The sequence below is a fragment of the Ptychodera flava genome, chromosome 22, assembly GCF_041260155.1.
Source record: "Ptychodera flava strain L36383 chromosome 22, AS_Pfla_20210202, whole genome shotgun sequence".
Lineage (NCBI taxonomy): Eukaryota > Metazoa > Hemichordata > Enteropneusta > Ptychoderidae > Ptychodera > Ptychodera flava.
The window spans coordinates 26888562-27032740 of NC_091949.1; the positions used below are offsets into that span (position 1 = coordinate 26888562).

At 37.0% G+C, this 144179-nt stretch overlaps 6 protein-coding genes across 12 annotated transcripts; 3 read left to right on the top strand and 3 right to left on the bottom strand.

Annotated features, from left to right (window-relative positions):
* The first annotated feature begins 447 nt into the window (after positions 1–447).
* LOC139123079 (folliculin-interacting protein 1-like) lies at positions 448–16268 on the top strand. The gene is made up of 13 exons (XM_070689060.1): positions 448–619; positions 707–736; positions 8531–8651; positions 9564–9674; positions 10071–10234; positions 10439–10545; positions 11179–11268; positions 12033–12202; positions 12550–12756; positions 13357–13529; positions 14277–14394; positions 15098–15150; positions 15518–16268. The coding sequence occupies exons 1-13, from the start codon at positions 531–533 to the stop codon at positions 16260–16262; spliced, it is 2178 nt and encodes a 725-aa protein (XP_070545161.1). The 5' UTR covers positions 448–530; the 3' UTR covers positions 16263–16268.
* A 38-nt stretch (positions 16269–16306) lies between these two features.
* LOC139123080 (folliculin-interacting protein 1-like) lies at positions 16307–21859 on the top strand. Its single transcript, XM_070689061.1, has 4 exons — positions 16307–16905; positions 17339–17507; positions 18437–18643; positions 19581–21859. The coding sequence occupies exons 1-4, from the start codon at positions 16439–16441 to the stop codon at positions 19785–19787; spliced, it is 1050 nt and encodes a 349-aa protein (XP_070545162.1). The 5' UTR covers positions 16307–16438; the 3' UTR covers positions 19788–21859.
* A 3411-nt stretch (positions 21860–25270) lies between these two features.
* LOC139123081 (probable ATP-dependent RNA helicase DDX46) lies at positions 25271–52121 on the bottom strand. 3 transcript variants are annotated; one of them, XM_070689064.1, is made up of 20 exons: positions 51966–52121; positions 48298–48600; positions 46888–47170; positions 45877–46059; positions 45207–45416; positions 44729–44833; positions 43486–43651; positions 42717–43013; positions 42058–42179; positions 40682–40760; positions 38487–38569; positions 37744–37908; positions 35962–36296; positions 35110–35272; positions 34428–34577; positions 33597–33869; positions 32851–33030; positions 32022–32139; positions 31212–31285; positions 25271–26926 (listed from the first exon to the last, which is right to left on the bottom strand). In XM_070689064.1, the coding sequence occupies exons 1-20, from the start codon at positions 51980–51982 to the stop codon at positions 26879–26881; spliced, it is 3354 nt and encodes a 1117-aa protein (XP_070545165.1). In that variant the 5' UTR covers positions 51983–52121; the 3' UTR covers positions 25271–26878. The 3 variants fall into 3 exon arrangements, with proteins under 3 accessions (XP_070545165.1, XP_070545163.1, XP_070545164.1); XM_070689062.1 differs by having other exon boundaries at positions 48298–48603; positions 51966–52114; XM_070689063.1 differs by lacking the exon at positions 51966–52121 and adding an exon at positions 50822–50853 and having other exon boundaries at positions 48298–48603.
* Positions 52122–53099: 978 nt separating this feature from the next.
* On the bottom strand, positions 53100–59903 carry LOC139123085 (H/ACA ribonucleoprotein complex subunit 1-like). 4 transcript variants are annotated; one of them, XM_070689072.1, is made up of 7 exons: positions 59765–59903; positions 58184–58387; positions 57596–57747; positions 57066–57125; positions 56250–56385; positions 55357–55462; positions 53100–54953 (listed from the first exon to the last, which is right to left on the bottom strand). In XM_070689072.1, the coding sequence occupies exons 2-6, from the start codon at positions 58344–58346 to the stop codon at positions 55359–55361; spliced, it is 615 nt and encodes a 204-aa protein (XP_070545173.1). In that variant the 5' UTR covers positions 58347–58387; positions 59765–59903; the 3' UTR covers positions 53100–54953; positions 55357–55358. The 4 variants fall into 4 exon arrangements, with proteins under 4 accessions (XP_070545173.1, XP_070545172.1, XP_070545171.1 ...); XM_070689071.1 differs by having other exon boundaries at positions 59756–59893; XM_070689070.1 differs by lacking the exons at positions 53100–54953; positions 55357–55462 and having other exon boundaries at positions 56068–56385.
* A 1003-nt stretch (positions 59904–60906) lies between these two features.
* LOC139123083 (tetraspanin-14-like) lies at positions 60907–88631 on the top strand. 2 transcript variants are annotated; one of them, XM_070689065.1, is made up of 9 exons: positions 60907–61106; positions 61970–62026; positions 66288–66455; positions 68977–69063; positions 69507–69602; positions 74005–74133; positions 74839–74889; positions 83898–84014; positions 85274–88631. In XM_070689065.1, exons 1-9 carry the CDS (start codon positions 61044–61046, stop codon positions 85394–85396), a joined length of 891 nt encoding a protein of 296 aa, XP_070545166.1. In that variant the 5' UTR covers positions 60907–61043; the 3' UTR covers positions 85397–88631. The 2 variants fall into 2 exon arrangements, with proteins under 2 accessions (XP_070545166.1, XP_070545167.1); XM_070689066.1 differs by lacking the exon at positions 85274–88631 and adding an exon at positions 85014–85137.
* LOC139123084 (complement C1q tumor necrosis factor-related protein 1-like) lies at positions 70470–72560 on the bottom strand. The gene is made up of 2 exons (XM_070689067.1): positions 72316–72560; positions 70470–71209 (listed from the first exon to the last, which is right to left on the bottom strand). The coding sequence occupies exons 1-2, from the start codon at positions 72467–72469 to the stop codon at positions 70569–70571; spliced, it is 795 nt and encodes a 264-aa protein (XP_070545168.1). The 5' UTR covers positions 72470–72560; the 3' UTR covers positions 70470–70568.
* Positions 88632–144179: the final 55548 nt, after the last annotated feature.

Genomic DNA, 144179 nt, shown 5'->3' on the forward strand with positions numbered 1-144179 from the left:
AAACCATAGACCCTCGAGAAAAACGGGACAGGCCTACATGCAACCCACAGCGTCAGTCTATGGTAAATAAACACGATGTTACAAGTAATACGTTCATATCACTGTGCTTGCGCTCGATTGCCGATATCAACGAAAGAGGAACACGCCGACGCTGTGTGACCCACAGGTTATCGTAATGTGCTTGGATAGTCGTTCGGGGCGGGCGGCCGCAGGTCGCCGTTTACTTCTTTTTTTTACCAAGTAAACGGCGACCTGCGGCCGCCCGCCTCGAACGACTATCTAAGCAACGTTACGATAACCTGTGGTGTGACCCATCGACACAACGACTGAGTGGGCCAAACAATGTCATGTGCCTTTCTACGTGACAAACATACACGCGAAATTCACATGACGCTGGCAAATGCCTCTGGACGCTATCCAATGATAATGCTCGTTGTATTGGATATATTGACTGGAATGTTTGCGCACCAATCAGCACCTAGTTTATAAATAGGTTTTCCAGTGAGTCATATGATCGAGCCTTTGCGAAAATGGCGCTTGTGAAGAAGATCTTTCAGCGCGAGCGAAAATTTGGTCGTTCATCTCCATTTAGTAACTCCAAATCAACACAAAACTATCCGTAAGTAGTAATTTTACTGTACTACTTGTTGTTCAAATTTCCTGCGATTTGGACGGTCGTAACAATGTCGCTTCTCCTTCATTGCAGGTCACCGGAATCACTTGTTTCAGAGAAAAGGTAAGCTGTCGTGACATTAACTCTGAATTTTGTTGACATCAGCTTACGGACCGTTCATGACTTCCGAATACCACAATTTCCGGGTCATTGTACTGTAATACTGTGTTTTATTTCAAAGTCGCTTAAATCCTTCCATGTTATAGAGCACAGCGAAAAAACTTTGCAAAATAAACGTTATCGCGTTCAGTATGTCATGCAAACTATCGTAATTCCCAGTTTCGTTTCCTTTGCTGTCAGGGAAATCCGTAAAACGAGGACTTCAAAAATTTCGAGTGCAGCAGTATGCATGGCAAACTCACGTTATTGGAAAAAAAAAACCAATTAAGTGATTCGAGATGATCTCGTACTTGTGAGATCGATATCTTAGCCCTGGACAACGACACAGTATACCCACGATATTCAAGTTATTTCCATACAATAGCCTCTCAGAACTAACCCAGTTCTCAAATCGAGTGCAAAACTCAGGACGTGAGTCTCAGGCGCGTGACGGTTCGTCTGTCAAGCAGCCAGGGTGAGTCACCAGCTGGACGGTGGCGACGCGACGGTGTAGCCATGAACTCTCCAGCACCTGCAGCTAGTTTGTTTATGGTAGTGTCTCGTGACCCGAACGTATTAAATTTGCCGACGTTACATAAATGTGTTTGGCGTTGTACTTGCATAACTATGTGTGGCAACAATGCACTTATTTTCTCATGACCCTGTACAAGTCACCTGGTCGATTGGTGTTATCAGAAGGGTTTTGTCTGCTGCTATCGAGAGCAGTGAACTCGTAAACAAGCCCTCCTCTAAAGCGGAAAATCTTGTACATGTTACATTACATGTAAAATGTCTGTAAGTGGCAAAGCTCTATGAAGACAATGGATAGTCCCACTTTTACCCATTACAAATATGAGGTAACTATGAAGAAAACTTTTGCCCAAGTGAAAAAGAGGGCAAGAGTTTAGGCCCCCTCATACCTGGAAATCTCTTGAATCGCAGACTTTCCCCTGAAGAAGCACATCAAATACAACTTTTGGAGGGGTTTATAGTCAGTCAATCATAAGCCAAAGAGTCAACCTACGACTAATTGCAACAGAAATCATTTTATCACCATCCATTTTTGAAAAGTCCTAGAAATAACATACTAAAGTATAATAAAATCTAAGGGGTGCAACAGTGCCTAATTTGCATAAATGTAAAGGGGGCTCATGGGTATAAAATTGTCGCTGATAGATGGTTTCTACTTAAAATATGTGGCTAAACATGATTTTGATACAGGTTTTTTGGCTTATTTGCCTCCTTTTTGGTCTAGGCAATGTTGTTGAAAATATTTTGTCGTCATAGAAATATTCCTCATTTGCATAAATCCAATATGGCCGCCACAACACTTCACTTTTCTTAGTTTTTCTCGAATTAATAACTATTTTTAAGCTACTACTGACAGCAATAGAATAATTTTTTCACATTGTATTTTAGACAAGTCCTAGAATAACATACTAAAAGCCTAGTACAATCTAGAATTGTAAACAGTGCCTAATTTGCATAGATGTAAAAAGATTATGGGTACAAACTTAGTGCTGATAGAATGTTTCTGCTAAAAATAATTGGCTAAACATGATATGTTATGCAGGTTTTTGGCTTATTTGCCTTGTTTTTGGTTTGGGTAATGTTGATGGAAATATCTAGTCGTCATAGAAATATTCCTAATTTGCATAAATCCAATATGGCCGCCACAACCTTCACTTTTCTTTGTATTTTTCCCAATTAATAACTATTTTATGCTACTTCTGACAGCAATAGAATTATTTATCCACTGTGTATTTCAGAGAAGTCCTACAATGACATACTAAAAGCCTCGTACAATCTAGAAATGTAAACAATGCCTAATTTGCATAAATGTGAAAAGATTATGGTTACAAACTAGGTGCTGATAGAATGTTGCTACTAAAAATATTCGGCTAAACATGATATATGCGGTTTTTGGCTTATTTGCCTTGTTTTGGTTCAGGCAATGTTGATTCAAATATTTTGTCGTCATAGATATTTTCGTCATTTGCATAAATCCAATATGGCCGCCACAACACTTCGCTTTTCTTTGTATGTCCCTAATTAAACTATATAAGCTACTTCTGACAGCAATAGAATTAATTTTTCTTTGTGTATTTTAGAGAGGTCCTAGAATGACATACTAAAAGTCCAATACAATCTAAGAGGTATAACATTACCTAATTTGTATAGATATCAGGGATCACTTTGGGGCGCGACAACGCGATATTTACGCTCAAAAATCAGAAAAATCGCATTCAGAAAAATCAATTGGGCAAAAAGGTCGCGCTGATAATTCAAATGGCGCGTACGTGATACCTTTACGCGATCTAAATTCATCGGTAATATTTGGCAGGTTTTCAGTACAGAACCACTCGTTGTGTCGCCGTTGAGAGCGCTATAATTACGCTAGAAAAAGGCTGTTGCAGAGTTACCCGTTTCAACAGCGTTTGTGATTGGTTGCCCACAGGAAGTTTTGCGTTCATTGACAAATCATTGGAGTCGATACAGCAAGTGTTCATTGCTGGTGTACAGTGTGTTGTCGTCGCTCAAAATGGCGCTTTCGAAGGAATATTCGTGTCCAGTACGAGTGGTAGTGCGAAGAAAAAACGAAAATGCACTATTCTGGACTACTGTACTTCCGTTACTCCCGCACTAGAAAGTATGGATTCGATCGCCTCCGATTACAACTACACTCAGTGTGACAGTTTTCGGACAGGGTAGTGAATTTCGCCCAAAGCCGTTTCATAAATGACGAGCACAACGAAATCTTATTATCATACCTTTCGAAACTTTATTGTGTTTATCCTCAAAATGTTAACACCGACAGAAGTGGCATTTAGGGGGTCAAAGTTGCCAAATTTTTGCCCCCATGTTGAGTGCATGTAATCGGACTGCTATCGCAGTAATCGGACGTCGTATTTTGAATGTGATAAGGGGCTAAATATTGATATTTTGAAACTTCGAACCCCGATTTTCAATTTCGATGAGTTTAGAAAACTATATGGAAATATTTCGTGATAATTAGTTACGTTTAATCCATGGACGACGCAACTATATTTCAACGTGTATAGCGCTGAGATATTGGACACGGGCTGTCCCTGTGTGTTGCGTTCGACACCTCGTATCGTACGGTGTGGCTAACTTCACCAAGTTTGTAGCCCGAAATAGCTTCTACAAAAAAAATCCAAAACGGGACGGCAGCGTCACCTGACTTAATATGCTGTAGCATGACTTGTAAAACGCTATCAAAACGGAGCGAAGTGAGTATAACGAACAGCATGTCATGTAAATGTCTGAAAACTGAGGTCATCCAAAAACTGTCTCACTGAGTGTATTGTTATGCAAATTAACCAATATGCAGAAAATCAGGGAAAGTTAGGTCCGGTTCCCACAGGCTTTGAAATTCTCCCACAGTTTTTTTTTATGTGCGATTTTATCTCATGCCGTTCTTGAGCCAGGGTAATCCTGAGATATAAACGGATAATGGAGCAATACATTCACTGATAAGAGAAATATGCATATTGAATTGAGAAAAATGCGACATTATGTTCAAGTAATGTATGCATTTATCTTAATTTTTGTCCAGGCAATATTTTTGAATACATTTTATCGCCCGAGAAATATTCCTAATTTGCCTAAATCAAGTATGGCTGCCACTGTTTTCACTTAAAAATTATATTTAATCTACACAACAAGTAGTTTTTGTTTCCACTCTGTATTGAATGTATTGAATGACAAACAAAATGACTATTAAGAGGGGAGACAGTGCATAATTTGAATAAATATAAAACTTAGAAAAGGGAACAAAATCGTTGCTGTTAATAGATTTCTTAAAAATATTAAGCAAATTGATATTTAATTCAAGCAATTTGATTATTTAATGTACTTTTGTGAAAATCATTTAAGATTCCTCATTTTACATAACTGCAATGTGCCCCTCCTACCACTTTACTTTTCCCTTTTTGACCTATAGTGTAAATGACTATATATAATGTTAAAAAACAACGGAGATCATTAGAACTAAATTTTAGTAGGGTCATGGAAGTTACATATCGCAAGTTTAAAGGCCTGTGTGGGCACCAGATTTTCTCATCAGAAAATTTACCCACCAGATTACAATTTCAATGGAAAACAAAAGGCTATTACACCTCAATCATTCTCTCACAGACTAGAACAAGGCGATCCAGGGATCGCGAAAAGTGCATTTAATGAAGTTGTGCATAAGACAGCTAATTTACCCAAATGCTAAATGGTCATAGATGCCATACAAACCTGGTGCTGATAATCTATTTACGAAAGTGATTTAAGAGATAAGCTGACATTGTAACATCATTTTTTTGTTTTTAGTTCAGGGAATGTTTTCAAATATATTTTACAGCGATAAAAAAATTCTTATTTGCATTTGTCCAATAAGTCAACCATGTCACTTCCTTTTTCTAATTGGAATATGAATTATTTCTTCACCTTAAATACTTAAAAGGTCCAAAAAGGTATATTCAAAGCTAATACAATCTACATTGTGCAAAGGGCTAATTTTAAAAGATTTTATAGGAAATGCCTACACTGTATTAAATGTAATAATTGAAACTTGAAATGTTTTACAATATTGTAAAGAGAGATTGGAAGTGTTTACTAACATTGCTAATATATATATATTTTACCTAATTTTGAGCGATTTCTCATGTGCATAAATCCTATATGATGACTATTAAAATACTTTTCTTTAATTTTTCAAATTGACGTCAACTCTATTTTCATTAATTATGTTATCAGTAAAATGAGAAGTTACATTAAGAGACACTACTTGTTTAAGTTATTTAATACTTTAAATTCTTCCTATCGAAAGATGTCCATTTTATAACTTGAATGAACATTTTGCTCAGTACAAAGAAATTGACATGGTTATTTATTTTCTGTGTATTTTAACTCATTGTAATGATTATATACTAATAGGGCCTACAGAATGAAAAGCCCTGTAAAAATAATTAATGATTGATTCGTATAGTTCATTTCAATTATCTAGAGAATTTGCATAATGTCAATAACATTGGGAACTTACTGGAAGATTTGGATTTTCTTAATGCATACCAAAATGCTTGGCCAAATAACCAACACTTTGTACTAAGCGAGGCTGAAGAAAATTTGTGTTTCAGCTCTATTTTCTTTTATTTTCACCCTTACCCGTATTACTAATATAGATTAAGTGTTGGTAAAATGTAATTAAAGACCAGGTTGTGTGGTCACTGGTAAATCAGATATACTTTTGACTGTGTGCAACTTGCCTGTTCATGCCACATACAGAAATTTATGATAATAATGATAAATAAATTATAATGATCATGATGATATAGAGGTACAATTGTTATACTATACTGCCAATTATCATGAAATATGGATAAGGAAAGCTGTTCCTTTATCAGCTGAAAGACATTACAATAATCAAAGGACACAGCATTTCTCAAAATTTTGAAATTTCTTGAAGACAACAATTGAAAATTAATATAAAGTCATATAATGGACTGAAGAGAGAGATTTCCTGTTTAATCTTACCGTACACAGCCATAGCATTTGAGGAAAAACTGAAAAAATCTGTTGACTGAATCATGATAATCTAAATCACTGGTAAAAGCAAATCTAGATACTTTTCATAATGTTACATGGTCTAGCTGCTCTTTCAAATTTTCATGACCGTGAAAAAAGAAAACCAAAATGTGAAGGGATTTGCATCACAGAAGCTGCCGTTAACGAGTTTATCAATTAGGATATCAAATTTTGACATCAAATTATCATAAAATTGGTTATCCTGTATTTTGAACCTTATGGAATATACGGCTAGTTTTCAATCGGGTTCGAAGTCTCACCTCAGATAGGCCAGACTCTCAATTCCTTGAGTGATCGATCTTATTGGTAATAATACAAAAGTCTAATAATCTGCAAATGGGAAGTCCATTACATAACAGCCTCATGAGTAATACTTGCACATCTAAGATCTGATATGATACGCAGTACAATTATATCATCCTATGCTTCACATCTTTTCATTGAGTTACCCTTCCCCATACTTATGGGTTCTACAATGAACTGCAGCAGCATGAATAACCCCGGAGAAGCAAAATCTAGACTTTCTGTTGTCAACGAAATGATTCTGGCTGTAAACAAATGAACCACCTAGAGGAAGATGTAAACAGAGAGGAAGAGGAAGAAATTTTGATATGATAATGACCATCATAATAATTGTCATCACCACTACCATCATGGTGATTCAAATGATGTTCGTATTTATACTAATGATAGTTTAATAATGAGAAAGATGATTCACAGGCACAACTGTTAAGTGTGGTAATTTATTAGTAACTGAATATTTCCATCGTCATTGAAGATAGTGACCAAAAGCATAAAATATTCCTTCAAAAATTTTACTGCAATCGAACATGTTGTAGGAGAAAATGACTGAAAATGACAATTGATGTCAAATTATTGAACACGTCCAATGATTTTTTATGAATAACCTTATCGTCGTCAAAGAAAGAAGAATATCCAAAGAAGAATTCTGATTCCCTTTATTTAAACAGTAAATGCTCTGAAACTTTTCTCTTTATTCATTGCATTTCTGAATAACCAGAAAATGTCAATGGAAGCTATTGTAGGCTTATTGTATTCAGAAGACATTTGTGTCAATTATGCAAATTAGGCCTTTTGTATTAAAATAATTAGCATGCAAATTAGGTCAACCTCATTTGTTTTAGGTAATTCTTGCAAAACCTTAACAATTTCATAGAGAAAAAAAAATTGTTTAAATATGAGCTTAAACATTCATTTTGTCTGAAATAGTGGAAAAACTGCGAATATATGCAAATTACTTAATTTGCATAATCTTTATTGTTCAAGACATTTAGAAAATAACTTGTTGAACCTTACTAAATTGTGTTGCAATGAAAAAAGTCACTTGAATTCAGTTTACATGCCCAAAATGTGAGTATAGCAGTCATTTTAAAGGCGATATATAGCTAATTTGAATATATGCAAATTTAACCAATTTGCACCCCTTAGATTTTCCTATACTTTTAATATGTCATTAGTGAGACCTTTCTAAAGGGCATGGTGAAGAAATAATTTCTGTTGCAATTAGTCCTAGGTTAAACCCTAAATTGACTGGACTATTAAGGTTAGTTTTAGTTTTAGGGTTAGCATATTTAGTGTTGTATATCCTACCTGAGAAAAATATTTTGAGGTGGGGACCTTAACTTTCCTAATAGAGGATATTGTTATTGGAACTTTCATTGTGCTTTGGATGGAAAAACTGCAAAATTAATCATTGGATGCAACATATTAAAGAGACTAGCCTCGTGTGGTGGGTAACTAGGTAGTTATTTTGACAAATTGATTATCAAGTAAAATTACAAAAACATGTAGTCCAAATCATTCATCTTCAATGTAACATCCGGATCAAATTGAAAGGAAGTAAAGCAAGTAATGGGATCTTTTAATCTCAAAATATTTAATCACTGATTTAGAAGAAGTTTCCATGATCCAAACTGTGTGTGAAGGTTGCTCATAGCATCTGCCAGCCCGGAATGGAAATGAAGTACCCAACAACAAACTGTACATGCAACTTTGGAATGTCTTTTGTTGTATGATTAGTGAAACTTGCTGATGTTACTGTATTTCTGTTTATTGTACGACAGTACAAAATTGTTCAATCACTGTTGCCGTTGTCATGTCAGTAAAATTTAACATGTCTCTTTCGCCCTTGAATTATTGTAACAGCTGGAATGCTCCTGACTTTGATGCCAGCCAAATCAGAGCTCTGGTATTCATTGAGAATGGCCTTGAAGGCAGAAGACTAATTTTTGATTCCAAAACTATCAAGAAAATCAAGAAGGAAGAGGTAAGTTGTATTTGGTGAAATTGTCTGGATTTACTAGTCATATCTCTATGTTTATCTGATTTGTGTGCCGATTTAAAAATTTAATGATATCAATATCATTCAGTCTGACTGAGGTAACCGTATGAACTGTAAGGTCTTCCATCACGTGCAAGCTAAGGAAAAACAACAAAACAATGGAAACAGAAAACCATTCATAAGGACACAAGAGGTCACCGAGGTTATCACCAAGACACCCTATTGTGAAGCAGGAAGGTTGTTGCCCCCGAAGGTCGTACATTGAGTCTATACAATTCTTACCTTCACATTTGGGGTCATTATTGTTCAGTGACTCACACAACCAGCTGTTCACTGCTTGAGATCCTTCAAGTAATGAATCAAGCTGCATGTCCTCACATAGCCTTTTTACAATAAGGACAAAAGAATAATAAATGCATATTTTTTCAGAAATTAGTTTTTTTTGGAAATAACTGATTCAAAAGAGGTTGAAAATTGTTCATTCAAAAGATTGAAAGTATTGTGTGTGTCCTTGATCAAGTATGTGAATACAATGGTGAAAGTTACTTTAGAATACCAGTTATAAATATTTCTGAATGGAATTTGAGGACATAACTTTTGACACTGGCTGTTACGCTGTCACATTATTATCCTTAGGGCTAGCTGCCATATTTAAAACTTGAGGCCTGGCCAAGCTATGGTAATGAGAGAGAGAAATTATCATCTTTTGTGATTGATAAAACCATTAATATATTTTTACAGAACATTATACAGGTTCTCATTAGTATTTTACTTGTATACTGTATCACGTGTTACATTTAAGAAGAAATAGAAAAAGCGACATTTTTTCAGTCTGCATTTTAGCAGGACGCCATACAGAGATTGACACTTTTTCTTGCGTGTTTGATGTTCGGACAGAAATCATGTTGCATCAACAAGACACACCTTGCCAAGAGTCGGACGACTCCAAAGCCAGAGAATGCTTCAAGCACGCCTACAGATAATGCAAATACACAGCCCCAGTACCAGGTAACATCTAATATTTAGTGTTCATTCCTTTGCTATTGTCCTATAAAAAGCATACACAGTCTCAGAGAGCTTTGAAAACATTTTATTCTGTGTTATAAATGCCATTGTTTTTAATCACATAGTTGATCCGTACATATATACAAAGAATTACATATAGGGGCAAAATGGCATTCTAAATTCTTCATGAAAATAATGTCAGATTTTGGCTCAAAACTCAAAATGTAATTTAATTTGCTTGAACATTTCCAAGAATTGACTTAAAGAATGTAATGAAAAGTTACAATTTTGCAGTCTGTGTATAGAGGATGGAAGTGTTTGCCTGATAGAGGTATGATTCACATTACATAGAGTTAGAGACTGTACTGACACTATCACTTTTGATTCACTTTATATCAGATTGGAAGGAAGAGTGGAGATGTCACCATGCTGGAAGAAATGGTGTATGGATCATTGCCAATGTCCAGTAAAGGAACCACAGTCAAGGTCCACGTGATCAGACAGCCTCCAGAGTTAATGCTGAGTAAGGTCTTCACTATCAAAAATCAAAGAGAAAGTCAAATGTGAGTACAAACAGTTCTCAGCTATTTTCAAGTTGTGCGTTTTCAGCCATTCTAATGCATAAAGTTCATGTTGTTCTATCTGACACCAATAACATGAAAACGCTCTGCAAATATGAAATTTTATTCACAATCTTCTTACAGATATATATTTTCTTTCTATCTAATGGTTTTACGTTTTTATTTTGTTGTTAATTCCAATAATAGAGAGCAAGAAAACCTCGGAGGAGATGATGTCAGTTTATCGTCAAGTGAATTTTCAATTCCACAAGCTATAAAGAACAACAACAGATCCAGTGACAAGTCTAGTGTTGGTAAGGTCATGTACAAGTTGTTTACCATGGTTTTTGTTTAGCAGGCTTCCCATCCCTTGCCAACCGCTGAATGACCTGTTCATGATTTTTTCAAATTGATTACCGAAAGTTTGAGCTGTAATGATTGGTTGAACTTGATGTATTAAGAGTGCTGATTGGCTAGGTGTAAGTGCACTAACAGAACCTGTTGACAGTGTAAAACATTTACATGTCATGTGCTTTGTCACATTTTGGTGTACAATGACAAATTGTTTTGAGATCAAGTGATGAACGTTTAATAAAAGCATTCGGAAACACTTCAAAATAGGACAAACCTTCGACTAGTACATAACACATCAAGATATTACTCTCAGCCCTGCTTTTGCAAACCACTCAAAGTTCAAATATACTGTGATTATTTGCCCCCCCCCAAAAAAAAAACAAACAAACAAAAAACAAAAAAAACCAAACAAACAAATTGCAGTAATTCCGTTTTGCAACTTTTGTCCTGCTCAGTTTTGCCATTGTGATTGAAGTACATGTAATGAGAAATTGTTTCAAGCATGTAATGTGACAAATCTTCCTACTGATTATCATCAAGCCTTCAATGAGAGAACAGTGAAAGTAATTCAGTTATTTTGACATCTTTTCCAGCCCATAGTCTACCCATGGAAATGCCAACGTCTCCTCTAAAACATTACAAAAGCAACAATTATGATGATGACAGTGGTATAGTCAGATCAGGTAAGCTTGCTTTACTTGCGCTAAGTATTTCTGGTGTCACTTTTCTTTAACCTCCGTACTCCAGACGAGATATCATAGCGTATGGGCAGAAAGGATTGTATTACTGGTTGGTCACAGGGCATCAACTTTGATAATTCAGCATATCTGTTCCCAGTTAGGTTCATTTAAAAACTGGCAGCTGGAAATCGAACAATTTAAACTCTTGCACAAACTTCCCTCAAGAAAATTTTTAAACTCGGCACATCACCCACTCTGAAAGTAATGCCACACCCATCCTCTACGGAAAGGCAACCCGCATACTGTACAATGGTCATTTTTCAGGTTCTCTTGGGTGACCATACACAGGTTTGACTCCACTCCCTATTGATATCAAGAGTAAAGAGCAGTGGTCACAAGACAAACTGTGGTTCTAGAGAAACAAATACCCAAATATTTAGCAACACTTGAAATTCAAAGTGGCTAGGATCTCTGTGTAATTCTCCATTTAGACAAATAACTTTCGATTTCCACAAAAACAAGCCAGTGTAAACTTTACACCATGCGCTTCAAAATCAGCCTCCGCAAGTGGTAGGCCAAAAATGCTTTGCAAAAGTTTAAGATTTTAAATATCAGTTTCAGAGGCACATACTAACTCAAGTTTTCAAGTCAAAATAAAACACTGAATGTAACCTGTGCTGAAGAAATCTTTTATTTTTCTCATCACGGGAAGAAAAGTGTATTGTATTTTGTGAATTTGACTGGAAACATGTCCTTTATCTTTTCAGCATCTACTAGTAGCTTTGCTACTCCCTATCCTTCACCAGGCACATCAGTGTCAAGCACTACCTCCAACAGCCTACAGAGGCGCTACATGAGACATCAAGCAACTACCATGGACTTCCGTCGCAGGTCGACGGAACTGTCCGGAACAAATTCAAGTGTTACCAGTGATGATGTGAGTGAAATTTTTCAGGTCAATTTTGACAGAAATTCAGTTTACAAATTGTAGTATGAAGCACGATGTGAAGTACAGGCTATGCTCTAATGTTTTATCATGATTTTTGTATAAACAGCAGACACTTGCTTTTAGCTTTCAAATTGGTGTTTATACCTGTTGTGATATTTCAGTAGTTTCAGTTAATTACTTGCTGCGTTAGGCTATTCCATACTCGATCTATTGGTATTGTGGCTATAGTGATGCTGTATCTCTGAAGGCAGCAAGCATTTGTCTCACCCGTTGAGGAATATTACATGCAAACTAATACTGACAATTGTTCCATGTTCTGTTGTTTCTCTTCACAGTCCTCACTTAGTCGTCGACGAAAGCAAAAGATAGGCCTCAGCATCATCATCTCTCTATGCAGCGACAAAGACGACATCAAAAACAGACAGTTCCAGACTTTCTTCTTCTCCCACTTCCCACTCTTTGAACACCACTTCTACAAACTGGGAATTGAGGTTGAAAAGTCCATTCATCAGAAGAACACGTATATCACAGCCATCCTGAAGGTAGGTGAACTGCAAAGTTTAGTCTGTAACTACTGACAGCAAAAGTGGGAATAAACTGTGTAAAGTAGAATTACCATAATTAAAAGGGACAAATGAATTTAACACAACGGTTTACAAGGGTACAGTTGGACCTTTCTCTACAAAGTGAGTATATGAATAGTTTCTTTGGAAATTGGTGGCCAAAACTGTTCAGCGTTTGACTTCATTTATTCAGAGTTTCAATATACTTCTTTCTCTAAAGATGTGGCCTGCTTCATTTTGCGAATACAATGTCATAAATCAACCAAATATTTACTATATGAATTAGAATACATATGCACTGACTCTGTAGCTGAAGATGTAGTGAGTCTGAGTCAATATGCTGACGTATAATCATCATTCGCCCTTCCTTTTCCTTTCTTTGTGTGGAGATTCAATTGCCCACTCAGAAAGATAATGTGTGGACCACATTCAGGAGCAAAACAGAGTAAAATGGAATTTCGTACGCTGGATTTCCTTGTCTGCCCCATGTGAGCTTCATGATGCCAGTTAAACTGTTGCACAAAGTAATAAATGATTACTACCAATAAATACTTGTTTTTATTACACTTGTTTATTCAGGCCGTCGATTCATTTCGTAATGGCATCCGGCTGCTATATACAGCACCCCGCATACAGGAACCAGTCTGGCTGAACATGACCACCTGTTACAATCAACACGGTCAGCTGTGCGATAAATTCATGCGACAGCTGGTGCTGGCATTAGACCAGTATGAGAATAAAAACACAAACTTGTAAGTATTGTACACATAACCTTGTTAAGCACTGTGCATAACAGTTGTTCTCAACAAAAACATTTTTATGAGTGTGTGGGTGACATGCATGCTTTCAGTAGGCATCGCTAGGCTTGTTCCAAAGAAGCTTCTGGGTATAATGTGTAATCTTATATATTATATCCCAACCAAGGGACTGTCCCTGAGGGCAGGTGACTGTGCCTGACGTCAGGAGGGCAAATGGTCTCCTGCCTTGAGGGTACATAGTCCTTTGTTTGGGCTATAATGTTTTTAGTACATGCCTCTTTTACATGATTTTCACTTTAAATTTTTTGATTTATTTGCAAATGACAATCACATTCGTTATTTCCATGTTAGACAAAAATCCGTGAAAAAGTAGAATGACTTTCATCGTCAAACAGCCCATCGATATATTTAAATTACTGTAATGCAGCCTATCAGTTTTTTGTGCATAATTTTCTAAAACCTAGTTTGCTAAATAACATTTGTAATTTGATATGTTTAAATTTCAAAGTTGTCAAGTTGATAATAGTTCAGTCACTTTCAGTCAAATGATGACTGTGCTGCCCTCGAGGTCATCAACAAATTTCCACAGAATCCTATGAGGGGTGCGACATTCAGTATATTAAGCATGCCAGGATAATTGCTGATATCGATATTTGCAGATGTGACATGGCTAGATAGTTCAGCAGAGGTGTGTGTGTACTGTACAGACATTAACCCAATTCTTATTGTTTCCTATTGCAGTTTTGTGAGTCGTCTGGTTACAGCAGTACTTATGAATCACCTTGCTTGGGTTCCCACAGTGACACCCAGTGGAGTGGCACCAAGTCAGCTGTACTTAGCTAAACATTCTTCTAACACAGTAGGTTAACATTATCAAGTTCAATACTTTCTTTGATAGTCCCCACAGACAAAGTTCCGGGGAACTGATACATTTGGTCATGACCGTGTGTCTGTGTGTATGTCCATGCATCTGTCGGTGCTTCTGTTCACGCAATTTCTCAGAGATGCCTGGAGTGATTTCTTTAAAACTTAGTGCAAGGATTACTACCTATGTCATACAAATGCATGTTGATTTGTTTTGTGATACAATCCAATATGACCATCATTTCCATCAATGGTTTCCTAATTCATTAACCAAGTGGGGACTATAGCATTTACAATGATTTGTGCTGGATGGATCATCAAGTGCTGAGCTCTTTAGATTCCATGTAGTATATGTCATCATTTTGAAATTCATTTAAAGCAGAATTGAGCAAAGAAAAAAATGTGTTCTAAACTACAATTTTAACAACCGTGTGTCCGTCCTAACAGTAACGTGCATGATTGCTTCCTCCACACTATAAAATACATATGGTTTTTTCCGACAAGAATCCAATGTGATACCCCAATGGCATTCAACATTTCATTTAACAATCAATTTACAGACCTCCTTTTGGAAAAAGGGTTTCTTAACATTAAAATGAGTAAATTTTACATTACATATCACTGTTTACACAATAGACCCCACCAAAGTGTTATTCCCTCCCCAATGTAACCATTGTATTCTTGTTTATACCCTTCAGCTGGATTTGCTGGCCAAATCACACCCCTACAATCCACTGTGGGCACAACTTGGGTAAGTACTTCTCTCATGGTATTGCATAAACCCATGGTCTACTGCAACATTAGTTGACTCCTGTCTCAGACAGAGATACACACAGTGTTGGCCAACCTGTTTGTTAGTGATGGTTTAGGTCTTTGGGATAAATATCAGTTTTGTTCACACGTAAGTCCTATTGTCATTATAGCAGCATGCAGTTTACACACATTGATGTGGTTCGTTTCATCGTCCCTTACAAAGTTCAGTTACTTTACTAAACTTACAAAAGGCAAACAGAAAATATGAGGAAAATATGCTTGCCGTGTTTTCATGCATTTAAAAGTTAGAGCGCTTTTGATGAGGACGAGTACCTGATTAATTCTGGTATCATTTCTTTTGACAGAGACTTGTATGGGGCTCTAGGGGTGCCCTTGAAGACTGCAAAGACCGTGGTGGTTGGAAAGAACTCTGAGGTGGTGTGCAGGTTGCTATACATCCTCAGTTACTTCATCAGGTGTAGTGAAGTCCATGAAAATGTGGAAAAAAGACAGTCCATATCCGAGGAGGATATGCTTGGAGCAGACACTCCAATGTTTGAACGCCCTCTTGATTTTGAGGGGTCAGAGTTCGTCATGGTTGACCTGCTGCAGAATCAAAATTTACACAAACACTCCAAGGGTAGACGCAGGGATACGGACTGTTCAGAGAGCAGCGGTTTTGATAATGATCAAATTGTAGGCAACCATGGAAAATTTGATGTTGAATCTAGTGATGGGGACAGCGGTTTTCATTTGGATGAGCTTAACTGTGATGTCAGGAACTCTTTCAGGGAAGAAACCGTTGCCATGGACACAAGTGATGAAGGTAAACATGAGCAGATGAGAATTGATTCAGACAAAGTAATCCCAGATCAAAATGAAGACATTACTAAAAGTAAGAATCAGACTTCCCAGGAAGAGGAAAGGGATGACAGTTTGTTGCCAAGCAACGAAGATGCTACAGAGCAAACCACTCAGGAAACAGAGGAAGAAGACGACACCAGCAATAATAATTTACAGAATGATAATAGTGAATTCAAATGCAGAGAATCACCAGTCAGTTGCACAGAACACAAGATTGAACATTTAATCTCAGTTGGAAAATCGTAAGATGAGATGATATCGGCAATGTGACAAGCTTTGAGAAACATGCACCACATGAAGGTAAAAATGAATGTGAAAGAACATTGGAGTCTGAATTGGATGGACTCAAACTTGAGAAGCATGACGGGAATTCTGCTCCACAGGTTCCTCTAGCTGCTAGAGCGTACCGCAGACTTGGCTCAATGGAGGGAAGCTGTAGTCTGTTTGATGAATATTTCTCAGAGGAATTCCAAGAAGAGCCTCTGGAGGGAATCTCAGAGAGAACAACTCCTGAAGAAACTGACATTACTCTTCAAGACGGGGACTGTGATAACAATGGAAATGCTGGGTCATGCGATCAGATTTGTGAGCCGTCCTCGGATGTTGTGAATGTTGAATCTTGTGAACACTGTGAAGATGAAAACATGGTCAAGATATTGGAAAGTGAAAAGGAGCAAAGCCAAGACAGTGCTGTCTTGAGTCTGCCAGTAAGTGAGGAAAACTCGGTGGCCAGTGAACCAGCCACTCCAACCACAACTCATGCATATATCAGGCCCAGGACTCTGGAATTCAGCCCCAATCCACAGCTTGTTAACAGAATGATCTCGACGACATCAACCACCAGCGATTTTGACCCGTTTGTGAATCCTGAAGAGTTACCATTACCAGGGTAAGTTGTGTTGCCACTGTTTGTGCAACACGGGCCAGTAGAGAGTAGAAAAATTGCAGTGTCGTGGCTCTTGTATTCTTGAAGTGCAGTTGATATCAGTGGATAGTTAATATGATCTGATAAAATGTTATGAGGCTTATCGCAGATCAAGAGGAAATAGAATTTGATGATGTACATTTCAGAAAATCTTAGACATGATGGCTATTGCACTTTATATGCATTTTGTATGGTTTCATGAAGAAAGACAACAGCATGCAGTTGAAAATCAATGTGGCTTTTAGTGACTGTATACATGCAATGTTGATTCACAAGTGATCATTTGAGGAGCACTCACAGAATTCATCATCAATATTATGACAACTGTACAACCATTGGTCTTTTGAACAAAAGCCGTTGACATTAAGGACATTTTCATTTCAATTTGGCCTTACAGGACAGATCAGCTGGTAACATCAGTTGAAAACCAGTCAAGATTTGAGTCTAATTTTGGTCGCTCCTTGCTGGGTGGATACTCATCCCACTACCTGCCTGACTTTGCCCTCCATGGAACAAAAGAGATTGACAAGAATGAAGTCATTGATGAACTCAAAGTGGCTGTACAGGTAAGTGCAGTTTTATTTGATCTTTACTGCGCCTTCAAATTTCTGTAAACCTATACTTGGGCTGCTTTTTTTTCCTGCAGAATATGTGACAGGAAAGGGTTAGATCCCATTCATCTACCAGCTTTGTATCAATGTGTTTTAAACAATTCATTCCATGTCGTCATGACAGCAAGTGATCACCAAATACATGTAGGTAAATAACGAGAAAGATTATTACAGTCTTTAAAAAGACCAATGCTCAGTATATGTGTTATACTTGATCATAGTTTTAAGAAATTCTGTAACACAGCCAGTGATTGCAGGAGTCAGCTTTGAGTAACAATGATGAAGTTGAAGGTGAATTTGTTGACTTTTTTGGTGTCTGTTAATTTGCATCACTTCATCCAGTAATTTCAAAGAAAACTGCTGTAATTGACGTTGAGAGACCGTCGATCCTAAAAGCTGACACATGAGAAATGTTATATAAATGTTAATGATTTGCCTTAGTGCTGACTCTCTTAAAATGAAACTCCTTACTTCAAAAGTTTTCAGAATGACTACAGCAAATTTGATATTGTGATTTTGGCACATGCAGAACAAATTGAGGTCAACACATTACATCCCCCCCCCCCCCCCCCCCCCCCCCCCCCAAAGAAATTACATTTCTCATGCAACAGCTTTTCTGGTCGACTGTCGCTAGGAGCTCCCTATGATCAGTGAATTGTGAAAGAATTATCGGTACTGCAGAATACTTGTTTTTAGTGCATACTCGTGAAGGTGTGGTGCTTCAAAAGTTTCATGACTTTCAATGTAATATGTTGCATTCAACCTGGAAATCTGAGAACCAAATTCACAGAAATATTTGTTTTTGGTAGAGGAAATTTAGATGCTATAGTCAACTGGTGTATTCATAGGCCATCACGTTAACTGATCTTGTTCTTTTATTACAGCACTCAGTTCTTGATGAACACATCGCAAAAGCTGTATGTGTAGTTGCCGACACCGAAAACTGGAAAGTGGAGCTGTTGTCAAACGAATGTGCCAAATCAGTGAACACTGAAAGAATGAGGGACATTGAAGTGTCTGTGTCAACCATTGTCATGGATATCCTGGTGTCTGTCTGTAAACTATGGCAACTGAAAATGCCCCCAGAATTTGTAAGTACCGGTAATTGGTGTCTTTCTTTCAAAATTGACAGCCAAGCATTTCTATCCTGTCAAGGAAGTGCATATGTTGAAGGTTGTCATGAAGTTGGTTATCAAAGGGACATAGGCTGTAACTTTTCATGATTTTTTCACGATTTTTGTTTTGTTTCAACTTTCAATTCTTTTTCTACCCCCCCCCACCCCCCCCCCCCACCCCCGCCCACCAAAGCATGTTGAAACACTCACTATACAGCTGGTTGACACAGTATGTATACTTGTAAAGAGCATTGCTATTGTTTACATTCGTATTCTAGTCTGGAGTAGAATCCATCTGTAAGCAATAGCAGTGCAGTCAATACATCTACAGGCTGATTGACAAGCTGAATGCTGTGTATCCCAACATGTTTTTGGGAGTAAGTCAAGAAAAACCAGTGGACATTAAAACAACAATAGTGTAAGAAATCATCAAGAGTTACAGCTACTGTCCAAGTAATTGAAAGTGTCTGTTTGTAAATTCCCCTACAAAAGCCTGCCACCTTTTCATTCATACTACAAAAGACCTTATAATTTCCTTACAATTTCCTTGTGTAGCTGTTTAATGAGGTTTTTCAGTTATGCGCATAATGAAGTAGCACTGTGGCCATTGGAGATTGTTACATATACATACCGTGTCTGGTCAGAGGGACTTCCTTGAATGGCATTCACTGTATCAAATAATAAAACTCAGTAGTTGCCTCTTCAAAGATTCGCATGTGTTTAACGCAACTCTAGCTGAACAATCCAATCGCACAAGCAAAGTACCATACACTGGACACAAGTGAAAATCATCAAAAACACAAAGTTTGTGTGGCTCCATGGCATTAATGACCTAGTGTGTTCAGCAGATCCAAAACAAGATGTGAAGTTATGACACATCTTTAAATGAGTTTTACGTTTTCTTTCCTTGTAGTGTGTGAGCCATTTGGAAGACAGACTTCAGGAAGTCTATTTCAAGAGCAAAGCCCTGGCTGAGTATCTCTTGGTCAATCGAAACACAAGTACCAAGGAGTTGTCTGCAATCTTAGGCATCAACCCAAATGATGTTGGCCTTCTCTTGAGTGTCACCTGTGTCCATTCGCCATGGGCTCTGAATAGCCTCGTCAACATGCCACGGTAGCGTCGCCGGCTGTATTCTCTCAGAGAGTCTCTGTGATGCAGTTTTTCACAGCTGAAAGCACCTGTGGTGACACATGTCGAGCCACTACCACTGCCATGTATGGTAATGACTGAAAGCTGTTCAAGAGAAAAGTGTCCTCTGATTACAGTTTGTGTTGGTGAAATTTCCTTCCAAGGGCTGGACTCCATTAATATACCGGTACATGGGAAAAGCTAGACTCGTGCAACATCTGTCCTTCACTTGTCAGCCAGCCGCCTTGTTGGAAAACTAATCTCTCTTTGATTCGACATCGGCAACTGTGATCTCCGGAAGATGAGGAATTATTGAAACCTGACCAGCAGGGATAATGGAAAGACATTTCCATGCTAGTCGTAGGTTATACCACGGTGTCGTATATTGAACACTGTCACACAATATGGACAAATGAATCCACTTTTTCTTTCAGGATTAATGTCAGCTGACAACATTGATAGAAAAGTTGTTTATTTCTTTGAACTGTCTTGTCAAAGCAATGCAAATACTGTTCAGTAAAATGAAATAGTTGCTGGTAATCATATTTTTTCTTTATGGCTTATCTTTGGATTCTTTGTATGTACTACATTATGAAGGCTTTATTTTATTTCTTTGGTTCAAATGCAGTCAAAAAAAAAGAAATACTAACAATTTTGGTTTACTTGATAAATTGTGACATGAAATTAGAATAAAAAAGGGATGAACAGAAATCAGACAGAAAGTTGTCCATCACTGTATCAGCCCACTCTGTGGAGATACATCATGTCTTCAGGAAATTATTTACTGAAAACACACTATATTAGGAGTTAGTTTACACCATATCAACACATGGTATAGGTCATTTGTAAAATTAGATTGTAAAATGTCAAAACATGTAAATCATATGAGATAATTTGGCAGGTCCAATTGAACTAAAAGAAGTAGATAGTGGATTAGATTATAAGTTGACCCCGAGGGCTTATTGCTGTTTGTGTACGGACAATCTCTGATATGGAGTCAACTTAAAGTACTCACATTCTGTTACTAGCAGTACTCTGACCAGGTCATGTGTACAAAATGTCCAAGTTGTAATTTATGACACCTGGTGTTGTTAACCCACCATCTGCACCTTTGCGATACAGATAGTATAATCGTTTATTGTACTGGGAAATTTCACAAAGGTTTTTTTGTATACATGGTTTTTGGAATTTGTCTTTTGGTTTTGTTCACCAATACTCTGCAAATGAATGAAAACTCAAGAACTATGTTTTTTTTTGAATCACAGACAATGGGAAATACTGGTCAATATTTCCAAAAAAAAGTACTCAGCTGCAATAAGTATCAGGTAAAACATGTATGACTTTTTTCAAAATTGGTGCTTGCCTGATATCAAATGTGTGGTATCACGTAAAATTCTTGCCAAAATGAATATCTTCATTTATCATGTCAATCAAAAAGGAAGTGATACTGGTAGTTATTTTATTCCTTGTGTATACACCGCTTTTTTCCTGAATGCTAGATATCCTAAATTTACATCTCAAGCAATGTTATCAGCGGGTTTTTCTCTTCTCAGTTATACAGTAGCTATCAGTGATGTAAACTTTGATGTAAACTTAGGTGGTATGGTAGATTTTCAGCAACTTAGGGAGTCTCATTTAAATTTACTGTGGCCAAGTCTGCCTTATTCATTTACAAAATGTCAGTGACATAAAAAGTTAGTTTTTGTAGATTGACAGCATTACTCCGTCACAATTTGTTTTGATGCAAGAAAAGTATTTTGAGTAGACTCTCTAATACCTTATGATCAGTCCCAATGATATTTCTGAACAAGGAACATACCTATTATTAGAACTATCCTTGCATCCTTTGATTATATTCTTTCTAATAGTGCAATGACCTGTCAATGTTCTACTATTGAATGTTACTGTCAAAACAGGAATCAGAATTAATTCCTCAAGCCTATATGACGCCTTTTGTTTAATTTTTCCTATGCAGAATTGAGTGACAGTAAAATATTTTAATAATGTAAATATGTAAATATAATAATAATCAGAAATTAAATAATAACAATTGACATAATAGGAATGTTGTTGTGTCCAATTTTATGAATGAAAGAGTGAATGAATGTATTTCATTGAGTGTAAACTGTGAATACATACATGCATCTGTACAGAGGAAGTCTGCAGTGTACCACTCAGTGTGTTTGCTTAGGGCACACAGTGAGTGAGACTACCCACAATTCCCCTTGATTTGTGTGCTCAGACATTATTTGCTAAAGGCTTCTTCAATTTTATCAGTGTCTGAACAATTTGAAATTTAGAATTTAATTTAAGGATTATTGGTTAAAACTATGTTCCAGAATTATTGATCATGTTTAAAATTCAGGAGTAAATTCTATAAGAATTCGATGTTTGAAGGTGCTAAAAATTGTACACTTGTCAAGGTAAAGTTATCAGCAACTAAGATGGTCTCATCATACCACCTGTCAGACATGTTAATTTCCTTTGTTACAAACATTCAAAAAAATCAGTACCCTTTCTTTTGCCAACACAGATGCAACTTATTCCCTTAGTCTCCTTGAAAATATTGCATATGGCTGTCAAAAATCTATGTTGAAAAAATCACAAAATTGCTATCTCCTCCGCGGAAAAGGGATTGATCTTCTCATTATTCACAGTGAGAAATTTGAGAATTATGATTATCAAAACTATGGTCACAGAATTTTGAAATATGGACCGAGCTTCTCTGTGTACAGAAGAAATTTGCTTCAGTTCAGTGAGTGATCTCCGTATGTACAGATCATGGAGAATTGTGGGTAGCCTCACTTACTGTGGGGCAGTAAGCAGATAAATGTTACTGGATTCCCTGGTCATTTTTATGGGTCTTCCCCACGTTCATTAGTCCAATTGGATGAGGTGACTGCAGAAATATTACTGGGGTTTGCAAATCATTTACAAATGTCTCCAAACCTTAGCAAAAGCGCTGACCACTGAATATGTAACTTTTGTGGATGTTACAATGGACATACTTTACCAAGTTCACGGTATGTTTCCTCTAAGATTACCTCTGTCAATGGACAAAGCAGAAACGTTCAGTCCTAATAGTGTCACTTCAGTAACAATTCTTGGATATCCATGACAGTACCCTACCGTACTTTCGATTAAAATCACACTATGGAACAAAGGTTGATATTGTAAACATGCAATATGTTCTACAAATTGTTTGGTGCAAAAGTATGATTGGCTATCCATTTTCCTGTGCCTACTCAAGATGCTTGCTTTCCAGCGTTGTCTTGTTCCCTGTATTGGTAGCAGGGGATCATGTCACCAGGCTGTCCTGACTTACCTGTTCTATATATAAAATTGCAAAAGTGAATTGGTTGAAAAAAACCCAGTTTGAATCATCTTAATAAAATCAGAATTAAGACGTGGTTCATGTAATTTCTATCACGTGTGATTGTACTAGTATGTACATTCATTTGTAGTCCTTAGGACATGAGTCTTGAAATCTATTACTGGCTTTGGCGTTACAAAAAGCCAGCTAACCTGAATAAATCAGTTCTGTCAGGGAAATTCTTACCAACATGCAGTGCTAGCCTCTAGTTAAGGATAGACATGTTCCTAGACCAGAGGCCCAAGACTTAATAACCATAGACAGTGAAGGGGGTCTTCCCCTCCCCCACCCCCTCTACTGGCTATAACAAACAAGTATAAATAGTGAGCAAACAAACAGACAACAGACTGGCAAGAGAAAAAAGACAAAAACATAAATGTTTATTCATTCAGTTGTCTATTTTATGGTGTTTTTTTTCTGTATATTCATTGCCCTTTAGTTTGTCAGCCTTAGGTCCCTCTACCAAGACATAACACACACAACAATGAACCATTCATCTTGAGTCAGGCTTGAAAAGCTGGAACTTTAGCAGTTGCTTGCATTAGATGCCCACTGACATAATCTCATTGCAACCTGCACTATTATTGTTGACCAAATCATGTCTGGGCATGAATTCATCTGTCAAGCATAACAATAACAACGCATACAATATGTCTTTCTGTTTCGACCTTTCTGTTTCGACAATCCAAAAAGTTGAAATTTCTACGTGCTTTGAGGACTAAAAGAGACACAGACACGCCCAAAATACCAAAAGCAATCAAGAGACACAATTTACCAGGGCTCAACCCTTTCAACACCATGGTTTGGCCCAAACCTATCGTTTTACATGGCAAAATTGGACCTTTATACAGGGAAATGGGGTGAAAGGGGAACAATAATGTGAGGATGCTGACAGATCTGTCAGCACAACAGTGTGCAGTGACAATATATCGATTTGTACTTGATAGGGAAAAAGAGGACAGGTTTGCTATTGATACATCAGTAGCCTTGCCATGGCTTTGTGATGGTTTCCTTTCAACATTATGGTACAGTATGAGAATAGAATGGACTAATAATAGTATTTGTAATGGAAATATCACCACCCATGAAAGTGGTGTATGACATAGAGTAGGAGTAATGTGGCAAAATGTTTAAGGCAAATCGAGTTCTTCCTATCCAAACAACTTTTTGATGTTTCAGACCATGGTATACGCTGTTGTAAATTGGTTGGGATGTCACATTCTTCATGTGTGAGATTTAAGAAAAATGCCCTATTAATAAAGGCCACATTCTCTCCAACAGAGAGCAGTGATAGAAAAATGCCAAGATTTTAGAAGGAACCTTCACTTGAATTGGCAACAGCATGCCAACAGAGCATGGAACAAGTGTTGTGTGTTGAATGCATGAAATTTAATATTAGCAAAGATATCGACAGAGTGAATGTTGTATACAGCAAAGTAACTCAAAGTGAGGTTTAAGTATATTCTTTGGAAACGTGTTCAGCTACAACACTGGGTGCAGGTTCATGGTGACTACAAAGATGTATTCTGTAAATTTGAAACAATAAATTGAAACAAGTTTTAATGGCTGGGCTCAGTAACATGATTGAAACCACTCCTGAACATCCAACAACGCCCTCATGAGACCAAAAAGCAAAAGGAGGACAAACTTTCCATGCCCACTCGCTAACCTCCCTGGAGAAAACAGTATGTTGAGTTTTAGTGAATTGGGCAGTGGAAATTAAGCTTTGGATGTTCAATATCACGGAGTATAATTTCATGACTAAATTTAATGTGGTTTTCTAAACTATGCCATTATTTAGGAAAAAGTCACAAAAATAGCAGTACATGATGTATTTTTTAGACCGCAATTATTTACCGGAGTCAAGAAAACACATTTCAAGTGGGAGATGATTTCTATTTCTCGCAGTATGTACAGCCAAAATGTATTTTTTCCGTCTAAATGAGTATTTGCATGTTCCAACGGACAACTGTTTATATCTAACACACTCTAACACACAGCCCCTTTGACCTTTCCTTGATCCAATATTGCACAAAATAATCTATCATGTAAATCCTTCCCTTGGAATCTTTGCTATTGAAATAACTCAAGGCCACAACTTTTCTGAGAATCTTTATTTTATTCTCTTAGTTCACTTTAAAAAAGTACAGAAGATGATGTACATTCTTTTAAAATCAAAGGAAAGCACATGTTTGAACTGGTCTATCACACAATGCATGTCCTTGTAGTACCATACTCTGATCATGAACTGGTAAAAAGATTGATAATTGTGGAAGCTTTTTGTTCTATGTCACACGTCTCCATGTCAAATTTTGCTCAACTATAAAATTTCAACTAAGTTTTGGCTATCCATTGTTGTATGTCCTTCAAATAGGTGTGGCCCTCTTTGACAAGACATGGCACACTTACATGATACAAATTTCAGGTTACTGTAGCAAAATAACTTCAAAGTTCTTATCCTTCTTAACAGAAATCCAACACTTTTGTTTAGTCTGAAGAAAATGCTTCCATTGATCAACTTGTGGAAAGCATGGTAATTCATAACATTATTTTTAATTTTCAGCTAACCACTACTTCACAAAGGAGCAAAACCAGATTGTACATATATTTTTGTCTTACCTTTCACCACAAAGGAAAGCATGCAAAATCTAAATAATCCTTACCAGAGTGGCATTTCACAATTGTTGATAAATTCAGAATATTTTATGATTATATGGGTTCATTCACAAATGAAAAACTAAAAAGGTTGCGATATAGCAGGTAAGATTATTAACATATGAACATCATTAAGGGTCAACAATGTGCTATTAATTTTAATTTCACTTGTGACATTTCTATTGTTTCAATTTTTCCTTGACAAAGAGGAGATGGATTAGATCACTTTGATGCACTGAATAGATGCAGCAGAACTGGATGGGCTAGCATACACAACACATACAAACATGTTGACATCTGTCCTTCAATATCCTAGGTACTGTGCAGTACATGTTTGTTTATTGAACAATTAGCAAGAAAGGTGAACTGGTCTGTTAACCAGAACCAGTTGTGAGTCAGTATAGAACAGTTTGGACCATTTTTCCCCCTTTTTTTTGGGGGGGGGGGAAGGGAGTGGAAGAGATTGGTGCTGAATGGCAGTCTATGAAAATACTATAATTGTGTAAGGATAGCAGAGATATTCATCGTTAAAATAGTATGGGCCATAAAATTGAAAGTCTTAAACTTTTGCTGTAACTTTCTTCAGGGAATTTCAACCATTCTCTTTCAAAATGAAGAATGAAAAAGGGGTCAAAAAGCAAATTTTGGCACTATGGAAACATAGTACCTTAAATTTACCAAAATTTGACAGTCAACATGGCCACTATCCCTGTTTTGACTCTATGAGGAAAACTCAATTTTTTTGATTTTCACAAAAATAAGCAAGTAAATCCTTTAATGACTCCATGAGCTTCAAAATTAACCACTACAAATGGTATACCAAAAACGTATTGTGAGAGTTTTAGAGTGCACACATCTGCCCCCGAGGTGAATTCTACTTCCTAAAGGAGAGAGAATATGAAAAATAAAAGTGTTACAGGACTAAAATTCAAATCTGTTTAACTGCTCTGGCGATGTACAAAGTGCAAGAGTACACTACAGTTTCAGAAGAATGAAGATGCCAGCTTTGAACCATGGTTCCAACTTTACTGGGCTTCAAGTTCAAATACACCCTATAAAACCTTGTATCTTCCTTTGTTGGTTGGCTGATAAGAGTGTTGCTGTAAGATACAAATGTGAGAAAATTTTCAAAAACTTCACAGGAGGTTTCACTGCACCACAACAATAGGTTCTACTATAGAAAGCCATCTCATTATGGTAATTCATTTTCAATCCTCTGATCAGGTAAAGAACCAAAACAATTTCTGTATACTTTTGGAGGAATTCTAATGTGAGTTAGATTTCCACAACTTAACAATCAATTGATACAAAGCGTTAATATCCAATTTGATTGTTCAGTGTAAAGTTACCCCCATTGAGACATACTGGTAGTACGGCAGTAGACACCTTCAAACACTGAAATGGTATAATCTGATAATTGCACATCAAAACAACTGAAACTAATGAATATGTATTGTCATAAACTATTCCTATGTGATGAAATTGTTATTTTAATTACTGCCATTTACAGTTTCATAATTATTGGGTATTGTTTAAATTACAGGCACAAACAATTACAGGATAAACCATGACTGAAAACTTGAACGTGTGACAGTGATGAAAACGACAAATTCAAGATTATTTTGAATGCTTGTCATTGGATTTTGTAAGGATTTGAGTTAAGGTGAAGTACTACGAATTATGTCAAAATTAGGTTGTGGTGTCATTTTCTTGAAACTTTGCACAAATATTCTTGGAAGTTGTGCAAGTGCAAAAATGAAGTAAAAAATGGGGGTCCACCAAGCTCGTTTCCATGGAAACCGACGTTAAAATGGCGTCGTTAGAAATAAATAAAAATGATATAATTCACTTAAACTATAGAAAGTAGTTATAAAACGCTTAGCAAATAAGTTAATTTTAATAAATACCAAGACTTAAGATCCACATCTATCGAATGTATAGTTTTCATGATGTTTGTAAAGAAATTTTAACATAAGTATCGATTACAAAATAACAATATCGAAATTCTATCACTACATAATTTTCAAACTTTCTTCCTGTCGCTTTGAATGGTGTCATTTTGACCAAACTTGGCGAATAAAATCCTGACATAATACCATTTAGTTTACACTTGTAATAAAAGGGTGTCACCGTGCTACTTTTTATACTATCTCCAGTTGAATGGGTAATATGCGCCATGTAAATGGGAGAGAAATATTAATTTTTCGCTCATATTGAATAAAAACCAGCTTCCTAGGGGGTCAAAATATGACAAGGTTATAGGTCACATGTATTTATAAGAGACTGGGTCAAAAAATTAGGTAAAAGCGCAATTTCAACAATGACAGGTGATGTTAAATACATGCGCTGCAAAATAACCAATTTGCGGCAGGCTGGAGTTACAGTTACAGCACCAATGATTTTGACGATGAGATACAGCTGGATATTGATACACTACCTAATTAGTTTTGTCAGTTTGCTCAACAATTTACCCTTTTAGTGGTCAACTTTTACAACTTTGCGCCAACATCAGACAGACTAAAACAGCAGGTGACGCAGCAAGATGTCTGTAAACTAATTTACTATGTAGTATGTTTATATCTTTACAGCAGCTATCAGTTTCAATGGTGACACACACAGAGACTGGTTGCCAAGTTTTACAAGCAGTTCAAATTCACGGAGAGGTGGTAAAGGAACTACGTTACTGCAAATTTAGACTCAGAGGACAGTGTTCTTTGCAGTTGAATATCAATAAAGTTCATGACTTCAAAAATAATAGAGTGTCAAAAATAATAGAGTGATGTGTAAAATGAACAAACTTTACTTTGGTTATCAACAAATGAATGACACCACATTTCTCGATGAGCTGACTTCCAGACATTGCTATCGCTACTCAAACGTTCTGATTCTTTCAGATCGATTTGTGTTGTTAGTTTTAGATTTTATTTGAATGCATGAACTTTATGCGTGTGCGCGTCCGAATTCGTCGCACTTTACCTTACAGATGTCGTGACTGCGCCCCGGACAGCCAATTTGCAATATACCCAGCGATATCATGTGCCACACACACAATTAGCTCATTAATTAGCAAAACATTTGGTCAGATGTGAAGTGTGTTTCTCTTGCTGTTATCAGCGCGACCATTTCCTGTGTCAAAAGTTGTGAAATGTAAACACATCTCCTGGTACAAATCATTTCTTTCAGGGGGTGGCTGCTCACGGTAATAACTTCGAAGTGGTAAGAATAACACAAAATTTTACATAAAATACAACACTGCTAATAAAGTATTTTTTTTCTACAAATACCGTTTCTTTTTCATTTTTTATAAGACCAAAGTATTGGAAGATTGAAATGCTATACGCGTTTCGTTAGCTTCCCAAACCTCCTGCATTATGGTTTCTTCCAAACGAGAAATCCACTAAGCGGTCGTCAGAATTTGTGGCGGTAAAAGTTGAGTTGAAAAACTTTCGCCTTTCTGTTCGGCATCATCCGATAGCCTTTGCGCACTTTATAGATTATTAGAAATCACTAGTTGCAGTAGTTGGAAGCCCGCAAGTCAAGGGCAAATAAAGGAGAACGTTTTCTAACTTACACGCTATCTAAATGTAAATCGAACTAAATTTTATCGAAGTAATCAACAAAATCAATGTTACTTCACATACCGACTACTCAGAACGAAAACTAATCGATCAATTTCTTATTTAGGCATTCCCGTCTACGTACACGAGTACACGCGACAACAACGACCACGTGAACTTCAACTTGTAAATCAATGAAACGGGAATCCACACAGCCTAAAAAAATTGCGTGACATCAGCGGGGTTATGTCGGAAACGGCTTCAATTATAGCAGTTTCAGTAAACTGAACTGCAAAGACATCATGTTTACGGAGATACCCTTTGACAAATCGAAAGCACATTTCACAAGTGTTAGACTCAGGGCTGTACGGAGGCTGAAACACTAAAGTAACTTCGCGCTCGCCCGACAGTTCCCGTAGGTATGGCTCTGCGATCCGACCATGGTGGAATCCGCAATTATCCATGACAACTGTGTCGCCCGGAGATAAAATCTGATCATCTTGTTCGTCAACGACTTCAAGCGCCTCCTCAAAAAAGTGGATCATTTCAAGGCCGTTCGAAGGGCCATCGAGAATATTAAAGTAATCGACGCCCCATGCACAATGAAGGAGGTTTAGCGTGTAGTTCACGTCCGACGTGTATCGCTGGACTTCAAATGCGGGTTGACCTCTCAGACTGTGTCCATACTGTCTGTTGCCCGATGTCTTTTTGACGCCCGCTTCATCAAAAAAATGCACACTGAGGGGATCAAGTTGAGAAATGTCATCGATGTACTGCATTATTTTTCTGATGTTTCTTTCAGTCAACTGTTCAGCCGGAACACTCTGTATTTTCTTGTAGGAATAATTTAAATCTCTGCCGAGGATGTCGTAAATCGTCCTGTGTGCAGGGAGGTTTTCTTCTGTGCAGACATTTTGATTGAGCAGTTCAGATCGAATTTCGGAAACAGTCATTGAAGGCTTACCGAATTTCAAATATTCCACGAAATTCACGACTTCGGGTAAGCACTTTGATCGTAGGGCTCCGCGATTCTTCGAAGGATGAACGAATCCAGTCTTAAGAAAGTGAGTTACTATGTCATGCACGGTTGTCTTCGGCATACATAGTTGATGCGCGATCTCTCAAACACTTGTACCTTTGATCGACAAGTCAATGATCTTCGACCGTTTGTCGATGTCGGTTATTTTTGACATATTTGAAAGTTCCTGGCAATGAGTGACGACCAACCGGTGAAAGTTTTGACTGCACTGAACTTGGCGATGTCTGTGTAAGGGGTAATTTTACGTCACGATTGTGTTTACGTTAAACCGGAAAGGGCACTCAAAATTTCAATTTCGGGGTCTCACTGAGCAGAAACTTAGAAAATGGTGTTAATTAATCACTCACTCTAGGCAACGACAATAAACGAAAATGATAACTTTATTTTTAAAATATCACAGTGTCCCATACAACTTTACCGATACAAGACGTCAAAATATGGGATCAAATGTAACAGGTTTGATGACCATATTCTGGACAGTACCCGTACAGGAAATGGTTTGATCCAGACACGTTTATTTATAGTCTGGATTCATGGGGCGCTTAGTGCGTCGGCAACGTAAACTCATGCCTACAAAGGCCTACAGCTAAACGCTGAGCGATATCACTGTGTGGCCATCAATATTGCTGGGTATATTGCAAATTGGCTGTCCGGGGCGCAGTCACGGACTCTGTAAATGTGGAGCAATAAAGAACTACACTGATTGACGGATATTATCTGCCATGATGGATTGGTGAGATGTTGATATCACTTAAGTGATGAATAGCATTGTATGAAATTGTTACTTACCAGTCTAATTAACTCTTCTTTAATCAACCTGGTGATTTCCTTCTTGGCTTTCTGAACAGCAAGCTCTGATGTGCCTAGATTCAAATAAATACAGGATCATATAATTACATTATAGGAAAGGGAGAATGCACATTTTTGAAGCTTACACTATATGCATACGACAACTCAAGTCATTTTGTAAGTCTTCAAACGTCAATTCCATTTCATGATTCTCATGATATAAACCATGAGTGATTAACATAAAAGTAATATGAGCACCGACTGTTTTTGCATGATATGACAGCACTCTTACCAAATAAGACAGGTTTTGATTTAAACTTATCAAACAATACAATATTGTTGACACCGCCATAAATTATGATTACGTACAATTACTATCAACAATAGTCAATCAGTGATATCTTCACATTTGTCAATGAAATTTTTGCTATTGTCAGTGGTGGCTATCATTTTCTTCTCTCCATTTCAGAGAGACTTTCTTTGAAACTGTGTCTTGGAACCACGACCATCTCTATTAATAGTTTTGTAACAAAACATTTTGAATGTTCATAAACTGTTATTTCATATTCCCAACCAACAAACAAAGACACGCAAAAGTAATTAATAAGTTCCTTATAAACTGATTTTACCTCTAGAATACTTTAGTACTACTTTACGAGAAATTCTGAAAAATGTCTTATTTGAGAATAGTTTAAGAGAGAAAATCTATCAGCAACAAAAACTCAAAGGTCTGATGGTTTGTTTTTACACTCACTGAAAGTACTGCACATTTGCCTGTTATCAAACAGCATTCAAACTGGGGCAACTTACTTTCTATTGCCAAGTACAGCTTTCTCTCTCCATCCTTCACTTCTTTACCCGGTGGAATGTATGTTCCTCTGATTGTAATACCAGCTTCACTGTACTCCTGAATTTGTGCAAGATTTTCCTGTTTTCAAACATAAAAAACCACAGTTAGGGTGAGATGCACCTTTGGGACAGACAGTTGAATTCTTAAACTTGTACAATAGTATCTTTTTGGCTTACCACGTGTGGTGGCTGATTGTGAAGTTTATGATGTAAATAAAATATTCATCGGCTTTAAAAGGTTTGATATAACACAGGGATGATCACCATTTTGAATTTTAAATATCGGTAAATTTAAGGTACTTTGTTTTGGTGAAAGAAAATTGTCAAATTACCACTTGGTCCCTCTCACTTCAACTGTATTTGATTCAAGGGGTATTTCCATTCAAACCATACTGGTGTGGGAAGTAGAGGACACTGGGGTACAGCCTACAGTGTAATTTTCTGCTGGTAAAATCTCACTTTCTGTCTCAAGTTTTACATGTGAATGTCTTCAATAATAATATTTGAACAGGTAGGGCGTGTTCCGTGAAATGAGTCCAAGGGAATGAAGGAATAAGACAGATTTTGATTGAAAAGTACAGTACATGACTTTCAACATAACTGCTATATCCACCAGTACCCAGGTCATAAAGTTTAGTAGTTGCACTAGAAGTATCTGAAGTTTACAAAGGGCTAAAGGATATATCAATTTTGGACGCCTTATATGGAAGAGACAATGTTATTGTTTAGTATTTAAGTTTGGTGCAGATGACATGTGATATCTTTCCACACACAATAGTTTATTACTCACCTTTGATGTAACTTTCCACCTGGCTGTTTGTGGGAAGTCATTGATTTCCAGCTCTTCTTCATATTTACGGAATGTTTCAGTTGGAGCTTCATTGCCATTCTGTTCATCGTTTTCTGATGGTGGTCTGTAGTTGAGTTTGGCATTGATCTTCTCTGCCATTTGTTCTGCTATTGTCTTAGCCTGAAAGTGAAACACACGTAACAAAACTTTGGTAATTTTCACTGCTTAACCTGGTGCAAATAAGTGTTTTAACGGTAGAATGTGTCTCAGGGACAGATATTTGAACTCTCAAATTTCTACAATTCTTTTCTGATCTACCACTTGTGGGGGCTAATTTTAAAGCTCTTGGAGTAAGAAAAATTTTCACTCTCTTAGTTTTTCAAAAACCGAAAATTTTACATTTTCCCCATAGAGTTAACACAGGCATGGCTGCCATTTTGAATTTCAAATATCGGTAAATAGTAGGACATTTGTTTCTCTAGTACCAAAATTTGTAAAGTGACCCCTGATTTTTATTCTTGATTTGGAAAGAGAATGGTTGAAAATATCATTGAGTAAAGTTTGAGCAAATTCAAATCTTTCACTTTTGAGGCAGATACTACTGCCTTGATACAATCACTTATGTATATACAAAGCAAAGAGAAATGTTCAACACCCGGTCACATTATAATCAAATTGGTGTCAATGTTGAGAAAGAACTGGTATGCATGGTCAGCACTTGGACTGAACCATTGGCTTAAGCTTACCGATACAGTTGGAGCAGCCAGAGCACCGCCTTTCAAAACTGCTTGTGTAGCCTGCTGCATGATGTCCTTGGAACCTTCCAAGTTTCTGTTGATACGCTCCGCCATCAGTTTGGCAAGTTCTAACTTCTCAGTGTTGACACCGGTGGCAGGAGCAGCGCCTGGCGCTGGCTGGTTGCCAGCGGTGGCGGCTAATGCCGGATTGGTTCCCACCGGAACTGTCACATCCTTCACCCTCTTCTTAGATGCAAACATGACTTCAATCTGCTGGTCAATCTGTGTCAAATTGGAAAAAATATACCTTGGATGTGGGTGTCCCTTTGAAAACTTATTTTCTTTTCATTTTTGCCCTAATTTGATTAAAGACGGTCTTTGATGGCAAGACCCATTTACAAATAAGTAGGATGGTGATTTAACCAAAGGGTATTCTGATTTGTCCTTGACACCTGAGACAATTCACCTATAGTAGTACATGTACTTGTTAAATTTCCTTCCTTACTTGACCAAGTATGTTGATCCTTCTGCTAAAATGATCTCTTTGAAGAGTTGTACTTGCTTTGAAGCCTTCTTAAACTGGTGAATTACTACAATTAGACCATTTTACAGAACAATCACTGATGTCACAGATATTGATTTGCAATGCAGAAAATGAATGCAAGCACACAAGGATAATCAGTGACTTGAGAGCTGTATATGTAGTGTCCGCCAACAAATTTTTTGTATCTTCTGACATCTGTAGTCAATATTCTGGTTACAAAAATGCAGATTGTTGGTTTTGGAAACAATTCTTCACTGGTCACTTGATTTGTAAATACTATTGGATGATCTGCTTACATCAACACCGGCATCCTCTTCATCAGAGTCCTGTAATCCCAGCGCAGCTTTTTGCAGTTTCTTCTTTTCATTGGCTAACTCCTTCTCAGTTTCATCAAATTTAAATCCCTTTCCACTGAAACCACTACTCTTCATAATCTTCTTTCCTTCCTACATTTGACAAGAAATTTATGACAACTTTACAGGTCAAGAAAGCGATAAATGAATTGTCCATTTGCAATTCAACTTCATGTAAGAAAGCTGAAAGTATTGATTATCACTATCGCTATATCTTGATAAAAAGTAACAAACAAAACAAATCTTTGAAGCCTGGTTTATCTAAATGTCATATTGCAATCTAGTAGGATTTTTGGAAATGACAAATTCAGTGTGGTAGTAGATCATAAACTTCAACACAAAATATGGATTTTTAGGTGAGCAAATGCCAGTTCCAGATAATACAATACAAATACAAAGCACAAACATACTTAACTCAAAGTTGGGTTTTGAGTAACCAGGTATAGGTCTCAAATCGCCAAACATGAATTTTAGATAAACTAAATGTGAGTTTGGGGCACGAAAAGTCACTTGCAGAAAGCCAAAACAGAGTTTTAGGTAGCTACCAGTATAGTTCTGGACCCAAGGTTACTGCAAATTGACTGCTGGCCTCATGACTTATATTACACATCAACAATTTACTCACTGTTTTCTGTCTGGTTGTAAAGTCGTTCCACATTTTTACTACATTGTCTGGTGGTTTCTGCTCTGCTAGTTCAAAGGCTTTGATCACGTCTCCGGCATAACTTTCTTGCTCAGGCGTAAGGAATGTATAGGCAAAGCCTTTGTTGCCGGCACGACCAGTGCGACTGCAGGGTTACAGAGAAAAGATTGTTATGGTATATTTGCATCTTGCGCATATTTAAATAAAAGATCGCACACACAGAATAAAAGACTTTTTGACAGACAACATTTTAGCAATGAGCCTAAGTCTGTCACCTGCCAATGATTCTAATCTTTGTAGGAAATTACATGTGTATGAAAATAAATAACTGGATCCTGAATTAAAAGTGACAGTGGGTGATTTTCAAGATTTCTAATTTTAATCTTAGTGAAAAGAGTCACCCATTAAATTTACAGACACATTTCAATACATTTTTGTAGTTATAACATCCCAAAAAAGAAATTACAATGATTGAAGCCCTCTATTTTTCATGGAAATTTGTACAAAGGATCCTTACAGCATCTTGTCATCTACCTGCTGCCACAACAAGACTGGCAATTGGATATTATATTCACTGCTATTTCATTTTTATTTTTTTGAAAACATTGACTTCTGAGAGAGAAATTAGAACTCATTTTAGTCTGAAGAGTCCAGCTCTCACATGAAACTTGGACTGTCTTGTCAAAAGAGTTGGAAGAGATTTGCTTTTTTAAACTGAAAACATTGACTTCTGAGAGAGAAATTAGAACTCATTTTAGTCTGAAGAGTCCTCTCACATGAAACTTGGACTGTCTTGTCAAAAAAGTGGGAAGAGATTTGCTTTTTTAAACTTACCCAACTCTGTGAACATAATCTTCATAGTGATTAGGGCAGTCATAGTTCACCACCAAGATGAGTTGTCTGACATCCAAGCCCCTGGCGGCCACTGAGGTAGCTATCAGCAGTTTGATGTTACCAGCCTTGAAGTCTTGGATAGTAGAATCCCTGTCATACTGATCCAGACCACCATGTAATGACAGACATGAATACGAGGCCTTGATCAGATCCTTGAGAAGTCGATCTGCTGCTTCCTGCTTTTCTACAAACACCAGCACACTTCCTTTTTCTTGATAGGTGCCCAACAACTCAAGCAGCTTTAGGAATTTCTGCTCGTCGTCTTCAAGTATGAACTACGATGCAACCATATGACATTATCAATTTAAATTCACTGAATCATAACAATCAAACACTCCACTACTTTGCCAAAAAAAGCCATACACCTGGTAACACATAATAAAGGACAAATAAAAACCGTGTACTGTACTTCCGTAGCTATACAACTGTAAGGTCCTACCTTACATCTTTAATATTCATTATATTACCATGCCATGCTCGTGGCATTTTGATTGGTCGAGCTGAACCACGTGACTGACCACAAATACACAGTAATGGTTTTTTTACATGCCCATGAATATGAATAATAAGATTAACAACTCAAAGTATCGTAACTTTACAGCTCAAACGTAAATCAGAATCAATCACAAAATAAAATGGAGCACTTGTAGGTCAAGTTGAGATACTTTTTTCTGAAAACAGCTCCGGATTTACCAATTATTTACAGCGCGTGTGACAGTGCATCGTGTAATGCTCAGTTTCTGGGGCCCAGTTGTCGTTCGCTACTGAAATTTTCGGAAATTTTGACGGTTTTCTTAGGTTCGCTGATAAAATAATGGAAATAACAGACTCCCCTCTGATCATTAACGTTTATTTGTGGGCACGGGCTCGAGGAAAGCCAAATTAACGGGCTCGGCAAGCCTTGCCTGTTAATTTTTGGCTTTCCTCTCGCCCTTGCCCACAAATAAACGTTAATGGTCAGCGCGTCGCCCGTTATTTCTATAATAATCAATTCAGCATTCACTTCATTGTCACATTTTTCATTAACACCTCGTTTTAATTTGCAAAGACATTAATGCATTTCCATTTGTTTTGATACGTTATATTTACATATTATTCCCAGATATTTTACTTTTTTCAGTGATGTAACTACTACAGTTGTCTTCATGAGTCAAAGACAAGAGATCATACTGTATAGAGTTGAAAAGATGTATAAATTTAGCTAGTTTTACAAACAAACAGAAATTTTTGACATGACTACGCTTGATTGTGTTAAAAGTATTTTAATTTTAGATCATGATCTCAAACTCTTGCTGAGGTGAGAAGTCAACTTTTTACCCACAATGCATTGCTATATATCGTAGTTGCCCCCCCCCCCCCCCCCCAAACACAAGACAAAAGCTATTTAAGGTAACGAGAATTTAAATTGCAGGGAGAAGTACGAATCACCATGTTACTTTTTTGATATCCTAAAGGTTACAGCAAAAAAGTTCTGTCACAACAAAATCGATGATGTGGTGCATGATGTCATGATGTGGAACAACCAGAATATAATTCCCCTATTTTTTGTCAGGAAAAGTTAAACTTGGCTTGTGCAAGCGATAACACTAAATATCAAAATGTGCTGCACAAACTACACTTGTTGGCACAGAATAGATGTCCACATTCCACAGAGACAGCATGAATAAATGTGAATCACTCCCTCTATCTTAATCCTGAATGTAAGTAAAAGGAGAAACTTACAACATGTTGTTCGACGTCAGAACAGACCACACTACGTCCTCCCACTTGAACTTCCACAGGTTTGTTCAAGATGCGTCTGGCTAGAGCTTCCATCTGACGTGGGAAAGTTGCTGAGAACATGACAGTCTGTCTGTCTGGTCGAATGTTGTCAATAATACGCATTACCTATAGAAGAAAAGAATTGCAGAAACGAGTGATTTTTAATCATACACAGACATGACCTATTTACAGGATTTTCTTTAAGGTAGAATGTGCCTCAGGGACAGATATTCAGACTCTCAAATTTCTACGAAGCTTTTCTGGTCTACCACTTGTGCGGGCCCATTTTAAAGCTCTTAGAGTAAGAAAAGTTTTCACTGTCTTAGTTTTTTAAAAGTCGAAATTTTTATTTTCCCCCAGAGAGTTAACACAGGAATGGCAGCCATTTTGAATTTCAAATATCAGTAAAAGTTGGGTGATTTGTCTCGCTAGTATCAAATTTTGCAGTGACCTCTGATTTTTATTCTTGAGTTGGTAGGAGAGTGACTGAAAGTTTCATTGAGGAAAGTTTGAGCAAAAGTTTAAGTCTTTCACTTTCAAGACACTCGGTATACGTGACAGGGATATGACAGTATGCATGAAAGTATGCATTTCATTGTAATCTGAGCAAATTTTAGGTCTAGTCTGAATCATTTGTTTTTCAGGGATGGGTTTCAGGCAATCTTTCTACGTACATCCTGCAAGGAACATTAGTTAGTAATTACCTGAGGTTCAAAACCCATGTCAAACATTCTATCAGCCTCGTCCAGGACTACATAGGTACATCGTCTTAGGTTTGTCACACGCCCTATGCACAATATAAGGAAATAAGACACATCCAATTAGTAAAAATATGCTACCAGTACTTTCACAGCTATAATTTCATATCAGTCAAAATTTTATCAAGGCTATAACAGCATGAGAAATTATACATGATACTTTTAAAGTTGGACTATGGATAAAAATTGGCACAGTTTGCAACCAAAATCAATACTACATGACATGAAATTACCTGAATACTGTTACATCTCAGAATTCTGACAGATTAAGTCCATTTTGAGACATTTTAGCTGCTTTGTAAGATTGTTTCATTATATTGATGAAATGAAAAAAACACATATGGTCTGATCTGTATCACTAAGTAAATACATTAATGAGAGGCTTGGGACAAGTACATCAACAATGGCAATGACGAACACATATAGGAGCTTCTAATGAACACAGGTATCAAAGTTTGCTTTTCAGGTCCAAGTCATTTGACTTAATCATTGAAACGTATTCATTATCAACCACTTTAACATACATACATGAGTTATGGAATTGTTTCAAAGTCAATGATATACTATGGTCTGTGCAAAGTATCGTCTGTTGTAAATAGTCTCTGTATTTGCTTGATACTGAATCCAATAACTGTTGCATGGTTTAGAGATTACTTCACATGGTCTTTATAAATCAGTTTATAAAGTTTAGTTGCACTTGTTGATTTGACTGACTATTTGCAGATGTACCATTTATAGACGACTCTATCACACAACACCAACGACAAAGGAAACACTCTAATTTGATCCATGGTCCAACTTTAAAGAATGCAAATGTATTTTAATTGCGCAGTGATGCAAAACTGTTGGTTTACAAAAATTCTGATATAAGAACACTGCTTGATAATGGTTGGCCATTTTCACAATATTTTCATTCCCTCTGCTTATATTTGTCATGATATCTAACACAATGAATACTATCGCTCCCTGACTGCACTCGACAAATCTGGAAATTGCCTTTGCTTTAAAAAGAAATTATTCAACATCATTTTTTGTTTCTCGCTCAAATTCAATTTACCCCGTCATGTTTATGGGATCTAAAGCAGGGATAAATATGCTACAGTGGAACTAGAGAGCGACTTCTTCTCAGCTGTGTCAGCACCTCACACCTTAGCAAGACAACAACACTCTAGAGCGATCAATCTAAACCTGAAGGGACAAAAAGTACAAACATTAAAACGCCATATGTGTGGAATACACAATATTACAGAGCAAATCAAAATTCATAATGTGTGTGGGTTGCAAGTTTGTCTAGTTTTTCCAAGGAGTTCCTGAAACAAGGAACAAAATTTCATTGATTATTGGTGAGTTTCCAAGTCATCAGTGTTATCGTCTGATGGTTGATGAAATATGTTGGCTTTATCTGTAAGTTTGGGGAGTGCTGATTTTCCAGGTTTACAGCAAACACATTAAACATCTGAATAGCTTCTTCAACTTTCAAGATCACTTCCTTGACATCTGATATTTGATACACTTCCATTCCAAACATTTTGTTAAGATACTGTAAATTTTGATAGCAAGATGTACCTTCAATCTTTGTAAAATTACAACAGTGTTTTTGTTAAAACCAGTACCCCATAAATTTTACGGGGTTCTCAGTAAATTTTACAGGGGCTCTTCAGTCATTTGACCAGCATTTCAGTAAACTTACATGAAAGGACATCAGAAATTGTTACCATACCGAAGATTATACATTATTATAATCAAAAACAGCATGGAGAAAATCATTGAAGTATTGGTACAGAATTTGTAAACACCTTCTTGAACAAGATTACTAAACTCTGTGTTTGAGCAGTGGCGTTACCATAATTCCTCATTGTTAACTAAATGTATGCATCAGAAAATACCCAAGATCTATCACAATCAATATCAGTGTCATTTTTGTAAAAAGGATAGTTTGATCCTATCAAATTCTATGGGGACAGCGCTCCTCAAAATTTGCAATGCACTCACTCAATAGCAATGGTACAGCACACAGCTAACACTTTACATAACACTATTTAAAACACAACTGACTCACTCTTGTAGCTGATATGAGTTTTATCGTGTAGGCAGAATTCTCTGTAACATGCATACCACACCCATTGAACAGGAAGACTTACCGCTATTGGCTGAAAGCATGTCAATCATCCTCCCAGGTGTACAAACTATTATCTCCGCACCACGTTTTAACTCTGCTATCTATAAAACAAAAGAAATGTGTCATTAAAACAATACATGTAATTCGTAACTTTATCTTTGATGAGAGAGACAAAAATCTTTGATGTTTAGAGCATTCATGCCATTATATTAAATTTGCACACCAAAACATTAAACTCCGCAAGAAATGCCAAGGTAAAGTCAGCTATCAATTCACAACACACAAATAACATTGCTGAATCACCAAATCACAATATGTTTATGTACAAGAAAACCCAAGTGAGTGAACTTTTGTTGAATTAATTCTATGCCGTGACAATGGTTCTACTTCCGAATAAAAAGATGCGTACGCCGTTCTACATACTCAGTACGCCCAAATAATCACGTGATGCCGGTACAAACAAACCCACATGTGTACTGAACGCGTATGGAAATACATGTACGTCTGTGCGCGCGCGTTTGCGCACATGGCTTTGTTTGTACCGTGGTCGATGGTCGATTCGAATTCCGGGTTTGGCCTATTAATGAAGTACGTGTCTCAAAAATTAAAGGTTTTTTGCTCAATCTTTCCTCAATGAAACGTTCAACTATTCTATTACCAAATCAAGAATGAAAATCAGGGGTCACCATGCAAATTTTTGTACAAGAGAAACAATTTATATAATATTTTCAGTATTTGAATGCAAATGGCCACCATCCCTGTCTCCTCTATAGGATTAAATTAAATTTAAGATTTTCAAAAATCTAAGCAGTGAATTTTTTTCTTACTTCAAGAGCTTTAAAATGAGCCCTCACAAGTGGTAGACCAAAATAGAATTGTAAAAATTTGAGTCTGAATATCTGTCCCCAAGGCGCATTCTACCTTAATGTAATATGCACCTCGAAAGTGAAAGACTTAAACTTTTGCTCATATTTTCCTCAGTGAAACTTTGAACCATTCTCTTACCAAAGCAAGAATAAAAATCAGGGGTCACCGTGCAAACTTTGGTACTAGAGAGACAAATATCTTGCGATTTCTCGATATTTGAAATTCAAAATGGCCGCCATCCCTGTGTAAACTCTATGCGAAAAAATAAAATTTTCGATTTTCAAAAAACTAAGACGGTAAAAACTTTTCTTTCGCCAAGAGCTTCAAAATGAGCCCCCACAAGTGGTAGGTCAGAGGAAAATTGAAAAAATTTGAAGGCCCGAATTTCTGTCCCCGAGGTGCGTTCTACCTTAATGTTAATATAACAAGTGCCAAAGTGCAAATGTTCCAAACAGTTGTTTCCTGAGGAGTTTGATGTCTTTCATATCATTACTTTGACCCTTCTGACATCACATCTACCGGTATACTAACCTGCTCACTAATTCCAGTTCCACCATAGACACATACAGTTCTCAGAGACAGTGGTTTAGCAAACCGTTTACACTCCTTGAATATCTGCATAGCCAGTTCCCTTGTTGGTGTCATGATCACAGCTGAAAATATAGAGATGAGAAACAACTGAGTACTGAAACGTTCCTTCAGGCATAATCATTGACGTTTCTTGTGTGACGTGTTTATTGTATCTTTTTCTCCCTACATGGTCTCAAACATGCTATTGAAAGCAATGAGAAAACACAACAGCACGACATTGAAAGGCAGAACTTAGACTCATCAATAATAAACTTGTTCATAGTTTGTAATTTGTTGAACATTCTTGAAGTGAACTGAATTTGTTCTTTTTTTCTTTTTTCTTTCTTTTTCTTTCTTTCTTTCTTTCTTTCTTTCTTAATTTATTTATTTGTCTATTCATTGGAAGTGTCTCAATTTATTTATCCATTTATATATATATTTATCTATCTATTGGGGCTGTCTCAATTGCTATTCCTAAGATACCGAAATAAACTTTCAATCTTCTCAACACTATCCATTAGTTCAGCACTTCTCTTTACAGCTGGAACAACTGGATTTAATTTAACAACATAAACATGTAGAGCTGACAAAATGAGATGAATCGATTATTCAATGCTTACCAATGGGTCCCTCATCCATTTCCAGTTCATCTTGGTCCATGATATGCCGGTACATTGGAATGAGAAAAGCCAGGGTCTTGCCACTGCCAGTCTTGGCAATACCGATCAAATCCCTCCCAGACATGATAGACGGGATAGCCTGTGCTTGGATAGGAGTGGGTTTCTCATACTTGTTTTTCTTCAGTACGTCCAGCACTTTCTTGGAGACCCCACACTGTACCCAGGCCTTCACTGGTTTGGGACAGTTTTTACCACGGATTTTAATTCCTTCCAATTCACTTCTGTAACTTGCAACCTCTGTGAATGAAAACCACAGAAGGACTATCAAGTGAGGACTTTAATCTCAATCTCAAATATAACCTCTATACCGTCACGTCAACACTCCTGCTTCAGTTTGAACAACATACATTGAAAATGAAACTGGTTTTTCTATTACCGTTGAAAAACAACGTTTCTTATAAATCTTATCACACATGGCAATCAGCAAATACACCACACATACAAGGCACAGCACATACAAGACACAGCGCATACAAGACACAGCCTATACAAGACACAGCACATACAAGACTAATATTGCTGAAGGTATTCATGTACTCGCATCCCTACATGTATACTTTAAACAAAATGATGTGATATGTCTTTTTCACAATCATACGGGATTTCATCCCTTTTTGCCTATGTTTCTTATCTTACTCTCTAACCCTACCACAGTAAAACAGCACAAGAGATCTCATTTGGTACAGAAAGGTTAAACCGTATGACTCACCGTCATCAGTCATCTTAGCAATCTCTGGCACCTCAACATAGAAGTTTTTACGGAATGGTTTGTAATTCACTTTGTTGTGATCAACAGCTTCCAATTCCTTCTTCTTCTTCTGAATTAAACTGGTCATAGCGTCCTTCAAGTCCTCTTCCTCTTCCTCTGAAGAATACTACGGTGGAACAGAAAAACAGGTCACAGTCAGAGAGATGTAAGTGTTACGGTAGAATGCATCTTGTGGATAGATATTCTGACTTTCAAACTTTTACAATGCAATTTGGTCTACCACTTATAGGGGCTCATTTTGAAGCTCATGGAGTAAATACAGATTTCACTGGCCTGCCATTGTGAAACTAAATAATTTCCTGTTTTCACCATACAGTTAAAATGGGGATGTTGGCCATTTTGAATTTCAAGGGCAAGTGAATATTGGTTACCAAATTTTGCACAGTGACCCCTGAGTTTTGTTCCTGGTTTTTCAAAAGGCAATGGTTCAAAGTTTCCTAAAGGAAAGTTTAAGCATAAATTAAGTCTTTCAATTTAGAGGCACGTACTACCTTAAAACAGTGCTTCTCTTAATCAACTCTGTGTTGTTTTGTGGTAAAGAAATAATATTACCAAAACTGATGTCACAACATGATTGATTGACTTGTATTTTGTGTTTTGATCTGTTCTTGATATGGTTCTTTTTTACGTTGCCACAATACTATTTTTCACAGTCAATCTATATGATTATGTGATGTAACAATATGAAGAGTTAGAGTTGTCAACAAGAAGTTTGTTGAAGACGTGAAATTTCAGAAACAAAAGTCAGTTGTAAAGTTGCTGACTGAAAAACTTCATGACACATCTTCCTCTCTGAAGATACAAGGAACTCGGCATGTGGTGGCAAAATACTGACAGGTGTAAATGAAATAATACATATTGTACTCTGTCCTTTAGCTTGCCTACTAATTTGCCTCTGTCTCTCCCACCCTAGCACACATACATATACACACAGACACACATGTATATACACACATGCATACCAATGCTCTCACATACATACACAAGTATCCTACACAGTTGTAAAGTACCAAAACACAAAACAATCAAATAACTATGGATTTTCCACAAAAAAGAAGTTTACAATCTCATCTTGCACATAAATATTTTATCAAAAGGCAATTTTCCATTACATTCTCAATTGCCCATAATGATTCATACAATTAGAAGAGCTTTAGAGATGTCGTATAGCTGATTGTCTTACCTCAATGGCATCTTGATCATTCTCCATCAGTTCCCCTTTCCTAGATCGATCTTCCTCTTTCTTAGCCATACCAGTCATCACACTGATTTTGCCACTGGCTTTATTCTGAAGTGAAATTTCATTTTTCAGTGACAAGCAGATGATTATGTAATGTGCACAGCTGTCTCCTGTCCACAAACATTAACTAATGTTTACATGCCACTTGACAGGAAACCTAATCATACATTCACAAGAACCTTACTTTTTCTTTGTCACTGATGTCTGAGACAAAGTAAATTTCCATGAAAATGGAAGATTGCAGACTTTTTTATTTTCAATTTCTCATTATTGAAACAAGTGTCATTTCTATTCCTTTGGAATGGTTTGAGTTGAACTAAGATGTTAAACACATTTGACATAACAGAGATACAGTACATATGGTACGTTATTTGAAAATGTATTTACAAACCAATCGTTATGTTTTCAAGAATGGACTTACTCCTGTAATTTGTGTCGTCACAACAGTTGACCTTCCCTTGTTCAACTTCTTGGAATCCTGCATGTGAATGTGCCGTACTTCTTCATTGACACTTTGCATGAACGCGTCCAGTGGGTCTACATCATCTTCTTCTTCTTTCTGCTCTTCTTTCTTTTCCTCCTTTACGGCCACACTCTTCTCACCACTCTCAGGTGCTTTGTTGCCATTTTCCTTTGAAAACAAAAAGCCATGCACACAGATTGTTGAATCACACACATTCATTTTGTTGAATATGAAAGCACATTATTCATGGCAGTGTTCTTCATAGCCTTGACGAAGGGGCAATCAATTTACATAAATACATAATTACATATTCGTGATGTGCAAATATATTCTTTTTATTTGGATATTGACATAAATGGATTTCTCAAAACAAAGGGGGGGGTGGCACCAACCCTCAAAATCCCCTCGTGGAAAACCCTGCATGATGTGTGACCTATGTCCAACCTCAAAAGTTTCCAAATACATGCATCATAGTCAAATGTCATCCATGCATGAGACATAAACCCTTCTACCTCATGATTTCGGTAATAATCATACTGTTTATTAGTGTAAAGTTGGCCATCTATACCGAGAAACAGGTGTGAATAGGTTAAATGCAGTGTATGCTGTGATATACATGTATCTGTACCTGAGGAGTTTCTTCTTCCTCATCATCAGTGTCATCTTCCAAGCTCCACTGCTTTTTATTGACTTCTGTCTGCTCTGCCGGCTGGGCTGCCGCCGCTTCTTGTCTCTTACGCTCCTGTCGCCACTTTTCAATACGTTCCCTTCGACGCTGCATCTCATTCTCCAGGTTTTTCTGTTCCAGTTCCTGTATGATTGAAATCACAGAGCAAAGAGATTAGAGTTGAAAGAATATCCAAAGACCGCTGTTTGACTCACTTGTCCTTTTTTTTCTAATGAGACTTGATAGGGAAATAGAGTTCAGATGGCCCACAATACAAACGAAAGTATCTGCACAAATACGCACAGAAATAACGGAATTTCCATACACCTTTGTACGCGTGGGTTTGTTTGTTTGTACCAACATCACTTGATCTCTTGGGCGTACCATGGATGTCTTAATTTTTACATTGATGGGCATACGGAATCTGTAGAACACATGGTGTCCTTTTCATTCCAGAGTAGAGTCATGCTTGCTAAACAAATAAACAAGGTTAACAGTCAAATAGAAAGAAAATACTCTAATAGATGCACCCACCAGTGCATCCTCAGAGCCAATTTGACACAACACTGATACAAGAATGTTCTCTGTGATTCCTTAAAGATTTTACTATGACAGTGAAGATTTTACAGTGACAATGACATACATGTGTACTGGTGTGGGGGGTGACTCAAGGAAATGTACAGAAATATCCTGAATGACCATGAGAGATGAGAAATCTTGAATATTACAGCACATTGGTATCGACAACACTGTAGCACATATTGCTAAAAGCGCAGAAACGATAATTCAGAATTTCCATTGTTTTTGACCAGAATCCTTTTGACTGCTGTTGCTGTTGTTTATTTATAAACATTTTTGTGTGCTGTACATGTTGAACTATTCATTTTACTGATAAAAAGCAACAAGAACAACTACCCTGCTATCAAGACTGGTGGTGTCTATGATTAAACACTGACAGGTGCTATCAAATACCTTATCCAAAGAGGGTGCTTCTCTTTCTTCTTTCACTTTCTGTGGTTCCTCCTTGACTTTCACAGGTGACTTGGATCGTTTCCTTTCTTTACTTTTTGATCTGCTGCGCCTGTCTCGACTTCTGCTGACCGGTGGGCTGGATTTCTTGTCATGGCTCCCACGGACTTTCTTCCTTTCCTTACTCCGGGATCTCCTCTCCCTACTTCTCGATCGTGACTTCTTGCGATCTCTGGATCTGCTGCGACTACTTCGGGAGCGATGGTGTCGATCAGGTGATCTTGATCTGTTCATATGGGGTGAGACACCTCCAGTCATTCTGACCCTAAATGAACTATTTAACTACCATATCTAGTCTAAATACAGCAAAATAAATCTGCTACAGAGGAACAGAGTTAACCCTTCGAGTGCTGTAATTTTTCCCACTAAATTTTTGTTACAGCATTGTACCCATTTTTATGTATTTTCTGTAATTTTTTTGATAATTTTGGACCATATGGACATCACTTCTCCTTGGCTACAGTTTTGAATCAAAATTTTGGCAAAACTCAGAAAAAACGTTACTGGGGTACATTTTATAAAGGTGTCAATAATTGACTTTATAAGCGCTAAAAGGGTTAAGTAGATTCTATCTAAAGTCTGGACACACTGTCACTGCTGCAATACAAATTTATTGTTTCATCTGCATCATAAATATCCAAAGACATTCTGAAGCTTCGTTCAGATTCAGAGGGACAGCAAATACAAAAATGTATACATTACAATGCATAATGTCCAAATTCTTTTGTTGTGAAAGTGTATGCTTTTGTACAGTTATTAACATATGAAAAGTTACTCCAAAAACAGAAGTGTGGCCCATTTCTAAAATCCCCTTGTGGAGAATCCTGCTGTACCTAAAACAGGAAAGTGTAAATATATCATTCATATACAGATACTGTTGTACCTCAACTTTACCTTCAATTTAGTCATTGAAATTTTATCATGGCAGATGTACTCTGTAGCGTTTTTGCTAATGGCAGTACTTAAATTTTAAAGGGGTTTCCCAGTCATGTTAAAGGGTTTCCCTATGATATATCAATGCCATCATATGAGGAAACATATTAGATATGGTATTGGTACCAGGGTTATATTCCTGAACCACAGCAACACCAGTGCTTAATAACATATCAACTTAGATAATTTCTGATCTCATGGTGAAATCTGACGTACATGTAGCCCTACACAATAAACAGATCTGAACAGAATTCATTCTGATTGAAACACATGATTTAATCAAACTGAGACAAAATGGCCATACAAAACTGTGGCTGGATTTTTTTACATCCTGGCATAGTGTATACTACTAATATTTTTCTTTCTCCTTTCCCTTGATCAGGACGTCGACATCTACATAATATACACAATGCTACTTACCGTTTCCGTCTGTCTCTGTCTCTATCTCTGTCTCTTTCTCTGTCCCTTTCTCTCTCCCTCTCCCTCTCCCTTTCTCTCTCCCTCTCCCTCTCCCTTTCTCTCTCCCTGTCTCTGTCTCGGGACCTTGACCGTCTTCTTTCTCTTGATCTTGACCGCCTGAACCTGTCCCTTTCTCTGGATCGTCGCCTTCCTCTGTCGTAGCGATCTCTGTCACGGCTCCGAGATCGCCTTTTTTTGGATCTGGATGGTGATGGTGAGCGGGAAGAACTTCCAGAAGAGGACCTGGACCGCTTACGATAATGCCTACTTTGTGAAAAGATACAAAGAACAATATAGATAGCAGTCAATGTCAGAACTGTCAAGCAATATATTGACACTGTTTCAGGAAATATGCACCTCAAATGTAAAAATTTTAAACTTTTCATCAAAGAAATTTTACACATTTTTCCTTTCATAATTAAGAATAAAATCATAAGTCAAAATTACCAACATTTCATCAAAGAAATTTTACACATTTTTCCTTTCATAATTAAGAATAAAATCATAAGTCAAAATTACCAACAATTTTGCAGTATTTGAAATCATACATGTAAATGGCTGTGATCACAATATTGATTTATAAGGAAAATTTATGTTTAAAATTTATATTTTGACAAATTGAGGAAATAAAGTTTTCACATGCAGGTGAAAACTTAAGTTGTTACACAATCTTCGAAATGAGTCCATACAATGGGACAGGCAACCGGCTCAAAACTTGAGACTCAATATCTGTCTCAATGGGGCATTCTACCTTAATTGATGATCCAAAACACTTTGTGTCTCATAGAGCAACACAATAAGATATCAGTGTTCCCCTTAGCTTGGAAATCCAGAGGGATGGTTAATTTCCATAACAGTACATAATTTGCATATATTTCCTTTGTTGTGAAAATATATTACTTTGTATGCACGCCGCCCTGGAAGATATCCTATAATGCATTGCTGTAAGCCCAACGCCTAAACCGGAAATAGGCTCATTTGGCGTCAAGACACGAAGGCGAGTGGATCGGCTTCACTCATCCAATTTTGCCGCAAATGGCAAGCAATTGCGATAATGACGAATGCCTTATTTCCAAAAATCAGTAAATGACATGCTTTATCCATCCCCACTTCAGTGAGACACGTTCCCTAGTCAGTAAATGACAATGGGGCCGGGGTATATGTACCCCAGGCCTCCCACAAGTATCAGATTGTTCACAGTCCCGTGGATTGTTGTAGCGAAGCCAGCAGTTTTTCTCACAGAAACAAGTTGCATATGGTATTCAGTAAAACGTTGTCAGGTACATGTAACATGAAAAGTGACTGGGGTCGAAGTGATAAGGCACCGGGATTGATTTGACCACAAACAACGACAAGAGGGTGTGAATTACTTGGGTCGAAACGGACAGGGGTCGAGGTGACCTGCTGCCCCGGCCCCAAGCTGCAGGCCTAGCGGCCTGGCTATGTTTACATAAGGCGTCCACATTTTAGAAAATCGCTAAAAGTAGGCAGAAAGAAAGCCCCCATTACGTGAAAACGCTTGGGGTCGATAGGGGTCGGATGACAGTTTGACACATTTCGTACCATTAAGAGTCGAATGATACTACATTGACTGGGTTGACCATATGACTTTCATCAAAAAACGTCCGGGGAAAAGTGAATACATTGGATGTTTGACCAAACTTCACAAAGCATCAATTTTTCGATCAAAAAATTCATGCGTAGAACTAATGAAAATTCGTAAAAAAATACCACTGTCTTGTACATCAGGCAATAAAATGTCGTAGGCGTGAAAATGAGTTTACTAGAAAATAAATAGTGGCTCTTAAAATTGGTTTGAAAATTTAGCGTCTTTACCGCGGTATCGCTAGATGGCCGTCATTTTTGAAGCGAAGATGAAGTGGTGGATTCTGGGATATCTTCCAGGGCGGCGTGCTTTGTATGGTTGTTAAAACAGAGGGGTGGGCCACCCCTAAAAATCCCCTAGTGGTGAACACTGGATATCACTCATATGCATTGTTGCAGTCTACCCAATCATAAGTGCACTCTTCCAAAGGACATGCAGTTAAATTGTTGACAAAAACTGCACAAGTAATACCTATTTTCAAGACACAATTTTATATACTAAACTGGTACAAGGATTCTTGTTTGAAAAGTATATGTAAACATTATTAGTGCAGGTGTACGGTATATTACCGTTTTCACAGTAGGTAAAACTGGAAAGGTTTTAGAAACACTATTTGTGATTTGCAAACAGAGTCGAATGTCTGTGTGTGTCCGTACAGATAAAGTTAAGTCTTTGTTTAAGTGTTTTAGCCAACTTAAAGGAGAAGTTCCCCAAGGCTGATTTTTACATAATGTGCAAGCTTTTGGGTCACTTATTCCAGAAAAGCGGTTTTTGCCATTTATAACTCACACACACTTTTTTTACAAAAATGGATAAAAATAGTGGTGGAAGTTGCATTTTAGGGCTTCATCAAGTTAATTAGTTTCTACTGGCACTTACTTGCCACCCAAGGGCATATTCACTATCGCCTTCCATATATGGCGATCTGTGTGACTGCCTCAGACAGTGTGTTGCGTATAGAGTTAATCCGTACACCGGTTCAGGTCGCCTGGCTCACCAGCTCAAATCTGAAACATTTGGGGACCACTAAGGAGTGTTCACCTGTGGGTTTATGTATTTGAGCGGCTCAAGACATTTCAGAAACCGTTTCAACGGGCCCTACATATGAAAACAATATGTGTTTATCATCTGACACATTTTAATTGATATGAGGGGTTTGATAATATATGATAAATTTAGAGCAATGTGTGAAGATTCAAGTGTAGGGTCTAGGACATTCATTTTTTTGGGTTTTTTTATTATTTTTTGTAATTAATACATTATGTAAATACTGGATGACATCTCTTCACAACAGAGTATTCCAAGTGAACTTCAAACAGATAATGCAAAAAAAATTAAATTTCTTTGTGTCAGTCGGACAAATTCTAGCCATTTCTCAACACGCAACTAGGAATGTCTCAGAAACCACGTTCAAACAAAGAGATCCTGTCAATACAAAATCTGACATGAAGTACAACGTACATCATTGATTTATGTAGTTGCATGGAGGTACCTCTATAGTTGTAAACATATGGGGTAGGCTATTCCATTTATCGACGTTGAAAATTCACAGATTTGTAACTTTTCGGTTACGAGAGGTTAGCTGTTACAAAATTGCATGTTGTGTAGACTAGTCAAGTATCACTGCGGTCGGTCCGTGGTTGACCCACGGAGGTACAGTCGATGGTAAGACGGACTGTGATACCGATAGCGGTAAAAATCCCCTCTTTAATTCAATGGACTACTGCACAGGCGGTGAAAGCATGATTGCTTCTCTCTCCTACTGTAGATCGAAGTTTTGTCTGATGGGCAGCAAACCCATTATCTGACCAGAGAGGTTTTTGTTCCGTGATCTGACCAGCCTCTGATTTCGATGTTTCGATCACCTTGTACAGAGGGTTCACGTAAACGCTTACGGCGACTGACACAGAGACTGGACTGTTGATTCGACAATGCCTAAGCATTCACTTGACAGGCAGAAGCCCCCTTGTTCAGCAGTACGTTGAGAACATTGTTCCTGATCCCGTATTAAACGTGTACTCACCTAGTTTCCCTTGGCATTGTAATAAAATTTCTGAATCTATATGTACTTCGTTGAATTGAACGTGCTAGCGTCGTGTAATAAATAATGTGCAGATTATTTGCGTATTAACAGTTTTGATTGGTTTTCTAAGCAGAAATGGCTGGTAGCAAACCAATCACCAAGAGTCTTGCACACGGATGTTGAAGTCCCCAAACATTTCTAGTACGTTGGTTCGTCAAAAAATCACAGCGTCCTCAACGATGTTATAAAAAAATCTTTCGTTGTTTTGATCGCACGAAGAATACATGTACACAACCTAACAAGTCTGCAAGTGAGAGAGGTGTGAGGGATGGGGGTGGGGATTGTGTGGAATACTGACATTGCCTGACCAGATAAGTTTAAAAAGAGTTATGTTCTATTGTTTGTTCATTTTGATATCCTAACAAGTTATGACAGAAACAAGTGAGAGAACATGAACGAGGTAAGGCTCGACAAAAAAAAACAACAAAAAACCACTGTCCATTCGATTATCTCACTAAATAACACTGATAGAAAATTGTAGCAGCCAAGGGAATTTCTTGGCACAAACCAAGAAATTTCTCCTATAATTCTATGACAATGAATACCTTGTCATTGAGGTTATAGGTCGCAAAATATTGTACATATATAACAAATGTACTAGCTATGCAATGAAGCACTTTATAAAAAAAAGGTGCAAATGGTAGTGTGGTTGATGTTGATATTTCAAATAACAACTTCATAGGAACTTGCAATCCAAGAACAGAAGTTATAAAATCAGAATTTTGAAGTGGAGCAGTCTTTATAAAACAGAAATGCAGATTCAAGTACTGTACATTCAATCAATTTGGAGGTACGAATGAAAGAAATGCATTGTGATTGTCTTTTTTGTAGCCTCCAAAATAGATTTGAATTGGTGCAATTTTGTTAAATTTCAAGACTGAAAGCCAAGGTAATTTTCTTTCACAGAACCACCCCCACCATCCCCACCCTTTGAGGGTTGCCATTTCCGATGCAAAGGTCAATTGCTCCCTCAAAATGGGTCATTGACTCCATGTATCTGCATTCAAATGTATGCAAGCTATGCTCATGAAACTTATTCAAACCCCCAAAAGAAAATCCATACACTTGGTGGAATAATTTGAATTGAAAGAAGTTTATTTCTTGAAATAAAAGGCACTTCATCCTGGAAAAAATACAATAAAAAATTTGAAGGAAAAAATAGACCGAATATTTCTTATGATGAAACAGTGAATTCATGAGGTTTCCACTGGACTAAGACTGCAAGGAAAGAAATCATTGTCACGGTAACACTTATTCATAGCAAGAAAATTTAATGATCAGGATCGGAAAGTACAATGCTACAAAATACAGACGGAAACTATTGACCCAGTACTGTGTCACTGGGTATTCAGTTTGGTGTTCGCTGAAACTAACCTTTGTGGTATTGAAGGTTCAACCTTCCAAGATTGCTGCCTTCTAAACACGTGTAATCACCACAAATGCACTATTAAAGACATGTGTGTCTTTGCATTCCTCTGGTGCTTCCAAAGATTTTTTTGCTAATAGACTTACTTTGGTTTCTTTGCTCAGCTCTCAGAGATTCATGAGGATACGATGCTATGCCAAGGAACCTTTTTCTCATAAATTTTACCAAAATATTTGTAACATCCCCTAAAACCTATTCTCAATTATTCACAGAGTTCATACCAAGTGCAAGACGTGATTACACTCTCAAAATAATTTCTGTTCGGTAAACCGCATCTGAAAACCATGAAATTATCAGAGATGCTTTAAATCTGTGCCAGTTCAACACAAGTGTCTATTTTGAACTGTCGCTTGTACTTCCCAATCCTATAACCATTCTTTTTCAGTGCACCCATAGAACACTGGGCTATTCTCACTTCTTGCGTGAGTAATTTGTTTGTCTTTACTGACCTTTTGGAACATTATCTTACTTGCCTTCTGGTACAAATGAATCAATATGAACAGGTCTTCCTAGGAAAGTACTGCATTGTAATATGGCTTCCTCTCAGTATCTATCTCGTCAAATTTTCTTAACAAGCATTGATGAATCAAATGTTCATTTGTACAGATGCGTGTTATAAACAGTCATACACACAATTAAACCAAAGTCTACTGGATATATTTACACAGAAATCTTGAACAGGGTTATTATATATCATACGCATCTGCTTTAGGTTTGGTTTGTCATGGAATTTTATTTTCAACCACAACGTGACATTTTTCCCCAATAAAAAGAAAATTATTAATGAAGGTACATTTCAAGGGCTTCATACATGTGCTATAATTCATAGCAGTAAACACTGTGACTTCATGATTACTGTAAGCAGAAATTATTTCAAATACTATTAGGTCTTAACAATCATCATATTCAAATTTCGTCTTTAAGCTTCTCACTCCATTTTCCTGTACTCAGATCAACTTTTAGAAATTAAAATGATAGGGTTAAGCAAACTATGCCGGTGGAAGAATTAAATTTGGCGATATGAATATGCATATTCAGAACAAAAATACGGGCATTCAGTAGAAGGTGACTGGTGCTAAATTGATCACATAGTACTAAGCCATAATAAGATGTCATAGTAAAGGGAAAACATTTAATATTGAAGACATTTCAACATGTTCTGAAAACAAGTACATTCATTTTACATGTATTTCTCATGTATGAATTTGACAAAATAATTTTATTTAAAAAATGGCTTGCACTTGATAAAACAAACATTTCATTGATGAATTATTTTTTTCCTTTTGATGTTGGAAGCTGATCACACAATCCATTCGTTGGGTCGAAGTTCTTACATCAGACTGAGAGTCACTACACAGGGGCAGTTTCACGGACTATTCCATGGATCCTAGGTATTGGGTTCCATGCTTTGACCCCGGAGCTGGGCTGTAGTACAGGAATCACTGGTGTGATTGACAACTTGGTGAAAGCATATTGTTCCAGGTTTTTGTGAAAGTTCATCCCTACGGAAAGTAGTGGGAAAAAGGCATGAACAATATATTATAAATACTTATCCCATATAGTCATCTGGTAAAACAAATCTCATACAAAACATTGTAAAGGTAACTTTAAAAGTCATAAATAAAATTCCCTGTTTGTAGTTATGTGATAAAGTAAAGTTTAAGTCAGAATAAAAGTGATCTTTTACGCTGTTACATTTTTGAAGTGAGAGAAGTCAAAATAGGTTTGACTGGTTACTTGATGACCTGAAATTATTGCAGGTTTTATACCTTTCACATAATCAATAAACAACATTCATTATTTTGAATACTGCTTTTTAAAAATGGAGGGTTTTAGAATGAATATCTTCACTGGAAACACATGGATTGATGGCAATGATTCTATGCGTACAAAGTTATAGTTTACCTTTATCTCCCCCTCCCCCTTGGAGTAAATCCTCGTCCACCTCCCCTGAACCCTCCTCTTCCTCCTCCCCCTCCTCTGAAGCCACCCCCTCTTCCTCCTCCGCCCCCTGAAAGAAAGACAGACAATACATTGATAAGGGAGACAATAGCTGCAATTTTTTTCATTATTTTTGTTCTGTAAAAAATGCAAACGTCTTATTCTTCTCCAGAAGTAAGTTGAAATACCAAGTATTAGTCTTGTCAACACAATATGTTGTGGCCACTTAAGCAATGGTATGGTTGGAAAATCAATTCTAGTCTGTGCTAAAATTAAACTGACATATGGGAAACATATTAGGGACTAAATGTCACATTCTTTTTCCATGCATGAAGTTGTGATATCAATAATATTTCAGCCTGTTTAATAAACAACAAAACAAATGTGAAATAATCCAAACTATTAGCAAATGAAAAGAAAATGCCCTGATATGCTACAAAATCATTATGTAAAAGTGATCACCTTGTTGCAAAGTCGATCTACTTGATGCCTTTCGTTCATTCAAAGGTATGACACAATATAAACATCTGAGTATACATACAGTGATAAAGTCAAAACAGTGAAGGTAAATAACATCAAATTTCTAGATGTTTTGTCTCAAATTGATAAAGTAGGTATTTATAAACATAACAAGAACTGTTCCACATGCTTTTTTAAGATCAAAGGCCACTCACTAATCATAGATACTTCTCAATTTTCTTTCAGTATCCAATTACACCAGGCAAAGATTGTGAGAATAACATGGTTCAGTACTGACAGACATGAAAAGTTATTTTCTAAAATGTCTACATTTGACTTGTCAGGAACTGTTCCAAAAGATAGCACACCATATACCATAATTGTCTTTAAAATCATACCTCTGAAACCTCTGCCACCGCCTCTGCCTCCCCGACCCCCTCTACCCCCACGGCCTCCTCCTCGTTTTCGCACACCACCTCCTGAGCCAGGAAGGAACCTTTGAAGTGGCAGTAATTTATTTGGATCGATGAAAAACTGGAAAACATAAGAGATAAAAATCCACATATAGTATTTGTGTCACTAGCTGTTATCATCTTCAAAGAGGTATTAAATACCAATTATTCATTTGTATAGAGTTATTCCCCAATCTTGACCTGCATCCCCTACATTGTGTACATGTACACGGTTGCAACCAATCTATTGGAAACTGTTGGATTTCACTGGATGGGCTAAAGTAAGGCCAAGTACTGTTTTTGCTAGAAATCTGTTTCCAGAGGCACCAGAAAGCATCAAATGAGTGGCATTTCTTGGGACCTTCTTGGTTAACTTTACATGTTACAGAAAAGAGTTAAATTTCAGTATTGATTTCTGAAGTTACATCAACATTTTTGTCATATTAATTATTGAAAATGATGCTGGCGTTGATTTGGACAGTATTTTTTGTTTGTTTGAAATATTTGTTTTTGCTCAAAACATTTGTTCCCTTTTGACAAAACCCACAGAAAAATATGAAAATCCATTTCCTGAACGTACCCATCTCCACAGCCAAATATCACACAGTTCACCCATTAGTGTGTGTGTAACATGAAGTGCATGCTCACATTATACCTTATGCCTATCACTGTATCTGTTCAACTAACAACACATAAGCATCATCATTATAGAGAAGAGATTCGAAGAACAGTTGTTGGAGAGAAACAAGACAGAAGACTTACAATTTGTTCTGCATCAAATGAGCCAGCTTTCACATCACCTGATAGTTTTACAGAAAAGTACTGTGATGGTAGTCAAGGCAATTGCACATCAATGAAAGAATTCGGAAGATTTTTGATCGGATTCGAACTCACAACGTATGGCACCCAGTCACCTAGCAAAGACATCACTGTCAAAACTGCTCAACCAAATCCCTACCCATAAAAAGAATGATTAAATGACTGAGCTAAGTTCTTACAATGACTCTGACTGTGACCCTCCAAATGCTGTAGAGTTCATGAAGCACTCGCACTCACATACTCGCTATCACACATCACACACAACAGAGCAATGAATACATCACTGAACTGGGTGAGAGACAAAAAAGATTATTTCTTGGTGAGTGACTGGAACTTATTGATATATTGTATACATTACATCTGACACTGACCAACAACTACACATGCTACATTATTGACACCAAACCAAAATGTTGTAAAGCTAAATCAGTCAAATTAAGTAGTCTAATTCTCTGTAATGTTTATAAGGATACTGTGTCTCGAATCTGCCCGAATATTTCATCAATTTTACCGATTTGTTGTTTATTCTTCAGATAAATGGGCGCATTGAAGTACGGCACTTGATCTTTCAGTTTGGATCTACAGACAAGGTCATCCTGACACGGATGCATCAGTGTACCAGCCTCTGTGAACAGAAAGATTGAAATATTTCACATACTGTATCAATGGCACATCATTGACCTACATAAAAACAGACATGACCAGCAACAATGGATACCGGATACACCATGGTGACAAAAGGTGGCACTGCATCAGCATTCAAATACACTGAACTTGCTTTGTTTTTGTCTGATGTGAATAAATGATTTAAATAAGTAAATCAGTAAACCCAAAAAATCCCATTGTGTATGCTTGCTGAACCACTATGGGAAAGTTAATGCCAGGAAAAGAAAACACTGCACCCCACGGAATTCACTGAACTAGCAATAGATTTGTTTTATGCTATTACAGACAGTTTAAGCACCTCGATAGACATACAGCTAAAAGTGAATAAGGATACATGTTTGTAAAAGGATCTTAAAACAATTTGTATTTGTTCTGAATGTATTTGTTTAACATACCTACAACCTCGTCTGGTGGGCCTTGTTGCCACCTATCACCATAGGAACCTCCTCGCCCTCCTCGGAAGCCACCACGACCTCCCCTTCCTCCTCTGAAGTCACCCCTTCCTCCTCTGAAGCCACCACCGCCACCATTCCAAGCTCCCCGTCCTCGAAATGACATTTTTAGAAATTCAAATCTTCATGGAAAATCCTTTGAATAAACTGCAGATAAAAAATATATTAGACAAACATAACAGTTACAAAAGTGTAATGATTTGTTATGATGTATGTAATAAGGAAAGAAAAACAATATCATGAAAACTGTAAAATTCGATTATGAGTAATATATTTACATGAACTTTCCTTTTTAGCTAAACCACAACTTGATACTTATAGTTGTGCATATCCACTGCTCCTTGATCCACAACAATTTTTTGGTAAAGTACTCAATGGAAAAATACACGACCGGCAAATTGGACTGCTAGTGCTAGACATATGTTGATTTTGGTCCAGGTATACAGCGGGGCAAACTATTGTTTTTTCTCCTTCTTCACCCGTTGTAGGACAGATATCTTTTGCTTCTCTAAAATGATATGTACACAATTGAAGCTGAATATTGATAGATGCCATTTCAAACCATGATTGGAAGAGCGTGCACATACACACTCTTGAGCACACACAGCATGAGCGCCATGGACACAACCAATACTGCCACTGTGCAGCAACCGAGTTGATGTACTCGGCTCTATCGGCCAACCCCTAGGTATAGGTCTGTGTTGCCGGCCTGTGGTTTAGGCCGTTTGATGCGGTAAACAGAGTCCCGAACAAGACAGCAGTCCTTCACAGTCAAAACACAACACATCGTGCAACCGTGGAGGTAGTCTTTCCACCTCCATAGTGCAACCATAGGGGTCCTACTAATTACTGCCCGTCACTGCCCGTCAGGAAATTAACCTTCCAATTACTGTAATCTGTCGATATATCAATACCAAAGACCACTTATATAATAGAAAGCTACAAAATAAGAGTCTGTTTTACTCCAAATGCCCGAGTCCTGTCTCACAACTAACGTGAATATTGGAGCGCTAATCAACGTTGTTGGGGTCTGGGACGACAATTTTGTTTGGTTGTATAGTAAGTAATGTTTTTGATATGAGATATCAACTGATTACAGTCGTTGAAAGGTAAATTTCCCGACGGCAGTGACGGGCAGTGGTCGGACGTCGACGGGCAGTACGTATGGCCAATGGTGATGCATCATCATTGCATGTACGATCACACGATTAGCGTTGCTACTCGTTCGAAAATCAACATTTTTCGGATCTTGGAATATTGTTTCGTTCGTTTTTACAAAGAGTAGTGGTCTTTGGTATTGAAATATCGACTGATTACAGTAATTGGAAGGTTAATTTCCTGACGGGCAGTGACGGGCAGTAATTAGTAGGACCGCAACCATAGTGCCTTTGTGGGGTAACAGCGCGTGCTTCAAAGTTCAGGTTCAACCGAAGCAAGGACCACTGATCGCGGCAATCAGATCTCAGCAGTGCGGCTGTTGCACGCCAGTACGTGCAATCTAATTCACTGACTTACCTGACTTACCAGGACGCAGTTATTTGGCTTGGATCTGAAAGTCTTGCTTCGTGTTGGTTGCAGCTTTAATCGCCGCCGTCCACGCTGTACGCTGCTAACCACATGCACTGTAACTTACCCTCTAATGGTAGTGTTTGCGACAAATTTTACGTCAGTCTTTGTCAAACCAGGTATCTTTGTCAGAGTCAACCGACATTGATTCTTATAATTCCCACTGCCCGAGTTCTAAAGCTCATGTTTTTTAAGACTTGTATAAGCGCTATTTGTTGTATTTTTTTCAGGGCAGTACCTTCGTTTACTGAGTTATTTTACGGTAAAATTTATTTAGTCATTTGCGACACACTTATTCGTCTGCGTTTTCTCGCCTGCCCTGCGCAGAGACATCGTCAAGTAGAGAACTTGTACACGTGAACGTGAAAATTTCACCATTGCATCGCTACAATATATTTGTAACACTTTACATGTAAGGATGCTTGCAATGCAGTGATTTTGTCCTGGAATATTTCATCTTCAGGACCATCGATCATTGTTATGACTCATGCCGATACTTACAAACACAAACAGTCTCTTCTCTCACTGGTACAAAATGCTATGCACTTGTCCCGATAGCGTAAAATCGGCTGCAAACCATACGTAAGTTACAGAAGTTCTTCACTTTCATAAACTGGACATGATCATCATCACCTTTATTAAAAAAACAACAATACTGAAAAATTTCGGTTAAAACCTCCGATGGTAAGTCAACAATTGAACAAGGTCGCACAGGCTGTGCCACAGTGCCGATTTGCAGCGGCCGCGGACCAACCTCGTGTTCGCCTGATGATTGCTCTCGGGCCTTTTCAACACTCGATCTCCGCGCCTTTTGCGCCTGTTTCGCCCGCTTTGATGGCCTAGGCATATTTGACTAATTTATCTTTAGAAAATATCACAGAATGAGCGTTAAAAAACACGACGATGTCTGAAAGTACGTTTTCACAGAGCCGATCGGTGGAGCCACTCCGCGTATATAGAGTGTCTAAGCGTAACTGAGCGTTGGAGATCAACCTGCGCAGTTGGTGAGAAAAGAATTGAGTTCTGCGCATTTCGATCTGCGTTGGTACAAATCGCATTGGATTGTGGGAAATTTTTCGTACCGTGTGCTATTGCTATGCAAATCAGGGCATTGTGTAGGCAAATTTCCGGGTTTCTCATAACTGTCCGGCAGATGTACACTGTACACATAGACGCTGCGTGAGACACTGCTGGAATGAATAGCAGAACAGCCACGTGAAGACGAGCTAATTTAGTTATGGTTGCGCTAGAACTTCTGTGTTTGAAGTACACTTTCTTCATTTTCAATGTTCTGTTCTGGGTAAGTGTAAATTCCAAGGAAAAACAACAACAAAACTTGTTAGGCATTCATACGCGCTCAATAGTATACACACTATGCGCCGCCAGTTCTTTATGTCATGGGGCCTTGCCAGTTTCAATGACACTATTGTGTAATGATTTCCCTTGAACTTTACTGTCCTTCTGCACTGACCAGTATTATGCCTATACAGGTCTGTAATATCGCCATCGTTACATGACAAGTGCCTCTCACCCACTGAACTGCATATGAATTATATATATATATATATATATATATATATATATATATATATATATATATATATATATATATATATATATATATATAATTCATATGCAGTTCAGTGGGTGAGAGGCACTTGTCATGTAACATATATATATATATATATATATGTGTGTGTGTGTGTGTGTGTGTGTGTGTGTGTGTGTGTGTGTACGGTAATATGTACGGTAATAATTAATATAACAATACGTGAGATGAAATTAGATATACATTCATGCTAACGGGACCTCCACCCATGGAGTTTAATAGTACAGAATACAATAGATTCCAGAACATCATGTTTCTTCGCCTTAAAGCCCTTGGCAAACATAAATTGGTATTTCGATTTGTAAGGATTATAATTCTCATATTCGGAGAGAGATGAATTTTTTTTCGTGAAGGTATAAGTCACAATTCTTTCATCTCCATGATAAAAAGCATGTGTTATTCTTATTGTACATTCATTTGTCCGCGCTAAAAGTAAAAAAATAGGGCTTGGTTAAAAAACATTACAATTACCTTGGCAATCATCTATCTATTTTGATATGACTATCAGCTAATAAAATGACTTGAATGTTATGTGTTTTTCATTTTTCTTTCAGTTAATTGGTTCCTTCGTAGTAGCGATTGGAGTATGGGCGCACACATTTTCAACTCAGGTTTGTAGATGTACTAGTACTTTGATAGGGCACATTAGACCACGGTGATACCACAGTGAGCAGTGCAGTGTACATTTCAAATGTCTCATCCTAGGGCAAAGTCATCAATCCCTCATTCTCCCATTACGATGTTGTTTGACTATTTACATGGTCCTTGTCCCATGAGTGAATCTATTTTTTTTTTTAGATAAAGCTGATAATAAACCTGGGCCTTGAATGAAGGGTATGGTAGTTTATAACATGCTGAGAGTTTCCATTTCATAATTACTCCCTAACCTAAAGTAATCACCAAATGGACCCCTCGGTAAAGACATTTGACAGGCACATATGCACACTTAGGGACAACGTCAAAAGATTGATGCCAGATAAAAATGTTAATTCTTTAAGTTTTGGGGATGTGGGGGGGGGGGGGGGGGGAAGGTTTCACCCCCAAAAAAATTTCTATCCAACAGTAACAAGATAACGATATTCCAGTTTGGTTTGGTTAAGAATTCTATAAAATTGCGTTCTAGACACATTTTCGCTCCTTTTGACTTGAGGCAAAAGTAGATCAAGACCCTTCGATACTTTGATATTGGTGTTATATTTACTACGACCAGGGAGTTTTTTTGATTGAAATAAAGGTGTTTTTTATTTGAATAATGTTGTCTTTTGCAATATCACCCATCCTGAGTATGTTTAACGATTGGAAGTATCACAGTAAGGAAATAATGGGAACCTCTGATCAACATTCAACTAAAGGTTAACTGTTCTTTACATATGTGGCCCAAAATGAGACAACGTTTTATATAAGCACACTACACGACCGGTCGTATGACTCAATTTCGGTCGTGAATGTTCAGTATTAGGCGCCGTTATCATGGAAAACTATCAGTACTTTCAAATTGTGTGTTCCATATATCAGCGTAATGACAACGCTCGAGTTTTGGTCTTCTTTCTGGAGTTATGAAGGCCTTGCTTCATTTTAAGTCAAAATTTATCACCAACTACCAGTTTTGTCTCAGGAAATCATTATGGACCATGTTTGTACACTGTAAACATAAATATGAAACTTATACTAATAAATATGAAACCAATACTTTTGTTCACTCTGCTTTGTATGCATGATGACTTTGATAACCTTCTATTAGATTCATCTTGTTGTTGCTCATACCGGTATTACCAAAACCATTTTGCATTGGCTTGAGTATAAAATTGGTTCAGTGACACAACTTAAACCTTTAGAAATTTGAGTTCAAAATGAACATCACGTTCACATTATGGTGCTTGTATATATTCTAAAGCCACTTTGATTATAAATTATTTCCGCCATTGCTCACAGGATGTGAAATGAACTTGTGTTTGAAAGCTTCTTGTGTGGTATGGTATGATAAACTGTGTGGTGTAACTATAGCATTTGACAAATGTCCACTTTGACAATGGCTCATCATTATATGTTGCTTTTTATTTTTGACCTTAAATTCAGACATTACATATCAGTCAAATTTGATATTAAAGTAGGAAAATTTTGAATTTATACACCATTTCAATGTATTTGTTAAAAACAGAGCAAGCATGATCACTATCGCAGGAGCTGCGACCCCAACAAATGCAAATGAAATAGTTGCATAATTAACTTTCCTCTGGATTATTCACATTCAATCAATGGTAAATCTTGATGTCTGAAAAATCAAAAATCAAAATTTTACTCCTCTTAGACTGATAACAAGACCCTATTCCTCACATGTTCAATATTATGGACATTGTAAGTGATACATTGATCAATAATTAACTAAGGTAGAATGTGATGCTGGGACTGTTTTCAGACTACCGGTTCAGACTCTCAAATTTTTACAATTCTCCTTTGATCTGCCACTGGTTTGGGTTCATTTTACAGCTCTTGGAGTGAGAAATATTTTCACCATCTTATTTTTTCACAAGTCGAAAATTTAATTTTCCTTGTAGAGTTTACACTGGGGTGGCGGCCATTTTGAATTTGAAATATCCGGAAATGTCAGGCAGTTTGTTTCTCTAGTACTAAACTTTGTTTTTTATTCTTGATTTGGTAGGAGAATGGTTGAAAGTTTCATCAAGGAAAATTTGAGCAAAAGTTGAAGTCTTTGACTTTCGAGGCGCATACTACATGTAACTTAAGAATTAGGTTGTGCAATAGTGAAAAGTCAATGCTTGCCCATCTCCCAGCTACCTGTATGGTCATGCGTCATTTCAGTTATAATTTCAGATAAATTTTGTAAACAAGTCAATGCTTGTAGATACTGGCAGGAAATTGAAATGGCATGTAAATATCAAATGCACAGGAAATTGTAATTGGGTACACAGTGAGATATGTATGCAGCCTATTTACAGAAATGATCAATAGCCCATTAGGTTAATTGGCCCAAATCAATAACTGAAATGTCAGTAAAAAAATGTACCGGTAATTCTATACCTGTAAGCCTCGAATCAAATTTGCCCTTCTGTATCAATTGTGTGGCATAAAGATGACAAAATTTATGTGATATAACTTAGAAACATTTGCATAGTGTATGTGAGGTTGGTGGTTTTCTTTTCTTCCTGTGATGGTTCTACATTGTATCTCTTGTCATTTTCCTTATTTGGCATGTTAACACTTTGGTAAGAGTGTACTTTATTAATATAGAAAATAGAAAATACAAATATTATACCATCACACACCAATTATAAAAGGGAATGCTTTTTGCTGCTCAGAAAGATTTTGCATGTGAGATGAAAAAATCAGTACTGTTAATTTTCCCTATGGTACATTCCAATCACAGATGTCCCTAAACAGGTCCACAATCACTGGTCATCAATCACAATAGGTTTAGGCCAACCCATGGTGGTGATGAAAGAGCTCAGCACTCTCCACGTACCATGATACAGAATCTCTGAGTGCCTGTTGTTGTTGTTCCAATTCCACCTACCTACCTGTACCTATAGAAAGCAATGAATGCAAACTGCAGCACAATAGTCTAATGGTGAAAATCAAGCAAACTGCTCAGCTGATCATATCTTCCTTCATTTAGTTTCACTCATCAAATGTAATTGTAACTCAGAATTACTTAAGTTGACTCCCACAGTTTTATTACAGGACCAGTAGCTGAAACTATCAGTGAATTTTTCACTACTTTTGTTTCGTATGTCAACATCAGTTTCTCATTCTGCTTCCCAAATCATGTTTAGGCACACAGTGTTTAGATTGCCAACTCAGCCTCTACCGGTACAATAATGAATAAGAGACTGCATTGTTTTTGAAATCAAATGAAATCCTACTCTGGACTACTATGCAAAAGTCAACAATCATGAGTGTGCTTTACGCATACACACTACGGTACAGGCGGTGCTAACAAGCGGGAGAGTGAATGTCTAATTAAACAAGATAGAAGAAGATAAAACAAGATATTGCTATTGACATATAAACAAAAATAGTAAAAAAAATCAACAGAAGTTACAGCTAAAAACTACATAGCATATTATGGGAGTCAACTTTACCAATTTGGAGGCAAAGTTAATACTTTCATGAATTTGTAAATTAAGCCTATTTAAAAATATAACCTGTGGCACCACATAATCCCATTGGAATGGTAGAGTATTAATTGAAAGTGAAATACAAATTCTAAGGCATGTTAATAAAAGATTTCATCAGAGATATGGTAGTATGCACCTCGAAAATGAACGACTTAAACTTTTGCTCAAATTTTTCTCAAGGAATCTTTCAACTATCCTCTTTCAAAATCACGAATAAAAATTTAGGGTCAAATTTTGGAACTAGAGAAACAAATAACCCAAGATTTACCAATATCTGAATTCAAAATGGCCACCACCCCCTGTGTTAACTCTACGGTATGGTAGATTTTTAGTAGTTAGTAGAATTTAGTAGTTAATTAGTTGTAATTGAAAAAAATTGGGAGTCAAAATATCTGTCCCCGAGGCGCATTCAACCTTACAAAATCAGTTCTGAGATTTCTAGAGAACAAGTGTTGTCTGATGTAGCTATATTCCAACAATCATTTACAAGTCAAAACAGTATGAGTCAATATGAAGATTTCTTTTCCAAGTATCTGTCTCTTCTTTCCCAGTTTGTCTATATGGAACATTTTTGCTTCATTCTTGGTAGAATGATTGGAAAAACTGACAGTAGAAAAGAAGGATAGGTACTAGCTTTTCTATTTAGAGAGGAATATCAAATTCATGGTGGTGTACAAGGTCCCATCTTTCAATCAAACATAACAATGTGTACACAATTTTTTTTTTTTTTACGCAGGGTACCATCGATCTGTCTCAGCTTGAGGAAGGAAGTCTTACATCAGTCATTGTATTCCTGTTTGCAAATTACCCCCTGCTGATCATTTTGGTAGGAGGTGTCATGTTCTGCTTGGCCACGGCTGGCTGTATCGGAGCTTTGAGAGAAAACACTTGTCTGCTCAAAACGGTAAGCATATATACATGTAGTCTCATATTGTTGTGGCTTTACCACATGACCTTTGACATACCATATTTATCTGTAGGCTAGTCAGTGAAAAATGCATTTCAGGACATATGATAGAAAATTCTTGATTGTCATCACTCATACTTTTGTACTATTTATTCCAATTTGATGGTTTTGTAAGTTTTTTAACCACAATAGGCTGAAATGACTGATTACATAGAAAATCTGTTATTATATCTACCCTTGTCAATACAATACCAGTATATTATAAAAGTAAGAATTTTTCATCAACGACATCAGAGTATGGGTTGCATGCAGTTCATGCCAGTAGGCATTGACCAGAAAGGAAAGCACAAAAATTAATCCTCTCACAGATTAATCATTTTAACCCTTTGACCACCATGGTCTGGCCCAAACCCATTGTCATTAATGGTAAATTTGGACCCGTTTATAGGGAATTGGGGATGAACACTAGGTTAAAAAATTTTGAGAAAGCAGACTGACTGACAGACTTGGTAGAGTAATACAGGATATTAGCTTGGCAAGCCATTTTGTGCCGGTACAGTAGTAACACGATGGAGCCATCCTTGTGTTGACTTGTCTGTATTGACCTTATTCAGGAAATTGCTTTCAAGTCAGGAAATACAGATCTCTCTGCAAGAAGATCACTGCTGCAGGTTTAGCCATATCAGGATAATGACTCTACAGCAATTTTTAGATTTGTTGTCACTGTTCAGCATTTTTTAATCCACAGAATTCAATAATATCCATGAAAAACATGATCTAGGTTTTCATAGTAACCATAATAATCATAAATAATTTGTCAGCGCTGTAAAAAAACCATAATTATAACACAATCACCAGTGGCAACGTGAAATGATACTTATGACATAATGAGACAATACACTTAGAGTGTAGAGGCAATGCAGATGGGATTCGGATTCAAACAAACATGAATTGACAAGATGAAGCAGCAAACGGCCACCAATATGGTAGCAAATTGATTTGACAAATTATGCGGTACCATGCACACCTTGTAAGCCTACAGGCCAATGTGGCTTCATTGTCCTACTGAGTGACACTCTAAAACACGTACATATGTAATTAGTATTCACTACCTGGTCTGTCATCCGGAAGAATGGCAAAGTTACTTGTCAAGAAACTATGTTACCTGACCCCAAGCCATTTATCTTATCTACACAACAATAATGTGCACAGGGTCTTGATGCTCCTAAAAAGTCCTTGTATTTTAAAGACTCTCTGTAAAGTTCTGGAAAAGCATTTGAAAATGAAAGTGAGTCCTGAAAAGTCCTTGAAAATAGATAATCAAGCAACCATGTTCAATAATGACAAGATTAATCATATAGTAATATTACTCTCAAAAGCAATCTACAACGCATAATTAATTTTGCAGTTCGCATTCAGTGTGGACTCAAAAAGTCAGACCATGTTACATCTTACAGAAATTCACTCAACTGGCCAACTATCCAGGAAAGACACGACCAACACTTAAAAAATCTAGTTCACAAATGTATCAACAAAAAAGTTCCTGTCTACTTGTCTGACCTTCTCACAAAAAATTCAACAATTCACCAGTATAACACCAGAAGTAAATATCATGTTTCTAAAGCCCACAGTCGCTCATTCAAATATCGTTCATCCATCATTGCCAATACTATAGTTTAAACTACTTTTCTGTGCCTGTCTATTCTTTTCAGAGCCAATTCTTGGCCGATTTGTATGTCAACTTCCTGCTTGTTTTAATTAATTACACGGTGCTCACTAACTTTTTATGCTTATCTTTTGATGTGTAGTTTTTTAACTTTTAACTACTGGTTTTTATTGAGTTATTTATTTATTTATTTATTTTTATTCTGTATATGTCCATGTATTTTATTCAATGCATGAAAATCCATTTATGGATGCATTGACTTGAAGTAATAAAATTACAAAAATTACAAAATTAGATGATCAGCTGTGATTTCATGAAAATGTTATGTAAAATGATACCCCGGTATGTACAGAAATGATATGTTATATAAATGATATCAGGAAAAATTATATTTTGGACCTACAATTTCCTGAAAAATTGCTGAAAAAGTCCTTGAATTTTAAGTGACTTTGAGTTTATCAGCCTTACGGGTATGTTCACTACCAGTTTTGATATGTGATTAGGAAAGCATGCTTAAGGCTTTCATTAATGTTGATGGCAGAATGGTTTTTATACATGGCAAACTGCATTCAGTACTTATTTCAATACTGATTTTGCTCCGAGTTGATTATTTGTCAGTACATGTAATGGTAATATTTGGATTGTCATGCAAATGTACATGTATCCTGAAATATTAAATTGGAGACCTTACAGGAGGACGCCACAACATCAGAAAATAAAATCAAAGTATTGTTTTCAGTGGTTTGCTGAGACCACTATGCGTTTTAATGGAAGAAAGAGTACCAGTGAATATTTTAACCAGTGTTCCACATCAATCAACTAACACTCTATACTGTTTGTGTCTCATTGCAGTTTTCAGGTGTTCTGGTCTTAATATTTCTCATCAAAATTGCCCTGGGTTTATTTCTCTTCATCACTCTGCAGTACCACAAAGATTCAGTAAGTATCAAAGTTGATTGCTCTTACATGATTGAAAATTTGTTTTTCAAGACAATAGGACCTCTCATAACCGATAGTTTAAGTCAAGAGTTAACAGAACTAGAGCAGCAGAGAGAGGAAAAAGAAAGCAGTTTGATTATCACAAAAGCTTCAAAGACAAGGACATCATACGATTAAAAGAGTAATATTCCTTTCATGAATTTTGTGTACAAACTTTTAGTAAAATGACTTTTTGAACAGCGGCCCTGCAGATGTTAAGTCCAATTACGGTGTGCCCATCAGTGACAATTGAATTATAAACTCTTTGGAGATAATTTTGTTTTTTGCTGAAAATTAATCTACTCCAAATTAGACCTTCACCAACTGAGAGCACTTTGCACACAAAAACCTGCCAATCTGTATGATAATATTATTTTCTTTCTTGTTTCCCTTCTTATGGCCAGTTCTATCGAAATGTGAACGGCATCATCAACACAGCAATCAAACAATATCGTGATGATATCAACCTGCAAGAGCTTGTCGATGGCTTGCAACAAGAGGTGAGAGGCAGAAACTGCAGACTGTTGCTACTTTCCAAAAACATAATGTTTCACCCTGCATAATGGAAGGGTTCCACCCCTCATAATGTAATGGTGTAACCTTAGTTTTGAAACAGCATAGTCATACCTGTGAATGGGAACTGTAGAGAGCAAAGAAAGGGTTGAACTCTAACCTCTACAACACTTTATCTTTTACGGTGTTCTATTTTGAATTGAAGTTTACCCTCTCCGTGCCACCATTTTTCCTGCGCATACATTTTACAACAATGAAATATGGTTGTATTTTCAATAGTAGCAGGGTACCAAAGCTGTCCAATCTGTTGAAAGCTGATTTGTTGTTGACTCAATACTTTAGATAATTGCCATGCAGGCAGTGTTTCCAGTTTTATGATTTGTCTTGATCAGTGTAGACCTTGTGTATGTATGAAATCATTTAAAGAAAGTATAGCGTGAACATTCTGATAAGGGCATCATTAATCAAGATTAACCCATTCACAGTCCATTTTTGGTAGTCAAGGTAGCTCGCGCCTCGAAATTGATTCAAACACTTAAACTTTCACTCATGAATCTCAAAAAAGACAGCTGAAGTGGATTGTCAAGTAGTTTTTGTAATTGTAATTTGAGATAGGTAAAGGTAACTTGTGAAGAATAAAATAGTTTGAAAAATTGCCCACAGTTATTCAACCGTGAAGATCTTTCTTTATATGTAAAGAAAAACAAATCGTGTTCCTCAGTAGCAAAATTTTTTTATTCTCACATTTTTGCACTCGCACTCTAATATACAGGCATATCGAAAGTCATCAATATTTTTGTAAACTAAGGAGTGATTTTTCATATGCTTCAAAACTTGAAGTGATATATCATGTGTTTAATAGGCTTTTCAGGTAGCACCAGTAATACAGTAAAACAAAAATTTCCATGATATGAAAAAAGTCACGTGATGCTTCTGTGTGTCGCGAAATGACATCAATTAATTGGTAGGGCATCATCTTCAAAGATAAACTGTTCTGTTGGATAGATCAAATGACCATTGAATGTCATGTGACATCTCTCACTACTGTCCAACATGACGTGTTCGTAATCCATGAAGCGGTCCACTCTGATCCAAACCATATCACCAGTCTTCAGCTGCAGGTAGACGCTCTGGCTAACGAGTCCATCCCAGTCGCTGTCATCGGCGTAAATTCGAACTTGTGGTCTGTCGTTCAGCATGAGGTACGCTGCGACAAAGTTGTCGTTGTCTTTCAGTGTGGTGAACGCAAAGGCGTATACGCCAGAGATGCTGCATGTAAATATGCCTGTCTCAGGGTTCATGTTCCGGCCAATGTTGGTGAACACGTGATCGAAGCTAACTGTTTGGTATACCTCGGACCCTCTCACTGCGCTTGATCTCGCCACAGAGAAAACCGACCACTCCACCATTCTCCCAAGTTCACCTTTCTCTCCCTTGTTGCCAGCATTTCCCTTCTCACCTTTTGAACTGACAAACCCATCGATCCCTTTCTCTCCCTTCTGACCTTTGAACCCCTTGGGTCCAACGTAACCCATTGGTCCAGAATCACCTTTCTCTCCAGTTTCTCCAGCATCTCCCTTCTGTCCCAAATCACCTGAAAGAAACATTTTGAATGGTGTCAGACAGACTGCATTAATAAGCAATTGAGAATGGCAAGCACCACTAGTCGCGATCCATTTACAGGGCTTGATTTATGAGCTTGCACTGAAGATTAATGGTATGGTAGCATTTTGGTTTTTTACAACTCCATGGTGAATCAGAATGACTCTAGTTTAAAAGTCTCTAAGGACCCAAAGCCTTGGCTATGAACATAGATCATACTGAACTGTTTATCATGTTAGTTTGGATGAACCATTACAGCAAGACACAAGGACAGAATTAGACATCCTACTTTTATTCTGTATTTGCCAAAATCACAAAACATTAACTGGCAGAAAATATACTTTTATAAATTCCATCATTACTAAAATTAATGAAAAGTATGAGTGCATATTAGGTCTCTGATGAACAATACACATAAAACTCAAATTTTGTCGAAATTGTCATCACATTTTCACCTCAGGGGAGAGCAAGATAGAAAGTGTCTGCCACAGACATGCTTCTTCAAATATCTGGAGAGAAATTGTACAATAATATTAAACAGTAGGTTATTTATGGTTCTTTTAATAGTATTACTTCATCACCCTGCGTAACTAAGCAGCCAAAGGTCAAGGCACTGTATAACCTTTGACCTAACAGAGCAACAGCTGCCGCAAGCATGTATACATGATGTTATACCATAGGATATATGACCTCAAAGCCCTCTGACTTGACCTTCACCAAATACAGAAGTCTACGTCACCCTATAGTTCAGTATACTTGTGTACCACGTACTCGCCACTTGACAGCATGTTACGTTGAAACCATATGTCCCTCACAAGATTCATTAAATAACAAAGAAGTTTGAAGTACATGCAAGGAGAATGACCTGATGAATAAAATTAAAATGGGTCCATTAAACGCCACTGACTCGGACATTCCTGATTAGTTCCAATAAAATTATCGAAATGGTAAGATGAAAATAAATCACGGAAAGGTTGAATGACATGGCAAATTTGTCCCCTTCCCAACCATGAACAAAGAAATTGAAAGCACTTTGTGACACGTACTCAGAAAATGGAATGTGCAGACATGAAAGGGACTGGCAGACTATATGCTTACCCTTTTCACCTCGCATGATACTGAATACATCGGGTGTTGAGCTTGGTAGGTAATCACAGCATCTTGTACATGATGCCGATGCTGCTGATCCTACTGCTGGGCCTAAAACAGAATAGGCTACATAGAATAATACCAGAAATATTCTCGCCATCATCCTGGGATTTTTTTGAATGTGCTTGAGTGAAATGCCTGCCACTACTTTTCACTGAAAGGGCTTAGCTTCCTGTGACGTTTTTTTTTGCATTGAGTGTACTTTGAATGTCTAGACTGTTGGTCAACTGCCCCCATGGTGGAAAACGATACCATTTATAGGTGAGGACATAATCTTATCCCAGATGGGCGAAAGAACTTGCCTCTGGCCAGCTGCTGTGGAAAAACAATCAGGCAGTATGTAGAGCCATGTTTACCTCAAAACAGCGATAATAAGTGTGTTTTAAATTTTTCATTTTATTTTTCAGTCAGTTAAAAGGATTTTATCTCACAGCTGTTGATTTCATCATTATAAATGACATCACTCAAAGGCACAAAATCAGAGACATTATTTTTCTCTGCATATAATTACTTTTAGATTATTTCGATTTTGATGAATGCAGGTCACTAGAGGTGTTCAGGGAAAATGTTTTTAGCTAGTCTGGTTCTACGTGGCATTTCACTGAAGTATCAAATTCCAAAGTTTGAAAACCACTGTGTATTTCACTCCTTAAATGGCAAGTATAGTAGAGTCGTGCCAACCATACTGTTCACAATTTGCTCAAAGTCAAACCATACATTGAAAGCCACTGAGTGAAAAAAATGTTTGATTTGTACTCGACACACTCAGTGAAGATACAACTTTCTGCAACTGTGTGACAAGAAGTCCTGATGCGTTCAAATCTTCCATTCTATGTATATTTATACCACACCAAATCAGAATTAAAAAAGGGTCAAAGTGATAAAATATGACATTAAACTGGTCCAATAATCATTTCCATTCAAGGTAATATATTACCAGGTCCATGGGACAATTGTGATTTAAAAATTTAAGTAGGACCATCCTGAACCACTGATAGTTAGTGATGGTACCAGGTGTCCGGAATGGGTAAGCGTACCCTGTTAGCATGCTACACCCGTCAGGATTGGTCCCCAAATTGTCTATAGTAAATATTGTATGAAAAGATACAGGATATGAATCACTGTAATAAGTCAAAGCCGGGAATGCAGTCGTTAATCATTTGAGTGACCGAGGTGTCATATTTGGCCACGATGTCGTCATATCGACCGTAGAACTTTTGAACTTTTTAAAAGGATCTCAAAATGCCTTGTAAGTTTTTAAAAGTTGATAGCTGTCAGTTTAGAATCAGTGGTAAAGTCTGTTACAATAACAGGCAGCTTTGGATCCTTCTTAATTAATCCATCATCCAACAAAAAAAGCCGAACGATAGGATGTGTTAGCCAGCACCTATTACTCCAGTGAACCAGTAAGGAGAATTAAAAGTGCCGTACCGAATGGCATAGCACAATCAATACTCAAATAGAATGTCAAGTACTCAGGCCATACTTGGGTCTCCAATACATCATTATCTGGCATAGAGTCCATTATACTATCAGCTGCACCATGATGACCCTCCTGGTCCCAACATGAAAGCACATAGTAGGTACTGTATCAAATGCAATAACACCCCATCTCTTCTCTTATAATACAACCCTCAGTTGAAGTGCTGCGGAGGAGATGGATTCAACGATTGGGAAAACAACATCTATTTCAACTGCTCCATGAAAGCCGTCCGTGCTGTGGAAGCATGTGGAGTGCCATTTTCATGCTGTCAACCAGATCCAGCGGTATGTTCTAAAAAGAGTACAGCTGTAAAGATAAAGAGTATTAACCTAAGTAAATGAGAAATGAAAAGTAATTCAGTTTCACTGATTCTTAAATATTTACTGATAGCTCGCTTCGTAGTTGTAACTATATCCTGCCAAGTTCATGTGTCATCATCAAGACAAGTTGGCTCGGACAATTAAGGCAAAATATGTCCCCTGTGTTGCATTTTAACTAAGATTTCATCATTTTAAGGCCTCTGAAAACTTAGATACTGTAAAAAGCATGGTCTTTACCGACTAAACCAGCTGCAGGATTTGACAGATTGTGATGTGATACTGGCTGGCAGGATATGGATTAGGGGTAAAATAATGACTTTTAATATTTAAAAGCAAGAAAAAGAGACTTCTAATCAGAAATGATGGAAACTGCATATGGGATAGACGGAAAACCTGTACCTCTGAGTATAACAAGCAAATACCAACATGATCTCATTCAGGTTGATAAATCGAAACAAATAAAAATGTGGAGAAAAAGCCTATTGATGCAAAAGATGTTCAGGAAATTTCATCACAACAGGATGGGAAATATATAAGAAACATCTAAATAAGACAATTTTGACTCTTCATTTACATGTACCGGTATGCATATTTAAACATTAGCCTGACCATAGACCCTTGAGAAAAACGTTATTCTGGTCGTAATACTGACTTACTTTTCTGTTGCAGGAAACTGTTGTTAATGTACAGTGTGGGTATGGTATCAGAGAAGCAGGCAAGGTAATTATTTACAATTTCAGAAAGATTCTTGTCAAAATATGATTGCTATGAATACAGACATGTTTTTCTTTGTCAGTTTTGGTTGTACTTTTTTTTAAACTGAAGAGAGCGAAAGTTAATGTAAATCAAGCTGGTCCTTTAAAAGGCACTGTTCGCCGTCCCTGGGATCGCCTTTGTTCTAGTCTGAAAGAGGATTGTATACCGGTAGATGTGATAACCTTTTGTTTTCCATTGAAATTGTAATCTGGTGGGTAAATTTTCTGATGAGACAATCTGGTGCCAACACAGACCTTTAAGCAAGTCTCTGTGTGTATAAATGGATTGGGTAAATTACGTATGATCATATATCGAAGGCAATATTGGCACAGGATGGGAGAAAGATAACTGAACATAATTTATAGAAAGGGGAATATCGGCACAAGGTACAGAGGAAAGATGGCTGAATGATGCATTATATTTATGCACCTGGCAGAATAAAAAGAGAACATCCTTGGCATTGGCATTGGTATCTGATAAATCCGTTGTTCGAGCAATAAACCACATTAACGATGGGTATACCACGAGATTTTGACCAGTTGACGATACGATGTACCGGTATACATGCATGAGCTATAGCAAGTACATACCGGTATATGGAGTGAACTGGTCAAAACTTTGTGGTATGCCCATTGCTGAAGTGGTTTATTGCAATGATTTCACAATATTATATTGAAAGTCTGGCATAAAATGTCAAAAAAGGAATTTTTCTCAAGCTGAGAGCTTGTTCGTGTGCCAACCGTGCTATATCACGACATGAAACAGTTATTTTCACGTCTCGACCAATCAGATGGCACTATTTACACCATCACTATACTAGTATGATATGATTACAGCTTACTATCTAATATCGCCCGTTCCTGTATTAGGGTTCATGTAATTTGTGCTCCCAAGACGCTTGACTGTGTTTGAGGTTTGAAACAGTGCAAATGACACTCATACTGATACGATAAAAGAAACAGGCGATATCGGGTATTATACTATAGTTTTCTCAATACCAGTGAATTTTGTGATGTTATATCCTCAGATTATTTCTGATAATGTATCAGCATTGTGACTCCAGATGTTCTGTACATCTACAAATTCACTAGCATTACCCAAAACTATAAAATCATAGCAATAATGTACCCCGCCAAGCCCATAATGGACTCAAGCAAATACATTCCATAATATACCCGGCTTTGCCTCAAACATTATACCATGCAAAGTTGTCCAATATAGGTCAGGAGGGGTACATCATTGCTTAAATAAGCTCTTATTATTAGGGGCCCAAGCCGACCGGCTGGGACCCTATTGTTATTGCTCAAGTTCTACTACTTCCTCTTCTTCCTCTTTTTCTTCTTCTTCTTCTGCCGATTCTTTGTCGAACTAGATCTCTTAAACGGCTGAATGAAAACTTCTCAAATTTGCAGAGCTAGTAGGTGTCAATTAGTGTCAATTTGATTGATCACGTGACTTGGCGGCCATATTGGATTTTCCAAAAACCTAAAAACGGCTTCTCCAGAAGACCTAGGGGTCTAGTTGATTTGAAATTTTTTGTAATGCAAGCATGACCTAAGGTCTTTAGAATTTGCAAATAAAATCGCATGCGGTCACGTGACCTTGGCCGCCATATTGGATTTTCTAAAATACTCATTTAATCTTTAAAAATCTTCTTCTATAGAACCAACTCACTGATTGAATTGAAATTTCACCAGTATGATCTTGAGTGCAATCTCTTTCAAGTTTGCGAAAGGCATTTTGATCAATCCCGTGGTTTGGCCGCCATATTGAATTTTGTGAAAATTGCAATTTCATCTTTAAAAATCTTCTTCTCCTGAACCAATACACCGATAGAACTAAAATTTTACACGTATCATCTTTAGTGTGATCTCTTTCAAGTTTGCGAAAGGCGTTTTGATCGGTCACGTGGTTTGACCGCCATATTGGATTTTGCGAAAATTGTAATTTCATCTTTAAAAATCTTCTTCTCTAGAACCAACACACCAAATCGACTGGAATTTTACATGTATCATCTGTATTGTTATCTCTTTCAAGTTTGTGAAAGGCATTTGGATAGGTCACATGGTTTTGCCGCCATATTGCATTTTGCAAAAATCGTAATTTACTCCTAAAAATCTTCCACTCCAGAACAAACACACAGATTCAATTGAAATTTATATGTATATCATCTAAAGTGTGATCTCTTTCAAGTTTTCAAAAGGCGTTTGGATCGGTAACATTGTTTGGTTGCCATATTTGATTTTGCGAAACTCGTAATTTAATCTTTAAAAATATTCTCCTCCAGAACCAATACACAGATTTAACTAATATTTTACACTCATAATCCCTAGTGGTAGTTCTTTTTAGATTCCGTAAGGCGTTTGGGTCAGTCAAGAGGTCGCAATTTAGTCATTGAACATTTTCTTCTCAAAAACAAACACACAGACTCAACTGAAATTTTACTCTTATCTTTCTTAGTGCGAGTACTTTCAAGTTTGCAAAAAGATTTTTGATCGGTTAAGTCGCCTCACTGTTCATAAGGCTGCAGTTTAAATCTCCTCAGTCAGAAGATAAGTGCAATGTCGCAATGTCCTCGGGATTCCAGGATAGACTTCTTTGTATAGCGCTCATCCCGCCTATCGCGTTCACCACACTCAGGCGTCTCACATCGCCTTCACCCCACTAAAACATTCACAAATCACAGACAAGTTTGCGAAAGGCCTTTTGAATTGGTTAAGTCGCCCCAATGTTCATAAGGCTGCAGTTTAAAACCTCGTCAGTCAGAAGATCGATCAGTGATGTATGTTATATTGTACACTTGAAAGTCAAAGACGGCACAACAGACTGCAATGCTCGCTGTCAAATTCAGCTAGCAGTCACACGAAGCCTAATCTCTTCCCCTTGTGTAAGGCAACTTTGGCGACCAGCTTTTGTACGCCAGGTGACGTTGTCAAGTATACTGCCACGGAAGTACTTAGATGAGTGTGCCACTAGCTTTAAGGGGTGGCCGACTGCTGTCATTGACTGAATAAGAGCGGGACAAGGTCCCGCCAGGGCACAGTTACCGGGGTCTACGCACAGCTGATATGTGAGTGTCAAGGATCATAAATGAAGCTATTCGGGTAATTTTATATGTAGGTGTCTGAATGCACGCTCACTTGTTCATCACGAATAAAATAGGAAGATACATGACATTGCAAGGTGCGGTGATTTGTTTATGTTTCTCTATCTGACATGCATGGAGTGGCCCCAGTGTGTCGCGTAACTGAGAGCATGTAGTTGATTAAAAATGTAAACAAGACCACATCAAGCCCAGCTGTTAATGTCGTAATAATCGCTGATACATATTCTCTGCAGCTTGGCGAATTTCGCTGTAATTGCTTTGTGCCATTGCACGCCCGGTCCGTGAAATCGCCGAAATTTACCCGATATTTATCAGCGATTTGGGGACTCTAATATCGATACTAGACGATACTAGAATGACTTGCCCTGTGCCTCCTTACGTCGGATCTGTGAAATCTCCGATATTTACCCGATATTTGTCGGAGATTTTGGGACTCTAATATCGATACTAGATGATAGTAGAATGACTTGCCCTGTGCTTCGGTACGCCAGATCTGTAAAATCGCCGATATTTACTCGATGTTTATCGGCAATTTGGGGACTCTACTATCGATAGTAGACAATACTAGAATGACTTGCCCTGTTCCTCGGCACGCAAGGTCAGATATATAGTTATCGGTGATTTGGGGAGTCTAATATCGATAGTATACGATACTAGATTCTGTCAAATCGCGGTAAATATGGTATATCGGAGATTACACCACCTTACAGTTCTGTCAAGCCCGACTTCCAAGGACTGACTCTAACTTCCATACAGAACGATATAGATTCTGTCAAATTGCGGGTAAATATCCGATATTGGAGATTTCACCACCTTACAGTTTTGGTCAAACCCGACTTTCAAGGACTGACTCTAGCTTCGATACTAGACGATATAAATTCTGTCAAATCGCGGGTAAATATCTGGTATATATCGGAGATTTCACCACAGGTTTTGCCAAACCCGACTTCAAAGGACTGACTCTAGTTTCGATACTAGACGATGCTAGCTAGAATTTGTCAAATCGCGGGTTAATGTCCGATATATATCGGAGATTTCATCACCTTACAGTTCTGGTCAAACCTGACCTCCAAGGACTGACTCTAGCTTCGATACTAGACGATATAAATTCTGTCAAATCGAGGATAAATACAAGGATCATAAATGACGCTATAAATTTGTGCAATTTTATGTGTATTTGTCTAAATGCAGCCGTATTTTTGTTTTCAGAGATAAGGCGCGCAGGCTAGACTACACTGTATTGGCTGCTGTTAACTTGAGGTCAGAAGCATTGTTAATAGTTTATAACAACCTATATGCATCGATTATGTGTTTTACGTTCACATCAGAGAGTAAAGTCTGTCATCGCGCTGTAATATCTGGTCCATACTACAGCGAAAAGTAATTGTCGCGAGCTCATTTTTCAGTTATTGAAGGTTGTCATGTGATGATTAATATATCATTACAATACCTACGACAACAACTCGCTGGAGCACAGTCGTGGTGACGATGAGATAGACGTTAAGTCCGTAATTGAAACTAAAATGTCAGTATTATGAAGTAAGGTTGTTTTATTGGATAAACATTATAGGCTGTTTGTCATAAACATTTTGAAATCGGAAAGTGAGAGGTAAAATAATTGTAGAAAACTGTATTGCGTCACTGTTGCTGAAATCACAGGCTATCGACTCAATGCCGGCGATTTGCAAAATCGTCACTCACACCCTGCAGGTGAAATGGTTAATCAGAGCTGGACGCTCTTGCCATTGTTCTAGGTCTAAAAAGGTGGGACCATATCAGTTGCTAGTGTAGCTGTTCAGAATGTTTGTTTGCGCAGCTTATTACAGTGGGAACATTCAGTAAACATGAACTTCCTCAATTCCAAGGTCTGAATATTTAAGCATGTGGACTTGAGTGAGACCAAAGTTCAGAAACAAAAATGCTAGAAACGTTTGCTCCAAGTACTACTACTGTCACTATTTAGTCTCAACGATCAACTCCATGACTAATTTAGCACTTTCCTTGTGTATTTTATCCAAACACTCTACATTAGGTGCCATACAATAAATTCTTTGTTTGCCGTTCGTGTGCGGGTAGGATTTTCAATGGACGAAATCTTAAAAACAAACAAAAATCGCCTGCTTGAAAATAAGGCGCGTTGTGCCCTTCCTGTGTTCGCAATGACGCAGGCAGTGTTTCGATGCCTGCTCGCAAAATCGCAAATGCGAGAAAAAAGTAGCGTTTGGCGAGAACATTTCGGCAAAAATTAGCCAAACTTGGGAATCGAAGATTGCACTATGACGTCATCACTTTGTCTGTCCACGCGCTGTCCTGCATTCAACTTGAAACGTCATGCTTTATCTCTGTGCATCCCTGACCTTATGCGTCAGAAGATCGTATATGTAACACATACAGTAATGAATAAAATTGTAACGAAATAGCTCACAATCCAAAAGTACCTATATGTTTACCATGACTATTTGACTAAAATGTTACTAAGTTTTGGGTTGGACAACTTCGCATAATGTGCCTACAGATTACTCCGTGCACTGAGCAGTACAGTGTCGTCGTCAACACTGAAGGATCGTAGTGACAGTGAAACTAAGCAAAAACGGCAAACTTTAGTTTTTGACTCAGGTAGCTTCACCAATATTGGGGAGAAATCACCCCTAACGCAGGTTCTAAGCGCAAGTAAAGCTATGAAATGGAAAGAAAGATTATGATCAGAGTAGGAAAGTCGACTGGAATTTCTAAAGTTAGGAACGGCATGGTCAAAAGCATACGGCTTTCAACGTAGAGCGAGTAAGTCACTCCTGAACGGTGAAAATGTTGGTGGTGTACTATGATTGCTGCCAACAAGAAAATATCTTTACTGACGTTAGGAACTTGTGTGAATTGGCTTCCTTAAAAATGAATTCGCAAGAATTTTCAATGTATTGTGACGTGATATCGTAAACAGATTTTCAGAGAAGGCGCTCGCTCGTTCGCCGAGTACAGTCGACGTACTTCCACATTCATATTGTGCAAATGCCCGAGTCTTGTCGCGATGTTTGAGCATTTAGCTTGATTGTCAGTGAAACAAAAAGATGTTTCTCCATATCAAATCATTATTTATTTTATATTTTAGGGTTCTCTTTATGTAATAGACATGAGCATTTGGATTTATGATCCGTGATTTCCGCGATCCGTGGCATGATTCAAGCTGGCCGTGAATACGCACTGACGTTTTTGGTGATGACCCCTGACCCAAGTGTCATCCATACGCTGTGCGCTGTCCGAGCATCGCTTGCTAAATTCATGGAGCTACCAAAGCTCCATGCTAAATTCGAGCGTAAAGCAAATGTATTGAAAGTCTAAAATGCACACATTCCTCAAGTCTGAGAGTATCTTACTTTTGAACTGCTATGAGAATGGATATCTACAGCACTTACAGGCAAGCCTTGCCACTTCGATGCCTGGTATGCATGTTTTTTTACACACACTAAACGTTTTCATATCATTAACAGGAGGGAACCTAATGACTGGATTGTTTGTAATAGTGTGCCCGACTTTAATTTGGATGTGTGTGAGTCAATAGCCATCTGGTCGTAAAGACATTAGTTTGCACCCCAGACTGGTGATAGTAATCTGTCTCAAGGCTTACATGTCAGATATATTTTGGTGTCGGGTTTTCTGTTGTTTATCCTGTACAAACAATCCAGTCATTAGGTTCCTTCCTGTCACCGTCCCTCCGCGGTGTTCCTGTTAATGATATGAAAACGTTTAGTGTGTGTAAAAAAAAACATGCATACCAGGCATCAAAGTGGCAAGGCTTGCCTGTAAGCGCTGTAATTCGTTTGAAAAACTGGTATGCTGAAGCAGGTTTCGTGCCGTTGTCTATAGCACGATATGTACAGTACAGCATTGATAGCGATTACAGGTTTGTAACTATTAAAAATAACTACATCGCATACGCCTAACTTTTGACAAGTATCACTAGCCTTTAAAGTTAGCTAAGGGAGCATTTCACTCAACAGAAACAGTGCTCAGAACTAGTATTATTTGACACTTAAAAAGGAGGATTCGTACTCAAGGCTGTTATGATTTGTTCAGCTACCCACTCTTCTTACTGCAAAACTTGTAATCTTATAAAAGAGACAGTAGATTCAACTTTTACCACGATGTTTAGCATTTGTTTCCTGAGTGACAACTCCATACTTTGTTATGCCAGTAACTTTTGCAGTTTAATATTTGGAATTTTCAGGTTTTGAAGAACACCTTTTTGTTTTGAAATTCACAGTGTACAGGTCATCAAAACAACTAGTACGCCAAGAAAAATTAACGTTTCTTTCTTATCCTACACATATTTCAAAAATTATGTGGTGACATGGGTCTCTTTTTTCATTCTTCAATCAACAACGCGGGAAAAAATGACAACAACATACGAATGCACGCAGAGATAAATGTACAGCAGTGTTGCTTTATTATTTTTGTACAGCAACAGCTCTGCGGTTTGACTTTAAGTGCGGCATTTGCAAATTTTTAACAGAGTAATATAAGAGTGAAATACGTGTACAGTTCTGAATGGAATGTTAGTGTCAATTATTTATTTTACTGTTCTGTATTATACATGCACTATCGTGATGTATTTTTTGCAGTTTTTTTCAGATATTTCCTCATGAGCACAAAATAGGTGGACGCAGCAGATCTGAATTGACACGCGCGAGGATGAGAAAAAAAAAACTTTATTTTTCTTGTCATCACATCAGTCTGTATGGCTTACAAGTGACCACACAATCAGTGGAAATTTATTGTAATGCTATTTCCCATTTGTCTATGACACACTTTTCAAAGTCATGTAAATGGGAAATGGGAAAAATGATCTTTGACATGAAATTTTCATGTATAACAACTAGTTTAAGGATTTATCAACACATAGGACACAGGGTAAATTTCAGAAATATGCTATGATGGTATATATCAATTGCACTTAAAATGCTTGTTCCCTCTCTCTGTCAAACATACTTCTCAAAATCATTTTAAATGAGAATTGAGATGCGTGAGCTTTTAAATGTATTTTCAAATGCGTTACAACTAGTCTAAAGATTTCTCTACACACGAGACACATGGAAGCTCAAAATGTGCACATAGTATCATCAGTACAAGTACTTTCAACCATGGCAACCGCTTGGGCCCCCCCAACGCTGCTTGCAGCTTTAATTCTTTTTGAAGTTTATATGATATTCCTCATGATACATGCAGCATATCCACTACAAATGCTTTTGAATAATTGACACCCAATCGCAACCCCTCATTGCATGTTCACAAATTAAGTCTGTCCACAATCGCGGGTCATAGGTAATAAATATCAAGACATTAAAGTGATATGCAGTAGCTTTCAAAATATCACCATACAAGATTTCAGTCATGTTCATAGGAAACGCCAGGATTCCAGTCAATCTAGTCAGAGGCTTAACCCTTTGCACCCTGACCCCGTGGTACCCTATGACATCATGTGGACATTTTTGTCTGAGCCGGGTTCAAAGGGTTAATGGAAAGTTTTTCACTGTCACAGGTACACAATAATTCGATCAGATCACATCCAGTAAGAGAGAATTTAGCAAATTCACATGAGATATAATGGCAGAGTATTTATTATTAACCCTTTGAACACCAAAGTCAATTTTCGTCGCCTTTATTAAAATTACCCATGTCAATTTTTTTCAGATTTTTGCCAAACTTTTGATATACCGGTAAAACTGTAGCTAATGAAATTTGATGTCCATTTGGTTCAAACTTATCCAAAAAAATCAGAAGAATTGTTACAATTTTGCAGGAAAATTTTGGTGAAAAAAAGCACTCAAAAGGGTTAAAGTTATCTTGCATTCTGTTCTGTGTTCTTTCACAGGAAGGTGACAGGTCTCTGACTATCTACACCAGAGGCTGTGTGGAGGCTTTTGAAGTATTTCTTGCTGAGAACTATTATATCATCGGTGGAGTGCCTATAGGATTAGCGTTACTGGAAGTAAGTTATTCAAACAAAGAAATACCTGCAAAGTTTGTGGAAGCTTTACCAAGTCTTCCCCAAGGATTTTCTCAGTATGAATCGACCAGTTTGCAAACATCATGCCAAAATTATTGGAGGAAAAAGGAAAATTATTCAGAGTTTCAGAGTAGAAGTACACTGTAAGTGACACAAGATGCACTCTGTAAATGAAAAGGAAATTTTCTGTGTTCTACGGCATTGGTTCACTTTAATAACAGCAGTAACTTCAAAATTGTATTTGATATGTTTTGTGCTAACCATTATAACATCACAGTTTCAGATAAGTGATTTTTAAAAGAAAAAAATAGCATTTGTCCCAATGCACACTGCTGTCAGGTTGCCTCCTATGTTCATCAAATTTTGTATTTTACAGAATTACTTTATTGTTATGTCATCTTAACCCTTTTCCTGCCAAGTCCATATTTCACCATAAGGTCAAGATGGTTAAAATTAATGAAACACAACGTATTCCATATGATATATTTTTACATAATACTGTACATTTGAAGGCTGTTGAAAACATAATACTGTAAAGATGATTTTTTGGGGACAAAAGATGCTATAACATACCAAGCCAAGTGCGTGAAAATACGTCATGTTTTGGCTCAATACCGCCTTTTACTGACTTGGCTGATGGGGGAAGTGATACAGTTATTACTGTCTGGGAGGAAAAGGGTTAATGTACAATGTACAGGTATGCACTCTAAAGTTCATTGCAATATTTTGCTGGTCTACTGCTTATGTTCTGTTTAGAAGCCAGTGAAGTTTTCACCATTTGAACATTGAAGAATTACCGTAATGTACCCCTTTGGGTTAACTTTGGGTTTGCAGCCATTTTTAGTCTAAAATATTGGTAAATTTTAGGTAATTTTTCCTTTAATGCTAAACATGGTGGGTTTAATTTGTTCTTGAAGGTGATAGGAAATTGTTTAACCCTTTTACCGCCATGATTTGAACCAATTCCATTGTTTTCTATAGTAAAGTTGGACCTCCGGAGATGGAAATGGGGATGAAAGGGTTAAAGTGCCTGTGAGCAAGCTGGCACCAAGGAGTTCATAGAGCAAAGTGTGAGAAACAGTTTCATTTTTTCAGTATCAAGGCACAATGCAAGGTACTTGTTTATTATCGGGAAAAAATGTGGTCAGCAACAATTACTTGAAGAAAAGAAGAGATCCACAAAGTTACTCGTAGTTCTCTTTCTAAATGTATCACTTATGGTTGTCCTCTCGTCTTCTCAGATGTTGGGCATTTTCTTTGCCAGAAAGCTCATCAGCAACATTGAGTACGCAAAAGCTAAGTACAGGTATGAAGAACGTCGTCAGATGAAACGTGCTATGAAGGCGTCAATGCAAACAGCCTAAATAGTGCCATTGGAAGACTGTATACAGGCCCATGCTTCATGCTGGAAGTGATTCATATGTACAGCGCCCTCACATGTGCTGATGCAGCTGTAATCAAGAAAACATGAGATGTGCTTTGAAAGAGTTAATTACTAATACATTTTTTGTTCATTCTTTCATGATGTGAAGGTTTTTATGTATGCAGATATGAGTTATATGCATTTAATAAGTACACTTTGAAATCGCAAGTTGTTCATTTTGTCAGTTAAATTAGATTTTCATAAATGTGTAATTGAAATTGGCTGTAATTGTTCCACTGTGGTACAATTTCTGCTATCCTAACAATCAACACAATGGAAAAAAGACATACAGTGTTTGACCATTGCATGCTGAATAGGATAGGTGAAGGTACCAGAAATGCAGCCAATCTGCAATAATCTATTAATGACCAACCCATAGCTATTCATGAATATGTGAATGTCTATGGTAGATCTACAGTACAGACTGAGATGGGCATTCTGACACTTGGCCTAGCCTCTTGGCTGCCATTGGGCCAGCCTAGCCACCAGGGGCCAGCACAATGAAACACCCCAATGATACAAGGTAACTTCAAAATTATACGTTATATCAGAAATAGAAAATTGCACATTTTGTAGATGCAAAGAAAACTTCATAACATCATTTTAAATGATTCCAGCTCATTTGTGAAACTGAGGCAAATGTTTCTCCACCACTTGGGCTGACAGCTGGCGTGTCAATTTAGAAAGCCAAGTCTGGGTCTGTACTGTAAATGGCAAGTGGACTTCTATAATCTATTTATAATGTACATCAAACCTACCATCTTGTGTTTAATAGCATAGTAACTTATGCAACTGCCCATAAGGCAATTAATAAATGCTTGCCTTTTCATGGATAGTCTAATTTTGACAACTTTTTGTACAGCTTGTTAACCATTTAATTATGATGATAATCAAGAATGTTTTAAAATGTTTGATAAAGTACACTATTTCATATTTACACGGAAACCTACCAAAGTATTAAGTCATTTTCATTTGAAGTTGAAACTTTTCCCCTCGACTTTTCCGCTTGACAAGATTTCTCAAACTTTTAATATTTGTAATAATTGACACCTGCTGTGTCTTTTCTACCCTAACCTATGCATTTCATTGAACAACTTTTGTATTCTTTAAAAGTCTGTCAAAAATAATCAAAGGTAAAAAATCCTAATGTAAGCCCTCAAAATTGTAGAAGTCTGAAATTATTTATAATGTTCAGAGATGGAGCTCAATTAGTGTACTGGACTGGAGATAGATTTTTGTATCATCAACAGTTGGAACTTTTCAAAAGACATGTTTTGTATGATAATTATGAAAGCTTCAATATGCTCAACATTTGTAGCCAAGTTGAAAGTGGTGATATCATATCATGATAGAAATTATAGAAATATTAAGAAACTTACCATTCTTCAAGCAGAGCAGTTGTAGGTCTACACCATTGTGTCCAATATTACATTTGAATCTTCAAGAAATTTTGCCACAACAATTTGCTTGAATTCTGTGTTAGGCCCCTCAATTATAATTCTGATTAGGAAAGAAGTTGAATAGTGACCATAATGGTAGCTTCTTGGTTGTTTGATTTGAAAGATGACAAATATCAAATGATTTATTCAATTTTGAGCTTAAAATACAAATGATAAAACATTACAGATGATGAAACAGTACACTATAATGTATGCTTGTATTCTAAAAGCCAGGCACATTTTTTTTAATTTGTTTTTTGTTTTGTTTGTTTTTTTTGGTTTTCCCTTTTTTCCCTTTTTTTTGCTTGTGAAATGTTTTTTTCTGAAATTATTTTTACATTTGAACATTTGACTTTTGGATGAACTTTTGGATGAACATATCAAGAAATGGAAGTGCAAAGCGTTCACCCCTTTCAGCATTGAGATTAGTATATCCCATTGTTTACATCAGTAAGGTTAGAATCATATTGTGGGAAATGGGGGTGGTGAAAAAATTTTGTGTTTATGCAACTTTATAATCTGTAACTCTGTAAGTGAACATTTCGAAAATTGTCAGTGCATACTACACTGTGTACAGCTGTACATGACAAGAACATGCTTTACTAAAACTTACTGTGATTGGCTACTGCCACAGGATCAACAAAAATACCTTCCATTTCAACCGTTAGCGTGCTGTCTTTCAAAGTTTGCCGAGGACTGTATATTAAGTAAGAGTACATCATTCCACGCAACAATGCCTTATATTTCTCAGGAGCACCAACTCATTTATCAATAATATTCTTTCTATGTTTTGTTCTATGTGAAACAAATTTCTATTTTGGTAAAAGTTTTATTTCACTTAAAATATTGTTTTATATACCTTTTTAAATGATAGTTGTGTTTCAACATTTTGGTATCATTTCCAGTAATTTAGTCAGGATATGATGTGATTATTGGATGGATATTTCAAACAAGTATCCATACATAATAAATCCTGCAGATAAGATTTCACTACCATGGATGATGTGCCTTTCAAGTTATTATTTCAAACTTCCATCCTACTACAAACCTTTAATAAACAAGTGTCAATTTGAGCTGGGTTACATTTCCACAGTCCTCAAATTCCAGGAGACACTAGCAATGCAATACAAACAAGAACAGGTTTATGCTAAATATTATGTTCAAATTCCAGCACTTAGGTATTAAAGTCCACATCACAGCAGTGCCTATTTGTGTTTTATCAGTAAGAATTATCTTCATTGTAATCATTGTTTCATATATATAGTTGTCTATCTGAGAAGATAATTTAAATTTCACTTGAAATGTGATGTGTTTATGATTGTACAAAACGTCCCATGTTGCAACAGTGTACCACCTAAGTTATACAAAAATCAGACAACTTGCACTTTACCTCTTCAGGCTTATTACCCTATTAACCTCTATAGAAATGAGACTGATACGTAGTTACAAACTTACAGATTTTCCAAGCCTTTTTATTCCTCACGTTGCATTCTTCCATCCGGAAATATAGAAAGAAAAACATTAGAATGAATGAAAATTCTGGCATATCATTGAATCAAAATATAGTTATTTCAGACAGCAGGACTGTCATGGTTTCATTTGGGTTTTTTTCTGTTTTGTTTTGTTTTAGGGGGGTTGTCTTGTTTTATTAAATTTTGTATATCTCACATTGGTTTGTATTTAAAAGAAAGGAACACTCGGTTTGATCTGGAAATAAAGTACAAGTTTCTTGTCATAGCTTATGTCTTGCTTGTCTTCATGTGTGTGCACGATGAGTATTCTGTGTCTTGCCTTTACAATGCATTGGTAGGTACCATCCAGATGATTTCAGGGTGTTAAAAAAACTAGAGAAAATGTCTGCAGGGAAAACGATCATTGGAAGAGTGTGCTTCCTTGTCTCTTGTACATCATGAATGATTCACATGAGGAAAGTGTAAACGTGTAGAATTCAGGGGGAGTGTGCATTTATTCTCCCCCAATTCTGAAAAACATCAAAAAGTCAGATGAGGTTGTAATTCTGACCATTTTTAATTGGAATGCGCTTCAGGGACAGCTGTTCGGTCTCACATTTAACATGATTGGAACTAATTTGGGATATTTGGATCTTCATATTTTTCAAATTTATCAAAAGTGTTAGGTGCCCAATAGCTGATTGTTGCAATATTAAAAATTACTCATAAAGACAAATGTATAACTCAAAAAGAAAAGTAGATGAACTTATTTATAAGCTTCAAAATGTGCCATCACAAGTGGTAGGCAATAATATTGTACAAATAACACGATTGGAACTAATTTTGGTTAATTGGATGGTGAAGTAATTTCAGTTTAGTCTGCAAATATTACAAAGTAAATAAAGTTTTTACAGTTTTACTTATGTGAAAATCGTAAATTTTATTTTTCCTCCATAGAGATAATAAGCTGACAGGGATGGCGGCCATTTTGAATTTCAAATATCGGTAAATGATGGGGTAATTTGTTTCTGCAGTACCACACTTTGCATGGTGGCCCCCGATTTTTTATTCTTAATTTTGAAAGAAAATTTTTGAAAGTTTGCTTGACAAAAGTTCGAGCAAATGTTTTGAGTTTTTCATTTTCGAGGTGCGAACTACAATCACCCTTTGCAGTAAGGCCTACATAAGCTTAGCTGTCACTAAATAGCCAAGGTCCACAAATCAGATGAAGAAATATGTACAATGGTGTAGGAGGTGTTTGTGAATGCAAAGTCGGTCATCGTTTGACACTTTATAATGTATGATGATAACAGTAAGAAGGACTTACCCATGTTTGAATTTTACTTCACAGTGTCTGCACGTCATAAGGCTTATGATCAGATCATTTGGTTCAAAAGTCCAACACAACGTCTTTGCATTAAATTTCTCTTGCTTATCTTACCACTCAGACACCATACCCAATAAAAGACTCACACAAAACATGAGAAATGAAATGCCTGCTCACATAGAGACTAACCAAAGAAAAATTGCCTATAAATATATAGATATTTTGACCTGTAAAGCTGTAAAGCCCCTCTGTGACAAATTATCTGTACAGAACACGATGGGAACTAATTTTGGGTAATTGGATGGTGAAGTAAGGTCAGTTAAATCTGCAAATGTAAGCTTATCTGCTTTTCTTTTTAAGTTATACACTTGTTTTTATAAGTTATTTGTAATATTGCAACATTCATCTAAAGGGGACCTAACACTTTTGAGAAATTTGAAAAAATATGATGATCCAATTATCCTAAATTAGTTCCAATCGTGTTACAGAGAAATTCCTAGTTTTGTGCCACTGTTTCTGAGATAAAACTCTGATATTTATCCATCAGTGTGGAAATGGTTTTACCTCAATACAAAGAATTCATCAAAAAATATTCCGCTTTTCAACATCAGGCGTGCATGTCTAATGAGTTTCCGGGCAGTAGCAGCATAAATTCATTAGTTCAAACCTTTTACTTGGAATTGCAATTTCCGGAACATAGGTAACATTTAAGCTCCCCCAGAAGTGGATGATTAGAAATACCAGGGGAAACCTGCACAAGGTCCCTTAGAAGCGTCAGTAATGATTTCCAAGCTTGCCTTCTTTGAAGAAATCACTGTGCTTCGTGCGATACTGCCTAGATCGGTACAAGTTTTTTTGCCCTGATCTTTCTTGAATGTTACTGTATTGTATGTCCTTTGACATCAGTCGTACTTGCAATTTTCAAATCGAATCTGCTGTGTCATACAACAGGCGACGCGCTATCAAATATGTGATAGTATTAATAAATCATTATTATGGGTTAAATTACTATGATATGAAATAATGTGGGCCATAGCTTAAGGTAGAACGCACCTCGAGTACAGATATTCGGACTCTCAAACTTTTACAATTCTCTTCTGATATACCATATGTGGGGGTTCATTTTAAAGCTCTTGGTGAAAGAAAACTTCACCGGCTTAGTTTTTCGAAATTCGAAAATTTTAATTTTTCTCCATAGAGTTAACACAGGGATGGCGGGCATTTTGAATTTCTAAAATCGGTAAATCTTGGGTAATTTGTTTCTCTTGTACCAAAATTTGCACGGTGACCCTCTATTTTATTCTTGATTTTGAAAGAGAATGATTGAAAGATTCCTTGAGGAAAGTTAGAGCAAAGGTTTAAGTCTTTCACTTTCGAGGCGCATACTACCTTAACAAGTACAAGAACATCAAGAGAGTCGGTAAAATTTCCTGTGTCCATACATATACTTTGTTCTTATACCCTTGCGTCGTTAAGGGTTGAGGTTAACCTTTAGTTGAAACTCTGACGCTTGAAACACGATAAACGATAACAAACTTTGATGAAAGCAATAGCGGAAGTATCAGTTAGTCGGAAACCTCTGTGATGCTACCAATGTGGACCTTTATGTTGAAAACAGGTGGTTTCTCGGATGACGTTGTGCTACTTCAAAGGAGTGACTCACTCCCTGATAACGTATAAGTTTTACGGTAGGCCTATAGGAGAGCGCTGTACAGCAGGTTTAATATTCACATGGCAGCTGACATTCTCTTTTAGCTTACTTCTACCGGTAACTCGGTGTCAAATATGTATAATGATAACATATTGATACGTTTGATTTGTCGATACTTATAGTTTTTTTCTAACACCTTTGCGTCGTTGAGGATCGATGTTAACCCTTAGTTTGAGAAGGACTGACGCGGGAAGGACTATGAATGATAATAAAAAAAATTGCTGAAAGCACAGCGGAAGTATCAATTTGCCGGAAACCTCTGCTATGCTACAAATGTGGACCTTTCGGTAGAAAATAGAAGGCTTCTTAATTGGTGTTGTGCCACTCGTGTTACTTAAAAGAGGTGACCTCTTCCCTATGTATTCCTATATCAGAGAACGCTTTACCAAGGGTTTAACACCATATTTACGCCAGCTGATATGCTCTTTCAGCTAACTTGTAGCGGTAAGTTAAAGCCAAACAGTTTAATGATAAACATAGTAATAAATAAGAGCATTTGAGACTTAAAAGTAGAACAAACACGATTGGAACTAATTTGGGATAATTGGATTTTCATATATTTCAAATTTCTCGAAAGAGCTAGGTGCCGTATGGCTGAATGTTGCAATATTGCAAATTACTCATAAAAACAATGATGTATTATAAGAAGAAAAGCAGATGAGATTACATTTGTAGATTAAATCGACATTACTTCACCATCCAATTATCGCAAATTAGTTCCAATCGTCTTAACATAACTTGTTCAGACAGAACAAGTAATGAAAACTACCATATTTGTATTTTGTAAGCAAAAAGAAAGTTAATGCGTGATATTTGAGCTATTAGACGTTAGCATGCTAATATATAGACGAAACCAACTAGTCATAAAATGCATATGTGTTATCCAAAATGCATTTGTCGAAAACGAAAGTCGAATATAATCCCTTCACTGAAAAAAAAGAAGCCAAGACATATCTCTCGATACCCGGGATACCTCTCTCGATACGCGGGATACCCTCTGTCCTGTAAAGCTGTATACCGGTATAAGAGCCGGGATCTGATATAAAAGAGTGTTGCCGGAATGTTTCAAACGTCAATTAGTAACACGAGGACGACGATTATGTTTCTGACGATGATAATGATTAAAGTGGAAATGCATTGAAAATTGTAGTCAGTTAATCTGAATATGCATGTGATGATAACATAAAATATAATAATGATAACAGCGATAGGCGTTATAATATGCGAAGTGAGACCGGCTGAATCTACAATACAATACAATACAATACAATACAATACAATACAAGACAATACAATACAATACAATACAAGACAATACAATTCAATACAATACAATACAATACAATACAATACAATACAATACAATACAATACAAAACAATACAATACAATACACTACAATACAATACAATACAAAGTGATACAACATTTGGTAAGATAGGCTTCAAGCCTCTGATACATTACCGAGAAGATAGAGTTACATACAGAAGCAAGTGTTGGGTTGTTAAAACAGAAGGCAACGTACGTTGACTTTGTAAAGCCGTGAAATAACATTTATGCAATATAGAAATATCGAAAAAATAGTCTTTTTTATTTACAGATGCCTCAGGTATCGAAAACGTATGATCAAAAACATCATCGAAATGTCGTGAAAATGTAGTGGATCTGATTTTCCGGGCTAAAAGAATATTGATAATCCATATTTTGTCGACAAAGTTACTGTAGTCCATATTGTCGACAAATGGTCAATTCAAAGACCTGGTGTTGTCATTGATGTCAGCTATCTTTTGTTATGAGTACTAGTATTCAAAGATAGATAGCCATTTCCAAAGTTCATCCCAGCTGTTCATAGCTATATCCTATTAGTTATCCACTGATGACACAGCTAAGTGGGTCGATATTACCTTTGTAAAATTCATAATCACTTCGGTTTTTTGTGAGAAATTGCAGCGAAATTTTCGAACATGGAACGGTTGAGTCACATATTACACCATTCCTCTATTTTTAATGATAGCCTGAACTCTTAGTGCTACCTATAATTGGTACACACAATGGATGAATTGCTCCCTTCTTATAGAAACAGTGCACGATTGGAACTAATTTGGGAAACTTGCATGGTGAAGTAATGTCGATTTCATCTGCAAATATAAGCTCATATGCTGTTCGTTTTAAGTCACACACTTGTTTTTTTGAGTAATCTGTAATATCGCAACATTCAGCTGTAGGGCACCTAACACTTTTGAGAAATTTGAACAATATAAAGATCCAATTATTCCAAATTAGTTCTAATCGTGTTTAGAGTTAAAGGTCTATAGTTTTCCTACAGAAAGTATGTTATTTATTTATTTATTTATTTATTTATTTATTTATTTATTTATTTATTCATTTATTTATATCGCGTTTCAAAAAGTAGAGTCATACCAATTGCAACTATGAAAATCATTCGGAAAGGGCGGAGTGCACCATAGCTTTGACAGAATGGGCATCAAACCAGTCTCTTTGATTTTCAGTGATATATTTTTACAAACCAATAGTTCGAATATGCGCAAATAGCCTTCCTAGATAGTTCTCTCGCTGCATGTGCCACAGTCCTACGGTTGATTAGCAAACTCACTTCTATTTAGTCATCAACACGGGACACAAAGTAAAGGCACTGGCTTCACCACAGTGTGCCGCTTTTCTACCGCAGGGCTGCATGGTAAATAGGCGTAACAAAAAATCATCTGCTCAAGTTGCTCAATTACTATTTTGCTTGTTTACAGGTTTTTTTGACAAAAGTAATATTTAAGGGGGCGCTGCACTGACACAGCGTATTTTGCTCAAAGTCAATTTTTTCGCAAATATTCATTCAATTTTGATTAATTTGTTAACCCACGATTAAAATACTGGCCAGGTTACCCTTTTAGCCTGTCAAGTAGTCGTAAGTTTAGTGATAAAGAAGTGTTAATTTATGCAAATGTATACAAACCACCCGATTTCCTGGCTTCTCTTTCTTCCCATTTAAAAAATTCCAAAAAATTAACTCAACTCTTGCTGGATGAAATTTTCTACAATTTTCACGTTATGATCTTTAAATGCTATATAACAAAACGATTTCGCTAATCATGTTTTTAATCACGTTTTTGAGTGTCAGTTTTTCAACCCATGATATTTTAGAATGAGGATAGATAATGCAAAATAAAATAGTCGTTTTTTCAGGATATAATCTTTTAGTAGTTTTTTCGGGATATACTATTTTTAAGTGAAATATTACATTTCAGAAAACAGTATAAAGTTTTTGACTGAAATTAATTACCATCATTAATATAAAAATTGAAGTTTTTACCCCAAATATACACCCCCGTCATCCTTTGAGTAAACTATTGCCACCATACTACTTTAGATTGTCTGGTTTTTGGCTCACGTGTTCACACACGTTGGGTAATGTCCTAGCGATGTCTATCTGTCTGTCCGTGTATGTGTGTGTGTGTGAGTGTGTGTGTGTCTGTCTGTCTGTCTGTCTGTTTACACGATAACTCAAAAACGCCTGAACAGATTCATGTCAGATTCGGTAGACAGGTACCACATGCTACTAGCAAGAACTGATTAGATTAATGTGGCTTGAATATTAATGAAGTTATGCAATATCATTTTTTTCATATAATGGTTTCCCTATGGAGACAGTTATGACAGTGTCAATATACATCATGAAATTCTGCGCAAAATTTCGTAAAAATTTTCACAGATTACAATCTCAGAACATTATGATGATACTGTGAGTGTCATGTCTATTGTCTGCTCATTTGCATATTAAATGAACTTTTGTAGTTAGTGATATAACTTTGAAATTCCTGCACCAAATTTGATGATATATGCAGCAAATATTCATCGAATGTATTTCTAAATGTACTGAGAAGCATTGGGCAGTGTCATGTTAATAAATAGCTCATTTGCATATTTAGGAAGTTATGTAAGTAGTTATATAACTCCAAATTAACTGCACTAAATTTGATGAAATCTGCTGCAGATACAGATCTGACAGATATCTATCTGAAGTGTAAAGCATTTAGTAGTGTGAAGTCAATTATGGGTTCATTTGCATATTTGATGAACTTTGTAATTAGGTATATAACTCTGAAATTACGGCACCTAATTCGGCGAAACTTGCTACGGATATTGGTCTGATAAATATCTAATTGTACTGAGAAGCATTGGGCAATGTCAAGTTAATAAATATCTCATTTGCATATTTTAGGAAGTTTTGTAATTAGTCATATAACTCCAAAATAATTGCACCAAATTTGATGAAATCTGCAAAAGATACTGATCTGACAGATATCTGACTGTGTTGTAAAGCATTTAGTAGTGTGAAGTCAATTAAGAGTTAATTTCCATATTTAATAAACTCTGTAATTAGGTACATAACTCTGAAATTGCGGCACCCAATTCGATGAAACTTGCTACAGATATTGATCTGATGAATGTATAAGTGTGCTATGAAACATTAAATAGTGTTAAGTTAATTAAGTGGTCATTTGCATATTTAATGAACTTTGTATTGAGTGATATTACTCCAAAATTACAGCACTAAATTTAATGGAACGTGCTACAGATATTGATCTGATAGATATCTAATTGTCCCATTGTGCAGTGCCAAGTTAATTAACATCTCTTTTGCATATTAAATAAAGTTTTGTAATTAGTGTTTTAACTCTGAGAGTACTGTGCGAAAGTTGATGAAACCTGCTACATATAGTGATATAACAGATATCTGATTGTTCTGTGAAGCGTACTATTATTAATGAATTTGTTGTAAAACACCTGAACACATTCAGTTCACATCTGGTTAAAAATATATAGTAGAGGGAGTTTTCTTGTTATTTTAGATCAGAAATATTCCTTCGGAAAAAACTGAGTTATCAACGTGCAACTCCACCTAAATCTTCCCACAACCTGGTAAATTTGAAAAAGCGTTACCCGAGTAAGGAGACCTGCGTAAATGTCTTGAGAAGCACTAATAATCTGAAAGCTTTGCCGCCTTTGATGAAAACTAGGTTTCACGTGATACTGGCCTTGTGAGCACACATTTTCACGCACTGACCTTTTTATGCTTAGCATCGAAGTTACTCGTTTGCCCAAATTTTGCATGCACTGATGCACATATGACAAAAGATTAGTGTCCGCCATGTTTAAGCGTACAATATCAGGAGCGCTGTGCAGTATTTAAAGCGTACTTGGCTTTTTAATTTGGTGTGGCCAACCGCCTGAAATTCATTAATTGGCTACTACTGATACAGATGACCGATTTCCTCTAATATGACTGTAACGTTCAACATATTTTTCTGCGGAGGTACTTTGGTTGGACTACAGTTTCTGAAGCCTCCCTGACACTCGGCATGCTGACACAGATTACGTTTGTAACTTAAAATGTTAATGCTGACAATAAAGAACGAACATCTTAGCCAAGGTTGACGTAGGTTGTAGCTACTGCTTGAATTGATAGCTGCATGTTCTTTATGCTCGCAGCTGAGCAGAGCTCGTTTGCTCTAGTCAATCCGTAAAGCGAAATAATGTCATTCTGCCTCGCCAGCGAATGGAAAGAAATGCGCTTCATCATTATCAGCATGAAGACATAATGTAGAACATATGAAGGAAAGGAGAGCGGTCTTCTTCCGAAGAGAATATCAATTATACAATTGTGAATTCGAAATTGCCAAACTCTGTGCTGCACAATTATCGTACATATTGCCTCAGGCGCCGATTTGAGTGTAGTTCTGTTCGCTAGAGTTTGCATCAAAAGTACTAAGGCTAATTTCTAGGACTATTTAATACAGTCAGTGACGTTTTAGAATGAGGTCATTCGGATGAATCGTCATTTATTTAAATGCCTATATTTGAGAGCGTATTTTTCACATTACACGCCTTAATTGCTTACTTGTACTACTTACATGACGTTGACATTGCCATGACGAAGAGAAAACTGCTAAAGTACACCAAAGCAATACAATATTTAGGGACTCGACAGAAATTACGTCGAGGGGGGGGGGGGTCCAAATGGCGCTGCGCGAAAAATAATGACCCTTCCAATGCAACTTCAGTTCCTATAACTTTGAAACTCTTTGTCAAGTGATGTGCAAGCCCTGTGTAGACAACATCTTATACCAAAGCGTGCATAAATTGCAGTCTATACATATTCAGCATTGATCCTGTTAGCATTACGGCATTTTTTCCAAGATATCAGACTTTTAAACGGAGACCAAGATTAAAACACAACGAGAGAGTTACACCATTAGATGAAACTCCATACTTCTCATTCCCACTCACTGGGTTACGAGTATTTTATCCTTTACTGTTGAATGATGGTTAAAATAAGTAAACAAATGGTCATTTTCATAGGACGAGCATACTTCACAACACTCATCAATTAACAAGTACCATTCTGTCACACTTAATGTTATTTGTCTAATGATAGTATAAAACACATCATGCTTCAACAGTGTGCCGCCTTAAAGTTATTCAAAAAATCAAGCAAGTTTGAGTTTACCTTTTAAAGCCCCCACTCAATTATCAGATTTATCTAATATAAATATTATGTACTTGATAAAATATTCAATGGAAAACAAAAGGATGACAAACTGTTAATGAGCTTTTGACACATTTGCTAATGCGAGAACCTGGGATTGAGAAGGGCGCCTTTAAGGCTTATTACCCTATTAATCTCTACAGATATGAGACTGAAGAATAGTTACAACATGACAGACTTTTCCAAGCCTTTTCATTCTTCACATTGCATACTTCCACTCAGAAAAAATAGAAAGGAAAACGTTAGAATGAATGAAAATTCTAGAGTTGACTTCAAAGGACTTGCATATCATTCAGTCAAAATATAGATATTTCAGACAGAAGGACTGTCATGTAATTTTTGTTGTTGTTACTTCTTTTGCTTTTGTATTATGGGGGTGTGTCTTGTTTTATTAAATCTAGTATCATTTCTCACATTGGTTTTTATTTAAAAGTAAGGAACACACTCAGTTTGATCTGGATATAAAACAAGTTTTTCGTCAAGACTTCGTGTTTTGCTTGTCTGTTATGTTGCATGATGAGGGTACTCTGTGCCTTACCTTTACAAAGTATTGGTAGGGACCAACAATGAGATCTGTTCAGGCTGTTGCAAAATATACGGAAAATGTCTGCAGACAAAACAATCATTGGAAGAGCGTGCTCCCTCGTTTCTTGTACATCATGAAAGATTCGCACGAGGAAAGTGTAAACCTGTAGAATTCAGGGAGAGTATGCATCTACTCTCTGCCTATCCTGAAAAAATACAAAACCCCGGACGAGGAAATTTGCATATTTTGATGTTCACGATTTTACTCATCATCCGCGATATGTACCCTTTTGTTGTTACGTAGCTGTCACCAAATAGTTAAGGTCAACAAATCAGATGAAGAACTATATGTACAATGTTTTAGGAGGTGTGTGACAATGCAAAGTCAGTCAGCATTAATTTGATTTGGCATTTTATGTTTACTGATAACAATAAACAAGACTTACCCATATTTGATTTTCACTTCCAAGTGCCTGCAAGTCATGTGATTGGATCATTTATTTCATAAAGCCCACACACAGTCTTTATTCATCTTTATTTATCTTACCAGTTAGACGCAATATCAATTCACACTAAATACGGGAAATGTCTGCCTACATAAAGACTACAAAAAACTTGATAATGAATATAAAGATATATGGACCTCCAAAGTTTTACCCTCTGTCAAACTTTCTATTTAGGGAATTTCCTTGCACTGTGCTACTGTTCTTGTGATTAAAAATAAACCTCTTATATTTATCAATGAAACACAGAGCATAGGCGATGGTTTCACGACAATATAAAAGTTTTTCAACCTCACGATTAGATGCCAAATAGGTTTCGGGCGCATCTAGCAGCATAAAGTCATTCGCCCGGTCTCTATGTTGCAAGCTTTATGCCAGATTTCAGCGTTTGCTAGGGTTTCGGAGCATAGGTAACATTTAAGCTCCCCCTTAACTGGATGATTAGAAATACCAAGGGAAACCTGCGCAAGGTCCCTTAGAAGCATCTGTAATGATCGCCAATTTTTCTCCTTTGATGAAATAACTGAGCTTCGAACGATGCTGGCTAAATGAGTGCAAATGTTTATGCACTGAACTTTCTTTGGCGTTACTGAATTTAATTAATATCGGCTGATTTTTTTGCTTTTCTTATTTCCATGTATTTTGATTATAATTTCTTCGTTGTCGTTTTCTTTATCAATTATTCAAGTCATTTTCCCTCGCAAAAATCTGTTGTATATTGTTTAACATCAGTCATGCTTGCTATTTCGAAATCAAAACTGTAGTGTCATACCACAGACACCGTGCTATCAAATATGTAATATAGATCAATCATTATTACAGGTAATATTACCGTGACATGAAATAATGTGATCGTAGCTTAGCTAGTACAAGAAACATCAAAAGAGTTGGTCAAGTTTCCTGTGTCGATACGCATGCTTTGTAGTTAAACCTTTGCGTCGTTAAGGATTGAAGTTAACCCTTCGTTTAAGAAGCACTGGCCCTCGAAGCATTATGAATCATTACAAGCTTTGCTGAAAGCAATACAGGAAGAATTATTTGGTCGGAATTCTCTGCTATGCTTCAAACGTGAACCTTTAGGTTGAAAATAGAAGTCTTCTTGGGTGATGTTGTGCCACTCGTGTTACTTCAAAGAGGTGACTCGCTCCCTAATAACGTACTGTAGGTTTTTCGATATTTGGGAGATCTTTACCGCGGGTGTAAAACCACATTCGCATGGCAGTTGACCCTCTTTTTGAGCCTATCACTAGCGGTAACTAAATGTCAATTGTGTATAATGATAACAAATTAATACGTTTCCTGCGTCAATACATATGGAATGTTCTTAAGCCTTTGCATCGCTACGGATTGAGGTTAACATTTAGTTTTAGAAACACTTAAAGTATTCTGAATGAAAACAAACTTTGCTGAAAGCAATAGCGGAAAGTATTATTTGGTTGGACACCTCTACTATGCTACAAAATGTGGCCTTTTGGTTGAAACGAGGTGGCTTTTCGGGTGATTTTATGCCACTCGTGTTAATTCAAATGAGTGGATCACTCCCTAATAACGTAATATAGGTTTTTCTATGTCGGAGACAGCTTTACATCAAGTTTAAAACCGTACTCACATTGTAGTTGACCTTTCCTTTTAGCTTACCACTAGCGGTAACTTAAAGTCAAATAATATGCAATACAATTCAACAAAATACAATAAAAACAATACATCACACAGGGCTCGAAATAAGCGGTAGTCCCGCGTCCACAGACTACCAACTTTTCCCTGGGACTACCATGATATCCATGAAATGGTAGCCCACACGAACTACCAAAGCCTGGGACATGAAATTCAGTCGGTCACTTTATTTTGGGACGAGCTTAACCCTGCTAGCCAGCTAGTCAAACCCAGCCAGCTATGGACACAGAAACGCAGCCATGACTTTGTTATGCAAATTGCAAAGACGACGGTACAGTGGAATTTCGCAACAAAGTTTTAATATATGAACTGATGTACTTGGTTGACAGGCACAGGAAATGATGGCCAATGAAAATGCATTTTCACTACATTTAGATAATTATTGTTTCCTCCCCTGCACAGAAAGGCCATGCTCGATGTTGTCAATAGGTAACCGAACTTTTGAGTGTCACTGCTGTCCAATTCATACGGTATTACTGATGTCCTTTGACTATTAAAGATGGGCAAGTATTCAAATCAAATGAAAAAAAAATTCACTGCATAGGCAGAATCTTAAAAAATAGGTCTTTTCTTGCCTGGTTATTAGGGAAACAAAAATCTCTCAACAACAAAATGCATGGGCTACCAGCCATTGTCACTGGGCTACCAACTTCAGAAAATGGTAGCTCAAGTGGACTACCAGGGAAAAAATTAATTTCGAGCCCTGTTACAATACGTGTTTATATTTGGTAAGGTAGGCCTCAAACCTGTAATATATAATGGCGAAATAAGGTTACAAACAGAAGCAAATTGGGCGGAATGGCCCTAGTAGTAGACAACTTACACTGACTTTGTAAAGCCGTGAAATGAAACTTCTGAGAAGTAGAAATATCGAAATATAGCCTGTCTTATTTATATGTGCCTTAGGCGGCGTAAAGGTATGTTCAAAAATCATCATCGAAACGTCGCGAAAATGATTAGTGGATCGGATGATCCCTAGGCGAAAAGAATATTAAGAATCCACTTATCGACAAGGTCACTGTGGTCCACATTGTTTGCTTCTTGTAAATTTAAGCCACCGTGTTGTCAGTGTCTTAGCTATCCTTTATTGTACATACTAGTATTTCAAGATAGATAGCTAATCTTAAGTTTGTCGAAGCTGAGATAGCTATTTCTTATGTTTGTCGAAGCTGTTCATAGCTTCATCAAACCAGTTATTCACAATTGGCTAAACACTTGATATCACCTTTGTAATGCCATTTACAACATTCTTGTAAGAAATTGCAAAAAAATTCAAATAAAGATGGAACGGTTTCATACAAAAAGTGTTAATCCTTCCAAAAAGGAGAGTCATACCGACTGCAATCATAGAATGCATTCGAAGCATCTGTAATGATTTCCATTTTTTCCTCCTTTGATGAAGTCTCTGAGCTTCGCACGATGCTGGCTAAATGAGTGCAAATTTTTTCTGCACTAAACCTTCTTTTGCGTTACTGAATTTAATTAATATCGGCTAATTTTTTGTGACTTTACTTTTCTTGTTTCCATGTATTTTCAATATAATTTCTCGTTGTTGTTTTCTTTATCAATTGTTCAAGTCATTTTCCCTCGACAGAATCAGTTTAATATCCTTTAATATAGGTCATGCTTGCAATTTTTAAATCAAAACTGTAGTGTACCGCAGACAGCGCGCTATCAAATATGTAATGGTATCAATCAATCATTATTACTGTTTACATTACCGTGACATGAAATAATGTGACCGTAGCTTAGCTAGTATAAGAAACATCAAAAGAGTTGGTCAAGTTTCCTGTGTCGATACGCATGCTTTGTACTTAAACCTTTGCGTCGTTAAGGATTGAGGTTAAACCTTCGTTTAAGAAACACTGGCCCTCGAAGCACTATGAATGATAACAAGTTTTGCTGAAAGCAATAGAGGAAGAATTATTTGGTCGGAATTCTCTGCTATGCTTCATATGTGGACCTTTAGGTTGAAAATAAAATACTTCTTGGGTGATGTTGTGCCACTCGTCTTACTTCAAAGAGGTGACTCGCTCCCTAATAACGTACTATAGGTTTTTCGATAATTGGGAGATCTTTACCGCGGGTGTAAAACCACATTCACATGGCAGTTGACCCTCTTTTAAAGCCTATCACTAGCGGTAACTAAATGTCAATTGTGTATAACGATAACAAATTAATACGTTTCCTGCGTCAATACATATGGAATGTTCTTAAGCCTTTGCATCGCTACGGATTGAGGTTAACATTTAGTTTTGAAATACTTAAAGTATTCTGAATGAAAACAAACTTTGCTGAAAGCAATAGCGGAAAGTATTATTTGGTTGGACATCTCTACTATGCCACAAAATGTGGACTTTTGGTTAAAACGAGGTGGCTTTTCGGATGATTTTATGCCACTCGTGTTAATTAAAATGAGTGGATCACTCCCTAATAACGTAATATAGATTTTTCTATGTCGGAGACAGCTTTACATCAAGTTCAAAACCTTACTCACATTGTAGTTGACCTTTTCTTTGAGCTTACCACTAGCGGTAACTTAAAGTCAAATCATATGCAATACAATTCAACGAAATACATAAAGTACAATAAATTACAATACGTGTTTATATTAGGTAAGGTAGTCCTCCAACTTCTTATACAATATGGCGAAAATGAAGTTACAAACAGAAGAAAATGGGGCGGAATGTTCAAATACGAGTAGTAGACAACTAACACTGACTTTGTAAAGCCGTGAAATAAAACGACTGTGAATTAGAAATATCGAAAAATATCCTGCCTTATTTATATGTGCCTTAGGCGGCGTAAAGGTATGTTCAAACTTCATCATGGAAACATCGCGGAAATGATTAATGGATGGGATGATCCCCGAGCGAAAAGAATATTAAGAATCCATTTGTCGACAAGGTCACTGTGGTCCACATTGTTGGCTTCTCGTAAATTCAAAGCCACGGTGTTGCCATTGACGTCAGCTATCCTTTGTTGTAGATACTAGTATTTCGAGATAGATATATATTTCTAAAGTTTGTGGAGGCTGTTCATAGCTTTATCAAATCAATTATTCACCACTGGCTGAATAGTTGATAATACCTTTGTAAAACCATTTACTTAGTTCTTGTAAGACATTGCAATGTTTTTTCGAAGATAGAACGGTGGAAACACATATTATATCATTCTGTCTTTTTAATTGATAGCCTGAGCTGTTGGTGCTACTTATTGGTACGTACAATAGATGAATGGATCCCTTCTGATAGAGTAAAAGGTCCATAGTTTTCCTTAAAAAATTGTTTTATTTATCTTTTCAAAAAGTAGAGTCATACCGACTGCAACCATTGAAGTCGTTCGAAATGGGTTGGGCGCACCAAAATTTTGACCGATGGGCATAAAATGACGGTTGCTCTCAGCCAGTCTCTTTAATTTTCAACGATCTCCATTTTCAAACTAACGCTTCGACAATGCGCAAATTGGCTACCTATATACAAAACATCATCAGCTCTGGTTGCTCAATTGTGATTGTTGTGCCAGTTTTCTGCGTGTTTACAAGGTTTTGGGACACAGTTATCATGTAATCTCCCTATATAACCTGGTTATTTGAAATAGCCTTACCCGAGTAATGAGACATGCCTAAGAAGCATTAGTAATGATGTCAAATTTTGTTGCCTTTGATGAAAGGCGCAAAACTGGCCTGTGAGCACAAATTTTCACGAACTGATCTCGTTTTCCAATAATATGCATGCATAGATGCACATATGACAAAAGATGAGTGTCCGCCATGTTTAATCATACAATATCAGTAGCGGTGTACAGTGTTTGAAACGTATTTTTGATTTTTTTAATTTTGCGTAGCCTCCGGCATGAAATCCACTAAATTGGGTACCACAGATATAGATGACTGTAACTTTAAACATATATTTCAGCTGCAGAGGTACATTGGTTGGATTACAGTTTCTGGGTTTATTAAAGGTGTCATTGACACCAAGCCTGCTGACACATATTATGTGTGTAACCTATACTCTTAATGCTGACACTAAAGAATGAATATCTTGATTAAGGTTGACAAAAGTTGTTGCCATTACTAGAATTACAGGTCTTTCTGCTAGGCTGAGAACAATTCCAGGTTTATCACACACGTTTTCTTCTAAAGTACAAACAGAATGTTTTAATAAGCCAGACATTAAAGTTTCTGCCTCATTTTATCACTGGTTAGAAAAACACTTATGTCTCTCTGGTCTTTAAAAACTACATATCCCTAATTTGTAAGAAAAACATACTGAGGGGTTCTGGTCTTGGCAAAGACGGATCGCTATTGCCATAACACAGGGTGCCAGTTAAAGACCTCTTTCAAGTAAGCAGAAAGGCAATTGACTGCTGTCTTTCTACGACCAGAGAGACTTTTCAGTTTTTCTGACCTATGATTAAATGAGTAGGCAACTTTAATGTCTTGCATATCAACACATTCTATGTGTATTTTAGAAGCAAACATGTGTGATTAACATGCAATTGTTCACATCCAACTGAAAGAGCTGTATTGACCGCACGTTCTTTACGCTGGCAGCCCGTGTATAGCCCGTTTCCTATCAACTGCTAACTGCTGCCTTGGTCAGCTAATTGCGCAATACCTAAAGCGAAATGATGTCATTCAAACTTGCCAGCAAATGACAAGAAACAAGCTCCGATGTTACCAGCATGAAGACATAGAGTGGAGCATGTGAAAGAATTATAGAGCGGCATCTGTCCGAATAAAATATCAATTAGTAAAATATTGGCGGACTAGTGGGAGATGAAATACTTGTTAACTGGCAGAGGATAAAAACTGCAACAAGTTAAACAAATACAGAAACATACTGACCGACCAGCTGGAAATAAAACATTTGCAGATGGCCATTCTCTGCGATTTGCCTCTGCCTTTTAACAAGTATTTTATCTCCCGCTGGTCGGCCAATATTTTACTGTATTCATTTTCACTTTTTGCAATTTTATGCCTCTTTATAGGTCGTTTTTCATAGCACAACGATTATACTTGCAATTGTGAATTCAACATTGCCATACTCTGTGCTGAACAATTATCCTACGTACTGCCCCGGGCAATGATTTTAGTGTAGTCCCATTCACTAGACTTTGCATTAAAAGTAGTGTGACTAATTGTGGGGATTATTTAATACATTCGGTGATGTTTTAAGGCGAGGTCATTGGAGAAGACGTCATTATCTAAAACCTATCTTCGGGAGCTTATTTTTCACATAAGACGCCCCCATGGCTTACTTGGACTACTTATATGAAGTTAACATTGCCATGGCGAGAAGAAACTTACAAAACTATATCGATGCAGTACAAATATTTAGGCAGTGGACAGAAATTACGCTGGGGGGGGGGTTAAAATGTTGCTGCGCGGAAAATAATGGTATTTCAAAAATGTTTGCACGAAAAAACTGTGACCTCAAAACGTTCTCATGCAACACATAAATAGCATCTTAATTGACTTATAATTTTTCACTTGACCTTTGGCCTCTCAAAGATTTATAATTCTATCACCTGATTAACGTATAATTGTCTATTCAATATGAAAGGAACAATATCTGCAATGTTTACATTTATTTGAGATTTGGCTTGCAGTTGTACAGAGCTGAGGGCATTGTTATTGTTTGACAAAAAACTCCAGTAAAGTGCATTTACCAGGTATATCAATTTTGATACACACACAAAGTACATATTTAGTTTGTTTGAAGGGGGAAATTGTTAATAGTGTGCCCGATAGACTCGCATGTACATATTTAGTTTGTTTGGAGGGGGAAATTGTTAAAAGTGTTCCCGATAGACTCTCATGTCTTGTGATGTGATTTGTAGTGGAATTCCAAATAAAATTTCTTCTACTCAAAGGGAAGTTTCGACATTGAAGCCATCATTTGGACCATATTGTCAACATCTTGCCTTCCTGTCGTGAGAAAAAAAATCTGTGACCCTCCCTAAAAAAAGCTTGTAGGAAATGTCATGGCAAATTTAAAATGCTTGCGCGAAAAAAGTCTACCAACGCCGAAAAAAATCGGCCCTCCCTTCCCTGCAGTTTCTGTACAGCCCCTTATATCAATGTATACTCTGAAGGGAAAGGTATACACATCACGCATAAAAGATTATGGCAGTATTTGATGTAATATGGACAACGAATTATCAAATATCCATCGTGATTTATCCCGAAAAAATACATCTCAATTACAAATGCATTATATGTTATAAGATGTTTTAGTAGCTGTGTAACAGTCTGTTTGTTGACGTTAAGGTATCGGTGTACTAAAGACAGCGAACCATCAGATATGTAAAGGTACAAATAAATCATTAATACAGGGTGATACAAGACATGGAATAATGTGACCATAGCTTAGTATAAGAAACATGTAAATTAATCGTAAAGTTTCCTGTGCCAATTCGTAATTTTTCCTGAAACGTTTGTATCATTTAAGAACTGAGGTCAATCTTTTGATTTAGAAATACTGGCGCTTGAAGCACTATGGATGATAACAAACTTTGCCATAGCGGAAAGTATTCATTGGTCGGAAATCTCTATAGCAAGGCTTCTTGGATGGATTTATACCGTTGTGTTACTTCACAAGAATTACCAACTCCTTAATAAGGTAATTGAAGTTTTGAAATATCGAAGAACCTTTTGCCACGATTTTCAAACCATTATATAGTTTGCAGCTGACCTTCTGTTTGAGCAAGATAAGGCTATAGGCGAATCTCAACATGAATAATTACCAACAATTTAATAAAGAAGAACCTTTGAGATACGAAAGGAGAAGTCAAATTGCTTAAGAGGTGATATTAAGGGGGAAAAGATGTTTCAGCTACCATTAGTTACACTAGGAAGATGAAGATAACTACGACAGTGATAGTTATATTCGAAATAGATGAAGAAATGTAATTGGTGAAAGATACATGTGGAGATATCAGGCATAAGGTATATTGATAACGATGACGATTCTGATAAATAACAAGTGAGTAGGCCAGGCTGAGTTTTTACGGCCATGAATTGATATAAATTTTGAATACACAGATATTGTAAAAAGAGTCAACTTGTCTGTGTCTTACATTTGTATGTAAGGTCTTATGTATAGGCAAATATATAACTTATATGTAGTGACACTAAATTTGAAGAATTTGAACAGGGAAAGAGTCTCGTTCTGATAGTGAACACGGGCGATCTCATCTTATATTACTGTCATGTCTCAAATTCTTCTATTCAAACCGTCATGTGTTGCATAGGACCCTTTCATGGACAGGCGTGGAAGGGTTCGTTGAAAAATGAATGTTCCGCCGATTCAGTGTGTATGTTAAAGTATAACTGTAGGTCAAGGATAGATAATGATGGTATCTTAATCCTAAATAATTGGATGTCAGCAGGGAAAATTCATTCGGCACCCATGTATGTTTCTGTTTTATTGCCAAAGACGTCTCAAAAAACAAGAAAATAGTTCCATTTTTCAGATCTTTCTCGTGAAAGTATCGAAATATTTTTAGCTCCTACAAACTGCACACATTGTGGTAATTTTCTCATAGATTGCGTAAGTATGAAGTGTTTTCCGGTCGTGTGTGTCCCAGACTTGTGAAAAAACACATCTTTGTCCAGTGAAAAGTATCAGGAAATTCTAGGGATTTAACTTTTCTGTATCTGGGTATTCCAATAGAGTCATTCTCGGAACGCCATCGAAGGTGAGACATGTGTGCAAAACGTTGATAAATAAACAGTTGGGTGTCAAACAAGATCTAGGATAATTAAAAGTCATCTTATGGGTCACATCCCATTTATTACTGTTGTCATCACACCTTCGAAAACATCACCGTTATGTCGGGATAGTTGATAGGTTGATCCATGGGCGGAAAAAATATTATTAAAGAAATCACATTGTCGGCTTTTGGTAATTTCAAAGATATGCCGTCGTCATTGACGTCATTTACCCTTTGTAGGAAATCTTAAAGGTTGTAGCCATTGCTAGAATCGATAGCTGCACGTTCTTTACGCTCGCAGCTCTGCATAACTGTTTACTATCAGCTGATCACTGCTGCTTGAGTGAATTAAATAGAACGACATTACCCTTCTGAAATCCATTGCTACTAATTACTTTGTTTTTCGTGAGAATCTGCAGAAAATGTTCGTCTTGAAAATGGAGCATTGGAAACAAATATGGCATCCTTCCGCCCCTTTTATTGGTAACCTAAAATGTTGTCTTTTCTCATTTGAGCTCTTAAAATCGATGAATTAGTCTATTCGTCCAAGGAAACAAGTTCAATAGTTTTCCTACGGAAAATGATTGATTACTTACTTACCTACTTACCTACTACTTACTTACTTACGTACGTACTTACTTACTTACTTACTTACTTAATTACTTACTTAATTACTTACTTAATTACTAACTTCCTTGCACGAAGTGACTTTGGAATTTTAAGAGTGTAATTAAAACATGAAAAAACAAATATATGAATTTAAGCTCATTCAAGTTTAATGATTGATTGCGGGGTATCTAACAGATTATTCATGGATGAGAATTATTTAGGGTAGGTGAAAACACTTTAGAAATTATCAAGAAGGTGGCTCTCATAAAGAAAAGGGTTAAGTGCCGGGGCACCAACCACCACCGCTGGTGCCCCCTTACACAGGCCCGGATTATTACACCAGCGCATTGCAAATCAGATGGAGATGTTTTCGTTGACACTATTTTTATGGCTTCATGCAATAGGAACATAAGTTCTTTTTTGTCCAAAATGACATAGTTTTTTTATATTTATATTTATGTCACCATCTAACCAAGCAGTATTAACGAAAGTTAAAACCGTCTGAGATGCATACAGGACTTTCAGTTAATAAGAGTAGGGCACAATGTCGTCGAAAGATACACTAACTAGATAATTAAGCGGTTCTGACTACCATCTTAAACTGTTGTAAAGTTTTTTACGTCCCTCATTTACTGAACCATCGATCAAAAGTAGGCTGTTGTACAACCTTCTCAATCAACCCTAAACGTTTGTTCTAAAAACATTTTGACCGGCCTTTGGATAAGTAGCTGGCAATGATGTGACGTTTTGAGTAAATGGCCTCCCCGTTGGTGACCACTTGTGTAAGTTTAGTGATCGATACTTTGTTGTGATCGGTTGCAGCACGCACATCGGTTTTTAGTAATTTGTTTCAGCCACACTGACACTTTGAAACAAACCTGAATCCTCCGTTTACACTTTCCTAGTAGAATCTAATTCTTTCATTCACTTTGTAAAAAGTTAAAGTTGCCATAACAACTGTTATTGAAAAACACGTTGATGGACGTTTGTGAATGATCTTATAATTTGCTTCTTTCCTCCTTTCGCCCAGCGTTTGTATCACCAACTTTCCAATCAATGTTAAGATTGGTACAATGACAAAGAATTGCAAGGCTAGGTTAGGTTGTCTAATTCACAATCTCTTGACTTGTTTGTCATTCTTGCCTGGACTCGATACGTCGTCCAATCAGCGATGACTTGACGAAGCAGAATGCAATAAAATCGTGATGCTGAAAACGGATTGATCTATCTTTGCAAAGACGATTCCATGATCCAGTGAGCTCGCAACGGACTACATGCAAGAGGTGAGTTGAAAGAAATAACTCTTCTTTATATGAATTACCTGTGCAGCGACTGTATCAACTGCTAGCATAATAAAGCATGTACGCACGTAGTTCGTGATCTTGTTCATTTGTGTTTAGTGGAGGTATTTGCATGATTTCCCGAATCGAAACTTGATTTTTAAAAACTGATAAACAACAGCAAGGTTAAGCTGACCTGACAACATCATATAATGAGCATAAGGCTATATACAAAAAATAGAAAAGGATCGATACATGGTTATATTCATTGTGGAACGCACGATGGTAATTACGGCAACGTGGAAATCCATTTTACCGAGCTATAGTATAGGTTGTCTTTATAATATAGATCATAAAAAAGTGAAAGATATTTATCCTTTTCATCGCCTAACACATCCAGCAATATTTGCAATCTGCCAGTGGTTAAGGTAGCGCATTTTGAAAGTGTTTACGCGGATATATGAGTAAGTTAGGTCCCTATAAATTTGCAGTAAGTGCTGTGTCGTTTGTTAAATGTTTGTTTGCTTTAGTAACCGTACGGTACCACGGTAGCCGGTTCTTTCTGTCAGTTCTATTGACTACCTAACACTTTAATCCTAAAGGCAATGTAAATGAACGAAAAAACATCCCCTGCTATTTCGTTGCCCATCAATGCAGAGTTGCCGCCCACGGTGTGGAAATACATCTGTTTAGAACGGCATGCAAAAAAATACAGGACAAACTAAAAATCAAAGTATTGACTTCCTACGGGAAACTTCCAATGGGGTAACTGAATGCTGCGTTGTACACAATGGGAAACGTGATTGGAACTCTTACACATGTTACAAATAATAAATGTACGAGGTGTATGCATCCATGAGATTGAATAAGCATTGTTGGTCTCTCTTTGGCCTGCGGAGAATATCGCTATACGAAAGTTGTCTGAATATCGTTGACAATTTATTTATGGAACGGAGTTAGAAATATCTTGAAAGAACTATAATGAACCAGTTTGGCAAATTTTTTGTAAAACATATACATTTTCCCAAGACTAAACAAATTATCACGATCTATTACCCTATACTCTGTACGCTTCGTATTTGACAAAATCCACCCAGAGGTATGCGTTCCGTAGTTGTGGCTGGCGATGTAGTCGTTTCTAAGTAATGTTATGCTGTATATAAACATTTCGTGTACAAAAGAATGGGATTTATTATCCGTTCATACCATAAAACGCACTGCAAAATCACCTTACCATTTTTAGCATCTGGCGCTTTGGTGGGTCGCTTTATTCCTCCTTGAATGGAGTACTATTTGCCTGCTTCTGTTTTGAATTCGATAATAGACTAGCATGAAGTTGACGCCTGTAATTCGCTGGATTTTAGCTCTCCTGCTCGTACAATCTGTCTTGGAATGTTCGTCTGCTGTAACGAATACTTTCCCCGGAACGGAACCAACCTTGATGACACAAAGGGGTGTGAGAGGGTTCACCGAGCCGACTACGGATCAAAGTGAAGTTGTCGGCTCCGAAACATCGATCGACAGCCTCGGTGACGAAAGACGAATATCTGGCCAGTATGTCGATAACTCATCAGAACCATCGACTGTGGCAGCTACAACATCTCATAATGATGGTTCAGATTTAACAGCCATACACGATCCAAACGCGCCGACATGGTACATTGATCAAGAATCATTGCAGTGCCGAAGTATCCGAACAAACGATCGTCTTGACTCTTGTTTAACATCTGGAAGTCCAGTTTGTAGCGGTAAGGGTATTTATGGACACGAACACTCAATGTGCGCCTGTTATGACGGTTGCATTGCACGGGGAGAATGTTGTCATAACTTCTTACATGTCTGCTATGGGTCCGAAACCAAACCGCCAATACATCGTGGCTCACAGATGGAATATTGCATGAAAACATACAGATCTAGCAGCGTATGGACGGTGAACCGATGCCCACCAGACTGGGAAGACATGGACATCAAGGAATACTGTGAAATGAAGGAGGGTGAGACATTTATTTTAATTTTATTTGATTTGTACGTTTTTTCACTTTCAATTCTATTAAAAACTAACGTTTTATTTACCTCGAATATAAGTGTCCCAGACGAAGCATGCAAAAAACGAATAATTTTAAAATTATATGATTGCTTTGATATTTCTGAAAACAATGGTTACTTTCACCTTAAATACAATCTATACTGGTTCTACCCTTTACAAATGGAGTTATTGATTTCACTTTTCTATGTAATTCGTAGTTTTCACGGTATCAATGTCAGGGTAATCGTTTTCATATTGTTATCAATTCTTTTTGGTGTTATTTTCAGGAAGAAACGAGTCTATACTCAGAGTTACACCAGTCATTGGTCGAGATGGAACCGTCTATGAGAACATGTACTGCGCTAGATGTCACGGTCTCTTGTCTACAGACGTCGGCTTCACAACGTTAGTATGGACTTGTATGTATGGTCTACCAAGTGGGTTGGACATTCAAAACGGGATTGGTACTTTCGTTTCCGGCTTACTATCTACAGATGAATGTCAAAGTATCAGTAAGATACCAGAAGACAGAGAAGATCTAGTTCCGAAGTGCTTAGAGATTATTGATTCCTGCCTACCAACTACAACCGACCAAACATTGATGGATCTCTGTAGAAATTACACATCTATCGTTGTTAAGATATTAGAGAACGGCAACGTACACTACAAGAATGCGCACTGCGCTATTTGCAATGACATCAGTTTATCTGATATTTCCTGTGGCTTTTCTCTACTCACGCTTAGCACTCGATACCCTGATTTGACAGTCCTCTTCGATTTCAATGACAAGGGAGAGCAGCGGCTTGTGACAGAGAACGTGAACATGTTTTCTAAAGACACGTTCGATGAGGACTGGACATGTGATTTAAATGAAATATTTGATGTCATATCTCAGAGATGTGTACACCGCTTTGAGATCGATAGATCACCGGCAACATCAAATCTCTACCCAGGGGATGACTCGAATTTCAAAACATCTGATCACGAAAATGCAACAGAGAAGCAGTTATCCGAATGGATTCTTAGTGTGAATATGACGTTTGATTTAAAGATTGAATTCAGTATGACAATAGTGGACACGGTTTTGCAAAATCTGTATAGGTATGTTTTCGATGATTCAAAGAGCGACTTAACTTCACCAAAATATAACGTGAAGATTGACAATGATCAGGTTCATATAGGAGTATTAGCAACATCATTGACAAACTCTACCGATGTTAATATTCTCACTTTACCGCTTTGTGTATACATAAAGGACGTCGTTGTTTACATTGGAGTCGCAATTTCGACTTCGATTGATGTTACAGAATATTCACAGAAAAACTGCGCCAAAGATGACGTTGTGCAGATGCAAATCAACGACACACACTTAGCCGCGTTTCAAAACGACCGAAGTTTTTTGGGACAATTAAAGCCTGAAGGTTTGACTCGCTCGCGTTATCACCTTTCCAAGCATTGTATGTACCGAAGAGACGGAACTACAGATATCGAGATTGACGAGTTAAATTTTATGTTTGTTTGTTCGGAGAGTAATGATATTCAAAACAGCAGATACGTAGATTGCGCCGATGGGGTCGTCCTCAAACTCGGCGTGAATCAATTTGAAATTAAGGGAGAATTTCTGTATCACAGAACATTGATCGAAACGTATGAGGTATCCAGTGAGAATTACGTTTTAGTAGGCGGTGGAGAATATGCCATAGTTTGTCTGAATAGCCAAAGATGGTCAAGCCTGTACGATATCAGATCGAAGAATGGATTGAAAAACACGGTAACATTAATTGGTTGTATTTTATCGATATTTTGTCTCTTCATCACCATAGTAACAATTTGTATATTCCCTGAGATGAGATCTTTACCAGGGAAAATCTTGTTGAATCTGTCTATTGCCCTGGCGTTATCCCAGCTAATCTTCATCACAGTTATGGATCAGATTCAGTTTAAATTACTGTGTTTGGTGACAGCTATTGTTTCTCATTATACCTGGCTTGTAGCATTTTGTTGGATGAGTGTCATGGCTTTTGACGTCGGCAACATGCTTCGACAGAAGTACACTTCAAGAGCCACCAACGTCGGTAATTCGTTTAGATATTATTGCATGTATGCCTGGTTAACACCTGGGATCGTTGTTATAGGTTGTGTATTGGTGGATCAGTTTGCACCATCTGGTTTTCAAATAGGTTATGGTGAAGGTTCTGTGTGCTGGATTGGTCGATTTATCCCGCTAATCGTCTCCTTTATTACACCAGTGGGCAGCATAATTCTGTTTAACTTGATATCGTTTTGCTTTGCTTTCTCGGTTCTCATTAGAAGGGAAAAGCAAATGAAAGTGGCTCGCCAACAAACCTACACGTCTCGTCAGTGTGCACTGGCAGTAAAAATGTCAAGTGCAATGGGTTTGACTTGGATCATTGCATTGGTTAATGGATTTGTGCAGTCTGATATTCTCGATTACATATTTATTGTATCGAATACTCTACAGGGAGTTTTCATCTTCGTGGCATTTCTTCTTCGTGTACGAACTGTCAGTTTGTACGCAGCTCTGTGCTGCAAAAAGGAAAGTGGAGCTAGGAAATCCTCCAGTGGAACAGCGTATGTTTCAAAGGATACGACAAAGTCCTGTAACTAATAAAGTAGGCCCGTTGCGATCCTTCGGACGGCGAATTACAAACCGGATAATTTTGACTGATCACTAGTAAATCGTGAAACGATTTCAGATTATAATCTTAAATGATATAAACTTTTCCAGAAATGATTTTTCCCTGCCTTTAAATAGTATCGTCACGCTTTTACTCCCAGATTGATGATTACGAAAATGAAAAATCCGCTTTTGTGTATTCCGATCCTCATGTCTTATTGTAAAGAATGTAAAGGTACCGTAATCTTGAATTCAACACGTACACAACGCTGGAGATAGCAAACTAAGCTATGTTCGTATTTGTATTGCTGTGCCTACCTAGATTTCTCATGTAATAGTGAAGAGTGTATCCTTATACGTTTATGTAAGGATTGGCAAAATCTTGTCTTTATAAACAATTACGCATTTGCGATGTACAGTTAACTTTTTAGATGTTCAATGTGATCTCTAACCTCTAAGGTTGTTCGCAGTGACAGACTAATTTAGCGATAAACTGTTCAGAGTTTGTCAAGATGTACATGGCTGTTGTATAATCACTGGGGATTGTAAAATACTATAAGCAGGAGAACACATCTGTTAATTTACATAACAAGCATTTATGATAACTAAATACTCATGTCGATACAATTAATCCATAAAAATTATTTGAAAACATTGTCGATGAACTGAACGTTCAGACCTGTACATGTTAATTTTCAAGTATCAGTCGGTTCGATGCAAGTTAATGTTGTTGTTGTGTGACCTTATTAAATAAATACAAGCTTTGGTATTGCATGTTCTTTTGGTTGCCTTATTTTCAAACTCAAACGTCAATGACGTCTAGTCCCATTGAATTGTAATTTTGTTGATTCAAGTTGCTTTTGTTTAATCTCATTTGGAAAATATATCGTTTTCGATGGTGAAGTAGTTCGGTTATGCTTCTATTCGCATTCTGGTATATGCATCCATACTTCAAAAGTACCAAAGCTTGACTAGGATGATGACCAAAACTTTTGTTAATTTAATTGGTTATGTTATTAAAAAGTAAGATATCTCATTTTACTCATGACTTTTCCAAAATATCAGATGGTTAAGTTTAAACTGTTGGCAGTGTAGTTTTCATATATCAAGGATAACCATTGCAAATTAATGTTGCGAAGCCTTGGACAGGTGATGTATAAACTAACTGGGACATTTGTCAATCAATGTGTTCAATCACAGAGTAACATATAGACAGAGTCGCAACACTTGCATGTCTTTTGTTCCATGGTCGTCTCGGTAGACTATTGGCTTTTCATATTAAAATGAGCTCCAAAGGTGTTAAACTTTTTTGAGGCTTTGTTTGTGGTTGATAATTACACGAGATTATGCGAAAAATACGACGAGATGGCATCGTACTGCCAGTCGCGTAGCAACCATAGTTACTTCGTGAGCTCTCAGGCCAGAAACACTGCTTCACGCCAATCAAAACATAACACGCCAGCAGTTTCATAAACATGTCCTTCCTTGACGCACGTGTAAAAGAGGGTATGACTGACCGTAAACCATTGAGTAAAACCAGTCAGTATCGATAAAAGACTTTCAAATTTGGTTCAAACACACTCATTATATATTCATAAAAATATGAGAGGAATTTTTAAAACGGTAAAACTCATTTTCCTGAAGCTCAAAACACTCCCGTTTTCGCCTGCACGTCAATTCTGCTCAGCACCACACGACAACAACAACACAAACTTTGCCGAACATACTTTCGCTTAACAATTGGCGAAAATCCGAAAATTACCGAAGGATTCATGGTCGGCACTCTTCGGAAAAGAGAGACGAGAGCAACCTGAGGCGAGGCGAACATGGATGGGTTACGTAACCGCTTCACGCCTTAAACAATACCTGTTGCCACTCTATCTATCTTTCTCTATGGTTCAATCAACTAGAACTGGTGATTGATATTCTTAACTGCATATTCATTAAGCATCGGGCTTTTCATAGAAAATTTAGCAATATTAGGTTCCGTTGTATTATACACCTTATTTTCTCTAGACATCTCCCCGAAAAGCCTGAAATTCAATCGTAATAGATATATTTGATTTCGTTTGATGATGGAAATTTGAAAATAAACGTAAAATGGTGGAAGACAGAAGGCTGAGAATTGAAATCAGCCATGAGAATGAAATTTCATTGGTATCACGTTGAAAGTTTTATTTGGCATTTAAGTTGTATTTGATATGACAGATCTCAACAAATCATGAGAGCCATGAACTGCATGCTTCGAGCTATGGATCTTCCTGTCCAAACTTCACTGACTTTGGAATTGAGATATCGAGAGATTGGACATCATTGCCTAACTTTGTTTCATCTGAAAAGACATTAATTCTTCTTCATTGCAAACGGTTCATTTTGAGAAATTTAATTTACCTACATAATTTAAACGACTTATGATATTAAAAATTGGTAGAAGGATATATGGTGTCGTGGTCTGGTATCTTCATAGAATGCAAAAGATTACTCAGTTGTTTATGTTCAACTTGTACGCTTAAATTGAGCAAAAGCACTTTCTTGCCATTCTTACATTAGTTACATTTAGCGCCATACCATACTTGTTGAGAAAACTTACTTAAGCATGTTCAGCCCAGCTAGGTAATGGACATCCTCTGTTCGTTTTTCTGCCTTGCCTTGTAGTTAAAAGTGACTGCATATTTCAATCTTTATTCAACATCATTCTTATAATTGGTTGAACCGCTGTTTATTCGTCAACACTAGAGACTTTGGAAATATGTAGATTCGGCTTGTCAATACAGATTATAACGTACGATATACTTGTTGGCAGCAGCGAATTTATATTCGAATATAATTTTAATTGGAAACACCAACGATACATGTTACACATAAATACCACCGATAAGCTGAATAGTAGATGTGTTACAATGATTTAAGGGTGGCCATGATCACAATATTGCTAAGTATACAGTAAAATACCAACAAATAAAAAGGCATGGTATAATTATATAAGGCGATATGCGAAGCCAACAGCTTGATGTAAGATACTTCATAAAGGTGAGCGCACATTGCATCTAGTACAAGCGGCCGAATTAAATTGTATTCATCTGAATTCCATGAGATCGAAAATAGACAAGTCAAAACATGTTCATCATGGACATCTCTGATGCCTGTTTTCCTTTTTGTACAAATCTTGTCGATGTCGTTGTTCTAATTCCATGCTTGCAAACTATGGTCTTGCGTCTGTTAATGTCACTCCACCTTGAGGGTGCAAACTAATGGACCCAATACGGTACTTAAACTGTTTTCAATCATTCATAATTGCTAGATGTCCTTTAACAGTGATATGCTTTCAATCTTATAAACAGAACTGCCTAAGGAGTGCTCTACAATCATCCAACATTTTGTTTCGGGCTTTTTTATTTTTTAAGTCATTTTATTCACTAGGATTTTGTAGCAATGTATTTCGACCATCTAGGAAGAAAGGATAACAATGGCTTGGAGGAATAAAAGGAGGTGACATTTTAGAACGCCTTAATAAAGGGAACAGTCTTTCGTTAAAACAATCGCGGGAAGAATTTAAATTTGAGAGTGCAAATATCTGTCCCGGAGGCGCATTCTACCTTAATGTGTATGTTAATCAGACGATTGAAGGAAAACAGGTATACGTCATTTTGGTCCCAAAAAACTACCCTAGTGATTTAGTCTTCTCTTACACCAACCAATACATATCTAAACAGATTGCTAGTGACTGGAACAGTATGGCTATTGATATACTTGATTACACGACGATATAGCTTTGAGTTCAGCTATGTGGCCGAGGCATCTTCGAAATTTGTGAACATTTTTTCTCATTTGTAATGAAGATGCATAGATGAACTTCAAGTAATACAGAGAAGAGAGAGAGAGAGAGAGAGAGAGAGAGAGAGAGAGAGAGAGAGAGAGAGAGAGAGAGAGAGAGAGAGAGAGAGAGAGAGAGAGAGAGAGAGAGAGAGAGACAGAGACAGAGAGAGAGAGAGAGAGAGAGAGAGAGAGAGAGAGAGACAGAGAGACAGAGACAGAGACAGAGAGAGAGAGAGACAGAGACAGAGACAGAGACAGACAGACAGACAGAAAGCGATGACAGCAACAGGTTAATCATCATCATCAACATAAGAGTAAGTAACATGGGGATTCCACTATGTATATAAAGAAGACTGAAACTGGTTTTATCGAAGGAGACACAGGTTAAACAGACCTGTCCCAAATGTACAAGGCATTCATTTTTCAGAAACGTGTGTTTTACATATTGTTTAAATCACTGTCATTTTGTTTAATATTTCGCATCCTGACGCAAAGTCATCATATTCATAGGATCACGTTTTGCTGAAAGCTGGCTTTTCGTTAGATGATTTTCAGTTTCGAACTCGCAGATATGACGCCAGGTAATAGCAACTTGTTTATCTTATATCCAAGGAGATATTCAAAACGGTGGAGGATCTCTGTTTGACAGAGATGTAAAGGAGGGTTAATTTTTAAAAAATGGACAATGTTTTGTTACAGAAAAAGCTCATTTCAGAGAATGTTGTATGTTATACAGCGAAATTTTACAATTATAATACAGTAATGGTATCTTCACCCTTGATCATGCAATCGCAGAGCAAGGTACTGATGCGAGTTCCTTTTTTTCTGTAAAAAAAGATTGCTGTGTTTCTCAATCGCCATCTATTTCCCTGAAACAAGAAACAGGGTTCCCGTATTCCCCAAAATATGGTGGGAATGCAAGGAGGAAATTGATTGTGTAATGGTAACATAATTGTGTGATCTTGTAAATAAGAGTGTATGTTCCGGTGTACTTACTCTCAAACACATTCTAACAAGATATGTACCTTCAGTGATAAGCCAGAGAACATTTACGGAAAGGAGCGTGTTACAAGCTGCCATTCCGAGAGAGCGATGCCCGGTCATTCGTCGCTTTTAAGAGTCGTGTAGCAAACCGTACACCAAGATGTAGGATGTATCCTTCAGCGTATCTTCAAGAATGTCACTAAAATCTAGCAAAAAGTTAATAGCTGACAAGCAGATTCCCAGTCAGAAAGTACATTAGAAAACTACATTTATCGTCTTAGTTCTTCGATGACTTAAATGTAGGGTTGTCAATTTGGTTAGCTTCCTGTATACCAAAAGACATTATTCATTTTCATTGACGTCAGCTATCGTGATTATGAAATATTAGAGGAAGCTTGTAGCCATATTAAGACTAGGTAGCTATTCTAACATTCTTTACGCCCGCAGCTGTACGTACCTTTTTCCAATCAAAAGAACGTAAGAAGGGGTTCAAACATTGTGAACCTTATGAAACCTATTACAGCCAATTACTTTGTCGTCGTTGCCAGATCTTCAAAAAAATTTTTTTCTGATATGTTTTTTTCTGGTCGGCCGAAAACTTTCAGAATTAGTGCCACGTGACTGAATTTCTATCTTGTTCCGAAAAACAACATTTAACACGAGCGGAACTAATTTGGGATAATTGTGACGCAAGGTCATTTAAACCTGCAAATGTAAGTTCATCTGCTTTTCTTTTTCAGGTACACACTTGTTTAAATGATTAATTTGTTGAAATGCAACATTATCTATAATATGGCACCTAACACTTCGAGAAATTTGAAAGATATGAAGATCCAATTATCCCAAATTACTTCCTATCGTGTTATCTCTATAGTTCTGACATTGACTACATTAATTAATTAATAATTTGATTAATTGATCACAGATCATTTGTTTATTTATTATTGATTCATTGATTAATTGATTCATTCATTCTTTCATTCTTTATTTATTCATCATATATTTATTTATTTTTCTAGTTAGCATTTCAGCTGCTTATTGTGTAATTCTTTTGATATTTAATTGTTTAACATGAAGTTTAAGTTTACATCTGTTTAAGTTGTAAATAAATTTAAGAGGATTGAAGGGAAAAATCGAAATATAGGAGAAATTCAAAATGCTGATATACAGTCCCAAATCAATACTTCACTCGATAAGAAAGCTACGTTCTTGATGTATTTAATAGATACATCCACGATGACATGTTAAGATAGTACGCCCCTCGAAAGCGAAAGACTTGGAGGTTTGAACTCATGAAAACTTTTAACAATTCTTTGTCAAAAACAAAAATGTATTTTCATCTTCTAAACATATCTACAACACGAGCAAAATACAAACAATTCTAACACTTGTAATTCAAGTAATTCAAAGCACTCCCTTCCCTCTTACATCTCTACTCGGAAAAAAAGGAATTTTGCATTTTCTAAAAACTAAGCCGGTGGAACTTCAGTTACTCCCGGAGCAGCATAATGAGCCTACTCGAGCGAAAGACCAGGAAAGTATTCTAATAAACATTAGGCTCTATACATCTGCGCCTTTTGCCTTAAGAAAGTAATACTTCGATACGATAAAAAATGAATAGCTCTGTGAGTTATGAGCAAATGCGTTCCTTTTCACTTATTCTATTTAAGATAAACTTATATGGGAATGTTGACATATTATTTTATCATTGTCTATCCGCCTTTCTATCTGTCTGTCTGTCCGTTGGTAGCTAGAAAAGTAGCTATGTATGTATGTATGTATGTATGTATGTATGTATGTATGTATGTATGTATGTATGTATGTATGTATGTATGTATGTATGTATGTATGTATACTTACATTTATAAATCAACAACTAGCAGCAAACGTCAAATGTTTGATTCAATATTGTGAATGAAACGAAAGCAAATATTTTTGGAGGTTGAAATTATTCCTATGATAGTTGTAAGCATTGTTGAAACCACTTTTAGGAACAGTTTAAGACGTCCACACAGCTCCTATCAGCCGACATTATTTTTGGATCATTCAATATGCATAAACGTCAACGTTGTCATAACAACTGTGATTTGACGAAAATCGTGAGTATTCTCCTCTGTGTTGCCATGATAATATCGCTACATTACAACACTCCCCAGGCAATGTAAATAAAGCTAGCAGTAAATAAAGCTAGCATGACAAAACCTTGAAAAGGTTATTCGCGCTCCCTTTAAGCTTTATCACTTTTGCCTGGACCCGACACATCCAATCAGCGATGACTAAACGGAGTCAATATAATCGTACAAATGTTCAATTATTGTTCTTTACGTGCTGAGAGACGATGCGGTGATCCAGGGAGCCGGCAACGGACTGCGCGCAAGAGGTAAGTTGAAAAATCAGTTCAAAAGAGGGACCCTCAATCCCATTATACAAAGCATCTCTGTCAAAAAGTTGAAGTCGATGCTTCACAACATGCTATCTGATTCGTTAAAGTGAGGGCATGACCTTTGAAAAATGTCATTGAAAAAATATACTTTAAAAAGCCAACAAACAAGCGCGGCAAAACTTCGCCGACACAAACGTCAAGCAATCAAAGTCCTGACGTGTATAGTGCTAGGAATGAGGAAAAAGACGCATTATCTGCTTACTTGAATGAGCAATAGACTGAAATGCAATCAAGCTTAACGTCATAGTGGACGTAGGATGAATATCGTAGTCGTCCAAAGACATAATCGGGTATTCCTCGTATAGAACATTGAAGCTTCTGAGAATCTTGGTTCGTAAAGTTATTCATTTTACTGGCCAAGCGTGTTCCAGCAGATGATTTCGACGGAGTTTATGGAAGTAATGGGTAATATTGGTTCTAAACTTTACAAAAAGTCTTGCATGTACTAGGTATGCAATTTTCACTTTGCTTTGTTCCACATGAGATACATCTTGTAGACTGAAAGTTTTTTATTTCTGTTCGACATCTTTAATATTACAAGGCAGTGTAAATGAACAGCAGTTTAATTTAATTGATTGTTGGCATCTGTCGTAATTACGTCTCCTTAGGTTACTCTAAACGACGGTTTTAATGATCAAGAACATAGGGATCATCATTTCAAATGAGCATTTCAAAAGTGAAAAACACTTTCAAGTAAATAAGACATTCCCGAAGTAAAGCGAGGTACATAAACATACATATGTTGTGAAGTTGCCTTTTATGCTTCCAGAGAGAATGAGGTTTGCCATGTTTTGAGAAGTATCAACTTAAGATAAAGGCTGTGTCTGGGTAATCACCAACATCAAGCCGATGTAGCTTCATTTTGCAAAGTAAAAAAAGGGAGATCGTACGTGATAAAATTGCAGTTAAATCAATCTGATGCGATATGTTTCGGTGAGCGATGATGATGTAAATCAAGAGTATCATGATAACGACATTCCTGTTACGATTGCGGTATGATCACCATATGGTGTACCGGTATCTGTTCATGTGCTTATCGACGGTTTACTTAGCAATACATTAAAGAAATGTGGGATCGATAGTCTCTTTAAGTCAAGATAATTGTCTTAGCCTACAATGAAATATTGTTACTTTACTGTAAACCAACAAATTTTCATCTATCTAATCAATTGTAGTTTTAAGAAAATTCGATGCAGATAAACAAGAAATTCTAATAACAGGGTAGAATTATTTTGGCAGGATTTAAAGCCTTTCAAAGAATCTTTATATCGTGATGAAACTTTAACCCATCCCCGCTATTTACAATGGGATGTACGGTTCTTCCTGTCAAAATATGTGTCCCTGTTTATACATATCATTGCAGAAGAAATAAGTTGCCAAGGTGTTCTTTTTGAAGAGAGATATATAATTGAGTATCGGTGTGGTCAATGATTTAAGCATCGAAGAGTTCTTGATAAGAACAGCGGTAACGAGACATTTTGTGACTCTAACAGTATGAAGTCATGTTCAAAACACAAGATTTGGAGTATTTTCTCCGTTTCACCAAAAAGCATTAAGAATACAAAGCTTAAGCTCTCGTGATGAAAAGAAATATCAATTTCCACTGTGATTTCATTTTTGTGAAATCAATGTTTTCCTGAAAGTTATTGATTATTATTTCTGAAACTTTTTAGGTTTATTTTTATCTTCCTGATTCTTGCTTATAGTAAAGCTTCCATCATAATCAGCGTGAAGTTCTGAAAAACAGCCAGCCAAACAGAAAACATACTTAAGCACGGCATGTAGGCTTCAAATGAAAGAATCACTACGTTGTCATACAAGCGTGCTGCGAGAAAGAAATTCACTGTAATCGCAGTTTCACTGAATTCCGAGACGAAAGAAATGTATTGTCCGGTATATATGCTTGATTAACTCATATAATAATTTGAGCGTGGAGACCTCCGAAGCATTGCAATGTGAAACATACGTCTACGTCTACAATTTCAGCGACTATATCCTCTTTATCATCCGAAAGAAGTCTCTCTCTGTCGGTCGGGTGAGCCCTCTTGTCTCTCTCTCTCTCTCTCTCTCTCTCTCTCTCTCTCTCTCCAAAGTGAAATGTCGTCCAATTTTTTACGTTGAACCTAAACCATCCAAAGTTAAATTTCTTTGTAATGTCTGAAAAGAGGTACGGTGTCGTTTTACTGGCTGCATTGCTCAATCAATTCTTCCTCTTGAAATAAACATTTCGCAGCTTAAATGTTTATATGTTTCATTCATGTACAAAATAGGTATGACGGGGCTACTTCACTGACATGTAGTTCTGAGAAAAAAACACCTAGATCGTCTCCATACACAGAACCATAGAGAAACATAGATAGAGTGGCAACGGGTATTGTTTAAGGCGTGAAGCGGTTACGTAACCCATCCATGTTCGCCTCTCCTCAGGTTGCTCTCGCCTCTCTTTTCCGAAAAGTGCCGACCATTAATCCTTCGGTAATTTTCGGATTTTCGCAAATTGTTAAGCGAAAGTATGTTAGGCAAAGTTTGTTGTTGTTGTTGTCGTGTGGTGCTGAGCAAAATTGACGTGCTGGCGAAAACGGGAGTGTTTTGAGCTTCAGGAAAATGAGTTTAACTGTTTTAAAAATTCCTCTCATATTTTTATGAATATATAATGAGTGTGTTTGATCCAAATTTGAAAGTCTTTTATCGATACTGTCTGGTTTTACTCAATGGTTTACGGTCAGTCATACCCTCTTTTACACGTGCGTCAAGGAAGGACATGTTTATGAAACTACTGGCGTGTTATGTTTTGAAGTAGTGTTTCTGGCCTGAGAGCTCACAAAGTAACTATGGTTGCTACGTGACTGGCAGTACGATACCATCTCGTCATATTTTTCGCATAATCTCATGTAATTATCAACCACAAACAAAGCCTCCAAAAGTTTAACACCTTTGGAGCTTATTTTAATATAAAAAGCCAATAGTCTACCGAGACGACCATGGAACAAAAGGAATGCAAGCGTTGCGACTCTGCCTATGTTACTCTGTGACAGAACAAGGAATTCAAAACTGCAAAATTATACCCTTAATCGAGATCTCAAAAAAAAGCTTAAAATTATCGGCTCTAGGACAGTCACCACCCAGACAAATACCCTCCGGACAATCACCACCAGACATTTACTCCCCCTCCGGCTAATTACCACAAACCATTAACCACCCAGACATTTACCACCAAGATATTTACCCCTAAGACTATTTAAAACGACAATATTGCTTTGTCGAAAATGACGGCAAAAGAAGGTTCTTGAACAATCGCGAATACTGTGTTTGCATCTTTTCTAGTACTGTATCCTGCAAGGTGCCACATGATCTGCTTTTTGCTATGCCTGGCAAGTGTTACCATACTTTCTAATTTTCAACCTTTCAAATTTTTACCCCATGTCTATCAGGGAAGCGAACCCAGACGCCCGATTCTAACCACTACGCAACGAGGAGTTGTCTCCGGCTGTATGTTGAAATGTTAATCTTGAACTTGACACTGTGTGTCTAACCACGCATTATATAATAAATGAATACTATATATTAATAATAATAATATAATAATAATATTCATTTCTTTAAAACCGAACTACACAAACGTCTCAGTGCGCTTTACACATTTAAATCGATAAAAATACCAGCAAAGCAAGACAAGAAACGTAAAGTGTAAAAACAATCAAATTAGGTAAAAATGTACATGGTTAAAAATCATGAAAATTCCTGCAGAGTAAAAACAGTCAAAGTAAACAAATGATTAAAATTCTACGGAGTAAGTATCAGTAAACGTTAAAAATAAATACGCATCAATGGTTACTGAAAAATGGTGACCCTTCCAAGACATTAGGAATATTGCTTTTAAAAAGCTGATTCTTGAAATCCCGCTTATGAATGATATTAAAAAACAAATATATGGTGTTAACGGACCAAAATAATGTCTCTATACGAATCATTTTATTGCCTGACCCTAAACCTAACCTTGACCCTAACACTAGGCAACTAATAATATTTGTCGCTTTTTCCATTTTTGTCCTTTTTTAGTCAAAACTGGGTTGCATCGAAAGTAAACACACATCTTCAGTTTCATATTTTACAGGTAGAATGTGTGTTAGATGTTTCATAAAATATTTACTAATTCCTTCATCACCAACATATAAATACACTCCATAAGGCTGTTTGAATCATAGGCAGTGTCTATGCTATGTCAAAACAAGGTTGAAACTGTTTGAAAATAAAGATAATGAATCAGACACCCTTTAAATTTAATTTTTAAGACAGGGGGTAATTGTGCGGGTGGTAAATGTCTTGTGTGGTAAGTGTCTGAGTGGCAAATGTCCGGGGACTTAATGTCCGGGGGTAACTGTCCTGTTACCAAATAATCAACTGCAGATGGATGTGCCACATATGCAGAAAAACATTTCTGTTAACGATATTATTTTCAAATTACACAAAGCGCGCTCGTTTCTCATACCTTACCTAACATTATCGTTCTCGATCTTTGAAAATTGTGACAAATGGCGGCTAATCGACCAGTTTCAGATGATATCAAATCTTTGAGGTGTCTGCGAAACCTGAAAGGCTGTTGAGAAAACTTTAGACAAATTGTTTTCACACGTCAAAGAAATAGAAAAAGTCTCAGAAAACGAGAGAAATCATACAGACTAAGGAAACCTATTACGTGATGAAAACAGTTATCTTTACAAAGCGTATTCTGCTGAATACAAAACAACTGATAGACGGATTAAGACGAAGAATATGAGTAATATATCAAGAACTTGTCGCACAGTTTGCTATTTTTCCAATTCAAGCAACTCTGGGTCTTTGTGTAAAGTAAAACTACCATACTAGTTGTTTCATGCTGTTCTAGCGTTTCCCCCTGGCGTGAATGAAAAATAAAAAGGCGCCGTCGGGCTATGCCCGCTTATCGCTAATGAGTGCAAATAAATGCCTCAAGCTGAAAGCATGCATATGGTTGGTTTCTAGCAGACGCGACAAAGTGAAATCGACGAAACGTGTACATATTTTTATAAAAAATAAGCGACTGACATTTGGAGTATGCCGGTGGCATGTCATCCTAATGATCCTGATCCTCTTGGCGATGCACAAACTAGAACAAATCCAGGCACATTTCAGGTACTTTAAGGTCTTCGAGGGAACTTTAATCGTGAAACTGTCGGATAAACCTGATACCAACAGAAACTGAAAGTAAGTGTTCAATTTCACCCCCCCCCCCCAATCTAAATATCAGTTAGAGTTCCATCGTCTCTTTATATCGATTGCCACCAAGTTAGTAAAACGACCATGTCTGAAATGAGGATATATACTGACACTGACTCATATGCTGCTTCTTGTTTTTGTGTTCACTTCCTGTTTCGTTCAATGTGTCTTATCAATATCTCGCGTCACGAACCATGAATCTAACATATTTTTATACAAGGTACGGAAAACAAGTCAGTATTCTGAAGACCGTACTCTATTGCATAGCATATGCCAAACCAGTAAGAGGGTGTTAGATCGATGGTATACCTTCAAATTCAACTTGAAACTTTTTCCCTGATTTTATCGACCGCCTAAAATTTTGGAAGGGTAAAGCTCTGTTTTATCCGTCAATGTGGTTGCTATCAGACGTTTCTGTCTATGTTTTGTGGTTTTCCCCTCACCCAATTGCCGAGAGGGTTATTGATGAAAGAATTAAAGTTTGTTTATAAGACTACAAAGAAGTACATGTGACATGTTACTACATGAATACGCATGTTTAAATCATGTTTACGGTAATACTGCTTACGATTGTGAATTTTAATTATTAAAAAGAGCCGCAAATTTGCATATAATATCCATAGAAGTGAAAGAGACATCCCAACGATCAGTAATCACTGGAACTCATCGGCACTTAAAAGCCTTGTGGTAAAGGTTATTTTCATGTCCAAAGTGAAAATCTGTACGTTGCTATTATAAATAAAGGCGACAAAATGAAACTTCTGGTTATTTTAAACGAGATTAAACTCTTATGACTCTCTATCTTTTCTCATACATGTGTATCAAGTTTTATATATCTTCATTAAATATTTATTTTTATTAATGTACTACAGTTAACTTGCACAGGAGTGTGCGCATACCTTGTCATAAAGCCTTGTAGAAAGATGAGAAAATCAGATCCGCAGCAAATAACGGGTTTTATTAGTCCTTGTTCTGCCATGAAAGTGTGATGTAACATTCGTTGATGTCCTTTGTAGTCTTGGTACTGCCTGTAGCGAGATTTCGCAAATGTTCCCCAAAGCGAGATTTGGCTCCAGTGTTTATGGCTTATTTTTCGCCAAATCATTTGAAATATTATGAAGTTACATTCCACTCAGTTTAAGTGTCTCTATTTTTATTCCACAGAATAAAATGGATTTGACGTCTGGCATTCGCTTGGTAGTAGCTCTCGTGCTTATTGAAGCATTCTTGCTCCATTCATCTGCAACAACGAGTCCGTTCCCTGGCACAAAGCGACCTCCAACAACACAGACATGGGTACAAGGCTTCTCAGCCGAGCCGAAAATGCATCAAAGTCCAGTTCGCGCTTCCGAACTGCCCGAGAACAGCCTTGGAGATTTTACTAGCACGTCGGACCAGAACATCGACAGCTCCTCAGATCTATCGACTCTGACGGCTACTGAGTCTCATAGCACAACTTTCCTACTAAAAACCACCCGTAAACTGCAGACGCCAGCGTCATACATTCATCAAGAATCTTTGCAATGCTTCAGTGTTCAAACAAATACTCGCCTGGACTCCTGCTCAACTTCAGGAAGCCCAGTTTGCAACGATACCAACGGTGTTTATGGACACGAACACTCAATGTGTGCCTGCTATGCCGGTTGCATTGCACGTGGAGAATGCTGTTCTGATTTCACAGATGTCTGCATTGAGCCTGACGAAAAATTGCAGATTCGCCCTGGCTCAAAGACTGAATATTGTATGGAAACACACAGGTATTACAATGTATGGACAGTCAATCGATGCCCAGTAGACTGGGAAGACAGAGAAATCAAAGAAAACTGTGAACTGAAGGAGGGTGAGATATTGTTTAGAGCGTTTCGTGTATTTTTCACTTTCAATTCGATAGACACATCTCAACGTCGTAAAAGAAATACAAAAACCAGGGGACAAATGACAAATTATAAAATTAATCAGAAAAGTCACTATGAAAACAGGCTCCTGAGTTTCCAAAATAAACTATTACTTTAATATGGTGGTCTGCGATAAATACAAAGGTTTTTATTTCTCCCTTACTTAATCCAAGTTCGATGTTCACAGAGGAGGTTGTTCTTGCTGCTCCTCCTACAAGCTAATAGTTTGCCAGCATCGATGTAATGAAAATTATGTCTTCTGTCTGTCATTTCCAGGCAGAAATGAGTCTATAATCAGAGTGACACCTGTCATTGGTCGAGATGGAACCGTCTTTCAGAACATCTACTGTGCTAGATGTCACGGTGTCTTGTCTACAGACGTCGGCTTCACAACCTTAGTATGGACTTGTATGTATGGTCTACCAAGTGGATTGGACATTAAAAACGGGATTGGTACTTTTGTGTCCGGCTTACTATCTACAGATAAATGTCAAAGTATCAGCAAGATACCAAGAGGTAGCCGACATCTTGTTTCGAAGTGCTTAGAAGTTATTGATTCCTGCCCACCAACAACGACCGACAAGACGTTGATTGAGATGTGCAGAAATCATACATCCATAGTTGTACAGACGGATTTCTTCAACAGCATACACTACAAGAATGCTTTCTGCGCTGTTTGCAACAACATCAGTTTATCTGATATTTCCTGTGGCTTGAATTTTAACGATGGGATTGTCGCATCACCTGCTTTAACAGTCCTCTTCGATAACCATGACAACGGCGAACAGCGTCTAGTTATAGAAAACATGTTTTATGGAACACCATTCACAGAAGACTGGATATGCCGTGAAAACGAAATATTTGATGTCATATCAGAGAGATGTGTTAACCGCTCAGAAATCGACAGAAAACCAACCACATCGAATCTGCTCCCCGGGGATAGTGCGAGCTCTATGACAACGGATGGCGGAAATGCTACAGAGGAGCACTTATCCGAGTGGATTATTACAATCAACATCACCTTGGACTTGAAGACTGAATTCAGTATGGACATCATGAATACCACATTACAGCATTTATTAGGTTATGTTTTCGATGATTCAAGAAACAAATTTACTTCATCAAAAATGTATATAGAGATTGAAAACAATCGAATTTACGCAGGTGCATGGTCCAAATTATTAACAAACTCTACCGACATAAATGTATTCACTCTTCCTCTTTGTGCGTACCTAAATGACAGAGTTGCCTATCTTCAACATACGATTTCAACTTCGATAGACGTTTCGAGATACTCAAATACCTTCTGCGCCAAAGGTGACGCCAGACAGACACAAATCAATGAAAGCTATATAGCTGCATTTCAAAATGACCAAAGTTTGTTAAGAGCGCTCTATTCTGAAAGTTTTGATCCCCGACATTATCTCCTTTCCAAACAATGTGTCTACCAGAAAGGACAAACAGCAGATATGAAGGTTGATGAGCTAAATTTGCTGTTTTCTTGCTCTGAAAACGAGGGCAGTGGAAGTGGCAGATACGTAAATTGCTTAAAGGGGGTGGTTATCAAACTAGCTCGAAATCTGTTTGAAATTGAAGGGGAAGTCCTCTACCACCGAACACTGAGAGAAACCTATGAGGTGTCCAGCGAGAATTACGTTTTGACAGGCGATGGAGAGTTTGCCATAGTTTGTCTTAACAACCAAAGGTGGTCAGATCTATACGATATGAGATCGAAGAACGGATTGAAAAACATGGTTACATTAATCGGCTGTATTTTGTCGATATTATGTCTTTTGATCACCATAGTAACAATTGGTATCTTCCCTAAAATGAGATCTTTACCAGGAAAAATCTTGTTGAATCTGTCTATTGCCCTGGCGTTATCCCAGCTAATCTTCATCACAGTTATGGATCAGATTCAGTTCAAATTACTGTGTTTGGTGACAGCTATTGTTTCTCATTATACCTGGCTTGTAGCATTTTGTTGGATGAGTGTCATGGCTTTTGACGTCAGCAACATGCTTCGACAGAAGTACACTTCAAGAGCCACCAACGTCGGTAATTCGTTTAGATATTATTGCATGTATGCCTGGTTAACACCTGGGATCGTTGTTATAGGTTGTGTATTGGTGGATCAGTTTGCACCATCCGGTTTTCAAATAGGTTATAGTGAAGGTTCTGTGTGTTGGATTGGTCGATTTATCCCGCTAATCGTCACCTTTATTACACCAGTGGGCAGCATAATTCTGTTCAATTTGATATCGTTTTGCTTTGCTTTCTCGGTTCTAATCAGAAGGGAAAAGCAAATGAAAGTGGCTCGCCAACAAACCTACACGTCTCGTCAGTGTGCACTGGCAGTGAAAATGTCGAGTGCAATGGGTTTGACTTGGATCATTGCATTAGTTAATGGTTTTGTGCAGTCTGATATTCTCGATTTCATATTTATTGCATCGAACACTCTACAGGGTGTGTTCATCTTCATTGCTTTTCTTCTGCGCTTACGCACTGTTCAGTTATACGCAGGTTTCTGTTGCAAGATGAAAAGTGGCGCTGAAAAGTCTTCAAGTGGGACTGCGAATATTACGAACACGTCGAAAAGTCCTTAGGTCAGTAATAAAACAGGTTTTGTTCCGCTTTATCAGACGACGAATTACTACCTGGTAATGTTGACTGACTACTTGTGGATGACAACAATTAAGTAACGAATATAACCTTAGGTTGTATAAAGTTTTCCTCAAATAATCTTTGGCAACACTGGCAACAGTTTTAGAGTGTGGGAATTTCAATTGTATCCTCACGTTTTGACTGCAGGTTGGTGATGTCGACATTAAGGTAATATGCACCTCGAAAGTGGAAGACTTAAACTTTTGCTCAAACTTTCCTCGGTGAAACTTTCAACCATTCTCTTACCGAAGCAAGAATAAAAATCAGGGGTCACCGTGCAAACTTTGGCACTAGAGAGACAAATAACTTGCGATTTCTCGATATTTGAAATTCAAAATGGCCGCCATCCCTGTGTAAACTCTATTAGAAAAAATAAAATTTTTGATTTTCGAAAAACTAAGACGGTGAAAACTTTTCTTTCGCCAAGAGCTTCAAAATGAGCCCCCATAAGTGGTAGGTCAGAAGAAAATTGATAAAATTTGAAGGCCCGAATATCTGTCCCCGAGGTGCGTTCTACCTTAAATGCCGAGTTATATGTATTTTGATTCCCGTGTTAAAGAATTTATAACTACCGTAAAGTGCAATCAAACAGTACGCTTTCCTTGAATATGAGCGTTCCATGTTGGATAATTCTAGAAAGCACAGTCCCCATGCTAAAGAACTCTATATATTATGCAGATTGATGATTCGGAGAGGAGCATTTATCTACACATAAATGCATAATTGATCGACCTCTATCAGTTCAACTGATTTTGAAATAATGCTGAGATTGCTGACTGAACTTTAATTTGATAATTCCCTCCCAGCATCTGAAATTCTAATCAATAGTATGACTGCTTATTATATCCCAGTATCTGAGAAAATGTTATTAAGTAAAGAGCGGTTGGTCATAGAAATGATTATTGGAACCGGGATCCACACCAACTGTCAATAACCATGTAGGAATGTGATCACTTATGCACTGTTTTGACGAAGCCTTTAGAATGTAGTTTACGAAGTGATCAGTCGTCACAGATGTAAAACTACCAAATTTAGCACATTTTAATCATTCCTGGTTAAATAAGATATTGCAGACCTTTCACTTCCCGTCTGCGAATCCAATTCATCCCTGATTTTGTCAACTTTGCCAATGAAGAAGCCATAGTGATTGTCCAGTATGATCTGGTATCTGGATCTGGAGTATGATCTGGAAGATCGAGGTTGTTATAGTTTTTAACGTTTATTTTGGATATAATTAAGAATTTATGATGTTGTGAAGTTTTCTTATAGCCTTTTATATCATAGACTTTGGTGATATAATAATAATCAGCACAGGCATTTACTAGTTCCCCCCCCCCCCCTGGTTCCTAATTTGTAGGTAAAGATGTCTACTTTTCATAGTTTTTGTTTTATCTCTATTTTCTTTGTACTCTTCGCCTGAGTCGTCTAGCTAATCATATTATCATCAGTCAATAACAATTGTGGCCTAGCAACAGTTGGCTTTGTTGTCACAATTTTTCTGACTGCGACTCCTCCACACGCTGTAGAGTTCATGAAGCACTCGCACTCACATACTCGCCATCACAAATCGCACACAAACTTTATCAGAGCGATGAATACATCGCTTTGTACATTTTGCACAGTACCGATATAGGTCAGACATGTTTGATCAGCTCTCTCACCTCAATGGATCGAAGAGACTACTCTTATAGACGAATTAACTAATAAACTGTTTATTGTTAATCAAGATCTATATGCTGCACTGTACAATCATATCGGGTTACCAAAATACAATGGTTTAGACAAAGTGGTGTTTTAATTTACATAATGTGTGAGGTCTTTGATAAATTAATTTGAATCAAAATGAATGCTGCAGTCCGATCGATTATTGTATACAAAAAGATGTAAAACATCCTAAATGAACGAAGGACTCAGAACGATATTTTATTCAAATAAGTAGGATTCCGCCGTGCGGGAGCTGAAAAAGGTATAGTGAAGTATTTATGATCTTGACTTATAAGAACTTGTTCACCTACTAAACTTGCCTGTTGTATTTATTCCTCACTCTAGCATTATGACTTTAGATATTCAAATATTTGTTACAATGTGAACTACACTGTGAAATATGTTTTCTACAGATTATGTCTCAAAAATTTTATGAAGTAAGTCCAAAACAGTAAAAGAGTAGCAAGTGTAGTTCGATATTTCAAAGGCAAAGACATGAAGGGGATTTCTGCGTGGCCTTTGCAGAGATAACATAGAAAATCAAATGGACATTTTGGTAGATAGTTTGAATTCATTTTCATCAAGGATTGTATTTTCTTTCGACAAAATTGATAATTGTATGGAATACGTAGGCTTACATCGTTATAGGAAGCTTTATAATACACCAATATATTCTCTGAAAATCTGCCATACGTAAGAAATTCAATAGTAATAAATATTATTGCATGTTATAATTACATTTTAGTGTAATTAATTAATATTAAAAAAACTTTGGAACTGACTCAAAGCTTCTTATCAGCAATGCTCGAACTAACAATGCAATGGACATGGTATAACACAAGTTGGAAATTAGGTCACAAATGTGCATTTGTTGGGACTCCAACAAATATGTGGATCATTGGTACCAACCTTTGGTGAATTTCTTCCGAACGACAAGCTCTCCTTACAGTTCTGACGATAGTCATACTAATTAATTATTTCATTAATTTATGAATTTATCTATGTATTTGTATATTTGTTTGTTTCTTCTTCAATGAACATATCAATCTATTTACCTGTTTAGCTATGTATTCAGCTGTGTAATTCTAGATGTTTAATTGTTTGAAATATATTCAGTCATAACTGATTCATCGACCTTTCATTATCCATATATTTATATATCTTCATATATCAAATAGTGTTTATCTATCTCATATTGGTCAGCCTATGTCCGTCTATTTTTCTTTCTGCTTGAGATGACAGTCAATAACAGAATTGAATTGCATTATCGAGATAGAATGTATGTATGTATGTATGTATGTATGTATGTATGTATGTATGTATGTATGTATGTATGTATGTATGTATGTATGTATGTATGTATGTATGTATGTATGTATGTATGTATGTAAGTATGGATGTATGGATGTATGGATGGAGGGATGGATGGAGGGATGGAGGGATGATTGATGCATCCATGCATGTATGCATGCATGGATAAATGCATGGATGGATGCATGGATCAATCAATCAATCAATCAATCAATCTATCAATCTATCAATCAATCTATCTATCTATCTATCTATCTATAGGTAAGCGGACGAGTAGGAGGCGGTTTACGGAATTTAACGGTACAGTTTGCCAGTAAAACTCCGAGGCCCGCAGGGCCGAGGAGTTTTATGGCAATCTGTACCGTTAAATTCCGTAAACCGTCGACTACGAGTTCGCTGACCGTGTTATACCACGAATTTGCCGAGTTTTAGAGCCTTGTTTGCACGCCGAAAGTTTTTATTTGTAATTTTAGTGCAGTGCAAGTTGAAACTTTGGCAGGAAAACATTGACGCGTTTTGACACCTTGTTGAACGAAAGTATAAAAAATAACCCATGATTGGATAAAACAAAGTTGACATGTGTTGCTATTGTAGTGCGATGACGTGTTGAGCACCTGGTTTTATTTGAATCGTATGAATTATGTTTGCTTGATTGGTTGGTTGGTTGAATGAAGTGAAAAGGTGTTTGCAGATCGACGTTAGAGTCACGCTCTGCTCATTTGGGTCGAAAACTTTGAGCAGCATACATGCAATTGCCGAGTCGCTCTACGTAGTTCGATATGGCGGATGAAGTACAAATGAAAGCTGTATCCGGTGCACTTCAACTACCAAAGCCAAAGATGGAAAAGAAAAGTCCCCCTGTCACGCCAGTGCTAACGGCCACAATCGGAAGACCAAGCTACACAGCCACGTCAGAGAAAGGAGCAACAGAAACTGCAAGTACAAAAAAAAATACGTGTAGATCCAGAATGACTGTGGTACTGCGTGTGTGTTTGCCTGTAGCTAGATTTAACTTTACCAAAGGCGACTGAAACCTCTACATTCGTTGTTGATAACTGACTTTGAAATCTTAAATTTTAGCTTCGAATGATCGTGATAACAATAACCTTAACACAGAAGTGATATTTGCAATCAATACCGTTATTTCACGGTGACCTGTAATTGATTTTGAGATGTACAGTAGTGCAAAATTAATTCAGTCCAGTGATTCTTGTAAAGTGTCTTTACTCTGTACTTAATGGTGAAATAAATTTCTTCTGGTATAATGTCTCGCATTTGTTTTTTTACTCGTCGCCACGGGACTTTCTTTTGTTTAAAAAGTGTCCATTTTACAAATTCTTTTGTTTAAAAGTGTCCGATTTACTAGTAAACCGGACAGTTTTTAACAAAAGAACTGTCCGATTTACTAGTAAATCGGACACTTTTAAACAAAAGAACTTGTAAATCGGACACTTTTTAAACAAAAGAAAGCCAGGTGGTATAACCACGATTACTGTTGTGTAAATTTTTCCTCGCCAGTTGACCTTTGACCTCCATTGTTTGGGGTTGTTCTGTAGTTTTCTCTCAAATCCAGAAAACTGGCGAGGAATTTTTCATGCTTTACCATTTTTCATATTTCATTAAAACGTCAAGGATACTTGGCCTTTCGCTCCATCTCATCATTGTTTGGTGGTTATTTATCTCCCACAAACAGAGCAATATGACCAGAAGTGGTTTAGTTTAAATGCAGGGATATAAATAATAATATATTCGGTTATGGAAATTAGAGAGCATGGTCAGAACAATGGGCACGAGGCGGAGAGTGGTATAACTATCAATCAACAACGACTAAGAATTGCAAAACCTTGTGGCCTTATTCACACTCCCCTGAAGCTTTGTTACTTTTGCTGGACACGACACAACCAATCAGTGATGACTATTAAAATGAAGCCCGAGGCAATGAAATTTTCACGTGCTGAGATAAAGCGGAGATCCATTGAGCCGGCAACGGACTACACAAACGAGGTAAGTTAACGATCTGTTAACATGTTAAAACCCTCCTCCACTACCATCTATCTCACACATTGACAGCAAGTCCTGTAAAGGCATGATCATTAAAATACCTCTTTGAAAAAAGTAACAGTTTAAAAAGCCAACAAATCAAGAGCGGCAAAACTTAACCGATACAAGCATTAAGTAATCAGAAGCCAGACGTGTATAAAGTGTTAACAGTACAGGAAAAGACGCTATATCTGCTCATTTGAATCAGCAATAGACTAAAACGCATTAAAAATCAACGTCATAGTGGACGCACGATGAATATTGTAGACGTCAGTTATATAATCGATAGTAGTCCTCATATAGAACATTGTAGCTTCTCAGAAACGTATTTCGTATGGTTATCACCAAACGTATGCTTCCTTTCGCTGTCCAAGCGTGTTCAAGTAGTAAATTTCCACAGAGTTGTCGCAAGTAATGGACAATTTTAACAAATCTCTAATTTTTGCAAAAGTCTTGTATGTTCTATGTTTGCAAAATGTCACTTTGCTTGGTTCCACATGAGATACATCTTGTAGGAAAGTTTTGGGTTTTTTTTTATTTCTGTTCAACATTTTTATTATTTCAAGGCAGTGGAAATAAAAAGCATTTAGTTTAATAGATCATAGGCATCTGTAGTGATTGCGTCTCCTAAGATGATCAAGAACATAGGGATCATCAGGGTCAAGAGTGAAAAACACTTTCAAGTAAATAAAACATTCCCAAAGTAAACCGAGGTTTATAAACAAATATATCTTGTGGAGTTTCTTTTTATGCCACGATAATGTCATGGAAACGATATTTATGTTATGATTGTGATATGACCACCATATCATGTATATATTCATGTACTTATAAAGGTTTACTTAGCGATACATCGTTGAAATGTGACACCGATACAGTCTCTCCGGGTCAAGGGTCTTGTTGTAGCCTTACCTGAAAGATTGCTGCTTAAACAGACAAAATTTCATCTATCTATGCATTTGCAGTTTCGAGATAATTTTATTGTACAATACCTAACAAAGATTTAAGATCAATTGTTAGGTACTTCCTTTCCAATGCGTATCCATGCTCACACGATTAATTGCAGAAAATATGTTGCAAAAGAGTTCCTCTTATTAAAAATAGTTTAATATCGGCGAGTTCTTGATAAACACGGCGGTAACGAGACAGCTTGTAACAGTTAGAAGCGAAGAACGGAAAAGGCACGAGGTTAAAGATGATTTTAAAAGCACACCCTGTTTCACCAAATTTGCATAAAACTTTCTTCTCGATTAAAGTGATTAAAATAGAGTGGTTTCGAGTTCAGGACATCATTTATGTTCTCGTCATAAAAATCACTTTTTAATTTAAAAATGCGATATATACCTACAGGAAATCAGGTGAGGGTAGCCACTGACTGGTATCCAACAAGTGGCGCTCGAGGAGAAACGCTTCCATCATCGCCACAGACAAAAGATAGACTTTTAAAGCGTGGAAGTATGTTTTTAATTGAAATCTCTCTGAAATTCGCATAGAATTTCCCCCACTGCTTGTATCTTAGATACAGATATCTTTTATCTCAGATCTTTACCGCGAGGATTTATGAGAATTGTCACTCGCAGGCAGATGTTTTACTTTGGAAAACAAAATAATTTCTAGCTATTGATATTTTCAAGTCCCACACAGCAAGCTCATTCATCATGTATTATCCAGCACTGTCGTTTTCGCCCTTTAGAAAACAACATGACAAATGGCCATGAATTGATCTCTCTCAGGCGACACCTCGTCATGTTGGTGTGTAAGAAAACTGGATAAAGCTGAGGTAAAGCTGTGGACAAATTAGTATCATACGTCAGCAAAATAGAAAGACGTCGCAGCCGACGCGGGAAAACATAAAGACTTATACGGCTATCATGTGTTTGAAAAAGTTACCGTTACATCACATTTTCTGGTGAATATGAAACAACAAATGGACAGTTTACGATGAAGATTAAACTCAAGCGAAGATTACAAAAACTTATCGATCAGTCTACACTTTCTCCGACTCAAAGAAATCTGAGTCTTCGTGTGGAGGAAAACAAACATGCTGGTAGTTTCATACTGTTCTAACGCTTCCTTGTCGAGACTGAAGAATAAAACGGCGCCGCTAGGCTCTACCTGCCAATCGCTCGTACAAATGGGACTGATCAGCAGTTACCTCTCGAGATGAAAACATGTTTATGGCTGGTTTCGAACGGAAACACGCGACACTTTGAAGATCGGTGGACATATATTTTTATAGAAAAATAAGAGACTGACATTTTTAGTACGCCGCAGGCATGTCATACTAATGATGTTGAACTACTCAGCGATGCATGCAGGCACTTTTAGGTCTTCGCAGGAACTTTCATCATGCAAACTGTAGGTGAAACCTGATACTAAAAGTAAACAGAGAAGTCAGCGTTAAGCGTAAACCCAATCTGCATATCGTTAAGGGTTCCATCGCATTATTACTATGATTGTCACTAGGTTAGAAAAATGACGACGGTGGAAATGAGGATATATACTAACACTGACATTTATGTTACTTCTTGCTATGTGCAGACTTCTTGCCCCTTATCTACGTAAGACCGTCACGACCTCAAAATTGCAGGTTTTCTTATCCGAGGAGCGGAAAACCCCGTCAGCGCTTTGCACACTGTACTTTAGTGTATGGCATGTATCAAATCAGTTGGCGAGTGTTAGATCTTAGGGATCATATAACTCAAAGTTGCTGATACCTTCTGCTGCAAAATTTTTCGTCGATGTGTCAATAGCGGAAAATTTCAAAGGGTAAAGCTCTCTATATCCGTCAACGTGGTCGATGTCAGGCGTTTTATCTGTATTTTGAGCATTTCCCTAACCGAATTGTCGAGAGGGTGGGAATAACGAATTACTGATAGAGGAAATTAAGTTTTGTTTTTACGATAATGGAGCAGTAAATGAGACATGACTCTACATATACGAACACAAAATGTGTTCTTTGAAGAATCACGTTACAGCTTGATAACCATGTACTCTCCGTATGCATGAAAACAATTATTATCAATATAATTCGCAAATTTACACTCTTTTTTTATCAATCCATTACTTCATTTCTTATGTAGAAAATATATCACCTGTAAAGGTGTCTCGTACAACAACGTGCTGATAGTAAGCGGAGGCAAATTTTGTTCTCATAAATTATCGAGCTGTCAATATTTTTGTCAGTGTTTGTGCATAAATTAATACGTCATTTTCCCAAAGAAGTACAATCATTACAGCTAACAAAGAAGAATATATATCGGTGCTAGTGTTTCAAACGTCGGTCAATTAAAATTTCACAACACAAAGATACATACTAACATTCCTTTGTGGACACTTGTTTGGTTGCTGTGACGGAGACACGCAGGAACGTTCCGCGACAAACTGTAAGATATACTTGTTATATCAGCAGGCAAAGTGTATGCCTATAACATGAATACAGAGTATATCAATCAAAAGGCTCAATGTGTTTATGTCGACTTAAGAATATTCTATGCAATATACACTTATAGCATTGGATAAGATTTAGCTCCAGCTATACCCATGCGTCATTTCTCCCAAAGTTCCGTTATGATGTCAAGTCTTATTGCGTACAACATTACGGGCATTACTACTCGTTCTGCCATAGAAGCGTGATGCAATATCTTGTTATAGTTGACGCCCGCTGTCATCTTCGCATGAATTCGTCGATGATACCTGTAACGATATTTTTCGTCAATATTTCCTGGAACGAGCGAGGTTTGATTTTAGCGTTTTAGCGTTTATAGATTTTTTTTCCAACTGCGTATCAAATCATTTGTTTTTTATGGCTAAATATTCTTGAATAAATTAATTTCTTTTATTGACATTTGACACAATTTAAATGACTCTATTTCTATTCCACAGAAGAAAGTGGATTTGACGTCTGACATTCGCTGGGTAGTACCTCTCGTGCTTATCGAAGCTTTCTTGCTCCATTCGTCTGCAATAATGAGCCCGTTCCCTGGCACAAACCGACCTCCAACAAAACAGACATGGGTACACGGCTTCTCCGCCGAGCCGAAAATGCAATCAAAGTCCAGTTCGCGTTTCCAAATTGCCCTGCCCCACAGTTGAATAAATCTGTTCCGGCATCTGAGTTTTCGATCAACAGTGGACTGTTGATTCCTTTAAAGTATATAAGAAAATATCATTTCGTTAAGATCAGTTGCTCATAAAAGCGATTATTCAAACTCAACATTACACAACCTACCAATATGAAAAGCTATTTAAAGGCGCCCTTCTCAATCCCTGGTTCTCGCATCAGCGAATGTGTCAACAGCCCATTAACAATTTATCATTCTTTTGTTTTCCATTGAATATTTTATCAAGGAAATAATATTTATATTAGATAAATCTGATAATTGAGTGGGGGCTTTAACCTGTTTGCTCGTTCAGCCTTTGAACTATGGCCGTCTGGTAAACATGTCCTACTCTTTGATTTTTATGTTTGGCTTGAATAAAGAATTTATGATGTTGTACAGATTTTCTTTATGATCACCCTCACTCTCATAAACTTTTGTGGAACAGTAATCAGCACATGCATTTTCTAATTTACTTACCCTCCTGTTCCTAGATTGCTGAAAAGACATGTACTTCTTACAGTTTGTTTTTGTTCAATCTTCTTTCTGCTGTACGCCTGCGTCGTCCGGCTAATTTTCTAATATCATCAATCAATAGCAATTGTGGCTTAGCGTCAATTTGCTTTGTCGTCATAAGCAACAACTAATTAAGATAAAATTTGTATTGGTAACGACAGTATCAAATAAGTGATCATGTGTGCAGTCTTACTGGTTGGTTAGATTCTCATCTGTCGATGTAATGTCATATTAATCAAGTGTCTAGAAAAACGAATTATAATTTACATACAATTCGTAAAAAAAAAACTTTGTCAAAATTCAAGAGAAATATTAGTGAACGTCATTCTCTAACCTCTCGCCAGGATAACGCACACTCGATTTTGTATTGCATGCCTCAGTTTTTATTTGATAAACGACAAAATTTACAAATCAAGGCAATGCGTGTCTCAGAAGTCTAAAGAGATGTGTCCGAAGCGATGACAGTATTACATAGGCTGCCTGTTAAAGCGATAATAGAATTTAAAACCATTTACTAACACACCTGCGCATGAGATGGAAACTAAAAACTGTAGCTATGTCCTACGTCCGTATTCTATAATTGTTTGCTTCGGTAAGTATGAGGAGTGTAATGCAATATTTTTCTATTTATACGCTATGGCTTTGACACAACGTTATCTATGTAAGTGTTTCTGTATTTGTACGGTACAATTGAATCTGTCATACCTCTCTCACATCTCTAGGGGTCGTACAGCAATGGACTGATTTGTTGTCGGTCAAGATATATATATGCTGCACTGTACAGTCATTCGGGATTATCAGAATACAATTGCTAAGACACAGCGGTATTGTTATTTATATAACAAGCGTGGTGTTTGATATTATTATAATACAAAGAGCATGCTTCTCGTAAAAATCGTCGATATCCGCACGTTCTCCTTTTTCTTACCAAAAATACAATCGAAAACGTCAAATATGCAGAAAAAAAAGTAATACTATCAGAATGAATGTTTTAGGGTATCGAAGCAAACCGCCTACAGCCAGCTCATAATAACAAGCAAAGTAAATGATGGAAGTACACGTAACAGTCGCGCTAGCGGCTTACTTACTACGCATGCGTAGATTCATAATAGAATATACAAGCAACCGGAAGTGTACCCGACTAAATCCATGGGTGCCGCCATGTTTTTTCGGGTGCTTATAAATAAACAAATAAGAAATGTGCAAAGTATTATTTATTAACTCACCATTGATAAAATATATCTTTTTTATTGCAAGTAAGTATTATTATCCACCTTGTCACTGATACAAAATATTTATTTATTTATTTATTTATTTATTTATTTACACTTTTACTGAGCGGCCGAGTTACTGAAATAGTAAATTTCATCGGGGCTTATACAACTTTCGAAAAAAAGGGAAAAATACATCTGTCAATACAAGAAAACAAAAGTATATTAAAGGGGAACATTTCTTTTAACATATTCTTTTAGTTTACATTTGAATGTGTACAGACTGGTCAAATTTTTCACTTCAATTGGTGATGAATTCCAAACTTCGGGGCACGGAAATGAAAACTACGTTGTCCAGTGCCTAAAACACATCTTGGTACATGACAATTCTCACGTGCAGTAGAGCGTGTAAAATAATTATGAACATTACTTTGTGGAGTAAATAAATTAGATAAATATTGTGGAGCATAACCATTCATACATTTGAAACTTAAAAGTGCCATGAAATAAATACATTTTTGTCTAATCGACACAACATTAAATGTAGAAAATACAGGATTTGAGGGAAAAGTCAATTAATAACTCAACAAGTGTGCGTAACGCCCGTTTTTGAAGAGTATTAACTTTGTCAAGATTATTTGAAGTTGCATTACCCCAAACAACACAACAATAATCTAAAGTACTCTGTATGAGACCATGATATACGATAATACGAGGATCAAAAGGGATATATCGACGTAACCTGCGCAGTAAACCAATTCTTTGACTAAGTTTTTTTGCATAAATTATCTATATGGACGTTCCATGGATAACGTTTCATCAAGTGTAACCCCTAAAATTCCACCACATTGTACATGAGGAATAAAAGTGTCAGCAACCTGTACAGATAATGAACTATGAGTATCATTTAAACGACTGCGCTTAGAAATATCGTTATAATCACACCTAAAAATATAGAAAACAAGAGAAAACTGTCGTGCATATGAACGAGGACATACGCAAAGAATGCTGGGATTGATTTTTAGAAAAGCTCCCCTATGTCAATAACTAGAAGCAAAAATTGCCAGTTTTTAGACGGAAAGCTAGTTTTCAGCTTGTAATTGGAAGCTTTGCAGTGCAGTTACTATTGCAATGATAATGATGGCACAATACGTCCGTTGTTAAACATAATAGGTTCTTATCATGGTAGAAATTGCCAATCTGTATTCAACATGTTTACACACTGTAACGGAAAATGTACACTTGCAAGGCAGGCATCGTGTACGTATGTTAACTGTTTTCATCAGAGGGTAAACTGGGCATAGTGGTCGTACAAACGTATGTAGCGAGTAACAATTATTGT

Bases quoted from the DNA above. Each gene is read 5' to 3' on its own strand.
- LOC139123079 (XM_070689060.1), top strand. From the start codon at position 531: ATGGCGCTTGTGAAGAAGATCTTTCAGCGCGAGCGAAAATTTGGTCGT. The intron at 737-8,530 runs GTAAGCTGTCGT...TTATTGTAACAG, and splicing joins TCACTTGTTTCAGAGAAAAG to CTGGAATGCTCCTGACTTTG. The intron at 13,530-14,276 runs GTAAGTATTGTA...TTCCTATTGCAG, and splicing joins GAGAATAAAAACACAAACTT to TTTTGTGAGTCGTCTGGTTA.
- LOC139123081 (XM_070689062.1), bottom strand. The intron at 45,417-45,876 runs GTACAGATACAT...TTGTTTTCAAAG, and splicing joins AGGAAGAAGAAACTCCTCAG to GAAAATGGCAACAAAGCACC. The intron at 35,273-35,961 runs GTAAGTTTAAAA...GTAACCCTGCAG, and splicing joins GATTATGTTCACAGAGTTGG to TCGCACTGGTCGTGCCGGCA.
- LOC139123080 (XM_070689061.1), top strand. From the start codon at position 16,439: ATGGAGGGAAGCTGTAGTCTGTTTGATGAATATTTCTCAGAGGAATTC. The intron at 16,906-17,338 runs GTAAGTTGTGTT...TTGGCCTTACAG, and splicing joins GAAGAGTTACCATTACCAGG to GACAGATCAGCTGGTAACAT. The intron at 17,508-18,436 runs GTAAGTGCAGTT...CTTTTATTACAG, and splicing joins AACTCAAAGTGGCTGTACAG to CACTCAGTTCTTGATGAACA.
- LOC139123085 (XM_070689070.1), bottom strand. From the start codon at position 58,346: ATGTCATTTCGAGGACGGGGAGCTTGGAATGGTGGCGGTGGTGGCTTC. The intron at 57,748-58,183 runs GTATGTTAAACA...TTCTGTTCACAG, and splicing joins CCCACCAGACGAGGTTGTAG to AGGCTGGTACACTGATGCAT. The intron at 57,126-57,595 runs GTATCCTTATAA...CTACCATCACAG, and splicing joins TCGGGCAGATTCGAGACACA to TACTTTTCTGTAAAACTATC.
- LOC139123083 (XM_070689065.1), top strand. From the start codon at position 61,044: ATGGTTGCGCTAGAACTTCTGTGTTTGAAGTACACTTTCTTCATTTTC. The intron at 69,064-69,506 runs GTAAGTATCAAA...TCTTATGGCCAG, and splicing joins TGCAGTACCACAAAGATTCA to TTCTATCGAAATGTGAACGG. The intron at 69,603-74,004 runs GTGAGAGGCAGA...TACAACCCTCAG, and splicing joins TCGATGGCTTGCAACAAGAG to TTGAAGTGCTGCGGAGGAGA.
- LOC139123084 (XM_070689067.1), bottom strand. From the start codon at position 72,469: ATGATGGCGAGAATATTTCTGGTATTATTCTATGTAGCCTATTCTGTT. The intron at 71,210-72,315 runs GTAAGCATATAG...TGTTTCTTTCAG, and splicing joins TATCATGCGAGGTGAAAAGG to GTGATTTGGGACAGAAGGGA.